At 37.0% G+C, this 109,054-nt stretch overlaps 6 protein-coding genes across 25 annotated transcripts; 2 read left to right on the top strand and 4 right to left on the bottom strand.

Moving 5' to 3' along the window:
* The first annotated feature begins 4,329 nt into the window (after positions 1-4,329).
* On the top strand, positions 4,330-30,459 carry igf2bp3 (insulin-like growth factor 2 mRNA binding protein 3). 5 transcript variants are annotated; one of them, XM_055219947.2, is made up of 16 exons: positions 4,330-5,034; positions 5,998-6,058; positions 13,219-13,267; positions 18,560-18,611; positions 18,699-18,762; positions 19,379-19,657; positions 20,065-20,199; positions 20,336-20,458; positions 21,662-21,797; positions 22,172-22,306; positions 22,983-23,054; positions 23,880-23,999; positions 27,362-27,436; positions 27,524-27,655; positions 27,738-27,851; positions 27,961-30,459. In XM_055219947.2, exons 1-16 carry the CDS (start codon positions 4,860-4,862, stop codon positions 28,057-28,059), a joined length of 1,821 nt encoding a protein of 606 aa, XP_055075922.1. In that variant the 5' UTR covers positions 4,330-4,859; the 3' UTR covers positions 28,060-30,459. The 5 variants fall into 5 exon arrangements, with proteins under 5 accessions (XP_055075922.1, XP_055075921.1, XP_055075924.1 ...); XM_055219946.2 differs by having other exon boundaries at positions 4,336-5,034; positions 20,065-20,220; XM_055219950.2 differs by lacking the exon at positions 4,330-5,034 and adding an exon at positions 5,394-5,417 and having other exon boundaries at positions 20,065-20,220.
* Positions 30,460-32,025: 1,566 nt separating this feature from the next.
* gpnmb (glycoprotein (transmembrane) nmb) lies at positions 32,026-39,770 on the bottom strand. The gene is made up of 12 exons (XM_055220646.2): positions 39,570-39,770; positions 38,355-38,486; positions 38,117-38,269; positions 37,395-37,556; positions 37,157-37,318; positions 36,722-37,030; positions 35,587-35,646; positions 35,061-35,324; positions 34,857-34,950; positions 34,361-34,584; positions 33,968-34,061; positions 32,026-32,619 (listed from the first exon to the last, which is right to left on the bottom strand). The coding sequence occupies exons 1-12, from the start codon at positions 39,685-39,687 to the stop codon at positions 32,466-32,468; spliced, it is 1,926 nt and encodes a 641-aa protein (XP_055076621.2). The 5' UTR covers positions 39,688-39,770; the 3' UTR covers positions 32,026-32,465.
* Positions 39,771-41,441: 1,671 nt separating this feature from the next.
* On the top strand, positions 41,442-49,555 carry oxnad1 (oxidoreductase NAD-binding domain containing 1). Of its 5 annotated transcripts, none has more exons than XM_055220456.2 (8): positions 41,442-41,558; positions 41,845-41,975; positions 42,301-42,364; positions 43,705-43,811; positions 45,539-45,680; positions 45,752-45,991; positions 47,668-47,776; positions 47,883-49,555. In XM_055220456.2, exons 2-8 carry the CDS (start codon positions 41,881-41,883, stop codon positions 48,038-48,040), a joined length of 915 nt encoding a protein of 304 aa, XP_055076431.2. In that variant the 5' UTR covers positions 41,442-41,558; positions 41,845-41,880; the 3' UTR covers positions 48,041-49,555. The 5 variants fall into 5 exon arrangements, with proteins under 5 accessions (XP_055076431.2, XP_073714510.1, XP_055076433.2 ...); XM_073858409.1 differs by having other exon boundaries at positions 41,503-41,561; positions 41,843-41,975; XM_055220458.2 differs by lacking the exon at positions 41,442-41,558 and adding an exon at positions 41,562-41,615.
* Positions 49,556-49,986: 431 nt separating this feature from the next.
* Positions 49,987-76,325, bottom strand: rftn1a (raftlin, lipid raft linker 1a). 4 transcript variants are annotated; one of them, XM_055220170.2, is made up of 10 exons: positions 76,117-76,324; positions 65,143-65,291; positions 57,547-57,730; positions 57,052-57,163; positions 55,946-56,504; positions 53,276-53,434; positions 52,855-52,964; positions 52,588-52,691; positions 51,677-51,752; positions 49,987-51,533 (listed from the first exon to the last, which is right to left on the bottom strand). In XM_055220170.2, the coding sequence occupies exons 2-10, from the start codon at positions 65,282-65,284 to the stop codon at positions 51,174-51,176; spliced, it is 1,806 nt and encodes a 601-aa protein (XP_055076145.2). In that variant the 5' UTR covers positions 65,285-65,291; positions 76,117-76,324; the 3' UTR covers positions 49,987-51,173. The 4 variants fall into 4 exon arrangements, with proteins under 4 accessions (XP_055076145.2, XP_055076144.2, XP_055076143.2 ...); XM_055220169.2 differs by having other exon boundaries at positions 53,276-53,479; positions 65,143-65,286; positions 76,117-76,322; XM_055220168.2 differs by having other exon boundaries at positions 53,276-53,479; positions 76,117-76,322.
* Positions 76,326-79,105: 2,780 nt separating this feature from the next.
* On the bottom strand, positions 79,106-83,559 carry dazl (deleted in azoospermia-like). Of its 8 annotated transcripts, none has more exons than XM_055220174.2 (10): positions 83,389-83,559; positions 82,718-82,834; positions 82,332-82,423; positions 82,097-82,148; positions 81,376-81,457; positions 81,147-81,277; positions 80,914-80,994; positions 80,652-80,727; positions 80,327-80,403; positions 79,106-80,236 (listed from the first exon to the last, which is right to left on the bottom strand). In XM_055220174.2, the coding sequence occupies exons 1-10, from the start codon at positions 83,401-83,403 to the stop codon at positions 80,189-80,191; spliced, it is 771 nt and encodes a 256-aa protein (XP_055076149.2). In that variant the 5' UTR covers positions 83,404-83,559; the 3' UTR covers positions 79,106-80,188. The 8 variants fall into 8 exon arrangements, with proteins under 8 accessions (XP_055076149.2, XP_055076154.1, XP_055076146.2 ...); XM_055220179.2 differs by having other exon boundaries at positions 79,106-80,241; positions 80,677-80,727; positions 81,391-81,457; positions 83,389-83,545; XM_055220171.2 differs by lacking the exon at positions 83,389-83,559 and adding an exon at positions 82,976-83,347.
* Positions 83,560-84,010: 451 nt separating this feature from the next.
* tbc1d5 (TBC1 domain family, member 5) lies at positions 84,011-106,722 on the bottom strand. 2 transcript variants are annotated; one of them, XM_055220164.2, is made up of 23 exons: positions 106,583-106,722; positions 99,353-99,411; positions 99,128-99,227; positions 96,640-96,685; positions 96,427-96,535; positions 95,974-96,063; positions 95,816-95,890; positions 95,671-95,738; positions 95,430-95,532; positions 94,800-94,888; positions 92,060-92,110; positions 91,901-91,970; positions 91,646-91,818; positions 91,351-91,493; positions 90,849-90,955; positions 88,698-88,783; positions 88,246-88,535; positions 88,067-88,123; positions 87,662-87,873; positions 86,735-86,831; positions 86,566-86,645; positions 85,569-85,835; positions 84,011-85,127 (listed from the first exon to the last, which is right to left on the bottom strand). In XM_055220164.2, the coding sequence occupies exons 3-23, from the start codon at positions 99,222-99,224 to the stop codon at positions 84,888-84,890; spliced, it is 2,550 nt and encodes an 849-aa protein (XP_055076139.2). In that variant the 5' UTR covers positions 99,225-99,227; positions 99,353-99,411; positions 106,583-106,722; the 3' UTR covers positions 84,011-84,887. The 2 variants fall into 2 exon arrangements, with proteins under 2 accessions (XP_055076139.2, XP_055076138.2); XM_055220163.2 differs by having other exon boundaries at positions 88,067-88,129.
* Positions 106,723-109,054: the final 2,332 nt, after the last annotated feature.

The raw sequence follows: 109,054 nt of genomic DNA on the forward strand, positions 1-109,054 counted from the left end.
TTGGATGAATTTATAATAGCCTATATGAATATCAGTATTATACTTATTTGTTATTTTCTTTGGAACCTGGTGTCATGATATTTTTCGTAATTTGGAAACTGTACTTTCAATTTCATGCCATTCTTTAATTTTGACATTTAAAACTTAAAAAAATTGGAATCACATTAACTTTCACTACCATTAAACATATTTTTGTCATTCTTAAAAATTAAATAAAGTCTGTCCAGTTCATAAATACACTTTAACAATTATTTTTGCTTGTGAAATTTATCACAAATAATTGACACCTTGTCACAAAACTCTCTGACACAAGTTAACCTGCTCAAAGAATAAACATGATATTTCAGATGTACATAAAAAACTCTATATTATTCAACACTGCTGTTCAATCTAGCAAAAAACTTTTTTTTTGAGAGGGTTATATTGTGTCCTAACAACTTATAATTATACATCCAGTCAGTGTTGGATAAACACTTTCTTAAAAATATCAGAAAGTTAACATGGTGGATGTAAGAGTACACATAATCCCAGTCTTTTGCAAGTTTTATGAGTCTTCTGGAAATACAGAAATATTTGTATTAACTAAAGAAACTGTCAGTCTTTTATAGCAGCCCCACACATCAAGAGACATAAAAATAAAATTGTATGTTTTTGAATTATTATTTTTAATTGTATAAATCTATATGTGTATAGAAATTAAACATTTTTTAACAACCATAATAGTTTAGCTTTATAAAGTGAACATGTCTCATTTTGGTGAACAAAAAAACGTAACACAGAACATGTCATGCTTTAACACTTTTGTAGTTATTGTAAACTTAAAGTGAAAGAAAAACTTTTGATTTAAGCTATGAAAACAAGGACCATGCAACTTGAGCCAAATAGTATTACCATAGACGTTTCACATGTGCATGTGCTGTATAAACAGATTGAAAATATGCTTTAAATGTACGCTGCACCTAAACAGACGTGCGAAGCATATATCAAAACTTTTACATTATCTTAAACACCTCAGTTTTCTTTTTAACCCAAATAGAGTATGCAGTGATTTAGTTTTTTTATTAAAACCCTGCAGTCAAAGGTCATGCCTTCCTGTAACAAAATTACCAGAAAATCTTTACAAGGATAAACCTATATTTTAAAGCATAGGTCTAAAAAAAATAATTTTGAAAATATTTATTCTATTTAATAAATGGATTTACTCGGCTGATGATGTTACGATGATGTTTTTTGTAATACTAATATTTCAAACTAAAATATTTACCTACACTGTATTTGCAAAATGTAATTATAAACAATTCCAAAATTGATATATCTAAAAGCAGTATTAATACTTCTGACTAGCTTTCAAATTCAAATACTGTATTAAAATTTAAGTACAGACGTGAATAATTTGAATAAATAACTATTAAAAACCTATATATTTTACATCACTATACTCTACACAATCTTTATGGTGATATTAGATCACTTAGCAAACTCTAACATTTGTTAAAGCAGCTATAAGATCAGCTGTTTGAACACAGGAATCACTTTAGCAAAACAGGGAAGATTTGAAATTGTACCGCCATTTTTTGTTAAAATGTAACGTTACGGTGATTCATATAACCAAGAAAAAAAAATCGACCGAGTTGAAAAAATATATATCCTTCAAACAACAAAACCATGATAGCAGAAGAGTTTTTATATTCGTTTTATTACTTTTCGACAGCAGCATTTATGAAACAACACGTTTGTAGAGGAAAAACTTCTACAAAGAGTTTCTGAGCAGTTTTTTTCGCCTAAACATGGCGATAAGGGTACAGCATGTTCCATACATTCGCTTAACACGGAACATGGGCAGAAAGCATGCAGACAAGCCCTCAATTAAAAAAAATAACTTATAAAATACTTTTAAACACGCGTAATGCTTATATTCACTGTTCTTTAACGAAAGGAAAGACAACAATTCCTGGTTACTGTAGCCATTTGTCTTTAAATAATCTATAGGTTAAGATTAACAGTTAGTTATTTTTATTGGGTACAACTCATATAGTAGTTAAAACGCACATTTATTCAGTTATTTTAAGGAGAAAATCGTAGATATCGCATGCAAGAACCGATATATGCACCCTCAAAACTTGTATTTACATAAACGTTTTCCATAGAAAACCTCGTGATTCCGGGTGGAGCAACGAGTTGCAGTCATTTTCAATATGTTGCCCATTTAAGCATCCTCAAAAATTGAGATCCAAACTTACAACATGCATAAACATTTAATTGATGGTATGAAGGATTGGTTAGTATATATGTGTTCAGTATAGGAAATGGACGGTGCATAAAGGGGGGCTATGGTATGAAATCGAGCTTCCGATCTGACCAACGAATAAGAAAAGGCGAATCCCCCACATGCGTGCAGACAAAGAAACGGGCAACTAAAGCCATTTAATCAAATACGACTTTCTGATCCACTAAACAGACATGCTGAATAACGCCACAATAATAAAAGTCAAGTCAATATCAGCATTCTCTATGTGTAACATGCGAACTGCCTAGAAATACCTCAAGAAAACGAAGTCCTCTTCCCCATTTCCATTCTATGCATATCTTTTACTGTATAAAATAAACTTGAAAACAAAATACATGGCGGAATAGATGTTGTTGTCCGATGTTTGATTTTTAAACTAGATTCTAGCCCGTAGTAGACGTTTCGCGCGTGCATTTGTATCGAAGACCTGTGTGTGAAAACCAATGAATGAACAGTCAACGCTGTGGACAGCTAGTGTAGTAAAAAAGAAAAAAGCTGTGCTCTGATTGGTCGTCCGTTCTACCAATAAGAGCGCATCATGTGCTTGCCATTCTACAGTAGTATTTGAGTTGTGAGAGCTTTACTACTGGCATCCAGGCCCGTGTTGTTTGACTTCCTACAATAAAATCAGCTGTTTGTAAGTTTTGATACTTTTAGGGGTTGTTATTTGCTCACTGGTCCAGTATAGGACAATTCTATTAATTGTAAGAACATTTATTTAGGATTTTACGCATCATTCACACAAAAGATTAACTAACTCACTGCAGTGAACATAATACATTTCAATTATGCAACATTAGGCGCTTTTATCCAAAGCGACTTACAGTGCAAGCAAGAATACAATTTTACCGGTATGCATGTTTCTGTTTCCTTGGAATCGGACCCACGACCTCTGACGCTGCTAACGTGGCGGTGACCACATGGTGCATAACTAACTGTTCTTCGGTATGTGTTAAAACAAGTATGGTCAAAGATCATTTAAAAGCCACGTTAAAAAAAACAGCCGTCATAGTTGTGGCAAACAAAACTTGCTTTGCAAATATGACCTGGGTTACAAATTCAATAAAGACGAACGTGTAACAGGGAGACACCTGGAATTATTTAATAACATGTATGTGGATTTTATTCTTAAACTGAATGGTTCCGCATCTGCACAACAATTAGTCGTAAAAGACAAAAAACACGACCTTTGTGTGTGTGACAGAGGGAGAGCGGGAAGCGCAAAAGGGCGTGGGCCCGTCCGCATGACGGACGGACGAACGAACTGCAGGCAAATAAAAAAGCATATAACGTTTAATGTTTTACGGGAAACAACTAAAGAAAATTGACAAGTTATCAGATACTAAGTGTAAAATATTACTTGAACAACACACAGGCCTCTGCTCTCCTCCCCTGTGTTCCAGAAGGAGGCCCGCCTTAACCACTCGCCATTATGACTTTTCTATGTTCCGCATGGCCCTCCCCTTTCTTTAGGCACCGGAAGTGTATAATTCGCTTTGTTCAATCTGGTTAGGTCACGTTACACTAGACTAGAGGAACCACAGATGTCAAATACTGTAGGGATGTGTCCCCGGTAGATGTTTATGAAAAAAACTGTTTTAACTGCCATACACAATGTATTGCTTTTTATACATTCACAGCTATGTATGTAGAATTTCTCTGTATAAAACGAAGGCATTATTTTAACAATACTCGATAATTGTACATTGCTTTAATTGTATATAGTGCGTTTATGTCTTATAAAGAATTTGATTAAAATAAAGTCTAGTGAAATAGAAATAGATGCTGTATGGATTGCAAACCCTCCCCCTCATCCCCTATATGGCAACTACCATAAGCGCAGATCCGTAAAGCCTCGATTAGCGCTGGTTGCAAGCGGGCGTGCGTGAAACGCCTCTTTACAACTTTACCAACAGCCAATAAGAGGGCAGAACGGCATTAGTCGAGAAAAAGTCCACCGATCGGAATATCATTGAACGGTTCAACGGTTATAGCTAGCTTTGCACGGGATCCCTGCATATGCACGTAGAGAGGTTTTTCCCCATCTCTCTCTCTCTCTCTTGCTCTCTCTCTCTCTCTCTGTCCCCACCCCAGTCATCCGTGTGCCATTTTCCCCCAATCCGACACTTAATTGAGCAACCGGGACACCTCACGTGCAAAACTGATTTGTAGTTTGAACACGTGGCTCATTCAAAAAGGCAGAAGAACTTAATTTTATTTTGTTTCCCGTTCTCTCGATGTTATTAAGAGGCGGCGCTTGCATAAACGTGTGTGACAATTTAGTCGCATTGCCAAAGAAAAAAACTTTCTCTATTTTCTTCCCTGCCCTCGCCCAAAGGAGGTGACGGAATAAATAATCGAGCTCGCGTAAAGCAAGAGGAAACGCGGGTGCGCGCAACCACGGCGGCGATCTCGTCCATCAAATATTTCAATAGGCTGGAGTGATTGGGAGAACACTCCCAGACCCTCCGCTGAGCGACAGTGCGGTTCTCTCTCCAAACACTGCCCATCTGAGCGACGCGATAAAGGGCTGCTCCTCTGCAACACGGTCGCTCTTTCCGTACACAACAAAATGAATAAGCTATACATCGGGAACGTGAGCGAGCAGGCGAGCGCGCTGGACTTGGAAAGTATCTTTGAGCAGTGGAAGATACCGTTCAGTGCACCCTTCCTCGTAAAAAGTGGCTACGCGTTTGTGGATTGCCCCGACGAAAAGGTAGCGATGAGGGCCATTGACACTCTTTCAGGTGAGAATCAAGACTTTTGTGCGTATGTGACTCCGAATGAATTAAAAAGCGCACGCAATGGACACATGATTAACAGTTAAAAGCCCGTGCAAAAGAGGGATGTGTGCATTTACTGAGCATAGGCTGTGGTGGACGATTCACTTTCTGTTTTTTTAAACCCTCGAACTTGAGGACGCCAAGTCTAGTTTTACTACCAAAATAACTGTACGACAACTGTCCATCAAAGTTGCAGTGTTACGTCTCTATGTAGGGCGAAATAATTAACAACTCGGATGTTAATGGGTCGAGTGGTTTCACACACAGTTCGTTTGAATAAAAAAATATCACAGTGTTTCTGTGGTTTTAAAACGTGTCTCGCGGCTCTTGGGACACTTTCTGAATGTGTAAGTGGAACTTGAGTGTTAAACACAATTTATCGTATGGCGAACTGTGCCATTGTTAAATTGTATCACTTTTGTCCTTGCAATTACGAGGTTTGCAACACCAGGTGGTTGGGTTGCATTGGTGGCTCGTAGGCCTCTCGACTAGTCGCCTTGTCTCTATAATAATAGTTTATAGTATTTGGGATGAGTGGGAACAGTAGAGATCGCAACATTTGTCTTGAAGAGATCATATGTGTGAAAATGGTCGAGATTTGAAGTGAATGTTTCGCTGCTCGTGTCTGAGGCCTGCACGCAAGCATGGGGGCAAATTTCTCTTCCATGTTTAACCTCTGGGATTGTGTGTGTGTGTGTGTGTATGTATGTATGTATGTGTGTGTGTTATCAACACTGGTTTTGTTTTCAAACGTCACGAACAATTTCTTTAGTTTGTAAATGCGTGTATATTTGTGTGTGTATATCGTATAAATATAACACTTTTGTTCTTTTTTGCACTTTCGCCCATTGTAAACAATTTGAGACATAATTGGATATTTTGGTCTAAGTATTGTTATTTTATTAAAATACAATTCATATTTTTCAGGGAAAGTAGAACTCCACGGAAAAGTCTTAGAAGTGGAGCACTCTGTCCCTAAACGACAAAGGTAAGAACCATTGTAATTTTCGCAAATTAATAAAATGGCCACATATTTTTGTTTTAACATCTCCAAATGTTTTGACCCAGTAGCCCAGATTTTAAAAATGGGCCTAATTTTATTTCACTGCCCTTTTGTTTGTTGTTTATATGATTCAACGATCTATTTTAATTTGCAAGCGAAATGCAAGATCAGGGTGGTGATGGCGTATTGCTGCATCTGGTTGTAAAGTCTGTACGTAAATGTGCATAAACGTTTGCGTAGCAAAAAGGTGTGCGAGTTACTGATTGATCCTTCATCCCAGCGTAATCTTTAAATCTCGTTTTTTGTCATATTTAAGGCCCTTCCACGTAAGTTCACGTGCAGCTGGGCCTTTAAAGCCTTCATAAAACAGGAAACCTAGCAGAGGTGTGCAAAGTCAAAACGCAAACGTTTTAAATGGATCCGCTCGCTACACACAGATTCATGTGCATCTGTGGAGCCATGCTTGCAGTGGCGTCCATTTAAGAAGAAACTACTATTCAGTGCTTCCGCCCCCTCTTTCCCCTTCACGCGCTTCTCATGCACGAGATGGACTCCTTAGTACGCGTGGATTGGAGAGGTCGAGATCTTGTCACGAAAACTGCTTTGTGGGTTCACAGAAACTCAAAAGACTAGACGTGGTCAAACCCACAAAGCACGGTTTATTTAGCCAACAGTGAAATGAGCGAGCTTTCATTTTATTGTTAAATTGAAGCAAAGGCGACGATTTTAGTAATAGTGAATTTTCTCTCTATTTTCAAAATAAAACCAACATTATGTCTAAATACATAAGCAGTGCGATAATTCGTCGATCGTTTTGTTTATTTTATTACTAACAAGCGGGCACTCTTTTACAGTAAATGTTTAAATTTAGAAATTATGCAGTGGCTTAAACTTGATTTGGTTTTCTCGTTAATTTGTGCAAAGACGCAAATTGATTTGCCTTTTATAATACATTTTCTTGGATTTCGTAATGGTTAAAAATGTTCATGTTGATCTAATTCAGTTTTTACTCGTCAGGTTATTGTTCATGGCACAGTAAACGACGTATCTGTTACGTTGACATTTAAAAACATTTTATACTTTATTTACGTACGTTTTGGACCATAAAAAACATTAAATTCTTCTGTCTATTTAACACAACAGATTACGTATAAATTGTAAGAGTAAATGTTGCCTTATGAGTTAATTTTCTATGTGTGCTGTACATGTGTTGTTCATGTAGATAGGAAGAGGTCAGAGGTTGTGCATGTAAAGTTAGTTTGAACTGAGCCAATGAGAGCAAAGAACATTGAAATGCATGCTGGGAGTGATCTTGCATTCTATCACGTGAGCCTCAGCTTAGGCCCTGCCCACCTTTACACACACACACGAAACCATTGAAGTTGGATAAAATTTGGCTCAATACATGTGTACGCTATGTGAATGTTCCAGTGCTAGTGTGCATGCTATGGAACAGTTTTCTTTAGTGTGGTCAGAGAGGCAGGGTGTGTACGTAGTTGTACTTGCAACCGTCTTGAAATTATATATATAGATGTATTCTTTGTCAACTTTCACCTTAACCCCAATTAACATAAATACTTCATAAATAATATCGCCTCATGCATTATTGTAATTTTTGTAGCATAGCTTCATGCATGAAAACATGACCGCTACTTAACTAGTGTGTGGTGTGTGTGCAAAAAGTGGAGTGTTCTTGGAGAGGCCATAAGCTTGTCGGTTTAGTTCCATAAACCATTTGCTTCCATTTTGATAGCTTTCCCTCGATTACTAGCATTGCTGTTTTTGCTGGGCGGTTGCGCTGTATGTATATGTGTATGTGTACGTGTGTTTATGTGTGTGTGTGCAGATGTGTTGAAGAGGGGCCCCAACTGGAAAAGCGAGTATGGGAAAAGGGTCTTCGGCTACAACAGATACTCTGTTTCAAAGAATAAAAATAAAAAAATTGGCTAACTTTTGATTTGAAAGTTTTTAGAAATTGTTAACTACTTTGTAATCAAGAATTTAGGATATAAGATATAAAAAAAATTGAATTACACGTTACAAGGATTTAATATATAAAGTTGCTGGGATAGTGTATAAACATTTTTTTTTTGTTATAGTATTTAATGTGTGGTTAATGTGAATGCATAATTAAACATTTTACATAAACTAAATCTGATGCATTTTAGATGTTGCATTTATAATTACCATTTTGCATTTATTATAGTGCTTTAAGTGATATTTTGGGTTGTTTTGATTTGTAGATTTGGTTTATCAAATCTTAAGTTGTGCTTTCATGTTTCTTGCTCCTTGGTTTTATACTTCTACAAAATATAAGTAATGTGTAATATGTGAAATTTAATAAACAAATAATTAAATGAAGAGCTTATAGTGGTTGATTTTGAGGCTTGTGAATTTTTGTGGAATTTGCTGTGTTTTCTGGTACTTCCAGGAATGTTTGTTTTGAGAACTTTATAGATGCCCCAACCCCCTAAACTCTTTTGTAAACGTTCATAAATGCAGGCACGCAGAGATGGTTAAGTTGCTGGTCTGTTAGATAAATTATTTTAAGTAAATGAAGATGCTCTGAACTTCGGTAACGTCACAACCAAACCGCCACCCCTTTTCAATTTCTTTTCTGTAGGCTAGCTTGTTACCATAGTGATCAGACCCCACCCCCCTGGAGCAGAGAAGGTTTCTGTTACCCTGAAATGGGGCACCAGCACCCCACCCCCGTCCTAACCACCACACATGCACGCTCCCCTCTTGCTCCTATAGCTTAATCTGCTGTAGGAGAACATTCCATATAGCATTTCCACTGGAATGCAGCCCCGAAGTGGAAAAGCACACCAATGCTACCAAATTCCTTAAAGGAAAGGGAAGTTTTTAATTTGTGCATCAAATCTGGAATGTAAGACAACTTGGGTTTCAACAAAAGTTAAATGTAAAGATTTTTTTTTAGTAATGCATTAGCATTATTTTGTTTTTGTTTTTTTTAGAGAATGGCAAGTTATGTCTTCCACCACACCTACTACGTCCTCAGCCCTCTTTCTTTATTTTCTTCCCCTTTAATGTTCAAGCATGCATCTCTTTTCATACATCCAAGTATACTACTGTTTCTTTTAACTTTTTTTGCCTGGTAAAGCACAGTTTTTCTATACTGCTGCTGGGTCTAGACTTTTTTTGTATGTAGCTATAATGATTTAGCTACTGTCCCTCCAGCTCATACGTCTTTTTTTTAAATAGACATTATTTTCTTTACGGAAACTCTTCACTGTTTGAAATTAGCATAAGCATTAAACTACCTGAAGTATTTTGCTTGACTATAGTTTACAGAATCAAATCTGGATTCCCATGCCTTGAATTTTTGACACGGCAGACAAATGCTTACATGTGGCACGGCGTGCTGGGGAAAACATGTCCAGTGACCGCGAACATCACACAGAGATGTTGAATGCAAGTTCTTGATACAGTCTGATTCCCTGAGATGACTCTCTATCGCTATTCCCATGGTTTAAAATTTTCCTGAAAAGCACTAAGTATTTCATCTCCAGACCTCATTGTGTAATATTTAAAGATAGGATAGGGAATGTGTTCTTGGGTGTGTCCATTTATTTAAACATGCATGTATAGGCAAAAAACAACAGATTTCAATTTTTTTCTTTTAAACTACAGGATAGATGGGTCAAAATTACCTGCAGCTGTTAACGGTGCCATGGTACATTACAAACGACATTTTATACTAAAAATATGAATGCATACATGTGTATGTTTCTTTATTTATAAAGGCAATACAATGCAACCATTTGATTAGATAATTCCTATACTTCAGGAAATTGTGGAAGCGAAATCTTGCATGTAGTTTAAGATATGTAGATGGCAATGGGGTGGTGCTTGGATGTTTTTTTTTTTTGCTACAATTAGCAAAGTGCCAGAAAGTATGCACACAAACTCCTTCATTAACTATGAGTCCTTTATCATTTGTTTCTTTAGGCCCCGATATATGTGCATGTGTGTCAGATGTGGAAGAGGTGTGCGTGTGTCTGTCAGGTGGAGACATGTTTGTTTTCTCATGTCCTCTGTACATTTTGTTCTTGTCAGTGTGTAAATATGTGAGTATACAGAATGTGAACTTTGGAGTTCACATTCTGGCCACTATAGATCTTGCATAATCACTGCACCAAACATACACATTCATGAAATGCTTACGTATGGTAAAGCTAGCATACTGCACTGTAGTGGAATGTACCCGTTCAAATTTATTTTACTGTAAATATATGGCTTATTTATAGACTATTTTAATCTGAAGGAACGTGCTGATGTGGTCTTGGTGGTTTTAATTTGAAGCAAAATTGCAGTTTGGTGCACTTTGGTCTTTGTTTCAAAATCTGAAGTCCATCTAAATCTTCTCTGTGATTGCTATTGTTGTGGTCATGGGATGATTTACTACTGTAACAATTATCTTGTTATTTAAGTAACTTTAAGACGTTACTTGTAATATAACAAGTTAAACATTTTAAATCATGGAAGGGTTTTTGACAATTACAGGTAATTTCTTATCTGCTGCTTTGACTGATACACTTTACATTTATCAATTATTTGACAGACGCTTTTATCCAAAGCGTCTGCGTTCAAGATATATATTTATCAAACCCGCAACCTTTGTGCTGATAACAATGCACCTACCAATTTAGCTACAGTTACTTCACAATAGGATTTTATGTTTGTTTAGTCCCTGACCAGTAGGTTTTGAAGACATGGAGTTAAATGTAGTAAATGGAGTTTAAAAAAATGCAATGTATAGATCACCCTTCTATATTTTTTTATATATGCTATAAACGTTGCTAAACTGACCCCATGTTTATCATTTTAATCTACATGTCAGCATTTAAGAAATCAAGGCACCTGGCAAAATGCCAGACATCTCCGATGTAATGCCTTCTTGTCTAGTCAGGCTTTATCTGTTTATTAGATGCAAAATCAATTCCTTCTACAACCAGGTAATTACAACACAGCGGGGTATATAGGCATGTACATGTACATGCATCAAAATAAAGTGTGGAAACCCCCAATATTTTGACTGTTCTGTTTAATTTTTTTATCTTCGTGCATGACAACCACTGTATAGCGGATGCAAAATGTTGGTTAGAGTCTGTGGCATTACAATCTGGTAATCTGGTACAATCAGGTGCGCCATGTAAGTCAGTATTAATTAATTTTGACATTTATGAGGCAAGAGACAACATTACCGTCTTCAGCCGTGAGAGTCCGCCATATGCTGCTTCTGTAATTATGTAATTCAATGGATTCAGTGATGTGGCGATGAGTATGCGAATTTCACGCTAGTTGGCTTGTTCGGTTAATTTAGCCTATTTAACCTTCCAGGTAAGTTCTGTATGCTATGGTTTACTTTAACGTACAGATATCTATTCAGCGTGCTGTTCTGTCTACTATTGTTTAGTTGAATAACTTGCCTTTCCAGATTAAATGTCTGGTCTTCGGCGTGGATTTTGTGACATTTTTTTCTAAATAAATTCGATGTATAGTCCACTGTGACCATATATATGTTATTTTGTATTAATGACGCATTTTTGAATAATGTGGCTTATAGACCCCTTCACGGTTCACGTCAGAGGCGGTTCCCACTGCGCATGTCGGGGTCAGTAAAGTCATTACAGCAGATTGAGTTACGTATTATTCGATATCGTCAAAAATGCCTAGTTACGTCGTGGGCTGTAAAAATCGCACCAGGTCTTCCGTTAAGTTTTCGTGATTCATGCAGAATCTCAAAAACAAAAAAATACAACATCTGCGGCTGCAAGCAATTAACTGCAGACTGGGACAATGCAAATATGAATGAGGCTTGTGTTTGTAGTGCTCACTTCATTTCAGGTACATCATTTTTCAGCCCTGTTAGATTAAACTATAAAGCCCATGCTGCGTGTGCACCGGATAGTCATTCAATGTTTACAAACCTTGAAGGGGTCTATAGTCTGGAAAATACGATATTTTAAAAATGAATGATAGCCAGAATACATTTCACAATGCTTTTGGGAATAGAAAGCATCACTCGCTTTGTCTCACCAGTCGCTATCTGCATTGACCTAAAACTGATTATACATAGCATTTATTGAAGTGATTTAATTATTGCATACCATTGCGGTATGCATTTTGCGTTATGACCGTTTGCGGTATCCTTATTGTTTCGATATATCTTGCAGCTCTTTTTTTACCCTTTCGTGACTGTCATTAGCTTAAACTAATTAAAAGTTTTAACTTGTCTGTTCTGTTATTTCCCTGTTTACAGCAGTGGTGTATTTTTTGTGTTCTAAATAACCTGATTTCTAAACTTCAAAGTGGTACTACTACTGAAAAGGCTTTACTTGACTTGTCGGACACATGTGTGTCATTAGTACTATTTGTGTTACGTACCTTGTCTAAGAAGTCCCAGGTTTGTGTTTGCTTGAGTTAATGAGCTTCAGTATGCCATTTGGTTGGCTTGGTCTCATCGCTACCTTGCTTCCTTATGTTGCTTTAGTTTAGTCTAATGGTTGCTAATCGTTTGCTCAATTCACCCCTTAATCGTTCCCTAATCTTCAAATACACACATGGTCCAGTATCTTGTCCAGGAAACATTAGTGTAATAATAATATTAAAACAGTGGTGTAGTTTCATTATGCATATCTTCTTGTAAGGTTGGCATTATGTAACTGGGGAACCTAAGAAAAAGATCTCAAAAACGACTAAATTAGTCTTTACTTTCAGTTCCGTTCTATAGCCATGGCCTTGAATTAATCATTTGCCAAGTGTTTACAGAATTAAAAGGGTCTGTTTCCTTAGATGCTATCTAGGTTTAAATCCTCCTTTCCATTCATAGAAACAGGAGGCATGCAAAGGACGTTGTTTGCGTAGAGCTTCATTCTGGTCGGTCACATTGCAAAATGGCTTTTTTTAAATGACTTCAAACAATCAATGCCGTACCATTTGTCAAAGTAATTCATTTCGATAGACATCAGCTAGAAGAGCATACAGTCCTCTAATAGGCGTCCCAAGTTGGAGTCCAATTTAAACAGTTTCTTCCTTAAATATCTTAAGTGTTTTAATCCAAATATATCCTACCTATGTGATGGCCTTCTGTAATTTGTAACGCCCTTCTGTATTTGCAGGAGCTGCAAGCTGCAGATCAGGAATATTCCACCTCACATGCAGTGGGAAGTAAGTGATTTTCTAATTTATTTAATACGCTAGGGTAAATCGGATTGTACAAGGTCTATGATGTTGAAACTGTATTGTGACTTGTTGCTTCGCCACCACACCTCAGCAGCATTGGTATTTTTAACCGCCAGCCTACAGGGTAAAGATGTCAAATTTGATGTCTTGGACTACATGAGGGCATACACACTCAAAGCCAACAAATACATGAAAGTATTTTTAAGCAACTGCCCCTCATTGATTTAAATGGAGATATTCCATGCAGTCACTTCGGAACCAGAAAGTTTTGTCTGTTTCAAAAAGTGTGCGTGTGTGTGACCTGAATTCTGTGAGATCGGAGCTTCATGAAGCCTCATCATGTGATCTAAAGGAACAAAATTATGGTTTGTCCAAAAGATCTTACTATACCATGGATGCTAACACCTCATTTCCCCTTCCCTTGATCTATGTTCTGCTACCTTTTTAACATGCATATTTTTTGCATTTTAAGTTTTTGTTTTGATTAGGGCTGGGCAAAAAAATAGATTTTTCGATTAATCAGTGTTTTTTTACGTGGTCGATAAAAATCGATTCTCAAAGAGCATAATACATTTTTTTTCTTTCATATGTATTTCCGCAAACATTGAACGTAAGATTAACGTTAATCTATTTACTAGTCTTCATCATTAGATGTCACCCTGTTTTTTGCCTTGCGCGACGTTACCAAGGAGCGAGAGGTGAGCCTGTCATTCATTCAGTATTTAAAATGGTGGTTTCAGGTGCTTCATGGACTTTTTATGTGAAGGTGGCATCAACGTCGGAGGTATGGAAGCGTTTAGATTTCGCAAGACGACGACGATTGTGTTGTGGCTTTTAATTTCTTTTTATTAATTAAGCTGATAAAAAATGAGAAATATATTGTATGGCAGAAGAGCACTTAGGCTTTGTCCACACAAAGCCGGTGCATTCCCTATCCGATCATTATTTTTCCTTGTTCTAAAAAAATAATCCGTAAACACGGCGTCGTCTCAAGAAATATCTGCGCACACGAAACCACTGAAAGCGGTGTAGTATATATGCCAGACCAGTATGGGGCGCTGTAATTCTGCCACAGATATACACTATACACACGGAGAAGAAGACTTTGAGCATGCGCATAACCAACGTATGGTGTTGTCCATTATCGCTTGTTGCTCACCACAATTGCATATAAGCTATAGATTTTGCTGTAATAAAGCTAGTAGGCTTAGTAGCTTCTGTAGCACGAACACAATCACGTAGTCCGCCATTATTGTTGTTGCTGTTACGTGTGACGCTTCCGACACGTGATGTGATGACGTTTTCGCTTCACAAAATACGGATTGGCTGTACACATGAAACCGCAAGGGTGTCGATTTCAGATATATCCCCTTTGAAACCAGGTTTCAAAAAATAGCGGTTTCAGTCTCCAAAAACGCCGGATCCGTGTGGATGAAACGCCAATACGAAAAAATGTATACGTATAGAGTGATACACGTCTCCCTGTGGACAGCCCCTTAGTTTGCAGCACTTCGACCTCGGGTGCAGTAACATTGACAGAAGTTTGAGCGAGAGAGGGAGTAGTCAGGAGTGATGTTGTTACTGCACGCCGAGGTCGAAGTGCTGCAAACTAAGTGCTCTTACGCCATACAATATAGTTCTTATTTTTTATCCGTTTACAAAATCTGCATGTTTTATTTTGTGCCACCATACTTACTCGTGTAACTACTCATGTAACAGTCTTTAAATAGGGAAAACATGTAAGTGTGTGGTGGCTTCTAAATTCATCCCTGTTTGGATCCTAAGGAATGAATGGGGCTAGGCTAAATGCTAACACATTCACGTCGCGCTGTACAAAAATTAAGTGCAAACATTGAAAAAAGATAGGTGTGTATTAATTCATCTAATTTGAGGTAAGAACATGTAAAATATTTTAAAAAACTGTGGTGTTTTCCTTTAAGACATCGCTATTAGCAAATGCTACTGTTGAGCTTCACTTATGTAATGTATCTGCAGGTGTGGTACACTGCTCTGCGCCTTTCCTACTCCTATCGACCGTTTGATAACTCTCAGAAAATATTCACATTGCTAGTTCTTACATGTACGTTTTACATTTATGCTTCTGGCAGCTGCTTTTATCCAAAGCAAATTATAGTGCATTGAAGGTGTACAGTTTTAGCTGTATATACTTTCCCTTGGAATCGAACCCACAGCCTTTTGCACTGCTAATGTAAAGCTTTACCAGCTGAGCTTGGGAACATGATTTGGTTCATAAATTAAAAAGGGCATAGTTTGTTGTCGCAAATTTAAGTGAACCTCAAGGAATTCCCATTTCACAGGGACCCTACATAGTGTATACTACTTCCTATAATCGCTGTTGTCAGTTGTGATGCTGTACAGTAAAGCAAGTTGATCAGCTGTCATAAACTCAGCCTTTAACACTGAATTCCTCCAAGGCCCTTGCATTTGTATGATTTTTATGGTGAACATAAAACATTTGACAGATGGAAAGAAGTCTCTAGTTTGAAAAAATTAAAGCAACACTTGGACCAACAAGGAATCAGTAAGAGGCTCAGGAAACTTTGACTGCAGATTAATATTAATGTATAAATAAATATTTTCACTTTGTTGTTGCTAGGCCACTTATATTTGTTGTAATTTAATGTTTTAGAAGCAGTGATCAACATTTGTCACCTTTTTTGGTGTAGCTGTCTGCATTAATTTTTTTCCTTTCTTGTGCAAAACAAGAAATTATCTTTTTGCCTTGTATAAAAAACCAAGAGTTGCAATGACGTCCTCATTGTCATTTTACATGCTAAACATTCATGCAAGTCAATGAAAATGTATAAAACTTAAGATTTTATTTGTTTACAAAGACCAAATATTGCACACTCAGACTAAAATGATATATAAAACAAAAATAGTCTGGATTCGTAATGCATTATGGAATAATAGGCTAGTAAGAAGAAAGGAATATTTCGGGTCACTGGTTGATTACTCTAAATATCGCCATTAATAATAAATCTGAAAAAAAAAAACACAATGTCTGTTATATATTAAGAAATTGATGTGTATCATTCACCACATACAATATACACTGCTTTTTGTGGCGCCAATTTTTTGTAAAGCAAACAAAAAGTTTGTGTAAAATGCACACACGATGTGTAAATGCACTTTTTATTATAGCCTTGTTTTTAAACGCGGTATGTGTAAATGTGCACAAGGCACAAGTAATGTGTAAATGCACAATTATTTTTTTGGCTTATAGCCTTGTTTTGAAAGCGGTTTGTGTAAATTCACAAGTAATGCGTAAATGCACAATTTTTTGGCTTATAGCCTTGTTTTGAAAGCGGTTTGTGTAAATTCACAAGTAATGCGTAAATGCACAATTTTTTGGCTTATAGCCTTGTTTTGAAAGCTGCTTGTGTAAATGCACAATTAATGTGTAAGTACACAATTAATTTTTTTGGCTTATAGCCTTGTTTTGAAAGCGGCTTGTGTAAATGCACAAGTAATGTGTAAATACACAATTTATTTTTTTGGCTTGTAGCCTTGTTTTGAAAGCGGTTTGTGTAAATGCACAAGTAATGTGTAAATGCAAAATTTTTTGGCTTATAGCCTTGTTTTGAAAGCGGTATGTGTAATTGCACAAGTAATGTGTAAATACAATTTTTTTTGGCTTATAGCCTTGGTTTGAAAGTGGTGTGTGTAAATGCACAATTTTTTGGCTTATAGCCTTGTTTTAAAAGCGATGTGTATAAATGCACAAGTAATGTGTAAATGCACAATTATTTTTTTGGCTTATTATAGCCTTGTCTTAAAAGCGGCTTGTGTAAATGCACAAGTAATGTGTAAATACAATTTTTTTTTGCTTATAGCCTTGTTTTGAAAGCGGTATGTGTAAATGCACAAGTAAGGTGTAAATGCACAATTATTTTTTTGGCTTATAGCCTTGGTTTGAAAGCGGTATGTGTAAATATGCACAAGTAATGTGTAAATGCACAATAATTTTTTTGGCTTATAGCCTTGTTTTGAATGCATGTTTTAAATGCCTCTATTTAACTTTTTGTGCCTAATAATTTTTAAGGTCGTCCAATGTTTAGAACAACACGCTTGTAAATTTACTCTATAAATTTAGTGAGGATTTTGGTGTTGAAAGTGCTGCATTTATTTATTTTTATTTAATGGAAGTTAATGGAAGACTCAACTTTGCATGAACTGAATTAAAAAAAAAGTTATGCCTTTTTTATGCACTAAAAAATAATCACGCTTTTTTAATTAAAGCACATTTTCCCTTAATACTGCTCCATATAATTCCACAGTCCCTGATGTCATGCTGCGAAAATGTCAAGTACCTACTCGAGCAAGATTTATTTAACCCCTCCTTCCTCCCTTTTTTAAAAACAATCATGTGTGTTACCCAGAATTTGTTTAGTTGAAATTGAGATAGAAATCATAGCTTTTTCCCAGGCACATGTTGGGGCTTTCATGTACTGTTGAGATCTTTGAGTGTGTGTGTTGCATCGAGATACGTTTTTCTATGTGACCAGGCTTGGGCAAGCTCAGCCAGGGCTCGATTTTAACCGGCTGCCCCGTCTGGCCGCAGGCCTGCGCTGTGTGAACGCACAGAATGTGTAGATCAACTCCCCTTCCTCTCATTGCACGGTGTCCAAAAGCCAACCACACCCCTTCCTCTTTCACCCGATTGAAGAAACCATGGTCTTATTGGCCTCTAGTTAAAGACTGACTGGTTGGGTAGCCAATAGCAGCAGATGCCCAATGGCTGCTGGGAATTCCATAGTAATGCACCCGCCAACCAATGGGAAGGCATGGAGGAAAAGGAAGTGATGGTGGGTGGGGGTGGTGAGCATTAGTATGTGTGACGTATAGAGGGCTTGTGTATTTGAACATGGGTAAGAGGAAACCAAGAAGCTTTCAATGTTCTCTGGCTGCATGGTTCCTTTAGTGGACATGTGGTGGAACTGCAAACCAATTACATTGTGTCAAGCTTTGTGTGGATTTTTTAGTGTTTTTTTTACTTTGTGTAATTTTTAGAAAAGTATTGGTTATTTACTTTAAGTTGACACAACTTGAACTTAAGTTGTTGTGACCCTTGTGGCTTTTTCCTTTGTTACCAACCTTACCCAGTCAGTCACTGTGCTTTTTTCCAACCCCAACCAGCAATTTATTACTATGATTTTTTTTTCTTGTATATTGAAGGTCTTCTTTTTCCACACTATTGTCTAATCTTTCATCATGAACAATCCTAAAGTTACTCTTGCTTGTTTTCACCAACAGGTTCTGGATGGGTTGTTAGCACAGTACGGCACAGTGGAAAGCTGTGAACAAGGTAGGACGCGCTTGCTTAAATTTCTATAAAAATTTAAATTCTCTTTGGCTTTAGTTTTCACTAATTCTTTCATTACGCTGTCTTCAGTCAACACCGACACAGAGACCGCTGTTGTCAATGTGCGATATGCCGCCAAGGACCAAGCCAGAGAGTGAGTACCATCTGCCTCCGATTCAGCCCCCGAAACGTCTCTGTCCCACGTCTCGCAGTAAAATGCGAGACTGTTAGTTCCACATGCAATGCTATTGGGGGTTTATTCAGCAATTATAATAACTCATTCAGTGCCACCTACTGTTTGATTAGTAGAACTGCAGAGCAGTCACGGGAGTTGAGGAAGCCCCTGGTACATGAATGGAAAGACTTGGATAAAGGACTCTTTAGCGATTGTTTGCGCACAATAGGAGTTCCCGTTAGCATCCACTAGTGGATGTCAATGATTTGGTGGGCTTAAAGGGGTCCCATCTGAGCCTCATGGTCTTTAACACCCCTATCAGTTTCGGTTAATTTTAACATGTGTCATCATGGAAAAGGAGTGTTCGTTCCCTTTGCCTAGCATCCAAAAATGGGTTTATATTTGATAAGGCTTTTTTGTGACCTGTACTTGGATTTAAAATAATTCAGTGTATATAGCATTCAGATGATGACTCTTGATCCATGCAAGGAGATCTATTATAGCGTTTGTCCTCATCTTTCATTCACTTAAATGTATCTTCACCAATGAAGCTCTCTGTTTGTGTCTCTCATCTCTTTATTACTTGCTTTTCTAGGGCATTAGACAAATTAAACGGCTTCCTCATGGAGAACTACGCACTAAAGGTTTCCTATATCCCAGATGAGAATGCTGCAGCTGACGCTCCCGCCATGGGCAACAGAAGAGGCTTCAACCCACGTGGGCCACCTCGCCAAGGTTCCCCAAATCTGGGTGCGAGACCCAAACTGCAGTCAGACGTTCCTCTGCGCATGCTGGTGCCCACACAGTTTGTGGGAGCTATTATTGGCAAAGAAGGTGCCACCATCCGCAACATAACCAAACAAACTCACTCGAAGTAAGAATACTTTGCACATGTGGTTTTATAGAGGCCAAGATCTGTTTTAAGCGCATGTGCGCGTATTTGTTTTAGCACCCGTGTTAACGGGTTATAGCATGCAAAAGCTGCGTGTGTGTTGAAAATCCATGTAAATCTTTTTTAAAGCTAAGCAAGCTTTACTATATTTATGCATTTATTTTTTGCATTGATTGATGTGTTTATGCTTCAAAGTTCTTTTAACAGAATGTCATGAAAATATTACGCCTCTGGTATCGCTTTTAAAAATTAAGGGGTTTACAAACCCTATGGAAACGTGTATGATTGTTGCCTTCAGGGAAGGGAAACTCCCTCTCTGAGGTGTTGGAAAGGAAACTGGGTCGATCAGACTGGTCTAACTGGTTGCGTATCCATGTCTGTGCACGCAGGATTGATATTCACCGTAAGGAGAACGCAGGAGCGGCGGAGAAGCCCATCACCGTTCACTCCACACCAGAGGGCTGCAGCTCCGCCTGCCGCAGCATCATGGAGATCATGCAGAAAGAGGCGATCGACACTAAGATGTGCGAGGACACGCAAGCACTGTATATCACCTCACTAACCTCTCTTTTTCTGTTCTGTATACTCTGTTATCCAGAGACATTTTAACTCTCGCATGTTTATACACACTTGATCACTCTTTGCTCTTCTGACACACAGCACTGAAGAAATTCCCCTGAAGATCTTGGCTCATAATAACTTTGTGGGTCGTCTGATTGGGAAAGAAGGCCGCAACTTGAAGAAAATCGAGCAGGATACTGACACAAAGATCACAATTTCACCGTACGTAGCTTTTTAAAGTTTACAAAATGCCATAGCCTTTGCTGCTTCTTTTAGATTGTATGTTTTCATGGTGTGCTTTTTTTGTTGTGGCAATAACCTGGTGCATCAATTCCCTTGATGTAATTTTGAGCATCGCCAGTGTAATTTGTGGTGGATTATTATGAGATAACACAATGTTACCTTGCTTTTACTTGGAACGTGTCCCCACATTAAGTCCTTCAATTTGAGGGGAATTTGCACCTGGAAAGTCCTTGAATTTGAAGTTAACTAAGGTGTGGGAACCCTATATGAACAAATAGTGGACTTAACATTGCGTTTAGTTTTTTGGAAGCATATTGCATGTTGAATACACCCCAATTTTTTATTCTCACTGTTTACCCATTACTCCCTTCTGCTGGGTACACACCAAAAGATAATCAGGCTGAATTTGGGCCGATTTCCCCCCTTCCGACAATCCTAGCTATGTCCCGATTATCTTGATGGTTCTACAGATTGTCTTATCAGATTTCCCCTTGGTGTGAGGTGCGTTAAGAGTGTCCGAACCTGATCGGAAGATCGTAAATATTAAACATTTGCAATTTGGGCAGGTGTGATGTGTGTGGGGAACCCCGAGGACAAATGCGCACACGCTCCTGAGATTATCTCGTGAAACGAAACGATATCCAATCAGAAAGCGAGATGATGGAAGACGGAAGCAGTCATGGTGCAGCACAAAGTGAAGTTGATGCAAAGTAAACTTGTACAGACCATGTTCCTGCTGTCTCCACGACTTCACTTAAACCCTTTTCTTTTTATTCCTTGAATTTTTTGTGGATATCATTAAAAAAAAACTATCTTTGAAATTTCTTTCTGCATATCGTCCACCATACTTATTCTGAAGTCGCGCAAGATTTTGAGTCGAGACTCTGGTTGCAAATCTGTTTGTGTGTGTGGTGTGCTGTCATTAACAAATCATGGCACACCACACTATAGGAGCAAAAAGGTTAAATCTAGGATTTTTTTATCCTTATGTTTGTGGCCTATCACATTTTGAAAATCTTATAAGATGTAAAAAATCTTTTGGTGTGTGTACCCGGCATTATTCGTCTGCATGATCTGACCCTTGTTTGCTATCATTTAAGGGTAATATATTGCATATAGCATGAACTTTACCATTCATCTTTATCCTTTTTTTCCACTGTTTAACCCTTCCTCCCTTTTTAGTTTGCAGGATCTGACCCTGTATAACCCAGAGCGAACCATTACTGTTAAGGGCACGCTAGAGGCTTGTGCGAAGGCAGAGGAGGAAATCATGAAGAAAATCCGCGAGTCCTACGAGAACGATGTCGCTGCCATGCATGTGAGTTTATTACAGTCATTAACATTAAAGCGTTTGAGGCTCCGTACAAGTTCAGCTTAAAATACAGCATTTATGATAAAATGGTGACTACTGCAAGAAATAACAAACTTTTAATGAAAAAACGTGAACGGTTATGATGAGTTTCTTGCACACGGAGCATATAGCAATACATTATTAAATTAATACACAATTTTTGTAAAATAATATCCATCCAAAAACCCTCGTTATCATTGACATATTAATCACATCTAGAACCTTTGTGTCGTCTGACACTGTGCAACAAACAAAATGCAGTTAAGCTGAAAAGTGTTTATTTTCTGTTCAAAATCGTTTGCATGTCACCAGAAGATTTTAAGAGATTTTTATTCCTCCAGCTACAATCTAACTTGATTCCTGGGCTAAATCTGAACGCATTGGGAATTTTCCCCGGCGCAGCAGGGGGAGGGATGTCATCACCTGTAGTTTCAGGACCTCCAGCTGGAGCTCAGGCTGGCTATCAGTCATTTGGGGTAAGAAAATTTAATGAGATTGGTGTACATGTGTGTTAATATGAGAGTAGTGTTAAAATACATCTTGAGAGATCACTTTAAATTTAAAGCCTCTTTCTTTCCAGGAATATGGACCAAAATATTAATGCACATAGCAAACCAGATTTATAGCTGTGACATCAATACAAACTTTTTGGCTATTTGAAAAAAGGACAAGCCCTTCAATGGTGTTTTGTCTCTGTTTCCTGTTTCAATAGAAAATACATCAAGACAAGAAAAACTGCACTCTTCAAATCAGTTCAGGGGCTTTGTAACCTTTACATATATGCATTTGGTAGACAAATTTTACTCAATGCACTATTCATGGTATACATTTTATAAGTATGTGTGTTCCCTGGGATCGAATCCATACATTACTTAACTCCAGAAGTGAATGGGAAGTTCGCAGTATGTACACCATCAGAATAAAAGGTACAAAAGCTTTCACTGGGACAGTACCTTTTAAAAAGTCCTAATATGTGCCACCTGGGTACAGATATCTGCATTTGAGGTACTAAACTGCACCCTTTAGGTACAAAGGTGTGCTTTTTAAAAAAAAAATACCACCCCAGTGATCGCTTTTGTGCCTTTCTGAGACTGTGGGGTTGCGTGTGTGGAAGACAGACGGCGTGTGTTAATGTGTATGTTTCTCCCGTAGTGCAGCGTGTTTGGGGGTGAGGTGCCGTTTTGGGCCTCTACTCTCTCCACCAGCAGCAGTCCAACGTTGTCTGTAAGTTTCTTTACCCACCATGCACTGCATGGCTTGGCTGCTCGCTACTGGATTGGCTGAAGAGACACATGTTAGCAGCCTGATTAGTCGCTGCCTGGAGGGCGAAACTCCGCCCCTCCCCAAGCTAACAGAGTTTGTGCTGAAATGCTGGGTTTAACATGCAATATGTGGACCTGAAATGCTGAATGGGTTGGTGCAGGGTGGGATGAGTGTTGTCAATCCAGTGAGTTAGGAAGGGCTTGAATAACATGGACTAACATCACGAACTACAAAGAAATGTGCAGGTGTGTGTGTGTGCGTGTGTGTGTCATGTTATATCTGCTTTATCTTTATCCAAAGTTAAACATGTTGAAGTATTTGTTACACTAATTTTTAGTCCTTATTTTAATTCTAATGTACAGAAATTAACATTATAGGCAAGATTAAAGCGAAGGGGAACCTTTTATTCTTGATCCACTTGTTGATCAAGTGTGCTTTTTGTGCCCCCAAAATGGTTATCGTTTATGACAAATTTAATCGTCTTTACCTATTTGGTGTTGCCTCTTTAAGACATAGTTGTTATTATTATAGGTTTCTTATGCCAAAAGCATGATGTGAAGTTTTTCAGTTCTGTTTTCAAAATAATTAAGTTCCCTCATGTGACATGACCTTTCTAAAACAAAACTACTGACAGTTAATGCCGTAAAATTCAAAGAGCAGGCTACAAGTGATGTCTAGTAGGTTCAGTTAATTGTCTGTTTAAGAGTGTTTAGCTGGATGTGTCGCCATATGACGCAGGTTTATTTTTGTGTTAAATGTATATTAACTCTGTTTTTGTGTCAACAGGGACAGGTGGAGTCAGAAACGGTGCATCTCTTTATTCCTGCACTGGCAGTTGGTGCTATTATCGGCAAACAAGGCCAGCACATCAAACAGCTCAGCCGCTTTGCTGGAGCGTCAATCAAAGTAAGTATTAGGCAAAATAATTTGATAACTTTATATTTTGCAGTGCCTTTGTTACACGTTACGTGTAATTATCTTAGTAAAAAAATGTATTGTGCATAATAACGTGCAACTAGCCGTAAAGCAAACCCTAGTCCTATAGAGCGTACATATTATTTATAAAGTGTGAATTATAGTTCAGCATAAGACCGGTTTAAATATGTACTTCTGCATCGCTGTTCGTGTCAATGCAATTACACGTGCAGATCGCTAGTAGGTAACGTCCATGGGCGTATTACAGTATCAAGGCAAAGCCAAAGAAGCAGCAGATTGTTGTGTATGTTGCTGGAGAAGCATCAGCAGTGATGGAGGTAAATGGACTTTTGTTATAGCTTGAGTTGTTAAATATAACTCCTCGACTTGGTCCATCATTGTTTTTACAGTCGCAAGCAGAAATGCGTATGAGGAAATGAGGGGGGGTACTGGCAGACCAGTCACAGCACTTGCGGTCTGCATAGAATTGGCGGGTTTTTACATCTTTGGAGAGGACTTAAAGGTGCAGTGTGTAAATTTTAGCAGCATCTAGTGGTGAGGTTGCGAATTGCAATCAATGGCTTAGTCCACTGCTCACCCCTTGCTTTTGAAACACATAGAGAAGCTACGGTAGCTGCCACCAGACAAACATGTAATCGTTGGAGACAACTTAGTAAAAAAAATTGTCCGTTAAGGGCTTCTGTAGAAACATGGCAGCACAAAATGGCAACTTCCATGTAAGGGGACCCTCTTTGTATGTAGATAAAAAGGTCTCATTCTAAGGTTAAAAACACATAACGGTTCATTATGAAAGGTCTTTATACACCCATGATAATGTAGTTTTGTATATTATTTTGCATTTCTGTCAAAAGAAACTTCTAAAAATTACACACTGCACCTTTAAAGGGATAGTTCGGCCAAAAATGACGTTGGACCTACGGTTTGCTCGCCCCCAAGCCGTCCGAGATCCATATGTCCATTTATCAGACGAACACATTTTCAGTTGTTTTGGAAAGTGTTTTGGATCTTTCAGTTGGTCAAGTGTAGAGTTATGGGGTCCACATCCTTCAAGTCCAGAAAGTGTCCATCCATCCTTCACGGGATAGGTCCAAACGGCTCCACGATGAGAAGGGGGGCCTTCTGAGGGTAGTCCGAGCAGTATTGTTGTAGAAATTTCCAAATGTAAAACTTTATAAACGAAAATAACTAGCTTCCGATAACGCCGCCATCTTAGTCGCATCCGCTTTCAAGATGAGAGCGTACGCAGTTTACGCAGGGTTCTGTGCTGCTGCTCTGTGCCCCCGCCCTCCGAATTTGTCATGTCACTAAGAAAAGTGCGTACATTACGCTGATACTCTCTCCTGAATACAGAGGAGTCTAAGACCAGAAGCTAGTTATTTTCATTTATAACATTTTAAATATGGAAATTTCTACAACAACACGGTGCAGATTACCCTCAGAAGGCCTTTGTTTGTCGTCGTGGAGGCGTTTGGATTTCTTTTGTGGGAGATGGATGCACGTTTTTTGGACTTGAAGGAGTGGACCCTGTAACTTTGCATTTGATTGACTGAGGGGCTGTTTGCACTTGGTATTAGGGTGTGTTTTCGTCGATCGGATCACAAGTGGACGAGAGAGACACATTACGTTTACACCTGGTATTTAAATCCGTCTCTTTTGTCCACTTTCGACCGCTTCTGTGCTGAATACTATGAGGGGACGGTCTGTGAGACGGTGAGCGAGTCTCTCTGCTGTCATTCAAACCCGAGCGGGAGTAATTATTAGTTTATATGGACGCAAACTAATATTATGTCGGAGTGCGCTGCTTGTTTAGCAAGTAAACATGCTGCACAGTGTTTTGTACATGAGTATGTAAGAGCTTTCTTTGAATTTTCAGCGCAATTGATGAAATAGGATCGCGCAACTTTTACACGCTTTCAAAACGAAACTACGGAGATCAGCCGCTTAGTTTTATCAATGAAAGGCTAAAAATAGCGCTGTTCACGCCAGAAGTAAAAAAAGACGTAAAACTTGTGTTTAATACCTCAGATTAGATAAATGGGCGGAGAGAAGACGGTCGCGTGTGGCTGTTCAAACGCATTCAACCACATGTGCGTTCCGCAACTCCAAAGCGATCCGATCGAAAGTGGTTTCGACCACCTCTGGATGTGGTTGAAAGTGGTCGAAAGTGGACGAGCTCAAAACGTTTTGAACACCGTTTACACCTGCCATTAACGTCGTCCACTTGTGATCCGATCGACGAAAACACATGTTAATGCCAAGTGTAAACAGCCTCTGAAGGATCTAGGGCATTTTCTGGAGTGGCTGAGAATGTGTTCGTCTGTAAATTATGCATCTCGGACGACTTGGGGGTGAGTGGATCGTGGGTTGGATATCATTTTGGCCGAACTATCTCTTTAAACTGAATTTCAGTTCTCTGTACATAAGTGTATAATGTAACAAACTTAAATTATTGAAATTTATTTGTGTTGTATTTGTTTCATAATTTAACTTTCTTTAAATCTACATGCTTTTGACCACATTATTTAAAGTCCCCATAATATCAAAACTCGCCATTCTTATTTTTTTAAATAGAATATTGTAGTGTTTATTAAAACAATTTATTCTTGTGGGTCACTACTTTTTAAAATTCATGTGCCCTCAAACTTAAAGGTGCAGTGCGTCATCTAGTGGTAAGGTTGCGAATTGCAACCAACGGCTCTGCTCACCGCTCACTTTTTAAACGCATAGAGAAGCTACAGTAGCCGCCACCAGAAAAACAATTAATCGTCAGAGAGAAAAAAATTTGTCCGTTCAGGGCTTCTGTAGAAACGTGGTGGCACAAAATGGCGACTTCCACATAAGGGGACCTTCATGCATGTAGATAAAAACATCTCATTCTAAGGTAATAAAAACATAACTATTCATTATAAAAAGGTCTTTATACACCCATGATAATGTAGTTTTGTATATTATATTGCATTTCTGTCAAGAGATCCTTCTAAAAATAACACACTGCACCTTTAAATCAAAATCTAAACGATGTCCTCTTTTGGCAATCCTCCTCTGATCTCAGTTAGATTTCTTGGGCGGAGCATCTATTAAACCCGCCCCCTTCAACTGTCATTTTGATATGAGTTCCATTTCTGAATGAAACGCTACATTTCCGTATCCAATCATTTACAGTGGAAAACACAAGACACGCCACCTATTTCCTTGTTTGATATCCGTTCCCCTCAAAAATACGTCACCATATGAAAGTCGATCGTGATTCCTATTCACAGGAATTTTATGGTGATTTTGATTAATCATCTCAAGTGAGGATAAACTAACATCTGCTTTTTTTCTCCTGAAAGATTGCCCCGGCTGATGGAGTCGACGCCAAACAAAGAATGGTCATTATTACTGGACCACCAGAGGCACAGTTCAAGGTAAAACCTTTTTCACCATTCCCAGCTCTGTGTGAAGACGCAGACATTTAACGCAACCAGAGAATGAATGTGTAAATGTTTTCTCAGGCTCAGGGACGAATCTTTGGGAAGTTAAAGGAAGAGAACTTCTTCGGACCGAAGGAAGAGGTTAAATTAGAGGCTCACATAAAAGTGCCATCGTTCGCTGCTGGCCGAGTTATTGGCAAAGGTGGCAAAACGGTAAACATTTTTATAACATTAATTTTCAGTGCTACGGTTTGCTGTACAGATCAGCTAATCATCTGCGTTCATGTTCTCGTAGGTTAATGAACTACAGAACTTGACCAGTGCAGAGGTGGTTGTTCCACGGGACCAGACGCCTGATGAAGACGACCAAGTTGTGGTAAAAATCACAGGCCACTTCTATGCAAGCCAGGTGGGTATTTTACATGCTAGAGCTTCATATGCATTTAAAGGGACCAATGCAGTCTGTCTTATCTGGTATGGGGTTGTTGATTTTTCCTTTTTTATTCTGTGTTTTCTAGCTGGCCCAGCGAAAGATCCAGGAGATTATCTCTCAGGTGAGGCGGCAGCAGCAGCCCAAGGCCTCGGCCACAGGTCCACCAGTCGCCCGGAGGAAATAGAGCCACTACGTTTTCTTTCGGAGACTAACTGGATGTGGGACACGCCCATCTCAAGGGTCAGGGAATGTCCTTACAACCCCGCCCACTTTTACACCATTCCTCATAAAGGTTCAGTGTTACACCTGCACACTTTTCCCCCCAATCGAAACATGAGAAATTCATTGGAAACCTTGCCACCCTACCAGTGGCTGTGCAGTTCTTAATTGACAGTTTTTCTTGAGTTATTTTTTTAAACTGGTGCATTTGAGTTTTTTTGGTGCAAACGTTATTTTGTGAAGGAATGGACTGAATGGGCGGGGTTTAAGGTCTTTGGCTTGAGATGGGTAAGGAATTATGTTTGAGTATGTGGTCCTGGTATCCATAGTGGCTTTTTATAAATTCTGATGCATTTTATAGATAGATTATATATATAAATACATATATGAAATTATGAAAGAAGGTGGAACAACACTGCCACTTATAACTGAGGGAAGTGTTGATTGGTGTTGGCCAGAAATAAAAGTTAATATGCATTTTTACTGATCTACCTCAGGATAGAGTACCTCAGAGAAAAAAAGAAAATGATATATGAAAAAAATGTTCTGTTCCTTTTTTATTTTGCTTTGTGGTATTTTGTATACTTTATAAAGCTAATAGTTCTTGAACATTTTTATTTTTTTAAGAAAATGTAAAATTTTGTCTGTGGTTAACGAACAAATCCTGAACTCCGCCTATCATTTTACCGCATACATGCTGGCTAAGAGCGGAGTTCAGGATGTTTTGCTAGCTACAGATAGGAGAACGAAAAGAAAAGCGCCTCAGTGTCGCTGAAGAGCCACCACCCTCTGAACACCGTCAAAGTAATGAGAATTACAACACCGGTCGGACATACTGCAAAAATACCGTTTAGATAACAGTTTTGGCGGGAGCATAAGTTTCACTTGCATTTCATTACATTTCAGTTAGGGTTGGATGCAAGCAATAGAGGTCGGGGATAAACAAGGTCCCGCTGTAAGCTCTTTGACACCCATCATCCTTTGTGCGACTAGTTGTCTGTCATAGTTAAAAAAAATAGTAACGTCATCCCGATTGAGGTTAGTTTTTCTTTTTCCCTTTTCCAAGTAATGTGCTCCGTTCGACCTTCGGGACAAGCTCCCACACTGGGTTGCATAAAACCAGGCTTTACATGTCGAAAATTTTCAGTGTTGAACATCAATAAATGCATGTCAGGGGTCGGGGATTTACACTTTTTGCGTTAATAGCTTTAGGTTGCAATAGTTAAGGGCGCGTCTCTAGGCTAACAAGCAGTAACGTAGATGGACGCGCAAACGGTTTCATTTATACCTTTTTCGTTTGTCATTCAAAGTGGAAAAATACAAAAAAAATCTATTATATAATGAACATTAGCAATGATAAAATTAGTAAAGAAACTGAAAAAACAATATTCCTATGTTTTCATGCAGAATGTAAATATGATTTGATTGTGGTAAAGTTGAGTGCATCCAAGCTTCCACACTAGTAAGACCGCTGTCTACCTCAGCTGAGGCAAAGGTGGGTGGGAGGAAAACCTTCCACTTCACCTTAAACCTCCAGCGCGCGCAGCGATACCTCAAGTCCCTCGCGAACACTTCCACACTGGGTATGCGCGTTGCGCCTTGGCGCTGACCGGAGGGGCACAAGTGATCGTTTTATTTTTCTTTCCAACTTCCCTTACACACGTTTTTGATCTACCTCTTATTAGAAAAAGTATTTAAATTAGAGGCATATTGCTATGTGTTAGAATCTATAGGGTCATGTTTCACCTGCCCCTTTCCTTACAGAAAAAAAATCTCTTTTGAAAATCATGTTTGATTAGACTTTAAAAATGAGTGAGAAAATGTATTTCATTTTTGCCTGCAATTTATTCTCTGCTAACTGATTTGAAACCTCACCTTTATTGCTTCTTCTTTCTGCTTCTTGGATTGGTGGTATGAGTTTGTTGTATTGGACTTGATTTCTTGCATTGGTATTGTATTAAAGGTCAAAATGTTTAATTTCAGATCTGATTAATGGCTAGAAAGAGTTTGTTGTCAAGGGCCTGCTTTGTTTCTTGCTTATGAAAAATGAACAATGAAGTCTTTATTTTTTACACTTTTTATGTCTTATGGATGCTACAGTTTTCTTTCTGATTTTCTTTTCTTTCTTTTTTTGACTGGGATCTGATCCAATTTCATTTCATGGCTGCGTAGTGTTGTGAGTCATGTTTCAGTGGGAATGTGATGTGGAATTCTGGGAAACGGAGTTGTTCCGAAAAAGTGGTTCGATTTCAGCATGATAAGCAACATCCCCTCCGACCGTGCTTGTACGCCCTCACACACCTCCACTTGTCAAATGCCTCTGATACAAAGAAAATAATTAAAAGTCAAGTTGGCTCCTAGCAAATTGTTTGTGGTTTCTTTTGATGTTTGTGGTGTTTTGTTGGCGTAATCTGCCCAGCAGGGAAGTTGCAACTTTAAAATAATTTTGCAATTATTAAAATGCTATCAAAAGTACACTCTCAGAAATAAAGGTACGAAAGTTGTCACTGGGACAGTACCCTTTTAAAAAGGTACACCTTTGTACCCAAAGAGTGCATATTAGTACTCAAAGGTGCATATTGGCAGTTTAAAGATGCATATTTGTACCTAAATGGTACATATTAGGACCTTTTTTAAAGGATACCGCCCCAGTGACAGATTTGTACCTTTATTTTTGACAGTATATGAATACCCATGCATAGCAATCTATTTTAGACCCATCCTGAATATACCAAACCCATTCTTTAATCTTTACAAAAAGATTGTAATGTGCTTTTCATTAAAGGGGCTATGGCATGAAAATCAGACTTTTTCCATTTTTAAAGGGATAGTTCGGCCAAAAACGATATTAAACCCATGATTTACTCACCCCCAAGCTGTCCGAGTTGCACATGTCCATCGTTTTTCAGACAAACACATTTTCGGATATTTTAGAAAATATTTTAGATCTTTCTGTTGATTAAATGTAATGTTACGGGGTCCAGCAATAGTCCACGACCTTCAAGTCCAAAAAAAGTGCGTCCATCCTTCACAAATTAAATCCAAATGGCTCCAGGATGATAAACAAAGGTCTTCTGAGGATAATCCGTGCGGTGTTGTTGTAGAAATATCCATATTTAAAATGTTATTAACGTTATTAACTACCTTCCGGTAGCGCCGCCATCTTAGAGTTATCCGCATTCAGGATGAGTGCTTACGCAGCATACAGCGGTTTCTCTGTTGCTGCTCTGTCCCCCCGCCCTCCGAATTTGTCATACGTCACTAAGAAAAGTGCGTACACTACGCTAATACTCTCTCCTGAGTCTAAGATGGCGGCGCTACCCCGTAACATTACATTTAATCAACAGAAAGATCTAAAATATTTTCAAAAATATCTGAAAATGTGTTTGTCTGAAAAACGATGGACATATGCAACTTGGACAGCTTGGGGGTGAGTAAATCATGGGTTTAATATCGTTTTTGGCCGAACTATCCCTTTAAGTGCTATGATTGGGTCCCCAGTCCTTCTATCAACCTAGAAAATGTGAAAAAGATCAACCCAGTAACTTAGTTTTGGTAAATCATTCTCTACAAGCACATGAAATAATAGGTCGTTGAAATTTTGCTCTCCTTATGATGTCATAAGCAGCTCTTATTATAATAATACCACCCCCTAATCTGCACCATATCCAACCACAGCACTGCCCTCCAGTGCAGAGAAAAGCACAACTGAGTTTTAGTTGCAACAAACCACCATCATTGTGATCAGGGTTTGAATTTCATCAGCTCATTTGCATTTTAAAGGACACACCCAAAACGGCACATGTTTGCCCACACCTACAAAGTGGCAATTTTAACATGCTGTAATAAACTATTTATATGGTATCTTGAGCTAAAACTTCACATATGTGCCCCGGGGACACCAAAGATTTATTTGACATCAAAAAAGGTCGTGCCATGGCCCCTTTAATAAGTTCTTACAAAACTAAACAAAAAACGTATTTCCAATAAGTACTTTTCATCGTCCTGTTTTCCAGAAAGTATTATCCACTATTTATTAATTAATCAAAATGTGCAAAACAATTTGATGGTATAGAATAACATTGTGATACTTTGACGTCATTCCAGTGTTACCTTTACTCATAAATGTTCACTTTTGAAAGCAAGTGATTATACAAGAGATACAATACTTCATGTTGGGTCAGTTAGTAGTGAGGTTTTAGTGATTAGTAATTGTTGATTCTTCGAATGTCAACACATTGGTTTCAAACCAAAAAGTAACTTATTCCATAAAATTGCATGTACTGTAATAAAATGCTAACTTAAATTTATTATTCTCATTAAACGGTTCTAGCAACCTGCAGAAAGTGGTTACTGCAATTCTTAATCAATTTATACTGGTTTCTCGGCCAATAAATGGCTTCTCTCCTCATTGGCTGGAAATAGAGTAGATCTTAGCTTTCTTAAACCCCAGCTATCAACTCCTGAGTTTCTCTCTGCTTCATCCAACATGGGGCGTCCAACCGGACGATACTCCTTATATCGCCTGTAAGACAACAAAATAGAAATAAGATACTCAAAAATGTTACTCAAGTGAAAGTACTGAGTGTAAATTGTACTCAATTGAAAGTATCTGGCCAGAATCATACTTGAGTAAAAGTAAAAGTACAACATTAAAATTGTACTTGAGTATTAAAAAACTATAGATTCTTGTTTAAGCTTTTAATCTCTAAAAACATGAAGTGGATGAACCACATACAAGGTTTTATCCTGGTTTACAACTGTTTGTATTTAATTGTATTATTTTATCAAACTATAAGACTACTACCTAATTTCAGTATGCATCATGCTACTCAAAGTTGTAAAACCTCGAATTTAACTTAAGCGAAAGCTGATTTTCAAATTCAAGCTCTATCAAGCTTCTCACAGGCAGGTAATGCAGATAAAGATAAATTAGACCTTGTTCACACTGGATATGCACCAAAATTTTTGGACTGACAATCACATTTAGATTGTACGGCCAAAACCCCCATGAAATCCGTTTTTTTCAGAGGTGGTTGAAACCTTTTCAAATCGCATTTCTGGAAATCTATTTCAGTCTGACCTCCCTGATCGCATTTGTGTAGCTTTTTCGGTTACATCATGCTGTCACGTCACATAAAATGTAAACATGTCAGACGTCCTAATACTTTCTATTTGTCTAATACTTTCTATTTGTAACTTTGCAAAATGTTCTATATGCTTTTTCAAAACCAATAAACACTGAATTACAAGTAAACATGTCAGACGTCAAAGCAGATTGTTGCGACGCCATTGCAACAGAAACAGTGCAGATAATCCGGAAAACGGCAGAATGCTACAGGACGCACTGATCGGATCTGAACAGTTGTGATACACAATATGGACAGCGAGTGTCAAATTGGATATGAACCAAAATCAGATTTGGACTGACAGTCTGAACGAGCTCTTAGTCTTGATAGAGAGGCTGCAAATAGCAGGAAACGTGTCACAGGGGAACACACTTCATCTGTTGTCGGTTTTAAAGAAACAAAAAAATCTTTATCATCAGATGAACTGTTGGCCAATTAGTGTGGTCCAAATGCTCCAGAATGAATAACATTTAAATTAAACTGGCTATCAGCGCAATTCAATTGTTTGGTAAGAGCAAGGGAAAATAGAATAAAGTGATCTCTAAAAAGAAGTACTTTTTGACTGTAAATAAAATTGTAAGGAGTAAAAAGTAAATTTTTTAAATGTAATTAAGTAAAAGTATTGAAGTATTTGACCCCCAAAATAAAGTACTCAAGTAAAAATACTCAAGTACTTTACACCTCTGCATGTTTCTCAATGCAAATTGTGCTTTCAAAATAAATGCTTTGTTTAATGATACTCACCTATGGATCATAATGGCAATAAATGCAAAGATGGAAACCAGCACAGCACTGGAAGACACAACAACCACAGCAACATGGGAGGATGTAGAAAAGCCTTAAGAGAGGGAATGAGGTTTGGGATTAATAATTCAGGGGTTGGTTATAAAACATGTTCTGTTTCAAGGGTGTCGATATTAGTTGGGTCCCAACCGGTTAATTTTGATGATGCAATAAAAATCTATTATTCGTAAAGAACTATAAAAATGTAATCATTTAATATAATCATCAAAAAATAATTAGAGGTGCTAGCCATTTTATAATTATTTTTCAGTAGTATCCCAGTTATTTGACACTTAAATATTCTTAGAATATCTCTTTCAAATTCCACTGCACACAGATTGATAAAAGACTAACTCTTGTCAGGGCTGTTGCCAACGGATACTGAGGTGGTGGTGGCAAGAGCCAAGCCGCCAGGAACTCCCAGCTTGATGTTGACGCAGTACGTGCCCGGCGTTTGAAAGATGCGTGTCAAACTGTTCTTGCAACCTTCACCCGAGGGTGCCGCGTCCTCACATAGGATGTCATTTACCACCTGACAGGTGGAATCGGCCACGACGGTACATGCCACTGAGGGAACACTAAGGAAAGAAGAGATAATGCACAGTGATTTGTGTGACATATGTGCCTTGTTTTTGAGTTTGATACGAAGATCATCTGTGTTGTAAAGGTGAATGCTTTTGACATGCAGCATGGCAGTGATGTGCTGTGCTACATTTCATAGAGTAGCTGCAGAGCTTTTTAACATTTTATGCCTTCTGTGATGCGTAAAGATTAAAAAATCTTTGGTGTCTTTCATCTCTGATCCATTTTTAGCATAAAACATATTGTGAAGTGTGTTTTTTATTATTACCTGCCAGTGCATGTCACCATAAAGTTGACAGAGGTGTTGGTGACTTCATTTAAAATCTTATTGTGTAGCTCATTGTAAAGACCAAGAGGAGGTTCTGTAAGAATGCACAAAAACTTTGCATAGAGGTTTATCATAAAACTGAAAATCTAAGCGTTTTCAAAAGTTCTATCATAGTGTCAGGTAACATTATTAAATCCTTTTTACCAATAATGATGATCTCACTCTCAAAGGAGCCATACATGTAGCGGTAACAGTCTGACTCCAAATGTGTGTGTTTGATCATGAGTTGGGAGATGGGCTGAGTGTGGGCCGAGCCGGTCTGAGTATTGGCCGAGCCGGTCTCGGGTACAGGAGTTGCTGTAGTGCTAGACGTCACATGAGCATCTGTATGAAATGGTTCTGTTGTCGGAACGGCACTTGAGGGACTTTGAGGAGTGGATGTTGGCAAAGGACTGGTTACAACAGGAGCTTGAAGAGAGATCATTTTTAAAAACATAATTATTATAAATTATATTGGCCTTTAGACCTTTTCATTGTGTGTTGTTTGTAACTGTTTGTAATTACTGAAATGTCAATTGTTTCTAGACATTTTCTGATGGTTAAAATACAAAATGACAATCCTTAATTTTGCAATTTGACTTAATAGTTGAAAAACTATTGTGAGAAAAACATCCAGAAAGTTTTGTGGTCCAAAACTCATAAAATACACTGTTTTTTGTTTGTGTCTCACCTTTCGTAGTCTCAATTTTGCTGGTAAATGTATGAGGTACAGGTGACGGTGTAGACATTTCTGTTCATGCAAACAATGGAAGTCATTCAATTTGAATACAGTCACAGTGAATGCATATTGCAGGTTTTTAAACTCTCAGCCAGCCTATACTGTTAGAAAAAATGGTCAAAATATGTACCTGATGTGCCACTGGGGCAGTACCTTTTTTAAAAAGTCCTAATATGTACCATTAGATGCAGATATGTATACATTTGGTACCAATATTTACCTCTGATGTACTCATTTGAACCCCTTTTTAAAAGGGTACCACCTCAGTGACGGTGTATGTTTTAGGTCTATTATAACTTATTATGGGGTGGTTTAGCTTAAGCCAGAATTAGACCTTAGTTTTATTAGGAAATATAACTAGTTTTAACAAACATGCCGTACTAAAAACATTACTTTTTAAAGTTGTTTTCAGTTTTCAGCTCTTACATTTATTTTAGTCCAGGAAACAGAGTTGTAAGTATTTTTACTTTCTACATAAAAGTAAATTTTCAATAATTCATATTTTATTAGTGTTTTTCTTTGGAAAACAAACATTCCAAAACATATTATCATAATTTTTACTCCACTACATTTCATAATTTCAAGTTTTTGGTTTATATTCAATTTTAAGTACATTAAACATCTAGTAATTTTTTTGTACTTTTACTTAAGTAAAAAAAAATTATTTTACTCAAGAAAGTAAAAGTACACAATTTTTATGTAATTAGGCATTAAATAAATTTTAATATGCAATATATAATGAATACACAGTATGATTTTATGCTTTAGAATGTAGTGAAAATTTTTTAGTAAAGAAAAGTAATTTTTTTCCCAAGACAAACACTCTGATAAAAGCATAGATGCTTGGAAAATGTAACTAAAATACTTAAGTATTATACACCTCTGCCAGGAAACCACCCCACAGAGAATAATACTAGATTAGATTTTTAGTTACTGTTATGAATAAAATGTAAAACAATTTGAGTTCTGTATGTGTACATCTGTTCTACATGCCCACCCTGGGTTTCACATTTCAATGTCATTAAGCTCTATGTCAGATTTAGAAAAAAGAAAATTACATTAAACATGTTTGTGTTCATAAGATTACCTGTGGTACGAGCCTGTGGCGTGGGAGTTGGTGGTGGGCAGGAAATGCGGAATGCTGCTTTTACAAGGAGATTGACCGTAAAATTTCCGAGCGTGTTGTACGTATGGGTCGCCACGTTGCTGGGGGTGACCAGCTTGTTGCCATCCTGAAAGTCCCAGATAAAGTCTACTGCATCAGCTGTCTTTAGATACTTACTGGGGTCATGGACCTGCACTTTGAATATCACATCTGAGCCTTTATAAAAGACGTTTTTCTCTTTTATTTTTACTGCTTCTTTCTGGGAAATGTTCACTGAGATGGGAATCTTATCTGTAGGGAAAATGAAACAAAGCAAAATGAAATGATTAAAAACAGCCTTTTTATTTAAGTTACACCGTTTTTACTTCAAGTTTGCATCAAAGTTTGTGAGATGAAAAGAGAAAATAACTGACAGACCTGTTATAAAGTATACAGTATCATCAGTAGAGAGTGGGCTGTACTTCCGGCGTTCACGTTTGCAATACACCAAAACCTCCATCTCACCAGCTCCAATTGTCATGTTAGTGGTGTTTAGAGTTAGATGGGAGGAGGAGCCATCACTTGTCTCAAAATACTGACCTATGACAGTCACCACAGTGTGATTATTTTACAGTAGTATTATTAATCAATAAATAGCAGGAAGAACAAAACGTACCCATGGTGCGCCAAACATACACATAACCTCTACGTCTCCAGTCGCTGGTCTGAGGGAAAGGTTTTCCATCAGGGAAGACATTACACCTTTTCTTATCGGTACACTTCCCAAAGCCGTAGTCATCCAACCATCCAACAGACCCTAAACGTCCCTGTCCACTGGCTGGAAGGATTATACAAGTTTCAAACATAATGTAGGCTACAACATTTCATAAAAATAAGTTTTAATTCATACATTTCAAAGTTCCAAATATTTGGAACCAAAATGTTAATTTAATACTAGTCAAAGTTTACATGCGGCATGTTTCAGGGCCAACAATTACAGCAACCATTTGAGGATAGCAGATAGTAAAGACTCGCTAAAGTGCTTTGAAATGTGTGCAGCTTTGTTTGGTATGTTGACATAATTTTCACTTAAAGAGGATTTTAGGGCGGGGCAAATTGAGTGACTCCTCCTTCTGTTAGAAAATAGCATTTAGTTTAGGCTACCTCACAGCCTGGATTCTGATGAAAGTCTGAGGAGCAGAATTATGTCATAAAAATTGATTATCCGTATTGAAAGATGTAAAAACTCCATTTAGCTTAAATTATGACTGTTTTATGTGGACAACACACATGTATTGAAGCATTTTAAGCACACTGCTTTATATATATCCTTAAGGCTAACATTTTAAAAGACAAAAAAGTGTTGATTTCAAAGGGACTTTAAGAGAGTAGCAGCACCTGAAGTCATATCATCGTCACAGTTTTCATTCAGCAGGTTGACGTCAGCGCCCTCTTTCTGACATGGCGGGAACTCCAGCGCTGCAGTGAATGTGATGCACGAGCCGTTCATTGCGGGGCTGTCGCTCGTCAGGCGCACGCGCGGAGTTTTACCTGTGTGAGAACATTGCTTAGCGTGACCAAATTGAGCCTAAAGTTACGAGTATGTTGATATATTTAACAGGACTGTTACTGTTACCATGTCTGCGGGTCAGCTCTTGTTTAAAAGCAGGATACAGAGATTCGTCCCAAGGCTTGGTGTCTGGTTCCCATCCGGGGATTGGGAATGGTATAAAGGGCTTGTATTTGTTAGGAAACATGTCGCCATAAGCTGGAAAATGACAAGAAAAACACCTGAACTGTTCATCCTCATTTCTGTTACTAAATAATGTAAATAAAAACAAATAAATAATAAAACATACATTTAGGTGGTCTTATTACAGTAAAAATGGTTCTTCTTAAATAACGAAGTTAAATTCCCCAAAGAACCATTCAGTTAAAAATTCTTAAAAGAACCGTTTCTTTAATTCGATCCTCTTAAAAGAATCATTTTTAATTTGTGCAGCAGAAATGTTTATTTGTGTTAAAGGTTCTTTATGAAACCATAAAGCACAACAAAGAAACTTTATTTTTAACAGTGTATAGCTCATATATCTGCCAAATCATGACTTTGAATCTAATAAGAATAATATAATTAGCATACAGTTATAAAAATCATGGAATAATTTAATTTCAGTTCTAGGCAAAGGCTATTAATGTAAAAAATACCAAACAATTGTCGGTTTGGACAAAACTTTCATTTAAGTTGAGGAAATACAATGCGTACTGCGCCCAAAAACTGAAGCGACTGAAAAAGTTGTCAGAGACAATCTAAAACATGTTTATATTAAATGCTTATAAGCACTTTTGCAGTTAATTAAAATGTTAAGTAAAAAAGATTCAATAAACGAGATATTTTCCAACATTCAGTTAATCTGGCTTGTGATGAGCACTTCTTTAGAAACTGAAAAAAAAACACATGTATTTATATCTATAACGAAATAACTTTAAGTAACTTAATATGATGGTGTGCCTGAACGAAAAACTGCCTAACTCGCACCCAATTCGTTTTATCAGACAGCAGCGCACAAATCTATTTAGTCTAACAAATCTAATACAATTTAATAGCCTATATGTTGCATGTATACATTCCTCATATCAAGAGATTTATTAACATTCTTTAGATTGTGTTGTATTTGTCTTTAGAGTTTTTGCCTTGACGGAAACCAGATTTCACACAGTAAAATTTGTTAATAGTTTACCCGTGCAATCAAGTAAAAAGTATTACTAAACTATTATAATAATTTAGTAAATACATATTTACTAAAAATATTAAAAACTAATAAATCACACCGTTTCGTACTTGCCTACTCACTTTTTTTGGTGTTGGTTACAGGAACGAACAATACCCAAATCAGCCCAAATAAAATTTCCAAATGCACCATGTTGACGTTTTTCAATGTATTGCCCCCTATGCCAGTGGCTGCTCTCATACCCAGTCAGCTCTATTCTGCTCTCGTTCAACTTTCGCCTTCGTTCACTTCAGCTTAAATGTAATAAAGCAAGCATGTGATGTTTCTGTAACTGGACGCATCTGATTCTTAATTAGAACTCACGCACGCGGAAGGAGGGCACGCGCGCGTCTCATGCAACCGGATTTATTTCGTAACATGTTTTCCATTTTCCCCTTTTCTTTTGGCTTCATAAACTTTAATGTCTATTGTAATTCATTCGTTCTTGAGAAAAGTTTATCTTGTTACATGTAGCCCCAACCCTGTTTTGTAGGCTAAATAAATCATCATTAATAGCCTAAACACAAACACGTCCTTGTTTGTTTTCTAAATCCTTGTAAACAGTGAGCGATCTTCATTTAGCATAGTTCTTCTTGTTTTAATAATTAAATAATTACTAATTAGTATTATAAATAAAATGCTATTATCATTTGAACTTAATTAAGTATAGGCTGCGTATTGAAATATGAATAATTAAAATAATTTTGTAATTTTTTTTACAAATATTTTTTGTAACTAAATCTAATGAAACGCATTAGCAGTTCTATCTAAGTAAATTTTAGCGAATTAAAATATGCATGGATGTAATCTGAATGTCATATTATCCTATACACTCAAACACTTAAAACATGCGTATTACGTCTTTGCAAATAATCAACTTAAAATCTGAATGTCATGTGTGACCCATGTAGTATTTTTCACAGATCTGCACGGTCTCAGGTGACAGATCCTTAAGAAAGGCTGAAGGACAAAGGCACGAACGATATAAATAGTGCATTCTCCGCAGAATTTATTTTTTAACAATGTTATATATTCAGAAACAACAAAACAAAAATTGGGCATAAAGAATAAAAGACGATAACAATTAGGGGATGTGATAGCCTTATAATTGTAAAACTTATGACTTTATTCATAATAAAGGAATATGTTAAATTTGTTTCATATTTTGTTTCAGATAACGGAAACTGGTATGTTTTTTTTTTGGAAACTGGCATGTTATCACATGCTATGTTGCGTCTTTCACGAGCTGATTTAATTTCGTCAGTTCTTCTCAATCTGTAACGTAATCACAATGTCGTGACTTTCCTCTGACTTTCAAGTGACAAGACTCCTGTCCTAGTTCGTGACAGTGATAATAAAACATCAAGAAACATTTAAAAAAAAAAGGAAATTTAGAAATGTGGTGATTTCATGGCTGTGTTAGACTAATTCAATGTTTACTTTGGCCACCAGAGGCTCTCACTCCTCACAAATAGCCTGCATTAAAGTTCAGTTAAAAAGATTATTATAGTGTTCCATTAAGTTTAACTCTGAAATGCTTGTTAAAAACAAATACCTTTTATTCGTATTTTTTCTTTTTACAAATCTATATGGAAAACTGCGAGTTTTAATACAAGAATAGTTGTATGCTACCAAACGTCTGCGAAGAATTACGTTGTTGAAAAATAACATGATCCATCAAAGAAACTATAATGGATTTAGTGTTGATGTGAAAAGTTGGTTTTGATGGAAACTATATTGGATCTACTGCAATGTGTTGGTTTGGTAGATGGGAACAAGTTTGTGATAGTTTAATGTGGTAAACAGCTGATCATAATGCTATGTTTATAATGCTATTTGTAAAGGAAACCTTTGGAATATTTTTTTAATTTAGCAGAATTAATTTAGCAGTCAATACTCAAATGTATCATTGTAAAACATTTATAATGTATTATCTCATTTCATTTTACTGCTAAAATAAGGAGAAAGTTGTGAATACGTGCTGTTTTTCAAGTGTCCGCTGGGTGGCAATAAAGAGTCTGTTCAGCAACCTATAGCACAGACGAAGAAGAATCGTTAGAGATTCTGCAGAGGTTAGTGATATTTTACGTACACAAAGATAAACAGGCGATGTCAAACAAGCTCGTTAGGTCGTTATGCTTTTTCCAGTTTTTATTATTACTTACAATCAAGACATTTAAAAAAAATCGTATCAGCTGTGTAGTACTACTCATCATCTCATCTGTTCTGCCATGTGTGTCTGAATGTCATTTTATGTAGCTGTCATTCATACTTCTAGTGTTATCATTCCTTTTCTGGTATTTGTTTTTGCTTGTTCATGGTATATACTAAAGTTTCTCTGTCTTATGATATAAACAGGTGTTGGACAGGTGAATCATTCCGTCATATCTGACCATGAGTGTCCCGTGTGTTATAAGAAACTTGGCCAGAAGTTTTGCCGGTGGATCAGTGTTTAGACCCGCAGGATTATTTTTATGTAAAGTCACACGGTGAGTCTCCCTTCTGTAAAACAATTACTATTGTTAACCTTTGTAGTGATCACAAATTTCCTATTCTTTAGTAACAATAGTTTAACCATGGTAATACAAAAGGTAATCGTGTAAAAAAGTGTTTACTATACAATCTATACTATACTATATTATACAACTATACAACCATGTTTTTTTAATTTAAAAATTAGAAAATGTAGACAAAATATGTGGTGTTCTGGGAAATGCTGTATCTATGATAAACAGCTTTTGTATCAAAGTCAGTGTTTAGACCTGTTGTTGTATTGTTTGTGTGTTTTCCTAAACTTTCATGTATTTGATTTAGAAAAATGTCATCCAAGAGACAAACTGACCATCTAGAGAGAACTGCTAATGTTTGCAGACAAATGGTAAATGTTCACCTTTAATGTTCTTTATACATTTTTGATGGCACTAACACGAGACCACCTTTCCCCTTACTGGCTGGCTAGTGTGCTTATAAGAGTAAGCAAACACTGAATCCAAGTGGGTGAAAGTTCAGACACTCATGACGTGGTGTAGGTCAGCCAATATTTCGACATTGCAGTCATTCCAGCTCACGTGATAAAACCACACTTACACCTTAAGATATATGACTAAGTTTGCTGAATGCTCATTTATGGATCTTATCATTTATTATTTGTAAGCAGTATGTTTTAAATGAATACATATTTAATATCAACTTAATACTAAGTTGAATCAAGCAATATATGACAAACAGATTAATAAAAAATGTATGTAGATTGCACTTGTGCAAACATAATGGTGACAGCTATATGCATTCAACAGCCCATTGGCATTGCATTAAGCACTCTGCTGTAAACAATACATCTTAAAAAAATGTAAAAATGTTACTGTACTTAAAGGGACATTCCACTTTTTTTGAAGTGTGCTCGTTTTCCAGCTCCCCTGGAGTTGAACATTTGATTCTTGCCACTTTGGAATTCATTCAGCTGATCTCCTGGTCTGGCGCTGGCACTTTTGGCGTGGCTTGGCACGATCCATTGAATCGTTTAGACCAATAGCATTGCGCTAAAAAATAACCAAAGAGTTTTGATATTTTTCCTATTTAAAACTTGACTCTTCTGTAGTTACATTGTGTACTAAGACCGACAGAAAATTAAAAGTGCGAGGTTTTTTTTAGGCAGATATGGCTAGGAACTATACTCTCAAACTGGCGTAATAATCAGTGACTACTGATGTAACATGACTGCAGCAGGCGTAGTGATATTACGCACTGCCCAAAAATAGTCCTCTTGGTTACTTTCAATAGCAGGGGACTATTTTCGGACAGTGCGTGGTATCACTGCGCCTGCTGCAGCCAGGTTGCAGCTGCAAAGTCTTTGATTGTTGTGAAAGTTTGAGAGTATAGTGCCTAGCTATATCTGCCTAGAAAATGGCAGCTTTTGTTTTCTGTCGGTCTTGGTGCACGATGTAAATACAAAAGAGTCAAGTTTTAAATAGGAAAAATATTGAAACTCTTTGGTTATTTTTTAGCGCAATGCTAATGGTCTAATCAGATTCAATGGATTGTGCTAAGCTATGCTAAAAGTGCTAGCGCCAGACCCGGAGATCGCTGAATGGATTCCAAAACGGTAAGAATCAAATGTTTAACTGTAGGGGTGCTGGAAAATGAGCATATTTTCAAAAAAAAGTGTAATGTCCCTTTAAGTGAATGTGATTTGATGCCCTGTTATTTGTGTGTGTCCAGGAACTTTTCCCCGCACGTGTTTGTGACATTGTGAATGAATCTGATACAGTCAAGAGACTGAAATTGGAGGTACAGCATCCGGATTTCAGCTTCCGTGCTGGACAATGGTAAAAACTGTACCTCAATCAAATATTATTGTTAATATGTAATTAAAATTGACTTTATGTCACTTATATTGCATATTTAGAAAATGTTTATTAGTTACTATGACAGTCTGGCTAAATATCATTATATGGGTCATTCTACAGAAAAGGTGGAATTCGGGTGATGGAAATCTGCTTAAATGAACTTCTTTCAAAATACCCAAAACTTCTATAATAGCATTAATTAACTTGTCAAATATATGAATCCGCAAAACGGGGAGCTTAATCTATGATTAACTTTTAATACATTTTAATGAAGAATCCATGACTTTGAATCTTCAATACCTGACAAAATAAGAATATAATAATAGATAATGAATATGATAAAACTTATAAACTTAAACATTTTTCCATCTTGTTTTGTTTTTATGCTTTTATGTTGGTCAGTTAAAGGAATAGTGCTTAGGAAGTACTCATTAGAGAAGTAACACCAATGATGGTAACAACAACAATTATGGTAACACCAATGATGGTAACACCAATGACAAAAAAAACAAACATTTTAACAAAATGGCTGCCATTAGCCATGTGCTATTTCATCAGAGATGTAAAAATCACATACTTATTCAATGTAATGTATTTTTATGTAAAGATCTTAACACTCCCAGCTATAAAAAGAGGAACACTAATGACATCCAAAAAATCTTATCTCAAAATTCTTAGATATATCATGATATTTTAGACAAATAAGGTAAGACATCTCACAAACCCTTTGCCTTCCTCCACTGCACTTCTTCCACTGACCTCTTGATCCATGAAAAACTTCAAAGAGCTGATGCATTGTTCCAAAATAAAAGTGCTTTGGGAAGGGTAACACCAATGACATAAATTTGTCACATTTGTTGGATTGCAAGTTTGGAGATGCCACATTGTCCCTCCCCAACCTGTGTCTGGGTTAACTTGTCTAAATTAACTTGTGTTTATAAAGTAACCAGTTCTCCCCATAAATATAGCCATAGATGCTGCCGTAAAGAATAAACAAATAAATAATTATTTGTTGGATAAAGACATGCAATTTTGTTAAATATCCAGCAGATGGCGCTTTCATTTCAGACAATTATCACATACAGTTTGAGAACATACCACAAGAATAATCAGAATAAAGCTTACGTCAGCCTATCCTCACACTTTTTCCTCACTTATGCTTGCCTTCGCGATTTGGCTTGTTGCATTTGTTGAGTTTCGCGAGGTGAAGAAGTCAGGTGATGATTTATGCAGATGTATGCGCACAAACTCCTCCAGACCATATGATGTTGTGTATCTGCTGAAAAACACCATGGCCATGAGCCAGAGAGAGTGGGTGTGTATGTGTGCATGGGTTCAGCATATGTGTTTGCTTGCACTGCATACACTTGTGGCATCTTTAAAAATCTGTGTTGGTATTCATTTTGATAAATATTGTTGACCTCAGCAATGTCGAACATATTTTGTGCTTGGTAAGTTACTGTGTGGGAAGAATCTGTTCTTAGTTTGAAATGTAGTTTATGTATTTGTTCTGTTTTTCAAAAGTTAACTTCGATAGTCCTGTATAGTGATATACACTGTACAGTTAAGCAGTGACACATTAGCTGTAGCCACCGATATAAATCTCATTTCGCTTTTACCCGACAGTGACTTACAGTGCATTCAAGCTGTATGTTTTTCTGGGAATCGAATCAATGACTTTCGCGCTTTGTCACTCTTTGTCACAGGGTGGATTTCTTCATCCCAGGTGTGGATACGGTAGGTGGCTTCTCCATATGCTCCAGTCCTGGTCTACTGCAAAGAGAGGGCGTGATTGAGCTGGCTGTCAAATACACACGACACCCTCCAGCAAACTGGATTCATACAAAAGTGAGTGAGTTAAGGTGTACACCATGCTTTTAGACAAATTGATGTCGCTTAAAGCATATCTCTGTTTTTAGTGCTCTGTGGACTCTGAAGTAGCTGTTAGGGTTGGTGGTAATTTCTACTTTGACCCTCGACCCTCTGACCCTGTGCTTGACCTGTTGCTGGTAGCTGGTGGTGTTGGAATCAACCCTCTGTACTCCATCTTGCTGCACACGGCAGATCTGCTCAGGCACTCTTCCGATGGTCGTGGATACACACCGGGACGCACACACCTTTGCTACAGTGCTAAGAATACCAAGGAACTTCTTTTTAAGGTTAGTGCACATTGTGTTTAACATATACAGTAGTGTCTGGTGAGAGATTTGTACTATATTTGCTTTTAACGCACCCCCCTCAGGTTAGATTAAAGCAACACTCTACTTTTTTAAAAAAATATGCTCATTTTCCAGCTCCTCTAGAGTTAAACATTTGATTTTTACCGTTTTGGAATCCATTCAGCTGATCTCCTGGTCGGCGCTAGCACTTTTAGCATAGCTCAGCATAATTCATTAAATCTGATTAGACCATTAGCATCGCACAAAAAAAACCCAAGAGTTTCGATATTTTTCCTATTTAAATGATATTACACAGTGCCTGAAAATTGTCTCCAATAACTTTCAAAAGCGAGGATAATTTTCGGGCAGTGCGTAAAAACATTGCGCCTCCTGCAGCCAGAATGAGAGTATAGTTCCTACCCATATCTGACTAGAAAATTGCAACTTTCAATTTTCTGTCAGTCTTAGTACAGGATGTAACTACAGAAGAGTTAAGTTTTGAATAGGAAAGATATCAAAACTCTTTGGTTATTTTTTAGCACGATGCTAATGGTCAAATTAGATTCAATGAATTATGCTAAGCTATGCTAAAAGTGGTACCGCCAGACCCGGAGATCAGCTGAATGGATTCCAAAACGATACGAATAAAAAGTTTAACTCAAGGGGAGCTTGGAAATTAGCATATTTTCAAAAAAAGTGGAGTTTCCCTTTAAACTTTCAAAATATATAACATGGACAAAGCGAAGGTGCATAGTGCCTCAGTGGAACCGGTACCCTGGTTCGAGATTTGGCTAAATCAGGTGGCCTTTTTTGTGTGGAGTTTGCATGTTCTCAAAGGCAAACTACAGTATATTTGGGAATATGGGTTTTATTTAAATGTACAAAAAATGCATAAAGCTCACAGGTAATAAAGCATACATGTGCTACAGTTTTTTCTGTTATTAAAATTATAATATTTTGTAGTCAATGTCTTGTGCTATGTCTTCATAAACGTTTCAAATGTGTTATATTCCAAACACACTTCTTCAGTCCCTCCAGAAAAACATGATTATGCAATCGCATGATTCAACGTGTAATCAGCCAAAGTCCGCATATTTATGCGGGGGCCGCATTTTTCAAATACGCTGACTTTCACAGCATAAGTTGCAGATTTCTGTGCGCAAAATATGCAGGGCTTACATGATTTCATAATCCCGGCATTTTTGTAGCAAAAATCACATATATCTTAGCAGAAAGTTGAAAAATTTTGCATTTACTTCACACAAGCGCAGCCATGTCCCCTTGTTGCTATGGGAACGTTATGAAGTGACGTGATTTTGCGACATGAACATCATTCAAAAGCATTCAAAACAGTTTGCAATTTTTGCAAGTCCCCGCAATTTTTACAAGTCCCCGCAATTTTTGCATAAATATCCCACATATTCCATCGCATTTAAAAAACGTGCCGCAAGATCAAGGATTTTTGCCTGCAACAATCACAAAAAAAAGTTTTTCTGGAAGGACTGACTAATGCAACATGATTACAACATTTTTAAAGCATTTTTTATACAATATTTGATAATAAATAGCGAAGATGTCAATTGTTCAAAGCTGGACATTACCTTAAAAAAAATCAAACCCATAACCTTGATTATGCTAGCTACAGGAAGTTTAACTTGGATGTCTGTTCTCTTCAGAACACCATTATTGACGTCTGTCGTGAGCTCCCTGAGAAAGTCTCCTGCAATTTTCATATTACCCAGCAGAGCTCTGATATAGAGCAAGAAATTCAGCCTTATGCCATCAGTGAGTTGTAAAGTTTAAATTTTTTTCTGTGTACATACATTTTTTTTAATACTTTTTGCATTTGAGTGAGATAACATTTTTTATATTCTTGTCCGACCCGCACCAGGTGAAAGGATATCAGAAGATGTACTAAAGCATCACGTAGACCCAGAGCGTACGCTGTGTTATCTTTGCGGTCCTCCTCCTATGATAGAGAAAGTGAGCTCAGACCTGCAGAGGATCGGTCTATCGGAGGACAAAATCCTTTTTGAGAAATGGTGGTAGCATTTTATTGCCACAAACTCGGATGGATGGCTGCATTTGTGTTCGTGCATTATAGAAACGGACTGTAATGGTAATGGACCAGTAATGCATTTGAGTTAAATGCACAACAAACATTTTGTCTGCACTCTCCTGGACTTTATTACTATTGGAATACACTCTGCTGATTACCATATCATCCACATTTAAGCAACAAAGCAATTCTCTAGACTCATTCCTGAATGATCATGGGCTGTACTGTATATTTAAACTTTGTGTTGTGAGGTTACAGAGTCCTCCAAACTTGAACTATTTCAGTTTTACCTCATTTTAAAAAATGGACTCGACAAATTGACCGTAACCACTGCTGAAATGCTCTACATTACAGCTGGTTAACTGTCTAGTCGGGGTATTGCACACATAGATTGCACTAGGGTTTTTTAGATCTATGTACAATTATGTAGTTTGCAATAAAATTTTAATATACATATTTATTCATAAAGTTTTAGTATTTAAAATTTGTACTTGTAGTGACATAATTTCACCCATTTACACTGTAAAAAAAGATTTGTTGGTTTAACTTAAAAATTAAGTTATCTGGTTGCTTAAAGGGACACTCCACTTTTTTTGAGAATATGTTCATTTTCCAGCTCCCCTAGAGTTAAACATTTGATTCTTACCGTTTTGGAATCCATTCAGCTGATCTCCGGGTCTGGCGGTACCACTTTTGGCATGGCTTGGCACGGTCCATTGAATCTGATTGGACCATTGGCATTGCGCTTAATAATAAGGGTTTCGGTATTTTTCCTATTTAAACCTTGACTCCTCTGTAGTTACATATAGCAGATATAGCAGGGAACTATGCTCTCATTCCGGCGTGGTGTTTAGGGACTTTGCTGCCGTGGCATGGCTGCGGGGGGCGCAGTGATGTTGCGCAGTGCCCGAAAATAGTCCCCTTAGTAACTTTCAATAGCAGGGGACTATTTTCGGCTGCTGCGTGGTGTCGTTGCGCCACCTGCAGCCATGTTGCGGCAGCGGAGTCCTTGATTATTGCACCAGAATGAGAGTATAGCTCCTAGCCATATCTGCCTAAAAAACGCAACTTTTAATTTTCCATCGCTCTTAGTACACGATGTAACTACAGAGGAGTCAAGTTTTAAATAGGAAAAATATCAAAACTCTTTGGTTATTTTTGAGCGTGATGCTAATGGTCTAATCAGATTCAATGGATTGTGCTAAGCTATGCTAGAAGTGATACAGTCAGCACCAGAAATATAACTAATATTTTTAGGTTGAATCAACACAATTTTGAGGCTGGCAGGTAACTTACTTTTTAAAGTTGAACTAACAATGTTTTACAGTGTAGGTGCATTTAACAGAACTGAAAACTTCATCAGTTGCTTTTATTTGGAAACTCGTTGCTTATTTTTATTTACACCACTGTTTACTGTTTCACAAAGTTCCTTTACAAAGTTGGATTTTAATTACTGCTGTTTTTACTATGCATACAAACTTGTAATAAAGAAAAGCTCATGGATATTGCTGGTTTTGGATTTGCTAAAACAAAACACACCATGAATGATAATTAAGTATCAAAATAAGTTAACATCACAAACAAACAAACGTACAAGTTGTCTCTGAACAAAATGGCTAGTGTTCGGTGCATTTTAAGCATTTTTGAATATTATCTCATACTACACATCTCTTATGCTACGCACACACAAAAAGCGGGGCATTTATTTTACAAAATTTAGCGCTTTATTTTGCGTTCAGACCAGCTGTGGTAGAGGCGTCAAGCACAAGCGATTTCAATGTTAAGTCAATGTGTTGACGCGTGTCTGGAGGTCTGGCGGCGCAAATGAGGCGTTTAGTGCGGCACGGTAAGACCCGATTCCGCATCATTCGCGCAAATGCCGCGAATTGAGCGTTGCCGCGGTAAACACACGAGTTGAAAAATGTGAACTTTTGCGGAAAAACGCGCCACATTTACCAATCAGGATTTAGCAGTGACGTGAATTTTAGAAAGCGAGCGGAGTCACAGAAGCCCCTCCCATGACGCGATTTTCACGCACGAATGAAGAGAGTAAACTCAAAATGTTCAAGCGGCAAACTAGACGCGGTAGAAGGGATTTTGACGACCCAAAAGCAGCTGGTGTGAACCCACAGTTACTCACTCTAGATTACTCGCGGGATTTAACTTTGTGTCATGCTAAGGTTTGAGGTGAATAGCGGGTGCTTTCGAGGGAAACGCGCCGCCCATATCGCGCCGTTCGCGCCACCCATATCGCGTCATTCGCATCGCCCCCACGCGAGGACACTTCTGATCGCGTCTTTGCATTGACTTTGTATGTAATCTACTCGCGCAAATCGTTGTACTCGCGTCTGGTGTGAACCCACAGTTAGTAATTTACAGTTCACCGTATACGTTCCTTACCCTGTAATAGGGCATACACGCCAAACGCAAGTTCAAGGTTGTGCGCGAGTAAATTACATACAAAGTCAATGTAAAGACGCGATCAAACGCGTCCTCGTATGGGGGGATGCAAACGACGCGACACGGGCGGCACGCCAGCCGCGAAACACGCCCCATTCGCCTCAAACTTTGCCCAAGTTGAAAACATTGAAATCGAGCGAAAAATTTGCACGACACAAAGTGCAATCCCGCAAGCAATCCAGAGCGAATAATGCTACGTACACTCCAAATGCGGGGCATCGCGTTACTTGCTCTAGATTACTCGCGGGATTTAACCCGGTGTCACGCGGAATTTTTCGCTCGACTTGAATATTTTCAACTTGGGCGAAGACGCGTTTGAGGCGAATAGCATGTGTTTTCGCGGCAAACATGCTGCCTATATCGCGTCATTCGCATTGCCCCACACAAGGACGCATCCGATCCCGTCTCCGCACTGACCCTGAATACAATCCACTCGCGCAAATTGTTGAACTTGCATCTGGTGTGAACACACAGTAATGTGATGCCCCCGTTTGGTGTGTAAGTAGCATAAGATGAGCTTTTAAACCCCAAAGTCTCTTCAAAAACCTCTTACAGGACAATTATTCTGTCATGAGATGTGCCTGGACGAGTGCCCGATAAGACTGTTATGCCTGAATAAACATGAACATATTGTAATAGTTCAATATGCATACATGAATACTGTCAGCAAACTCCAGAGAATAACGCTCTTTCTGTTCCTACAGGTCTTATGTCCTCTAGTTTCCCACATGTTATCACACTCTTTAAATCCTGTTTGGTGGGATTTGTCGTTTTAATGTTATCCTTATTTGCACACGTGATGTTGACCACCTGTGTGTGGTACTCCTCTGTCTTTGCTGGTCGATCTCTCTCTGGGCTATTAGGCAAATTTTGTCCATTTTCCTTTTCGATCGTCTCACGTCCTCTTCTTTCTCTCTCGATCCTTTCCATTTCTCTCTCGATCGTTGCCAGCGGAGTTATCTCTCTCTCTGGAGTCGTCTTGCTATTTAAGTTTCTTTTGTTTCGACCTCTGAGGGACAGTTTCTGAAAAACACAGACAGCTCCTTTTGAAGATTTTAAAACAGTTACAGTTTCACCCCTCCTAGACAGCTCTAAGCTATTTTTAGGCAAATCTTTTCGTATTGTAAAAATAAATGTTTGCCTTTGTCTGTGCCGTGTATACACACCGTCAGCTCTCTCTTCTTGCGAGGAAGTGTGGGTCTCTGGAGAAAGAGGATCTGTTTTGTGGCCAGGCTTCCATCACTAAGACAGAAAAACAAAAGCGTGCTGTATAAATAAAATTTTTTAAAAGAAAAGCAAAATATTTGTTCTTTCTTTATCATTAAAAAAATCTTTAAATAAGGTTTATCCAATTTGCAATATTTACACTGCAAAAAAAAAAAAGATTTTCAAGAAACAAATTTCTTAGTATTGTCTTGTTTTTAATAAAAATATCTAAAAATTCTTAAATTAAGATGCTTTTTCTTGATGAGCAAAACGACCCAAGAAAATAAGTCTAGTTTTAGACCAAAATTATCAAATTTAAGTGATTTTGTGTATAAAACAAGCATAAAAAATAAATAAATCTGCCAATGGGGTAAGCAAAAAATCTTAACATTTTTCTTAAATACTAAATTAAAGAAAAATTTGCTTACCCCATTGGCAGATTTTTTTGCTTGTTTTATGCACTAAATCACTTAAATTTGATATTTTTGGTCTAAAAACTAGACTTATTTTCTTGGGTCGTTTTGCTCATCAAAAACATTTTAATTTAAGAATTTTTAGATATATTTACTGAAAACAAGACAAAAATACTAAGAATTTTTTTTGAAAATCATTTTTAGCAGTGTATATCCTTAGCTACACTTTCAGAAAAAAAGCTACAAAAGTCGTCTCTGGGACGGTCACCTTTAAAATGGTTGAAAATATGTACCATTCAGGTATGGATACAGTATTGTACCAATATGTACCTTTAATATGCACCCTTCAGGTACACATATGTGAAAGCATATTACCCCAGTGACAACTTTTGTATCTTTGTGTACTGTAACTTTACCAGGTCTTGACTGAGAATAAGACTTTAATATAAAAGTAAGACCTTTTGGTTTTGACGACAGGAGTGGGAAGCACACACATCAGTCTCCATCCGTACGGAGCCAGAGACTGAAGCAGAGGAATGTAGTCTGTCTTCACAGCAACACCCTGCAGAATAATCATTTAAACAACATGAAATCATTTCACTAATGTCCTATTGTGTCCAAATCTGCCCATGCTTTTAAAAGTCGGGAAGGCAATTCATAAGCAGACAGGTGTAAAATGTACCACAAATAAGAATAATTCGTTTTTAAGAGCTCTGCTGACTTACATCAATAACAGTCCATTGCTCGACTACAATGGCATCGTATGCTCTGGCTGATGTGACATCACTAGGGGCACTTTGGAAGATAAAAACACTCTCCACTGCGAACGAGGATGCTAAAGCAGGATAGAGAAAAATATTACAAATTTAATGTTAAGAAGTGGTGCCTATTAAATTAAACTATATATTCATAACCACTCTCAGAAGACAAAGGTGCAAGAGTTGTCACTGGTACCTTTTAAAAAAGTCCTAATACATGCCAGTATGTACCTCTAATGTGTACCTTTGAGGTACCAATATGTACTGATTATTCTGAGAGTGTAAGAAAAAATATACTGAATATACATGTGGATAAATTTTACATCACGCTTAGTTTGAAGTTGTTGATCATGCCCGTAGTATACTTTTTATTATATTAATAGTATACCTGCATCAGCTCCCAGGTGAAAGTAGCCATCGATGAGCTGGGCGCCACTTTTGAAATGCTGGGTCATGTGATCAAGCCAGTGGGCGTCAACCGAGCTAACAAGCCCCGCCTCCCGTTGCACCTGCAGTGGAACCCTCAGAGAAAAGAATTTGGGCGATCCTGACAGAACCGTTGTATGGTTATACAGGGCAAAGACTTGCACCCCTGCACATATAAAGAAGTAAATGTGACCCTCCCTGGACTAACACCTCCTACCATTATAGGAGTATCAAAGTTTGATTTCAATTATTTGATTTCAGCTAACAAGCCAAAGAACACAGAAATAAGTTTTTATAAGCTGTCGACCCCAAAAAACGAGCGTTTAAAGACACAAAAATGGATACAGCAGGCAACTTTTCATAGTACTTCTATTACACTGAAAAAAAAATTCATTGAATTTAATCAATCTTTTAAGGTAAGTGGTTACAATCAAGTTATTAAAGCTACATTTAAACAAAAAAGATTAGTAACATAAAATAAAATATAAAACTTTTGTTTAAATGTAGTTTAAATAAATTGATTGCAACCACTCACCCCAAAAAAATTTATTAAATTCAATGAATCATTTTTTTCAGTGTAGTAGAACTGCGTCCACTATGGGGAAACGTAGTCGGCGATCCACTTTATTCTCCTTAAAGGCTGGGTTTTACGGCTCGACAGCTTATAAAAACTTATTTCTGGGTTCTTTGGCTTGTTAGCTGTACATATTGTCACACAGCAGCTTTTAGGCATTATTCAGTTTTTTGTTATAAGCCAGAAATGACAAGGAGGCGGCTTGTCGCAATACAAAGTCAATGGAGACGGTTGGATTGATTTCCCCCCCGGTGGGCGTGGTTTTCAAATTTGCATAACGGCGCTCTGTCTCTATGACCTTGCTCAGTCAATATTGAAGATAACACGATTATATTTTCACACAATGTTTTTTTTTTTACATCATGAAGGATGAATTTATGTAGAAAATATGCACTTGCACTATACAATGCATTGTATATGGGACATATCATGATGTATTTCAAAATTTAAAAAAATTAAATAAGTTTGATCATTATCTAAATAAATTATCTATAAAACTTTTTTGGGGATGATGTTGTATATCTTAAACCTGTTACAATGTTTGATGTGAATATCTTGGCTCAGATAAAGAGGATAAAGGGCGATATAGATGGACACTCCACTTTTTTTTAAAAATATGCTCATTTTCCAGCTCCTCTAGAGTTAAACATCTGATTTTTACTATTTTGGAATCCATTCAGCTGATCTCTGGGTCTGGCGTACAACTTTTAGCATAGCTTAGCATAATCCATTGAACCTGATTAGACCATTAGAGCATTGCGCTAAAAAATAATTGAAGAGTTTCCTATTTAAAACCTGACTATTCTGTAGTTATTGTGTACTAGGACCGACGGAAAGTTAAAGTTGCAATTTTCTAAGCCGATATGTCTAGGAACTATACTCTCATTCTGGCGTAATGATCAGTGACTTTGCTGCGGTAACATGGCTGCAGCAGGCGTAGTGATATTACGCACTGCCCGAAATAGGGGACTATTTTCAGGCGCTGTGTAATATTATTGCGCCTGCTGCAGCCATGTTACAGCAGCAAAGTCCTTGATTATTACGCCAGAATGAGAGTATAGTTCCTAGCCATATCTGCCTAGAAAATCACAACTTTTCATTTTCTGTCAGTCTTAGTACATGATGTAACTACAGAAGAGTCAAGTTTTAAATAGGAAAAATATCGAAACTCTTTGGTTATTTTGTAACGCGATGCTAATAGTCTAATCAGATTCAATGGATTATGCTAAGCTATGCTAAAAGTGTTACCGCCAGACCCAGAGATCAGCTGAATGGTCCAAAACGGTAAAAATCAAATGTTTAACTCTAGGGGAGCTGGAAAATTAGCATATTAAAAAAAGTGGAGTGTCCCTTTAATCCTAAAAGCGGGGTGGACGATATTTGAGAAATGCTTTGGAAAAGAGAGTCGGCCGAGCACCAAAACACCAATCAACAGTAAGGGGCGTGTCTAGTAACTGACATCGTTGCCTGGGTTGCATATGTGTGGGGCGGGTCTATCAAAAGAAGGTCCAGATTCTATTGGGGTAGGGGCGTGTTTGTTTAGGTGATTTCAAATGTCAACATTGGCTTTCAGAGATCGTGCACCCCACCTTTAAAGAGATTTGTTCATACGCCCCATTAACTTCCATAGTATTATTTTTTTACTATGGGAGTGAATGGACTCATGATCGCTTTGGTTACAAACATTATTCAAAATGTTCATCAGAACAAAGAAATGTATACAGGTTTGTAACAACATGAGAGTCATAAAATTATGACAGAATTTTAATTTTTGGGTGAACTATCCCTTTCATGTAAAAAGCTCAGATGCAAAACCATCTAAGTGAGTCTGAAATGTTTTCTTGTTATCATATATTCTGCCAACAGTGGCCTTAGGTCTGGATTTAGCAGATTTAAAGTGAAAGTATTTGATGATTGTATAATAGGTGCCAACAGCATTTGGTTAATATCATTATCTAATTTTTCACTAAGATTCTGCGGATTTTTGCATCTGAGCTCCTCAGCCTATGCTTTTCCACCAGCGTTTGTTTTCTTTATTTTATCAGACTGTGCACTTACGATTCAACATGTGAGCGGTTTCAATGCGCTGCTTGTGTTTTTCTTGACTTCTGACCTGCTCTCTGTTGTCTGTTTGCTGGTTTTCTGCCAAATCACATCTAGGCAGCCGAGACTCTATTTTAGTACTCCGGGCCTGATGCGTCTCTGGTGCACAAGAGCTTACTGTAGGCTCATACGATTGCAAATGATTCTTTACATCCTCATCACGTTCATCATTCAGATATTGACAATCTGAACACTGATGAATGAACGGATTCTGATTGTTCCAACACTGACTGCTCTCGGTGTCTTGCATTCGCAGGTTCTGGTTCATAAAGTCTTGGTTTTCTAGATCAAACATAAGATTCTGGTTTCGATGATACTCATTTGTATGGTCCTCTTGTTGGCTTTGCTCGCTCGGTATGATGGTTAGAGGTCTGCTGTTGCGATGCACAGAACAAGGACTGGAATGCAAGGATGAAAGCTCATCTGATTCCCAGTGACCGAGGAAATACGGATTCCCACCCGGCTGCGGCAAAAATCCCACAAATAGATCACCCTGATCAGCCAGGTCCTGCACCTACAGAGGTCCACCAAAACCAAAAAGAATGTGCCAAATAATCTGCCCACCAAACCTTGTCTAATTATTACAAACCATGAAAATAAACAGATTCTGATGTAAAATAATTAATTTATACATTAATGGCATCCCATAGATGTTTTTAAAAAGAAGCTCTGACAGGAAACGCTAATGAAAACCATATTTGCCGTTCATCACACTGTCACGCAACACACACATATATGTGTAAATCTTAAGTAAATGTCACACAGCTCAAACACATACACATTCAGTCAAACACCCGCTTATCTCCAGATAAATGTAATTACTGAAAGGCGACAGGGTGACTAATAGAACAGCGTCTGAATGTGGGGTGTCAGTGTCTATGGAGCAGTCTGTCAGCTTATGTTTTCTGCTCTGTGAGCCGCATTGTAAAGAAAAATAGGGCCTGGTTTGAATTAAATGGCTTTTTGTGTCATTTTAATGGAGTGATGACATTAAGTATGATTCACACTTAAGCTTAATACTGTATATGTGTGAATTAAAAAGATGTATGCGAATGTCCAACCTTTTTCACATAGCCCTGTATAACTTCTGCGTCGGGTTCCTGGTGACCTAAGTAACACACGTCAGTCGCAAGATGTGGACCCATCCAGTTAAGCGAACTGCCGTCGGAACCGCTTAAATGAAAACATAAGACTATTTACTGGAAGCAATACCATGTTATCCTCCAGTCCAAAGTATAATGTTTTTAAAATAGCAAATCTTCATTGTGATCTTAAATGAAAAATGTTACTTGGCTGTAATCTTTATATACTGTGTGTATATATATATATATATATATATATATATATATATATATATATATATATATATATATATATATATATATATATATATATATATATATATATATATAAATAGGTGAACAGGTGTTCAGTTGTTTCTTGAAAGTTGAGGTGGGCTTTTGCTGTTGTGTTTAGTGTGGACACAGGGGAAAAAGAACATCCCCGAGGCAAACAGAGAAAAAGAAGGAGGAAGATGTAGATGTGTCAATGTTTACCTGTGCGTTTCTCTAATAAGCACAGCTCGATGTAACTGTTTCTGAAGGTTAGCGCTAGCAGGGCCGTCAGCATGAACGATTGGATGGACAGCAGCCAGTATGAATCCCTTCTGATATAACTCACACACCTGTACTGGAAGCTCTCTCACTGAAGACAAACACAACAGTGAAGATACTGCCACCTCTGGAAAAAAAGAGAGGAAAGAGGATTAACAATGAATAATGTATATATATATATATATAATGTATATACTCAAAAATGTTACTCAAGTGAAAGTACAAGTACTGAGTGTAAATTTTACTCAATTAAAAGTAAAAGTATCTGGCCAGAATAATACTTGAGTAAAAGTAAAAAAGTACAACATTAAAATTTTACTTGAGTATTAAAAAAGTAAAAGTATCAGGAAGAATGAAAACTAGAGATTCTTGTTTAAGCTTTAATCTCTAAAAACATGAAGTGAATGAAACACATACAAGGTTTTATCCTGCTTTACAACTGTTTGTATTTAATTGTATTTATTTATACCACGGGTCTGTTGAATGCTGCATTCTGATTGGCTGAGAAATGTTCTATGGGTGTTGATTCTTTTTCTGTAAACCGCACACCTAACTTGTCAATTGTTTTAAAAATAGGCACCAGAGCAATGTTTGTGGTAACCGTGGTATAAGTGGAATAATTGACTCCGGTCCTTTGAATTATTTGAAAATAATGCACACCTGCGTCCGCTTCGCGTCGTGCCGCATTACCACCTTGGTGTCCATTATTTTCTTATTATACCACGGGTCTGTTGAATGCTTGATTCTGATTGGCTGAGAAATGTTCCATGGGTGTTGATTATTTTTTAATAACCGCACACCTAACCTTTAAAATGTCTTAAAACACTTCATGACGGTTTCAAAGAAGAGAAAAAATTTTCATCATCAGATGAACTGTTGGCCAATTCCTTAGAATGGTCCAAAGGATCCAGAATGAAATACATTTAAGTTAAACTGGCCATCAGCACAATTCATTTGTTTTGGTAAGAGCAAGGGAAAATAGAGTGAATTAATCTCTAAAAAATAAGTAAATATGACTGTAAATAAAATTGTATGGAGTAAGAACTTTTTTTTTCTTAAAAAATGTAATTAAGTAAAAGTATTGATTGTTAATTGTACTCAAGTAAAGTAAAAATCCCCCAAAATAATACCCAAGTACAGTAATCAAGTAAAATTACTCAAGTACTTTACACCTCCAGACAATATATGAAGAGTTTGGTTCCAAAACCAGACAACTCTGTTTTTTCAAAAATCCAGTTTATTGATTGTGCATTTCAATTAATATCAATCAAACAGCAGTTGGTTTGTTTTGATTTAAGCCTTCATAACTAAAATACAGCTAAGTAGCACAGTAAAACACAATAAAAACATGAAAACGTAATAGTTTTACATCTCATTTATCTCATATATTATATATGAAGAGTTTGGTTCCAAAAAGCGATAAACGCCTTTGTTTTTATGAAAAATAAAAAATCAGTATTGTATCTGGTCAGGGTTAAAAAGTAAATTTTTAATTTTATGCAAAATCCAATATCCGCCGTGTTATTCTGTCATCTTTTCTCCCTTTTTAACGCCAGTCCTCCTTCTCTGCAGAATACAATAAATCCGCTCAACAAACCATTCCACGCATTGTAAACAATAATGGATGCACGTTGAATTTACATGGAATCCTAGTTTTCCTCATCTACTTTGTACTTCGTGATCAACAAACAAACAAAAACAAAATACTACTTTGATGGCATTGATAAACCTGTGGTGGTTATCTGTGGCAGGGAAGAAACGTATCAAAATCTAATAATTTACACGAGAGGCACTCAGGAGACAAAAAAATGCCGGCTGTTGCTTGTTCTCACACGACAAGCTTTTGTCATGCTAACACATTGCCCCCAGGGGATCTTATTAAAAACTTTTCATTATTTTACTCGAAGTCAACGAAAATTGAGCAGGACCAAAACATTTTACAGCTGATCGCTTTAAAAAAGGTTCAGTGACAAAATCCCAAGTATAACAGCAGCAATGACAGTGTTCTTAATATGACAAAGTAAGTGTTTTGATTAATGCCATTAATGTTTATTTTTATACCCAAACCTTTGACTTGTATGACGATATTACTGATCAAACATTAAATATTACACATATATGGTTTAAAAAAACAGATCCTTGTGTCAGTTTTCATGTCACCATATTTGCATTATCCAATATGTTCGCTCTCAACCCCCCAACATTAAGAAAAAAATGAGAGATGCATGAGGAAGAACATAATGACAAGATGATGAGAAGAAAGGTGCGAACCATTTCATTTAGTCATGTCTGTCGAGGAATGTGTTAACATGATCACTTTCTGACACTCTTGTGCAATGCAACTAATTTAAAGAAACACACATACAAACTGCAGAAATACAAATACATCCAGGAATGTAGATTGAAGTGGCTTCACATGCAATTAAGCATTTCTTAAATCAGCAATTAAACCTCATATTAGAGATCAATACTTAAATCTTTAAAAGGGGCAGAGGTGAGGTATAATCTACAAAGCCCTTGACTGTAATCAAGTTTAAGAGGTGTAAGAGACAAAATTGTAATGAACTTGCTTCCACTCTGAGGGCAGCCTATTAACATTTCCACAGTCTTGGTCATATTCACAAAATAAATAAATTTTTGCACCTGGCAGACATATTTATCCAAAGCAACTACAGTGTTTATTACTACAACCCTGTTTGTTTATTGGTCTGGCTGGTGGCTAAAGTGAACTTTATTTGAAGGGAGGTTTGACAGCCAATCTGTATTTAAGATTGTATACATTAATTTTATACAGCTCAGTGTAGTTTTTGACACGCTTTGATTTAAACTAAGGTAATCTAGTTGTTGATTATTTAGCTTGGTATCAAAAAATTATCTACTCTGAAAGGACTCTGAAGTTACATTTGTTCCACGAAAGCCATTTGTTTACATTGTTACTGCTGAAACCGTCTATTGGTTAAGCCATGTGTGTGAATTCTGTAAGATTATATGAATGAAATCTCCTATGACACACACACACACGCACGCACCTGCGCGCACACACACACAACCTGTTTGCAATCATCAGGTAGTGGTATAATTGCGGAAATGTCTTAAACTTTATGATGTCTATTACCTCCAGAAAATGAACTTTATTAACCAACACATGATGGGAAAGGCCCGAGGACACTGTATGCTTCAGTTATGCATGAGAAAATGAGAAAGGAAATGTGTTTCTGTTTGTGTAAGGCCAACTTACACAACATTTCTCTCCTCCTGAAAGCCCAAATGTTAGTCTAAATTTATCACATGGAGATTTGAACATTAAAAGGTAGAATTTACCCAGTGGGGGGTGGAGGATAAGTGTTTGGGTACACAATCATTTTCAGGAAAATGCAGACCTCTGTATCCTTCAGTCATAAATCCTTACAATGAGACACAAAGAATCTTCACATTCAGCTAAAAATATCCACATATATTGTATTTCTCTCCCGATGATGAATCTGTTCATAGCATTCATATTTGGATGCCAAACTTTTTAGATTTCCAAATACACTGAACTGAATAGCGTTCTTTGTGTGTCAACAAACACTTTCACTATTTCATTGCTCCTGTATGGCTCATTGGTAGAGCATTGTATTAGCAGTGCAAAAAAGTCATGGGTTTGAACCTAGACAACACACATGCTGATAAAAACGAATATGCTGTAATTCAAGGTAAGTTGCTTTGAATAAAAGCATCAGCAAATTGCATAAAATGTGTGGGTTTAAATTATTGCTGCTTGCATTATTGACTATTGTTTAAAAGGGACATATCATGAAAATCTGACTTTTTTCATGTTTAAGTGCTATAATTGGGTCCCCATTCTATCAATCTAGAAAATGTGTAGTTTTGCTAAACCATTCTCTGCAAGCATGTGATAAAATAGGTAATTGAAATTTGGCTCCCCTTGTGATGTCAGAAGGGGATAATACCACCCCTTAATCTGCACTTTCCAACCACTGCACTGCCATTTAGTGCAAAGATCAGCTAATTTGCATATTAAAGGACACACCCAAAAACGGCATATTTTTGCTCACATCTACAAAGTGGCAATTTGAACATGTTATAATAAATTATTTATATGGTATTTTGAACTAGAACTTCACATATGTACTCTGGGGACACCAAAGATTTATTTGACATCTTAAAAAAGTCTTTTGAAATGTCCCGTTTAAGCCGTCACCAGGTGTCATTACCATGCCACAATTATTCTGTTCATTATTTTGCATATTGTGTATTATTATGTATAAAATGATCATTTTGTATGCATTCTTGTAATAAAAATTGTAATGTATTTCTAATGAAATGCATTATTCCACTGCAAAATTATTAATTATGGATCTCTTTAAAGTTTAATGGCATGTAATTCTGATTGAGCCAATGCTCAAAATGATTCCTTAACTAAGCATGATAGTAGCAAATCTATTACACTGCAACAGATAGCTGTCATTGCTCCTGCTGTGCTGACCTATCAAATCTATCCGTTATGACCCTCTAAATATTGATATCACATAAATATTAAAGTGATTGTTTATGATTCATAAGAACGAGGGATTCTTGCAGTTTATGGCTGTGATGTGGGTTCCCAGAGGGCCTTTGCTTATTTTATTTTGTAATATCCCGACAAAGATTTGAATTATATTATTTATGGAGACCGAGTCAAATTAAAACAAGACTTTAGCCATAAATCCGGTTCAATCCCACTCTTTTTCTCCATCTCCCTCTCTCTCTTGCTCTCTCTCTTTCTCTATCTCTCTCTCTCTCTCTCTCACACACACACACACACACACACACACACACACTTACACAAATAAATTTCAGATCTTAGAAATAAGCCCTTCAATCTCCAAGATCAGATAATCCGTAAAGGATGGCTGATGTTTTCTCTCTCTCTCTCTCTTCTCTGGTCGTCTGTTATTTTATTTCTGTCAATCATTCACACTCATTAAGTCACTTATCGGTTCTTTCAATACTGATGCCCTTAAACAAGCAAACAAACAAAAATATTCCGACATCTCTGACTCACACCCATGCTGTCACAGGCAGAATGCCTTCAAACTCTTACTGTGCTGTCTGTGTCTCTTTAGGCATCAGTGAATTTTACATATAAATGACCTGCCTGTCTGTCTACTGATAAGCACCTAAAACAGAAAGCCTGAAGATCTGTGTGTAGGCCTATGTGTGTGCTGCCCCAACAATCGCCGGTTCTTAAATATTCATCATATTTGCTCAATGTCACACTCACATACACACCTGAAAAAACACACACAAATACACTCAAATTATTTACATAGACAGCATACGACTCCAGGCCGGATCCGCATCGGATCTGCACTGGAGCTGCTGGCTTCGGCACAGATCCGGCGCGGATCCGGCCAAGAGTCGTCTGCTGGCTCCAGAAACACAATTGCAAATAGCATTAAAAGTGATGAATAAAATGTACGTATTTCTCTTTTATTTTCTACTTTTAAAGGAACAGTATGTAGGATTCTGGCCAAAACTGGTATTGCAATCACAAAACTTGTGGCCAATACACAAAATGACAACATAAACATCAGTTGAGGGCTGCAACTCCACTTTTTAAATGACAATATCCTGGCCAGACCACCACCACTGTAAGTATTTGAAATGAAAATGATTTCTTAATGTCTAGTGACATATCATGGCCATTTTATGATTAATTGATATAAATTTCTTACATACTGTTCCTTTAAGTCTTAAATGTCCCATTCTTTTTGTGTTTTGAAGCTTTGATTGTGTTTACAGTGCGCAACATGTGTTCATGTTTTACGTGTAAAAAACCGTGGTATTTTTCACACAATTTATTTATCTGTATAGTGCTGTTTTCACTGTCCTAAAAACGGGCGATGTTTTGTTCTATGAAGTCCCTCATTCAGAAATATGTATCGAGTTCTGTATGTGTAGTTTATTTAGTGTGTTGTGATCAAGCGTGCGGCACAAGCCCTGAAAAGTGAAGCCAAAACGTCTCGATCGCCCCCCAGTGACTGGTCCCAGTAGGTCATAAACCCCGCCTCCCCATGTAATTCAATGGTACTTGAGACAAACAAAAAATTATCTTTTTTCCGAAGCTGGTTTCTGTCATTTACTGTAGTTTTTATCAAGCTGATGTAAATTTAAATGTTTGTTTTTAAAATAAGTTTGTGTTTAGTATTTAATGATATAAAAACGGTGGTGTCACGTCATGATTGACAGCTGTGATATCGTGTGATATGCGCATTCTGCGAGACCAAGGGCGGAGCCTTGCTTTCGCGGCTTTACTTCCTGCTCACTACTGTGCAGGACTGGTCCCGAAATCGCTACTGCGCAGACTCAAGACCCAAGATGTCAGCGTCGTATCGGGACACTGGCGGCTTCACTTTTCACCGATGGAAGAGAGCGAACAGGCGTCGTGCATCTTTTTTTACAGTCTATGGTTGTGATTCGATAGCAGCTGAGCTTGCCGCTAGCTTAGCTGGCGACAGACATATTCCTGTGGGTGGAGTTTAGTCAAAAAACTGTCATTAAAGCAGGAAGTAGAGGGCTGTAGTCCAAACCGGCCGTTCGCTGTAGGCTTTGAAAGGCGACTTCTGTTAAAGAAAATATATCGCCTGGCAGGGAACTTTGAGCTTTATCATTTTACAGGTATTATTTATGCTATTATAGCAACATTACACACTAACTGGGGTTTAAAAAATGGGATCAGAAAGAACATGACCTTTAATCCAACAAAATTGTGTGTCCAGTCCAGGCCTGCTTTTAAAAGAATAAAAATTTCACTGAGGTAAGAAATAAACATGATTCAAAATATTTTCTTCTTCCTAAATGTATGTCATTTAAAGGATATATTATTATTTTTACTGAAAAACAAATCACACATCCTGATGAAGAGGATTCTTTTTGTAGTATAGGGATTATGGTCACATCCCTGTAATTACATCCAGTAATGGTCTGTATGCCGCTATGCTTTCAAGTCATTAAAATGAGCGGACCTGTACCTCCACTTCAATCTGTGTCTTATATTTTCTCATATCCTTTTCCTCTGAATCCAGCAGGATCCATTATTGCCTCTCTTGAAGCGCACTAACAAAAGCAGCATTAGTATATTTAGAAACATAAGCCCTCAAAGAATATACACGGTTTGGATGCTTGCTCTCTCTCTCTCTCTTTCTCTCATCAAATCTCACACTTTTCTCCTCCCAATTTTACACTTTTATCTGAAGGTGAGCTTTCTGAATTTGTCTATGCATAGCAACATGAATGTTGTTTTGAATTTTTCTGAAATACCTACCATACGCCAATGTACCACCAGCTAAACCAGCACCAAACCAGCAGGGTTCAGCAAGGGAATTATCTTGGTCTATGCTAGTGGTCACCAGCATGCTGGTCTTGCAGGTAAGCGTTTTTTTCCAGCAGGGAACACATATTGATAAAATGAATGCTTTGTAATGCACTGTATGTCGCTTTGGATAATAGCGTCTGCCAAATGCATAAATGTAAAATATAAAGAAGCACATTTACCTTCCTTTCCTAACAGAAAGTCCAGGTAATGATATGTGTAGGCCACTCCACATCGCGTTTCCACCTGGGCTCGTCTGAGGGTGGAGAAGATCTTCCCTGGAGCTTCATCTGAACCACGGGGCTTGGGTAACTTACAGCCCATCTCTTTACTCCCACAGAAAAAGAAAATGAGATGAATGAATATGGATAATTTGTCTAAAATATTCATTTATTCATAGCTGCATTATTGATTTAACTGATTGCCTTGGCAGAAGCCCCTAATTGTGATGCTAATTAAGTTTGATTGACATTGAATTAGAAACTGAGCATGTGCGAGACAGAAGGAAGGGCATGGCGGCATCTCTCACAACCCAAAAAACTACTCAGGTACACGCATGTGCGCGCGCACAAAGATTTGTCACAGGGTAACACAACACTAAGGCTAATTGGAAAGTTAATCAACCTTCAAGCATCAACCTTCAACACAAACATATTCACAAGTCATTTCGTGTCATCTACAATGCAGCCTTTTGAACGTGCATGCACCGTCTCCTTGGTTACCAGAAGTCGCAATCAGATAACACAGTCAAAGGACTTCATATTTGATCTGACTACACAGCCAATCAAACAGACAAATAAATTAACGTGTGACCAATACTAATAGGCATCACATCTAGAGTATGCTAAGGTGATGTGACAGCTGAGTCCCGGCTGCCAGAGCTAACACAAACCATCAGGTACGGGTGGTTAGACGGCAACACTGCCGTGTCAATGTCTGATGAGCCAGAACAGGTGAAACCGAGAGGAACCGGACAAGCTCAGTCACCGTGACAACAAGCATTACCCGTGCGGTGATGACATCATGGGGACATAGGGAGGGATGGATGGCTAGGGTTATGGATATGAAACAGGTCATGTTTTAGAAGACCTAATTATAAGTAAGACACTTAAAAAAGTATAGTTAAAGGAACAGTATGTAAGAAATTTATATCAATTAATCATAAAATGGCCCTGATATGTCACTAAACATTAAGAAATCATTTTCATTTCAAATACTTATATCACTGACAATAGTGGTCTGGCCAGGTTATTGTTATTTAAAAAGTGGAGTTGAACCCCTGAACTGATGTTTATATGTTGTCATGTTGTGTATTGGCCACCAGTTGTGTAATTGCAGTATCAGTTTTGGCCACAAGTTTTGTGATTGCAGTACCAGTTTTGGCCACAATCCTACATACTGTTCCTTTAATATTTGAGTTACTTTTTAAAAAAAAGTAATGCGAGATACTTTTCAGTTTAATTAATTCAATTTAAAAATAAAATAATGTACTGAATTAAACTGAACATATTAACGTAAAATTGCGGGAACAGTTTAAATCAGAAACAGAGATAGCAGGCCAGAGCTTGACATTTTTGCGATCATAAAAAACATCAAGGCCTGAAAGAGATCAAGCCTTAGCCAAGTAAAAAAAGTAAAAGTAACTTAAAAGTAACGTAAGCATTACTTTCCATAAAAAGTAACTAAGTAACGCAATAAGTTACTTTTTAGGGATTACTTTTAAAAGTAACTTTCCCCAACACTGGGCTTTCACACTTGTGTTCCCCAACCATGGGTACCTGAAAATTTGCATATATGACACCATGGCATACTATCCAAAATACCACATTATCATGGTACGAGGTAAAAAAAAACTATATAATGCTATGGTACTTTTTGTTGTAAGACAAGGACCAGAAACCACATCACATATTCTTGATCGTCCTGACTTCAGTATACACAAGAATGCATGGAGACACATTTATAACTCCCACATATGAATGGAGAACGTCAGGAGTGGAAAACAAATTGGGATGCTGCAGAGAGAGAGAGAGAGAGAGAGAGAGAGAGAGAGAGAGAGAGAGAGAGAACTGTTCATAACAGTTCATTATTTTAGGATCTCCCTCATTTTAAATCCAATTTGAAACACTGATACTTCACCTCACAAACACACACAATTACCTCTCCATTGTTCTTTCAGAAAAGAGAAAATATCACTTCAGGTGTGATAAAGGCTGGTTATCTCATCCAAATCACATATTTGTAACACTTTAGTATTTTTCTTACAATACATGACTGATTTTAATCAGTTTTTCATAATTAAAGAGTCATTCATATATTGGGAATCTGTGGAAGACAACAGTATGATGCCAATTAACACAAAGGGAAAAAAAACGTATCTTTTATGTAGTATTGTATTATTATCTTCCTAGCTTCAACCTCACGTCCTATAAACATGGCAACATTATGTACCCCACTGACAAAACGTTAAATGTTCTTTCATAAGTTGCTTTGGACAATGCATTTACTTTGAATCCTATCTATGCTAGAATATAAATATACTCAGAGCTGTGTGTCTTCACACCTGTGATGTGTGAAGAAGTTAATGCTGAAGTCAAGCATCCGGTTCCACTCCGGCTTTCTTCACAAACCTGACAATCACATCATTACTGAGGCTAATCAGCCAGTAAGAGACCGACGGCTCGGACCACAGGTTTGCACAAAGTTACTGAAACAACGGTTCAGCTATTAATAATACAGAATAAAGTTTCTCTAGAGACCCTTAGTGTATCTCCTACTGAGTTCTCAACAGGTCTGAACAAATGTTACACTGTGCTCATATCTGCAAAGATATTAAATTCATCTATTACACGGCTCGTTGGAATGCTTGATTCTGATTGGCTAGTCACGATATTTGCTGGTTTGTTATTTCCAGATAACAACTGCTCAAAACTAATAACCAGGACCGGATTATCCATAGACGGGATTGGGTGATTGCCTTTGGGCAAAAAAATCGGTCAACATACCTCACATCTCACTCACGGGGTCAATAAGACATTGCAGAAATGAATGATAGAGAGAGCGGGAGAACTTCTAGTCTACATTAACAAACAAACAAAATAAAATAAAAACATTATAAATTAGGTTCTTAGTTCTTAGATATCAGGTGCCCAGGTCAGGAAAACTGGATAGAAGATGAGAAACGTATACAGTAGCCTATATGCCACTTATCTCATTACAATATTCAATCTGAATAACACTGGATATAACTAACTGTAAATAGTTAAATAAAATGCACTATTAACTAACATGAATAACTGTATTGGCATTAACAAACATTAAAACAGTTTTGCTCATTGTTAGTTCATGTCAACTAATGAATTTACTCAGTGGTGTAGTGCAGGGTATACGCAGGTTTATGGAGTATATACCCACTTCATTATTTGATGGCATGGAGTATACCCACTTCTACTTTAAAAACATGTGGGTATAAATGAAGAGCAAATCCACTTCTCCAGGCAACATTACACCACTGCATTAACTAATGTTAACAAATACAATCTTATTGTAAAGTGTTACCATATTCTTTTAAGGACCACAGAGTTTTACATTTACGCAAATGACAAAGCTGATACTCTATGAAACATGAAATGAAAGAACTCATACAGAGATACAGAAATTCACACATAATGAACATGAAAAACACATTTAGTTTCTCTTCAATACAAAGACACATACACACTCTCATACTCAACATATGAACCACAGACGCATGTTACACAAACGCACAGCACGTTTCTCACACTACACACTTCCTGCACAGCTCTCAGCAGAAAAAAAACACATTGAGATATTCACGCACAATAATCTCTCACTGTGATAAGCGTGAAGGGGGAGCGGAAGAATAAGGAAACAGAAAGATGCGGAGCTAAATTTAGGTAAGATGATAGGGAAGGATAATAAGTTGAGAGCACACCGACTGCAGGTGGTGGTGGGGAGAGTTCAGGTAACCAGCGGAGACGAGATATTGTCAATGTGATACAATGAAGGAAAGCTTGAATTATTCTTTCAATGTCTTGCTCTTACAAAATTAAATCTTGTACGGTATATCAACCGCATTCTAATAAATCCTAGTGAAATACTATACACTATAATATACATTATTGTCTAATATGCGTGTTATCAACATTTAACTATGTTTTTCCGACGAATTAATACATACCTCTTCTCAATGCGTGCACTTAATCGTTGTACAGCGCGTTCATTTTGCCTAGCACCATTCATTCATTAGGATCCAAACAGGATTCCTATTTAAAACATGAGTAGATCCTTTTTTTACTTTAATATTTGTATTGTGTGGTATATAAAACCATAAGTAAGCAAAATGGTAAAATGAGAACTATATTGTATGGCGGAAGAGCACTTAGTTTGCAGCACTTCAACCTCGTGCGCAGTAATATACTCCTGGTTTTTTTTGGACGTGTACTTCATCGCTGCGTCAGAAAACTCAAGGCAGTGACTCGTTGCCTCGCTGCCTCATGAGGAAATGACTTCGGAGGCATGAAGGCAGCTCGGACAAAGACTTTCGGACACACTTCAAAGGCAGCGTGTTTGAAATATAAACAGAGAGCGCCTTTGTGATAACTAATCACATATTTGAAAACTACAATACTAATTTCTCGCTAGAAATGCAATTAAAATGTGTAAAAAGTGAAAATCTACCTTTATTTACACTAAATGATGGTCCAATCGCGTACTTGGCCGCCATTTTATTTTTTCGAACTCGACCGGGCTCGACCAATCACATTCTTAATGTACGTCCACGCATAGTTATCTCAGGAGACAGGAAGTAAACCAAACATTGAATTCAGACATGCCTTGATGCCTTCCTGCCTTGGAAAGCTGCCTCAGAAGGCAGCAATTTAGAGTTTTCGGATGCAGCCCATTGCGCCCGAGGTCGAAATGCTGCAAACTAAATGCTCTTCCGCCATACAATATAGTTCTAATTTTACCATATTGAGCTTACTTATAGACCACACTATACAAATATTAATGTAAAAAAGTATCAACGCAACTTTTGTCAAGTAAAATCACTTAGGGGGAGATTTCCCGGACAGGGTTTAGATCAATCCAGGACTAGCTCTTATTTATATTAGGACATAAGGGCGGTTTCCCGGACAGGGATTAGACTAATCCTAGACTAAAATAAATGTAAGAGCTGTCCAAACTGAAAACAACTTGCACTGACATAAAATACAATGTCATTTGTTTTGTCTTAAAATTCACACAAGTAATGGGTTTAGTAAGGCATGTTTGTTAAAACTAGTTATATTATCCAATTAAACTAAGGCTTACCAGTAGTCCTGGTTTAAGATAATCCCTGTCCAGGAAACCACTCCAAGATGTTTTTAAATTAAGACATGCATTTTAGTCTGGGACTAGGATAAGCCCTGTCTGGGAAACCGCCTCTTAAAGTTTTCCTTCACCTGCAAATAGTCCTGACCGACAGTGAACAGCAACAGAATGCTTTACATGTGTGACCCTGGAGACAAAGTCGCCCATGTATATTTGTAACAACAGCCAACAATACAATACATTGTATGGATTTTTTTAATGACAAAAATTATTAGGAAATTGAAGGCGGAGTCCACGATGTTTGAAAGCCAATGTTGATATTTGAAATCACCTAAACAAACACGCCCCTACCCCAATAGAGACAGAGCGCAGCGCGTCACAACCTGAGGGCCACGCCCACCGGGGGGGAAGGCAGTCCAGCTGTCTCCATTGACTTTGTATTGCAAAAGGCCGCCTCCTTGTCATTTCTGGCTTATAACAAAAAACTGAATAATGCCTAAAAGCTGCTTTGGGACAATATGTACAGCTAACAAGCCAAAGAACCCAGAAATAAGTTTTTATAAGCTGTCGAGCCGTAAAACCCAGCCTTTAAGGAGAATAAAGTGGATCGCCGACTACGTTTCCCCCTAGTGGACGCAGTTTTACTAATAGGAGTACTATGAAAAGTTGCCTGTTTCCATTTCTGTGTCTAAACGCTCGTTTTTTGAAGTCGACAGTTTATAAAAAATTATTTATTTATTTTTTTGGCGTGTTAGATGTACACCTTGTCACACAGCAGCTTTTAGGTATTATTCTGTTTTTAAGTTTAATCTGTAAATAAGTTTTTATAAGCTGTCGACCCCAAAAAACGAGCGTTTAAAGACACAAAAATGGATACAGGCAACTTTTCATAGTACTTCTATTAGTAGAACTCCGTCCACTAGGGGGAAACGTAGTCGGTGATCCACTTTATTCTCCTTAAAGGCTGGGTTTTACGGCTCGACAGCTTATAAAAACTTATTTCTGGGTTCTTTGGCTTGTTAGCTGTACATATTGTCACACAGCAGCTTTTAGGCATTATTCAGTTTTTTGTTATAAGCCAGAAATGACAAGGAGGCGGCTTCTCGCAATACAAAGTCAATGGAGACGGTTGGATTGATTTCCCCCCCGGTGGGCGTGGTTTTCAAATTTGCATAACGGCGCTCTGTCTCTATAGAATCTGGACCTTCGTTGAAAGACCCGCCCCACACATACGCAACCAGGCAAGGATGTCGGTTAGTAGACACGCTCCTTACTGCTGATTGGCTATAAGTGTGTTTTGGTAGTCGGCCCGTCTCCTTTTCCAAAGCGTTTTTCAAACATCGTGGACTCCGCCTTCAAGTAAAGATCACATTCCATAAAGACAATATTTAAAAAAAAAATTACTGTAAAAATAGAAAAAAATATTTATTATTTATAGTGTGTTGCTAAGAAATTAATTTGGACAACCTTAAAGGCGATTTTCCCAATATTTAGATTTTTTGCACCCTTAAATTTAGTAAAAAAATAGTTGTTAAATAGTTGTAAATTGACCCTTATGGTCTTGTGGTCCGTGTTTTACTGTAAATAAAACACAGCTATTGACCAATCAGAATCAAGGACTGGATCTAACCATTTACATTTAGGCATTTAGCAGATGGTTTTATCCAAAGAAACATTAGGAAACAATAAAGTGATTTTATAAATTACATAAAACTACCATGTACCGTAAATACTATTATACATGGTAAACATTCAGTAACATGGTACACATGAATCTATCATATGAAACCAGCATTGTACTTTGTAACAGCCACAGTACATTTTTGTAAAGAAATATGACTCAATTGATAAAAATGCAATTCTCTGAAATGGTTGCACTGAATGAACATGCCAGTAAATTAAGGTCTGTGAGGATGTGACAGTCAGGGTGTGAATGTATGTACATGCCTCAGAGAAAGTTTATGTAGAGGTCTGTAGGTTGATATCGCAGGAGCAGCCCGGCATGGTAGAATATGAAAGTTGATGATAGCACATTCCCCTCACATTTCACAGGTTCATAATCATCTCTTACTCTATTTCTCCTGCTTTCAATCTCTCAACCCTGCTATATTTCACTCTCTCCCTGAGTTTGACTGCATAGCCTGTCACTCATATATCTATGTGTGTACTGTATGTGTGAAATATCTTTTTGTGGCATTCAACTTATTAGATACTATCAAGTAAGAATATATAGCTGTCCTGAGGCGGTTTTGCTTTTAGTCAAGGGTGAAGCCAAATCTTGACTTTAGGCAGAAATGTAGCAATCAGTGGAAAAGCAATGAAAGGTAGACAAATTGAACTGATGATACCTGTTAAAAACACATGGCCATATCATATTGCCTCAACTGGTAGAGGAGGGCACAGATTCTGGCATTGCTGCAAAAACCATTTTTAAAAATTGTATTTTTACAAAACATTAATGCAATACTAATGATTACATTTGTATAAAGTGCAGATAAATGTGACCCTGTCTGTGAAATCCAGACTGAAGTCTCGTAATCTAATTATGAGATAGGAGCATCAAAGTTTAATTTCAATGATTTACTTTAATCTTTTACATGACCTTACTCACTCACTATTAAGGTTACATTTAAAAAGCATTGCAGTAAACAATTGCAAAATCACTTAAGATGCAACTGGAAACATTGGAAATAATGAGTCAAAGTGTAAAAATGAAGAAACTAAAGCACACATTAGGGGTCGCTGTGGTTCATGTGATCACATTCAAACTTGAGTCCCACTTAAAGGGGCCATGGCACAAGATTTTTTTTTAAGATGTCAAATAAATCTTTGGTGTCCCCAGAGCACATATGTAAAGTTTTAGCTCAAAATACCACATAAAAAATTTATTATAGCATGTTAAAATTTCCACTTTGTAGGTGTGTGCAAAATGTGCCGTTTTGGGTGTGTCCTTTAAAATGCAAATGAGCTGATGAAATTCAAACACTGATCACGATGATGGTGGTTTGTTGCATCTAAAACTCAATTGTGCTTTTCTCTGCACTAAATGGCAGTGCTGTGGTTGGATAGTGCAGATTAAGGGGTGGTATTATTATAATAAGAGCTCCTTATGACATCATAAGGAGAGCCAAATTTCAACGACCTATTTTTTCATGTGCTTGTAGAGAATGGTTTACCAAAACTAAGTTACTGGGTTGATCTTTTTCACATTTTCTAGGTTGATAGAAGCACTGGGGACCCAATCATAGCACTTAAACATGGAAAAAGTCAGATTTTCATGCCATGGCCCCTTTAAGTGATTATATGGACCTGAATACCCCCCATGTGTGGCAGTCACATGAACCACAGAGACCCCTTGTGTGCTTCAGTTTCTTCATTTTTACACTTCGACTTTAATTATTTGCAATGTTTCTAGTTGCATCTCAAAGGGACATATAATGAAAATCTGACTTTTTCTATGTTTAATAGCTATAATTGCATCCCCAGTGCATCTATCAACCTAGAAAATGTGAAAAAGATTGACCCAGTAACTTAGTTTTGGTAAACTATTTTCTGCAAGCATGTGGAAAAAAATAGGTAATTGAAATTAGCTCCCCTTCTGATGTCACAAGAGGGATCTTATTATATTAATACCGCCCCTTAATCTGCACTATCCAATCAGAGCACTGCCATTTAGGGCAAATATCAGCTCATTTGCATTTAAAAGGACACACCCAAAAACAGACACTGGAGACACCAAAGATTAATTTTACATGTTAAAAAATTCTTGTGAATTTTTTTTCACCCAACAACGAAAATTCTGTCATCATTTACTCATCCTCATGTTATTCTAAACCTGTATGAATTTCTTTTTTCTGATGAACACAAAATACGATATTTTGAGAAATGATGGTAAACACACAGCATATAGTGTCCATTGACTGTAGGAAAATAATATTTTGGATGCATTGTGATAAATCAAGAAGAAAATATTTAGATAAAGCAGTGTTTCTCAAACTTTTTCAGCCCAAGGACCACTTTATCTTCCAATTTTTTCTGAGGACCACCTAACAGAATCCCACTCTTAACACGCCCCCAAAAAACAACAAAATAGGAAGGATAAGCTAAATTTAAGTTTAATATGCTGTTTCAAGTCAAAAACTAATTTTTTAAACACAAATGCAATGCTATGTTCAGAAATGATTATATGAATTTTATTTCATTTGAACAAGTAAATGTGAAATGAGTTACAGCTAAATATGAACAACAAACTGCACATATGAAAAAAACTGCAATTAAACATAGTATAACAGCCTAGGTCCCACTTAAAGGCGGAGTCCATGATGTTTGAAAGCCAATGTTGATATTTGAAATCACCTAAACAAACACGCCCCTACCCCAATAGAATCTGGACCTTCTGTTGATAGACCCGCCCCACACATACGCAACCCGGAATTTGATTTGATTTGATTGGCTATAAGTGTGTTTTGGTAGTCGGCCCGTCTCCTTTTCCAACGCGTTTTTCAAACATCGTGGACTCCGCCTTTAATGTCATTCCAAAGAGCCATTAGTTTAAAACTGAGGTGGTGGGTATATGAAGTCTATGGTTGTAACTATGGTAACAATAAAATGCTGAAAAAAATGTTCCCCTTAATGTCCAAAATCACTGAAATTACAGGGATTTTACACATGAAACAAAAACTAGTACATTACAAAACTAATAGATCTGTGGATTTTAGCTGCTTTCAGTTGACGCTTGATCCTTCTTTTGACTAATCTTTGGTTTAGCCAACCAATCCATTTTTATATTAAAACAGAAAGGCAAGAACTGATATCACAGTTTTACAAGTGCATTAAAAATCTACTTAAATAAGTGACGATTGTATAAACACTTGCCTAGTTTAGGTCATCTTTTGGCGGACCACTGGTGGGGTTTGGCGGACGCGAACCACACTTTGAGAATTACTGAGATAAATGATGGAAAGCACACAGTTAACGGTACCCATTAAATTCCATCATATTTTTTTATTCCTACTATGGAAGTCAATGGACACTATACGCTGTGTGTTTACCATCATTTCTCAAAATATCTTCTGTGTTAATCAGAAAAAAAGAAATTCATACAGATTTAAAACAACATGAGGATGAGTAAATGATGACAGAATTTTCATTTTTTTGGTGAACTATCCCTTAAAGTGATTTTGCAATTGTTTACTGCAATGCTTTTTTTAATTTAACCTCGATAGTTTTAATACTGACTGAGTAAGGTCATGTAAAAGATTAAAATTAAAGTGAAATCAATTAATTTAAACTTCAGTTTCTTCCTTTTTACTTTTACTTTACTTAAAGGGTTTTGCAACTAAATACAAATTTGTTAAATTACAATGAAATGACAAAAGTGACATTCATGAAAATAAGTCATTTCAATTACGGACTAATAACCTTTTCATTGCCATTAGAGTAAAATGACTGAACCTAAACATAAAAAATGCTCATTTACAAGAAAACATGTCAGACGCACAGAAGGTTTTATAGGAACTGTATAAATAGCATATTTTCGACAGCTCAACATGCATGATGATGAAAGTATGAAAATCTTACACATGCGCTCAGATATTCTGTTTGAATTAAGAGTGAGCTGAAACTTCAAAGTGACAATCTCACATGACATACAATACTCTGAAAATAATTGATGTATTGTACATTTCTTACAGGTTCACTGAGAACATGCACACAGAGGGGCAAGTGTGACTATCGAGCAGTTGAAAGAGAAAACAAGAGAATTAGAAAGTTTACAGCTAGGTTACAGATACTATAGACAGTCATTAGTAAAGAAACCATACCTGCTGCTCTTTGGGGATCTGCTCACTGGAGACGATGTCGAACTCGATTTGTCTCCCGTTTCCTTCAGTCTTTAGATCTCTGTAGTTATTCTTCTGTTTCTTTCTTCTCTCACAGTGTGTATGAGTGAACTGGAGGCAGGTGCGAGCAGATAGTGAGTCAGCTCTGACTGCTGTGTCTGTGTCGACTCTCAGTCAATCCAGTGTGAGTGTGCACAGCCTCTCTCTCTCTCTCTCTCTCTCTCACTCGCTCTAATTGAAAGTGAATGATCTCCACCGTTTCCAATTGGCTTTGCTTCCTCACATAAAAAATACTGCTGTACACTTTTGTATTTCCTATAGTCAATTGTAGTATATAGTAATTACTACACTTTGTAAATGTATACTATCTTGTATACTATCCTATTCTGTATTACAGCTTACTATTGTAAATATAAATGTATACTATTGTTTAAAGCTGAGGCATGTCATTTTTGTGTCCCTGGGCAATCAATCAGAACAACAAATGCATCTTCCATCGGTTGAAGTAATAGCCTGTCTCTAGCTGGTCTGGAAACTTATACAGATAACTCAACAGTGTTTGCATTTTTCAGGAAAATCATTCATTCGCAGCTTTACAAGGAATGTGTGAAGAAAGAGAGAGTGAAAAGGGGAAAGCGAGCATTTACATTAACACATTTGGCAGACGCTTCTATCCAAACCATCTTACAGTGCTTTCAGGCTATACATATTTTTCACTATGTGTGTTCCTTGGGTATCCAACCCACAACCTTTGTTATGTGATGGAAATGCAATGCTCTATAAAGAGTAAGCTACAAGAACACCTGGAGCAATAGAAAGAGTGGGAGATTTTCATAGATAAACTAGTCTAAGTCGTCGCCATTAAAATCGTAATTCAAGTTTTTTTGTTTCGGTATATGAATATGTTTGCCTTAAAAAATTGTGCTAAATAAAAGCACGTAATCATAAGGGAACCATTTTAGGAGCACCTAGCACCTCTACAGAACCATAAGTGGTGCATGACTATAGCATCACTTATGGTTCAGCATAGCACAATATGGTTTTACACAGGTGATGGTTAACACTAAAAACGGTTCCCTATGATTACGAACCAGTGAACCACTTTTTTTTTTAGAATGTAGGGATCTTTAAAGGTGCAGTGTGTAAATTTTAGTGGCATCTAATGGTGAGGTTGCGAATTGCAACCAAAAGCGTAGTCCACTGCTCACCTCTCGCTTTTGAAACACAGAGAAGCTACGGTAGCCGCCACCGGACACACATGTCATTGTCGGAGAAAACTTAGTAAAAAAAATGGTCCGTTAAGGGCTTCTGTATAGAAATGGCGGCACAAAATAGCGACTTCAATGTAAGGGGACCCTCGGTGTATGTAGATAAAAAGTTCTTATTCTAAGGTAATAAACACATAACAGTTCATTATGAAAGGTCTTTTTACACCCCTGATCATATAGTTTTGTTTATTAATTTGCATTTCTGTCAAGAGTTCCTTCTAAAAATTACACACTGCACCTTTAAACTAGTGTGCTTTAAATAATTGACAAAATTCACACTTAAAAGATATAAGCATTTAAAATGAATACTGTCTGTCACCTCCGTTAATACGGATCAACAATATTTATGACATCATTCTGTACCACACATTTTTGTGAAAATTACATTATAAAAATCAAAGCTGGACATTTCAAGGCACTACAGTGGTTATATATGAACATTATTACATACTAAGGTGGGGCAGGTGAACACGGGTATACTTCTGACAACTTAACATTGGCAGGTTTTTAAAATAATCTAATGCTTACATCAATGTCAAGTTAGATCAGTTTATGATTAATGTAATAGCGACTTTTAGCAGTGGCATAAGACCAGGCACCTTAGTTAACTTCAAATTCAAGGACTTTCCAGGTCCAATACCCTCAAATTCAAGGACTAAATGTGAGGACACATTTTAAGTGAGAGCTAGGTTACATCACTTACACCTTTTAAGTTAATTGTTACAGTTCCCTTTCGAGGGAACTCATGCTGCGTCACTGCGGTGACACTTTGGGGATGCTTCCAGGGGTAAGTGCATCTGAATGTGTATATCAAACTCAACCAATGGTGAGGCTTAACGACAAAGACAGGGTGACGCGGGAGCCAGGAAGTATACCGCTATCTGAAAAATTGCCAAAGAGGGCGTTACAGGGACACAGGAAGTATGGCAAGGGAGACACAGCGTCTCGTTCCCTTCTCAGGGAACAAAAGGTAGATACGTAACCCTATGCATCAACATTCGCATACAGAAGATAAGAATTTAAAGCGAACAATTTAGCAGATGCGCTTAAAAAGTCTAGAATTTTTATGATATTATCCTACACTACACAGGGAATATGGATTTTTTCCAGAAAACTTCTTGCATAAAATAGATTCAAGCACTTTTAATGACCTGTATCTATGCATGTATATTTTCAAAAACTTCCCAGAGCCTTGATTTTTCCCCCCAGATTCACAAACTTTCAAGGATTTCAAGGACCCGTGGGAACCCTGTAAGACACACATCTTTTCTAAATGAGCCTTTCATAATAAAGACAGCTACTTCAAATGTCCTTTTCAAAAGTTGGTTTTCAATGTTTCACTACATTTATATAACACCGTCACATTTCTGAGAGCCAAAACAAATAGGCCCTCCAATCATTAGCTGAACCTGTACTGTAAATGTACACACAATTATTTCAAAATTAACAATCAATGTCGGAATGCAAATTAAAACTTAATAGCTCAAAGACAATATCTAACAAAGCACTTCAATAAAAAATACTAAATTGTGAACGGTACAATCAAAACTCTGATCTGGTAAAGATTTTTGGTTACAAGCTTGAAAACTCAAGGAACGTCTTTTTTATATTTAAGTTTAATAACTCTCATTACACCAAAACTGGAGCAGAATGTAGTCAAGTAAAGTCAAATTTGAAAATCTATTAAAGTCAGTCAAAATAAACATGGTCAAAATATTTTAATTTTATTTCTTATTAACATCAAAACAGCAAAACCTTTCAATGCCAACATCAAAATATATGTAACTAATTTACATAGAAAAACTGGAGTACAGTGATTGGCAAAAGCTCCCAGACTATGGCACAGAAAAACCCACAATTCCCAGAGGCCATGGGAAATATGAAATAAAATGAAAACATCCCAATGCAAGCCTGTTTAAAACAATCAAATGATGCATCTCAAGTTTAACCCCCCTAGTAAAAAAGTGTTACAAAACTGCTTATAAAATGTCAGTGCCTTGTGTTCAATCAAATACAACTTTTTGCAAACAACTTTTAAAAGCAGAACAACAAAAATGAACAAGTGCAAAAAGTGCTAAATGGATAGAAAAACCGCTGCACGACTGTGTTCACAGTGATATTAGTAATCCGTTATTTTTTTACAAGTTTGTGAATGTTACAGGGCCCGGTATAACATTTTTATATTGTACTGTTTGAATTAATGCAATGATTTTATTTACACCTCAACTGCTCGAACTTGGAGGAAAACCAGCATTAACAAAAATTAATTTAGGTACAGTGATATCGACAGATGCATATATGAAAGTAGATTTTGTACAGATTAAAATGGGAAAGAAAGGTCACTGTACCCTGGTGCTTAACAACCACATAGCGAAAATCCAAATGTGTGCCCTGAATGTGAGAACCCCAAAATGAAACCGTATTTAACAGTGAACACTCGCCAGCTTCGATGAGTAAATAAATGAACGAGTTAGAAAGAACATAGCATGAAAACCTCCGAACATGTTACCTTAATGCATACAGTGCATCACCAGGAGTGAATCAAACATTAAAATAAGCAAACAAATAAAATATAAATATGAATTTGTGATCTTAAAAGTGTCTTTAAAGTTTGTTGGCCATGACAAAGAAAGAAAAACAGACAAAACAAATAAATGGGCGGTAAGAGCAAGCACACAAGGCTTATCAAATGTTTTAAGTGTGGATGTGAAAAACACATCTTCACATCACATCCCGAGTGACCATATCTGAAATGTGTTCGATAAACAGAAGGATCTTAAGGAGGTTCACTGCTTGGTGTCCAGCAAGATGATCTCCTCTGCTTTTAAGACAATCTACCCTAAGGAAAGGAATTGAGTCCTCTGTGAATGTGACTGCTGGACCACATCTAAATTATAATAAGAGCCCCCGCAAAAAATCCTTACCATGAAAATTGAATCTGCACAGCAGGTAAAAGCTACAGAAGGGTTAGCAAAGTTTGGACTCCACAATCCACGTAGTTCTGAAACACAAAGTCAATGTAATTATTATATACAAATATTAGTGATGCCTATTTTGATGAACAAAGATACTTGCAATTTTCATTGTAACCCAGCACTGCCATCTAATGGCTTAAAGCAAAAGAATGACTGAATGAGGCTCAAACCATAAAGGCAGTGTACACGCTTTTCTAAGAATTGGGAGTTTTGAGATGAAACAACATCAACAAGCCAGTTTATTCAGTTCATGCACAACCGCTTGATTACCAACCGGAAAAAAGGGGTGAAGCGCTGACCTGATTGACAAGTCTTGTTCTCTGTTCTCCACACCACTGTGGCAGGGGATACTAATACACAAAAACAACAATGGTTGAGCATGGTCAGAATCCAACTTGCATTGTGTGTTTTAATGTTTTTGCCTTAAAAACCCAATATGTCAGACCGACATACACATTTGGAAACCACATTTTTTTAGCACAAGACATCATGAAATGACACGAAATCATGTATGTTCACTGTTGCTGCCCATATACCTGGTAGGGATACGTGGTCTGTGCATAGTTCATGGGCACTTGTGGGATCATAACTCCTGGAAGGCTGGAGTAAGAGTAAGGCTACAAAAATAAAAACAGACAAAGGGGAAAATGATTAATAAATGCTAATTTATATTATCTGCAATATTTCAGAAAATGTGTCTTTCTATAATCAACTTTTTTAAAACTTCTTTGCAGGACTTCAGATTCATATGAAGATGTGTGTAAGTTACCTGCATATATTGATTCCCTCCATTAAAGACAGGTGAGGGTGGGGCCAAGCTCGGGGGGCAGCAGCTACAGTACACATATGGGGAGGGGCTTACCCACTGTGATGGTCCAATCATTGGAGACTGCATTGAGCCTGAAAAATCAGAACATCAAACATTTGGTTAATTTCAAGTGGTATTTTAATGAATATTGACTGAAATATTGTAAAATGTGGCAGGGTTCAGTACAAACCAAACAGAATCTTACGAGAATTTCGCTCTTTCATGATGGCTGGCCCTAGTTTGAGCTTTTTCCCTTTAAAACAGATCGGTTGCTGCAAGAGAAATGAAACAAATGGTGGTGAAATAAAAAAACATTCAACTTCAAAACATGTAATTTGTAAGATTGTTGAAACATACTTTAATTTTGTAGTAACATGGCCACGTATTACCCCATATTTTAGTCATTAGTCAGGAACTGTTCACCCAAAAATGTTAATTATATTACAAAAACCAATCGCTTCACTTTGGACATGGAGCTGATGTGCCACCATGTTTGATCTAAATGCGTTTACCTTTGAATGTGACATAAATCGCAAAATACTCTCAAAATACTACATTTTCTCTCAGAAACTTAAAATTTCACTTAAAAAGACATGAACCAAGCAAAGTCGGAATGGATTTCTTTTTTCGGATGATGGATGGGCTTCAAGAAAATGGACACTATTCAATGCCATTACCAAGCTAGGAAGAGGCAGGAAATTATTTAATATAACTTGTAATGTGTTCAGCTGAGGATAGGAAGTCATATACACCTAGGATGGCATTAAGGTAAGTAAATTATGGGGTAATTTTCAATTTTAAGCAAAAATGTAACTTATGGAAGCCTCTTTGAACATGTTGGCTAAGGAAAAAAGAGCAAGAACACAAATAAACACCTTTACAATAAAACAGATATAAAGTGAAAATCTTACATCAACGATATTCTGGATATCGACGTCCTCACCGAAGTAAACGAAACCGTACCTGTGAAGAAGCAGTAATGGAAGTAAACAGATGAACAGATGTTTTTCCAGAAAATAACATCTGAGATACATCCCTCAACACTGGAGCTAATCGAGGTCAATGGCACAATGTTATCTACTGTTATATGCCCTATAATCTGTCAGTGTGCACTCTTTTCTAGCTTTGGGTTTTACAATGACTCACCCTTTGCATATTCCTCCTCGATAAGTGATTATCTTGACTTCTTTTACAGACCCATACTTGGCAAAGAAGTCTCTGATTTCGTTCTCGTCGACCTGACGGTATATGGACACACGCCATTAGTTTTAGTACAGGGCAGGCTAACAATGACGCGCTGCGCAGACCGATCGTCGTATGACATCAAAGTATCGCGAAAAGGATTTGATACTGTGCCCTCGCGATACTTTAATATCATACGCCGAACGATCTGCGCAGCGCACATAAAATCGACACACATTTTCGTCAAGATCTGAAGTGTTCAGTGTTCCAGAGCACAAAAAATACACCAATTGCTTTTTTTATTGAAAAATGCTGAGCTTAAAACTTTTGTTTATTATAAATTCCATTACCTTCATATCAATCCCGCCGACGAACAGCGTGTTGGGCGTCATCTTGCCTTCCGGTAAAATATAACCGTTAGATAACTTCAGAGACGAGTGTAATCCATGCCGCTGCTTCTGTATATCCTGTGTATTTTACAACAATTTTAACTACTACGTTACGTTATATCGAGATGCATTCGTTAAAATACAAGCAGCGTTAGATATAATACTTAATTGACTTTTGTTAAGACACATTTTTCAGGAACACGATTAAAGTTAAGTTACCTGTGAATACAGGCCACATATCAAACACAAAGGGAGCTGAACGCCCTGATACATCTTTGATCTGAAGGCCAAAATTATATTAACAATTCCCTAAACCCCTAACTTAAAGTCACCAGAAACGCTAACATAAACAAGTTTCAATGTGTCCGACCACACGGTCGAAATCGGGATCCATCACAAACACGATCCTCGTTTCCTCAATAAGCAATCTGGGTATTTTGTCAAAAATTAGTTAATTGGATGACATGATCTGCTGATAGTTATATAAACTAATGGGCGACCGTCCGATTTAACCCGATGACGAGTTTGCCGCGCGAAGACTTTTTCACCACAACATCGACATTAAAGACAATCCGCCTCATCGATTGTAGGTATTGATGAACATATGAATTACGATGTTGTTTTTCACTTACCATATTTAAAACCATTAAAAGCCCAGAATAAGTTAATGGAGTGAATCACTCGTTTCCTCCTCGGTCTGTGCTCCAGGCTGGAGTTGTATTAAAACGCCACACCCATACTAAGTCCTAATTGGAGAAATCTACCAATGATGCATTTTGTGAAATTCTTTTTACGAAACAAGATTATTATTTTATTTTTCTAAAGCTTATTTCGTATAAACTTTTTCCTGAAATAAAATGTGCAATTTTCAAGTAATCTCAACTGAAGACCTGCACTAATAAGATCTTTCGAATTTACACGGGACTTTAAAAAGTGTCTCCGAACAATGCCCTGCTAAACATTTGTTTATTTTTTTATTTTTAAAAACTAAAATACACAAGAAAAAAATCTTAGTTTTAACTTTTGAAGTTTAAAATCGACGACCTTTTCGATGACGATTATTTATTCATGAGGAAACAATCTGCTATAACCATCATTGACCATTAGATGTCGCATTTACAACTGTGCCAGTATCAATCTAACATCTATTGGGTTATGCATCTCCAAGTTCACTCTGCTTTCTGCTTGGGTTGTGAATAAAAACTTGTCTGAAGTAAAGGATAATACAATAACATCTCAGTGCAGTATGCAAAGTTTTGTATTAGGCAAGAGTAATGCTTTTTATTCATCCAGAGTTAATAGGATATCAGTATTAGAGCATCCCACGTGTCATGTGCAAAACAACACAGTTATCACGGGAACAAAAACAACAAAAAAATAAACCCACAGATGGCAAATAACATAAAAGTTTCACATATCATTGGTTTAAAAAAAAAAACAAGGCATGGACAAAATAACAAAAAATACTATATTGTGGAGTATGGACTAAAATCAAGACTTTAAAACTGTGGAAAAATTCAGGCACTGATTCACAATCAATCAATAATGAGTAAGTGAACGACAGGGAGTGAGAGGTGAGAGAGAGAGGTTTAGTCCACACTTAATGATACATTGCTGCCCTCTCTTGCTAGATAAAGCATTTGTCAGTGTCTCATCCTCATCAATACAGTCAGAAAAATACAGAAGCAGAATATAATCTTTGTCAGAGGCAGAGAGTGTCTGTTAATGTTTTTCACAGGATATTGATCTAGAAGAACAACATGTAGGTTATCACATAAAATCAAGTTAAAGTCCAAGACGCTTAGCAAGTATGGCATTTTAAAGAAAGCTACAGACTGACTGAAGTGAGGCTCTTTATGGCTTTAGATAGCACATTTAGATAACGAAGCAAAGGATCTCGGATACACAATACGGTGGCATGAGTTTTGAGCACAGAGACAGGGAAGATTTAATTTAGGATAAATACAAAGTCAGAGATCCACGACTAAGCAAACTGGGTTTAGGGATACAGTATCAGGGTATGGGGGCACATGAGGCAATCAGCCTGAGTTCATATGTGCAAACATCCAGCAGAGTTTCCCCCCATGATTTAAGTGTTGAAGATTTTTAAGGATTTATAGAGAGTTAGGCTTCAAAGGTCAGTAGGGTTTACAATAGTAAAGTCAGAGTCTTTGCTGTTAGTGCTCCCATCATCTGGACTGGATGATCCTGATGTGATTCCCATCAAAGGGTCTTGGAAATCTGCTTTGTTTAGGACGTGCGCATTCTTATAAAGCGGTGCTGTGCGGGCCGCGGTTTGCTCCTCACTCTCGGATGGCTCTTCATCCTGCGATATCAGGATGTAGTCATCCCAGTTTCTCCCCTCAGCGGCCTAAAACAAAGAAAAATGCATATGCAACTGGTTAAATTTTTCTTAACGGTAAGACAAGAAAATTACCAGGTCATATTTGTGACCCAGAAAACTCATGACTTTTTTTTTGTGACTTTCTGTTTTATAAACATTACATGTAGGCATTTGATAGATCCAAAGCAACCTAGAGTGCATTACAAGGTATAAATTTTTTAATCAGCATGTGTGTTCTCTGAATTTAAACCGATGACTATAAGCTATACACTTCAAAGACTGACTTAATGTTCCTCATCACAAAATTAGATTATAAGACTTTAAACTGGATTTCCGGGTGACATTTTCTCGCCCAAAATAATGTATGCACACTTTAACAAGTACTAATTTTATTATAATACAAATGTATACCAGTAAAACCTTGAAAGTTATTATGTAGTGTGTTTAAGTACCCTTATTATCTCTAACCTGTGACTCGGGTATGGAGGGAACACTCTCAGTGGTCAAAACCTTCTCCTCTTCTTCTTTCTCTGCTACCGTTTCTGCTTCTTGCTTTTGTTGACTGTTTGTCGAATCATCTGTGTTCGTGGACAAGCCGTCTGGATCACTCTGGTCTTTTAGTGTGCTATATTGTGAAGAACAGTAGTGATCGTCAGCTATGGTGATCTCCTCGTTCTCCTCCGACTCCAGCTGGCTCTGGTTGAACCTGAGAGCACCCTTAAGGATGTCCTTAATCTGCCAAAAAGAGGGATCTTAATTTATATTGGTATATGAAGCCGTAAGTGTGTGAAAATATAATTTATACAAAAATTAATTTTTTTGCAGGATTTTAACCCTTTACCTGGCACAGCCAGGGATAAAAGGTGATGTACCCCTTCAAATTAATATAACACTGGCATTTTTTGGTCTAGAAGCCTAATTTTGTTCTTGTTTTAAAAAAAGACACTGTAAAGTTTTTTACGAAAGTGTCTGGAGGTGAAAATATTAAATAAGATAAATATTGTTATAGCAGTTTAAATTTATTGTAATAAATAAAAGTAATGCAATATAGTATTTTTTTATTCATAAAATTAAAAAAAAGAGGTTTGTGTTGGTTTGCTGCATATTCTTTTCACAAATTAATAAATTACAGTCACTGCATTATTATTACTGCTAAAATGTTTTGAAATCTGAAAACAACATTCTTAGACCTTTCCAACAATATATAGTTTGTCGTGAAAGATTAACATTTACATGAAAAATATTGATGTAAACTCGGGTGTCCCGCTCAGAGGACAGTGCCAGTTAATGGTATAAGAACATTAAGTAAAACAACATTTAGATGTATGATGAAAAGCAATATTCGCAGATATCCAATTTACTGTAACAACAGTATGTAATATAGCTAAATTACTCGATATTGCATGATGTTGCTTATTCTGATACTCATGTGCACAGTGCAAAACTATTCAGGCCCAAATCATACCTGTTTGAGTCCAGCAAGTGACACCAGAACTTCATCTTCCTTCTCCAGATGCTCCTGAAGTATCACATCTTGAATTTTGCCTGTCCATTAATCACAAAATAAAATCATTTTGGGGTTTATCACCAATGATTATATGGTTGTGTGACAACTGAATAACTCAGTGACTCACCGATGTGCATGTTCATCATCCTGGCGCAGTATTTACTCATAGCCTCTAGATCATTAATCTGACCTTGTAAGAATGACACCTGGGCTTCCAGCTCCTCCTGTGTAAAAATACAAATATGTACCTATGTAGGCCCTAACACTAATGCTTACAGTGCTACATGAGAAAGGAGAAAAGAATGGACAGGAAATGAGAGATTAAGGACTGGGAATAGTTAAAGGGACACTCCACTTCTCTGAAAACATGCTCATTTTCCAGCCTCCCCAGAGCCAAACATCTGATTCCCAAAGATTTGGAATCCATTCAGCTGATCTGGCGGTACCTATTTTAGCACAGCCCAGCACAATCCATCGAACCAGACTAGACCATTAGCATTGCGCAAAACAAACCAAAGAGTTTTGATATTTTTCCTATTTAAAACTCGACTCTTCTATAGTTACATTGTGTACTAAGACCGATGGAAAATTAAAAGTTGCGATTTTCTAGGCCAATATGGCTGGGAACGATACTCTCATTCTGGTATTATAATCAAAGACTTTGCTGCTGTAACATGGCTGCAGCAGGCGTAGTAATATTACACACTGCCCGAAAATAGTCCCCTTGGTTACTTCAAATAGCTGCCTAGAAAATCACAACTTTTAATCCTCCGTCGGTCCCACTACACGATGTCACTACAGAAGAGTTTTAAATAGGACAAATATCGAAAGTCTATGGCTATTTTTAAGCGCAACGCTAACTTTCCAATCAGATTCAATGAATCATGCCAAGCCACGCCAAAAGTGGCACCGCCAGACCCGGAGATCAGCAGAATGGATTCCAAAACGGTAAAAATCAAATGTTCAACTCCAGCAGAGCTGGAAAATGAGCACATTTTCAAAAAAAGTGGAGTGTCCCTTCAAGGTGGTGAGAGGTTGAGTTTATGCTGCTTACCGCATCTTTCTTGTTTATGGTTTTACTGTGCGACCGTGAGCGACTAATATTAAAGAAAGAGTCTTTCCTCGTGGCGGAAGAGGGTGGAGACGATGTGTTGGAGTCTCGCCCCCCTCTTGAAACGGGAAGAGGAGGGGAAGACATCGTATGGTCCAGCCCACCAGACAGACTTTCACTGCTAGGGGAGGAACTCACCATCCTAGGGGTGTGGCCTAGAGGATAGACATAAAATATAACAAATGAGTAATAAAAACATTTTCCTCTCTCTTCTCCCTGGTGGCACAAAGCCTTATGACTTCTTTCAACACAAACGCACATGAATGTATACACAGTGGGCATACCACTGTGCAATTACATATAAAATGCAAACATTGGTACTGATGCGGTTGTCATGGCAGCAGTTACCTGGGGTATCGGAGTGAATTTGGGCTGGGAGAGATATTTGAGAGGCTCCACAAGAACCTGCATCTGACAGAAAACAAATTTTTAGATATGCTTATGTATTATAATAATACACTTTAGAAGTATATGGATAAAATGAACATCATTTATAGATCTACAGGTGCGTGCATAAAAGTGTTTACCTTTGCTGAGGTGCACAGGCATGCTTTCTGACTTCAGAAGTCGGTGCTGATGATATGTTTGTGGAAATGGCTGCGATCTCATCTGCGTGTTGGAGGGGGCGGTGCAAGTGGGAGGCTCAGCCAATGGGTGTGGCACTGGAGCTTGAGTGGGAGGAGCTGATATCACCTCACTGTTAATTGGCGAGAAACCGCTAGAGCCGCCTCCCATTGGAGCGATGAGCTTTCGGCCAAAACTGATAAGAGAACTGGACACTTTATTAATGTTGAGAGGTGGTGCTTTTGTGCTGGCCCTGGGGAGAAAGGAAAAAGGATATAGTAATTCCTAATGATAATAATGCCATGCCACTATAATGGCAAAACGGTTAAATTTAAAAAGTGACGGACCCATTAAATGTCTGAAACAATCTCAAAAAGATGACTAAAATAAATGTACAAACAAAATAAAAGCATACCGAGTCTTGTTGACTAGATCGGCCCCTCTTGTTTTGTAGTAGTCGAGGTTCTGCTGGAACTGATAGTTTACTGGCCGAGGATTATTCTGTGGTTATACAAAATATAGTGTCAAAGGACTAGGCATGGGCCGGTTACCGGTTTCAAGGTATACCGAGGTTTCAGAGTCAAGGTTTCAAAACCACTAAAATGTTATGTGATACCGTTTTTAAGGTATAAGCTGTGTTTACACAAAATTACGTTAAATAATTAGGTCATGTCATTGATTTGATGTTTACATTTAATATTATTAATGTTAATACATTTTAATTTTATATATTTTTTTTTAAAGAATATTATAATTTAAGGCCTTATTTTTGCCTGGCATACATGCTGTATGTTGCTTAAAAATAAAATGTATTGTGTTGAAAAGTTGTTGCTTGTATATGCAGACATTTGAAAATAACACATTTTAGTGTTGCAATGTCAACACTTCAATACCGTTAAACCGTGGTATTTTTGCTTAAAGGAATAGTCTACCCTTTTGCCATATTAAAGTATGTTATTACCTCAACCTAGACGAATTAATACATACCTATTTTTTTTCAGTGCGTGCACTGTACAGCGTGTTGTGAATGTGTTAGCATTTAGCCTAGCCCCATTCATTCCCATGGTACCAAAAAAAAGTTTTATCTTGTGGCACCATACTTACTGGTATAACTCCTCATGTAACAGTCTTTAAATAGGGAAAACACGGAAGTGTTTGGTGGCTTCCCTTTTTGGTACCATAGGAATGAATGGGTCTAGGCTAAATGCTAACACATTCACGACGCGCTGTACAATACACGCATTGAAAAAAGATAGATATGTATTCATTCGTCTAAGTTGAGGTAATAACATAGTTTAATATGGCAAAAGGGTAGACTATTCCTTTAAGGTTATCATACCGCCAAAATCTCATACTGACCCATGCCTGCAAAGGACATGTAGCTGCAGTATGTAAAACATACACTACCACTTTAAAAGTTTCTAATCTTTTTCTTTGCCTGTTTTATTTATATACAGGCCTGGTTTCACAGACAAGACATAGCTAAAGCCAGGACTAGGCCTTAGATAAATTAAGACATATAAGGGTGATTCTCACGAAATCCAGACTTAGGTGTCCAGCATTACATTTTTTAAAAAGCCCTTGAAGCCAATTTTTTTGCACATATAAGATTAAGGTCTGAACTTACTATACCCATTATTTTTAGAGGATTTTAAAAATATTTCCTATAGAATTATTTAAATTTTTTAGATTATCATTCCCGAAAATTTATCATTACCGCAACATGATATTACATTAAATGTATGCATTTACAAACTCATGTTTTGGTAATGAGAACTAAAAAGTTGTCTAGGTACTATGACAAACAAAATTTTAACTTTTATCTGGAGAGAATAAATAAGAACTGCTTGCCTGGCAGCCATCTTGAGTGTCACAGTCAATTATGTTCCGTCCAACAAATTTTTTTTAAATGTTAATTCCGTGAGGGCTTAAACAATGATTGAAAATTGTTGCGGAGGATGAGAAAATTTTTCTTGGACACATTTATATTCCTTATTATTGTCTCTACATTTACCAATGATCACCAAATACTACATGTTTCTATACTATAAATGTTTATAGTATAACATGCACTGAAGCTTTTTATTTTTTAGATTTTTTCATTATAAATATTTCCATTTCAAAGAACCCAAATCCAGTCATAGGACACGTTGCGGAAATGAAATTTTCCCTTTAAATGTGAAAAAAAAATTGGTTTGTATGATATCATTTGAAATCATGTGCAAAATAGTACGTGAAGAGATGTTTGTAACTGTATGCTTCTTATTTTGATGCTTACTTTTTTTATCAAAATGTTTCATGACACCTCATAAATCTAATTTCGCGAGAATCACCCATAAGCATCTTTTGTAAACATGCCTTAGACGTTACTTATCTTAAAACAAGTCAATGGCATATTTTAAAAATCTGTGAGTGGAAGTTATTTTCAGTTAAGAAAACATAAAGATGTGTTTAAGTCTTGGACTAGCCTGAAGCCTTGTCTGTTAAACCAGGTGGAAAAGTATTTTTAGAAATGTATTACTGGTTGAACTGGTTTGTGACGCAAATTAAGCTAACAAGTGCTTACCTTAGGATCTCTGAGAAACAGTGCTTTCAGCAGAAGTGAGTGGATGTCTCCGATTGGAGGGTAGTGCATCAGAAGGCCGAGACACGTCTGGAAGTTACTAGCGATCACTACAACAGGAATAGCACAGGAATCACAGAGTTATAGTTCATGCGAACGTACATATAAACTGATAAAAGTTATTCTGGAGCTCTTTGTGCCATTGCTCTCTGCCTTCATCTGATAAAAAAATACTTCATGCTAGATGGCATAAAACTGATCTTCTGCATGTCATTTTGATTGGTCACGTTGGTAATGTGAAATTAATGGACACACTGAGTGATCAGAATACAGTAACAGCTCTATGCACATATATAATATAATCTTTTCAGACTGACCCACAGTTTTTTAGCCAGAACAAACAAAGTGGTGCTAATCCTTTATTCTGGCACTAGCAGCAGCAAGGCTATAGGTTTAATTCCCAGTGAAGTAGCTTTGGATAAAAGCTTGTAAGATATGAACTCACATGCATCTCTGATGTACAGAAGCATTGCAACAAACACATAGTCCACCAGGTCTAATGTGATGCTGTCCGCAAAAAGAGCATCCCACACCACCAACAGATCCTGCAAAGAAAACTCACGTCCAAACAGCAGTCGAACCCAGCGACTACCCACACATACACAAAAAAAGAATTTATAAATCACAAAGACACAACCCAACTCTATCTTAAAGACATTTAATTCAACACATGGTTTGAAAACATTCAATGTCAAATCGATTACGTGCACTACTTAAATATAATTCACACACACACTCACATGCCATAGATCTGAGGCGCTATCTCTAATCTGTTAAGGTGCATGTATAGTTCAATGTCGTGTTTCTTTAATAGCTGGTCCTGAATTCGGTTGACTTTGGTCACTATGGCAACAGACGGGCCAGTGTCCTGTGGTCTTGCAAAGGGGATGCTGGTCAACATTTCCTCTTTGCCCTAAAACATTTAAAGAAGACGCATAATATGACAATCTGAAGACTTTCAATAATAAATAACAATAAAATATTATCATTCCTACCTTTCTGACCTGCCGCTCAAAACTACTGAACCAGGGCTCGGCTGTTTCCATAAGTTGAGAAAACATGGCACTATGGACACATATAAAGATGTAACAAATTAAGTAATGAATGTATAGGTCATTGAAAAGTAAACCAGGGGGACAATGCATGTCACTTACTAGGCATCATGTTCATGAAATTTTGGATCCAGAATGACATTCATTTCTTCACTGTAAAACCAGAAAGCACAATTTAGATAACACAAGAATATAGTAATAGACTAAGGTCAAAGTAGACATTTAATTTGAGTTGGCATGAACAAAAATGTAAATACAATAGCAAAGTATCATAAGCGGAGCTTGAGGGAGTTTTGGCCAGGCCCACATTGGCTAAGAGGATTAAACTTTTTTTTATTCAAAGCAAATATACATACTAATTTAGGTTATTAAAGATAAGGTGTAAAACTATTGTTAATCTGGTCAATAATATTTGTATTTATCAAAACACGCGCTCGGTAAAGTCACTTTGTATCCAGCCGTCCTATCACCATTGAAAAGGGGCGGGACAAATGTTTTAATATGTCAACATATACAGTAAGCTAATTTATGGGATTTACATGTACATGTATGCATTTGGCAGACACTTTTATCCAAAGCGACTTAAGCCCATGTCTGTGTTTTTCTCTGACTACCTCCGTAAGAATTTCAGAGCAATTTACCTACTGTTTTTCGCCGAACTCAGAGGTCCTCTGAGAAATTTTATCCTGTCCGGATGCAATGCTGTGTTTGCCCGCAATACCTTTTGAAAAAGCGGTTAATTTCGTGTTTTGGCCAACGTGATCTGCCGTAAAGTCTTACTAATGCGCGTATATTGTATTTCCTGAGTCCCATTCATTCAGATATGGATGTTTTTTCGCATTCGGCAAAATAAAAGAATTAAATCAAGATGAGCTGAATATCAAACACTGTTAATACTGGCCACTGTAATATCATTAACGTTATAAGAAACTCCGTTCAAAGTTGTTCAACTCCGGAATGGTAATGTTAATTAATAAAGATAATAAATAGTTATTAATCATTATTTCTTCATTTCTATGGGTTAATTATAAGCAGACAGTTATATAAAACACGTAGGCCAACGTTACTTTAGTAGGATTTGTATACTTTATTTTGATTTGTTAAAATTAATAAATTACATGTTCTGTCATAATTTTACATTTAAAGCAAAATATTAAATTATTAAATTACAAACACGCGTATCTAGAGCACGTGCTCTTCTGCAACGCCTAAATGTATGAAACAGACACTCCCATCTCTGGAATAGCCGGCATCATTTTAATCCCATCCGAATCGGTAAATAAACACAGACGTCCTGGGGGACACGTTGAAACTCGAATGTTGTTTGGAAAACTAATCCCGTCCGAATAGTGCTTTACAGTGCATTACATTGAACCTAAGCTACAGCAACAGGATCTATAACTTGAGTTTACCAAGCATTTCCGCATCATTTTCATAAGGATTATTATTTTTACATGAATATATACATAAAAAAAAAACTTAGCAAGCTAGGCACTTTCATAAAAAACAGAAAATTTACTCACCCCAATGTTTTTCTTACTTTAGTCGAAAAGAAATTACCTTTTTTTGAAGGAAACATTTAAGGATTTTTCTTCATATAATGAACCTCAACGGTTCACAGTTTAAATGCAGCTTCAAAGGGCTCTAAACAATCCCAACCGAGGCCTAAGGGTTTTATCTAGCAAAACGATCATCACCTTCACACAAAAAATCACTTTTAAAGAACACCTATTTTCTGATTCACATTTTTAGGTTTCCTTTGGTGTGCAAGTGTGTATTAGTACATGTTAACAATATGCAAAAGATACAAACCCCAAAGTAAACGAGGACGCGAGTTATCATCTCTCTTCTTGGACTACAACAAACATACAGATTGTAGGCAATAGTTTACTGCCTGGGATTGGTGATGAAGACAAGACCGACATTATCATAATTCCTCCCGCTTGGATTTACAGCCTGTAAGTTAACTCCTGTTAGCATTGCAATGTGAGCGAATCTTTCAAAAATGGTAAGGAGCGTCACCATTTCCAGCTGACATCAGAGGTATTCAGGCCAATCACAACGTACAGATTAGCTGGCCAATCAGGGACACAGAGCTTTTCAAATCCGTGCACCAAAAGAAGAGAGTAAATCTGGAGCTACAAAAATGTATGGTTTTTGTTTTTTTTAACCATAAACCATGTAAACACATTGCATTATACCCAATACACAAAAAATTGTTTTTTAGCAATGAAAAAGGTGCACTTTAAACCACAACTTCTCGATTTGCAGTAGCCATGTGATGCGCCCGCGCGATCTTATGTATTATGTAATCACGTCGAAAGGCCACACGTCACCTATGTGAAACGCACACTTGCGGACCATTTTAAACAATAAACTGACAGAAACACTTTAATTAGTATCACTTCACATACAACAACGTTGGAACGGTGTAAACACTGGAGCAGTTTTGCATATGTCATGCGTGACCTTTTGACAAGTGATGCCTTGCATCACAAGGCTAAGGCAAGACGAGAAGTTGTGGTTAAAAATTACTTTTTTTTTTTGGCAAAAATTACAATTGTTTTGGTAGATAAGACCCTTATGCCACGGCATTTTAAAGCTGCATTGAAACTGCACTTTTAAACCGCAATGAATCTGTAAACTGTTGATGTCCACTATATGAAAAAAACCCCTTCAAAAAACGTAATTTCTTCTCGACTAAACAAAGAAAGATATAAACATCTTGGATGACATGGGGTGAGTAAATGATAAAATTTTATGTTTAAGCTTAGTAAGAAAGTCTTTACAAGACAGTATGAATGTAGAGAAATGTGTCATGTCTGTGATAATTAGGTCAGACCTGGGATTGGCCGTCTCACTGGCATGCTGAAACGTCTGGTGATCACAGTGCAGAACAAACACTATAGGAGCCAACAACTCATGCATGCCCTGCACAAGAAATGAGAAATGACAAGATGACGTAAAGAGGACCGTTTTAAACATTTTTAAAAACAATAAAAGCATGTATAATTTGGTAAAATTGCAATAGACTAAAGGGGATCGCACACCGGCCACGCAGCTCAGGGCCGCGCTGTGTCGAGTCGCGTCTAGGACAACTTGGAGGTATTGTAAACCGGAAGTGCACATTAAATAGCGCGAAGCTTCGTCAGATAGTGTCTACTTCAAAATGCAAAATATACATTAGCAGCCAATGTTAATCGTTAATGATTTGGGAAAAATATGATGTTATTTAATGTTAAACTATGTGAGTGGCGCTGTGTGGCGCAACAGGGATTTGAGCAACTTCCTGAGTCACATCTGGGTGGCGAGGACAGGCGCCACCTGGCAGCGCTGGTGTGCGTATACTCATAGAAAACAATGTGTCCGATTTTTTTAGAGCTGCGCAGCCGGTGTGCGATCCCCTTAAGACATGTGACTAAGCCAGTTTGACAGGTGTAATATTTGTCACCAAAAGTAACTGGAAACAAACCTGTTTATACAAAAGCTGCTCGTTCTCTCGTGCGTAACAGAAAAGAATGTCAGTCAGCTTCGTCCTGACATCCTCTTGCTGGAAATACAATATTTCTGGAAACCTGCATGTAGTCCAAAAGTAACAGACACCGAGAAAGATGTTTTACTATAATAATATGTATTATTTTATTTGTTGCATATCATACAAGTTTTCATGTTTTTTGTTTTGTACTGTGCATATGTATGTGCATATGACATACGTTCGTAAGACATCCTGTTTGATCATCCCTCTGAGCTCCTTATCCTGAAAAAACTTATTCCATAGACTCTGTAAGAGACAGAGTCAGTATTATATGCAGTATTCCCATATATCAAAACTAGACTTGTGACTGAATGTTCTCTCACCCCCTCGTCCTGTGACAGCGGGTTGTTCACCACCAGGTCCTGTTGTCCTGCAGCTTTGCGAGGGTTTGTAATGTGCTGCAGACAAAAAATCATGAGTCTCACAACCCAAAGAACACGGATTAAACCATAGATACATAAATAAACATCCACAAACATACAGTTTCCTTGATCTTCTCGTACTGAGCTCTGAGAGCCTTGGTTCGCCTGATCCACTGGCTCTTATCTTCTGGCAGGACATCCAGATAAAGCTGAAATCAAAACAACCCTCAAATATATTACCCTGTTTGTGAAATTCAGGTTTTTCAAGTCTTATAATCTAATTATGAGATTAGGAGTGATTTTACATTAATTTCAATCTTTGATGTGACTTTACTCGGTTATATTTTCACATAATGTTCACTTTATATTATGTAGGTTGATTTTATGGACTTTTGCTTAAGCCGGGCTTTCACACGATTTACAATTGATGTTTAAATACTTAGTTTAATGTGTAGAGAACAAGTAAGCTATTCGTGGACTGATTTACTAACGAATATAAACGCAGTAACATTTGGTTGTTCTAACTACTGGCGTAACCAATGAAGTGAGGGATTCAGGCAGGCACTCAATACCTTCCAGCATATGCTCCGAAATCGACTGCTGCGTAATCGTCCATTAATGCCTGCCTGTCTGATCCTCGCCAGGTAGTTACTGTTCTGGAACAAATCGTCCCACTCTTTTCTGTAAGGATGTGTCAAACAGCAGGTTTAGATGTGTTAACCAGAGTCAATCTAATTCAAATGCTTTATGTGATTAGGCATCAAGGAAAGATTTCATTGAGATACCTGTATGACACAAACGTAGATTCGGTAGCAACATCCAGTGACCCTTCTGAAATTAAAATGAAACAAAGAAAATCAATGAGTGCATATACATGTACAAAAACAGATATATATCAAAAATCTGCTTGTTATAGAAACCCGTTATAGAAAAGACGGTTAAGGCGTTTACATGCAAAATCTACCTGTGTAGATCAAATATGGCTTTAGCCATTTATGACCTTGATTAAAGAATAAAAATGCATTTACATGACTTTTCATGTTATCCGTTTATTAAGGATAATCAGAGTAAGACGCATTTATTACGAATTAAAATATATTTAAAAAATCAATAATAATGATAATGTATGCAAAACTATGAAAAACATCTTAGTGTGCCTCATTTAATCAACAATAATTTGTTTTTGTTTTTTTTAAGTTGCCAGCGCCAGCATTTTTTATGATTTTCACAAAAGTTTAATGCCTTCTAGAAAACGTTCTTCTTTAAATATATAAACATACAATATATCAAATGAAAGAACAGACCTGACAGAAACCCGTTTCATCCTACCTTCATATGTTCTTTTTTATCGCCTCTCAAATATGAGTAGTTTTCTTCCAAAATACCAAACTTTGAACAAAAAATCTGAGATAATTGCATTTTTGTGAACGACTTTTGATAGAGTTCAGTGCCCGGTTGCATGAAACTCCTTATGTGAGGGTTTCCCTGAGGGAGAAAAAATCCCTGAGGTAAGGGATTTATTTAAGAGCGTTGCAACAAAAGTCTTAACTGTCACCCTTACCTAAGTGTTTATACTAAGTATTTTACGGTAGTCTCTGCCAAAACACTGCAGCGGAAACGCGGTTGCTATAGTTACAAAATCTCACAGCGGTAACAAATCAACGCACGCAGCTCAACAGACGGCGGATTTGTGTACAATGAAACATCGCAAATAACAGACTGTATAGTGCCGCGTGTATAAAAACTCAAAGTAATTCAAACTGGAAACACTTTAGATTGACGGACGATCAAACCGCTATTCTCCTAATAAATGCACATCCTTTTTTGTATGGATTATTTTGATCGTTAGAAATGCACATTACTTAATTTTCTTAAATAACCATAAAATCAGCCATCGCGTGTGACGTTAAGGGACCTGTTATAGTCCCTTAAGTTTTTAAGGGAAAATGGGACTTAAGGACTTTGTTGCAACGCATAGCAGAACTTAAGGTAATACTTTAGCATTTAAGGGTAAATACTTATTGACAGCCTTAAGGTTCACTTAAGGGTTTTCTTGCAACCCATTTTTTATTAAGGGCACCCTTAACCTTATATTTAAGGGATTTCTTAGCTTGGGGACTTTCATGCAACCCGGCACAACCGGCACAGATTCTGAGCGATCCTCAAACAATACACAGAGTTTGAAATGTTTGCCCTAAGAGGATACTTCTGGGTTTTATAAAAGCGCCACCTGGTGGATAATAATGAAAATACAGATTGCCAGAAAAACTCATCATTGGCAGGGAAGCGTTTTCTCTTAATTGACGAGTTAACTCATCAAGGGCGAGGAAAGAGTTAATATTTATTTTTAAAAGAGACTTGTGTCTTCTCGTTCCACAAAATCTTGCGATATGAAAACATCAAGATTTGAAAAGATGTCTTGTGATATCAGCATACAGTTGAGTTTGTAGCAAAACCTTTTATAGTGAATGCCTTATTTTATTCTGTCTTTTATGGCGTGTGCTTTTTTTTGTTTAGCTTTCCAATAATGTTCGTTTGGGAACTATAAAATGTTGTGTTTGACTGGTGTGATTCATGTGTGAAGCGTCTCATCAATATAAACCCTCCTCGACCTCTTTCGAGTTTACATGATTTAATGTCCACATGTTGTTGCTTAAGAATTACAATGGCTGTATTATTTATATTGTAAGGAAGTGTACAAATATTAAAGATAACAGATTTAAACGCCATTTGGACAAAAGACAGTGTTTTCTCACTGTAAAATGAAAGTAAAATAACAATCGCCACGCCATAGGCACCCTCTGCAGAGATTTGTTATAATATGTTGGTTTTTATCACATATTATTGTAATGTTTTGCTGAATAAAACCATGTGTTTCCTTGGTTTTGATACTTTATTTAAACAAATTACTTTTGCCTCATTATTATACAGTATACGTAATTTTTAAGGTTACTGCTGACTTATTGGTCTATTTTTAATATTTATAAAAAAAACTAAATTACTATACCAAAATTATTGCTAGTGACAGTCCCAAATTATTTAAAACATTTCAAAATTATGTGATTTCAGTTGAATACATGACTTTTCCATTCATATATTTCATAACTGAGGATTTCTTAAAAAGTATAGAAATCTCTTCTCATTCTCGTGAACACAACCCAAAAATGTTTCAACACACCCCTATTAAAAGGGTTACAAATAAGATAAAACGTGAAAATATGCTTGACTTGTTTAAATGAAAACCATACAATATCAAAATACTGTGCATCTTACGTTCAATGTTCTTGTTGTAGTTTTGTAGGGGGTCGTAACCCGTCTCCTGCTCGTCCGACTGCAGCGGGTGTCGCGTTTCGAAATTTGGGTGCTGCATGTTCTGCGAAAGAAAGTACATACACATATGATTTTAACACACACCACAAAGTGTAATCCCTACAAAAACTTTTAAAAAGTGGGTATATGATGTCTGTGTTTTGGTGATAAAACTACCATGATACTCACTGTTAGAATCGCCTGGTTCTCCTCATAGGCCTGGAGACCACAGTCCACTAACCATTAATCTGAAAATAAACATCAGACAGCAACAAATGAATTATTACACAGAGCTGCTTATATACTAACAATTACTCACAAAGTTCACTCTCTGTGACATACTTATAATTCCTCTAATTTCATTTTTAAACATAAAATGCACACAATTCTGTGAGAAACTGATTACATAAGGTAAGGTACAGTAAATAGTTTATTAACGGAAAGCAGTGCAATCTCTCTAAATTCAATTTAGTTTCAGAATTGAATCTTTTGTCTTTTTTGATGCAGTGCAAGCATGTTTAGTTTTTTGGTCAGTGACAAAAACGTTTGGCAAAATGAGAAATTCAAAAATCTTTTTAAATCTTGTTTTAAAATCATGCATCAGGTTTATTTAAATGCACATAGTGTATTTATGTCAATTTTTTGCAATAAAAAATTACATTTGCAACATTTGTATGAAAGTTAAGACTGAATGGACCTGAAAATGTCAAATGGTGCAACCGCCAATTGCGCCAAATAATAAGAAATATTGAATATTTAAGAATAATCATCATCATAAAAAATAATTTTTAAATATCACACAAAAATACATTTTATTAGTGATTTCTAAATGTACATTTTAATGCATTTTGTAATATTTGTCCAAACATTTGCAGCTCTTTTTTCTAAATAATCTTTGACAAATTATGTAAAATGCATGTAAAAAATCATATTACACTAAACTAGATGATTATATTTTATTTCACATGTTTTATGAATATGTTTATATTTTCATAAAAAAATACTAGTTACACCAATTGACACAGACCGGTTACACCACATTGACATTTTTGCAATTATCTCCCAAATATTCTTTCAAAATGAAATAAAAATTTTTTTAACCCTTTTACATTTAATTGAACTATACAGACACAAAATAATTAACGTCACGTCATTGACCCATTTAAACTCACTTGCCACTTTGACACACTGTCTTGACCACATTCCACTTATTTGGATAAACCATGCCATTGTCTTGTTTAAGTAACCAGTGGTTTGCAATTACATCAAAGTTTAGGTAAGCTGCTAACCCAAGAGCAGAAAACGGGCCAATACCTAAACCAAGAGGCCAGTAAGGAGACCATTTCTAGATTCACAACAGCAACATTAAATTTAATGAGGTGTGCCAGCAACACAGCTCTTTAGGTTTAATTAGAGAATGTGGGTGGCTGGTGCATCAGTTCAGCAGGGTGCATTATGGACCATTTCCTTCTGCAATATACTTTTACGCATTTTGCAGATTCTTTCATCTAAAGTGGCCTTTATTGCATTCAAGATATAAAATTTTTTCAAACATTTCCTGGGAATCGAACCTATGAGTTTGCTCTTGCGACAACATGCTATACTGTTTGAGCTTCAAGAATTATAGCATTACTATTCATCTAATCATATAGATCATATAGCACATACTGTTGTTTACTGTCCAATGTACAGTGATTTTAGGCATACAGTGAGTCTATACTCAAAGAAAGAGCTTTCATTTCAGATGTTTGATCAGAGGGACCATTGTTTAATTGAGAGCATGTGAGTAAATGCACTGGCAGTGACAAGCACAGTTTGATGGCGATTCTGAGCCATTTCATCCCCAAAATGTCCCAATTCCAACAATGCAAAAAAGGTTGGTTTGCATTCATCTTTTAGCTAAGCCTGAATCCATTTTGCTCATTTTAATCAGGTTTTATTTGGTTCTGGACATGCACAACTTCCAGCAAGCGTCCTTTATCAATTATGCACAAAAACTAATAAACACTGATCTAATAGCTTGCTACGCCAACACACAACACATGAGGCTCATGCATTTTATATGAACATCACTTATTAGCAAATTTGTTAATAAATGATCCCCAAACAATTGCCCTTAGAGTGTGGCGGTAGGACAAACAAACAAACAAACAAAACTGAACTAGGAGTGGGGCAATCACTAGCGTGTCTGGAAAACTCAAACGGAAGGGTAAGAAATGATTCTGAGCCATTAAAAATGTTTTATTACCATACGTGTCTCTTTCTTTGTCTACTTGAATTGTTGCCAGCCAATTAAATTTGTACATTAGCTTTGGCACAATAGGGATTCCCAGGGTCATTTGCAGTGAAGTACAGTGAAGGAAATTAACATAATGCCTCAGGAACAACTAGACGGATGATTAAGTCAAGCCAGACACATGAATAATAATTAAAATATGCTAAACATAACAATAACAATACACTTGACCTGTATGTTACCTTTCACACAAAGGATCTCAATCCATAGATATTTGGAAACAAGTCAATAAAGAGACATTAATGGCTTTCTAGAAAAGGTCAGGATTACGTATTAAAAAATGTGGTATATTTGGTAGACAGTGTAAAATCAATGCTTTATATTAGGGCTGCAAGATATACAGAAAGTATCAGAATATTGCAAATGTGCATAAGCAACATACAGCGATGATTTGCAATAACTGAATGATTGCAAATTTGCAATACTTCGAAAAAGTTATGTTTTAGGTCAATGCAGAGCAGAGACACTGGTGAGAGAGTGATGATTTCTTTTTGCAAAAAGAATGTGAAACATAAGTAATTTTCAGTTTTTAAATATATATTTTATTATTCAAATTGATTTTACAAACTTAAACGCATTATTGTATCTTCATATTTAGCTTGTTTCTATTCTAACACTGAAATTACTACATTTAATGTCACAACTTCAGGCTAAAAGCAGCACTGGTTTAACCACTTTGAAAATGAAACATGCATACCAATTTGCCAATTTGCATAAAATATTTAGGCTACAACTGCATCAAAAAAATGTGATGGTGCATAATATGCAGCCACGTGACAAATTTTGCCAGTAAGCACATACGGTAAATATTATGCATGTACAAATGACATGTTGAGAGGATACTCCTTTATTGTACTGTAAAGTACAGCCTTAATGACATTTGTTAGAATATTTATTAATGAACAAACCCTAGTAGAAAGACATAGTTTGTGATCTGTACCTATGTTTGGGTAATTCTCTTATTCTAAAGATAGGCTGTCTCTGCAGTGTTTCCCACAGGATTTTGAGGAGACTGTGGTGGTGATGACGTCACCCGCTAATTAGCATATATGTGACGTCATCATGTCATGTTTGCGTTTGATGTAGTGTTTGCACCTGAAATATGTTTCACTTCTACTCTTTGATCTGTATCTGTATTTGATCTGTATTATAAATCAAATTATATTTTAAGCCGAATTAAGCTGTTTTAAATAGTGAAATAAAAATGTAAATGGGAATCATTGAAAATTCTATTTGTGGGGGCCAGTGTTGATTCTGTGGTGGGCCACCACAAATAAATCAATGTATGGGAAACACTGCTCTGTACACTATGAGTGTGAAAAATTGATATTTTCGACTGCATAGTACGGCTCGGTACAGCAGCTCACTTTGGGGGGTTGTCCACTGTGTACAGTAGCTAATACCTGGTACTTTTTTAGTACCACCTCAGTTGAGGTTCCAAGGCTGTAACGATACATCGCGTGTCCCATTAAAAAGACCTGTCTAAAATCGAATCTGCATCGCGATTCTGTGTTTCATGCGCAGCTTGTGCGTGTACTGTGGCGTTTTGGTCAGTAAGAAGTCCGTTATCAATCTAAAATCACTACGAGTTTGACGAGTTTGAAACGTGCATTTAAAAAAGCAACACTCGTTAAAAAAGTAATTCAAAATATTCTTTATTATAATGAAAATACCTGAAGCAATTTGAAGAACTGCGATATACATATTCCTGTAGACATTTCCTGGAATAGGGTTTGTGATGCTACTTCTTCTGTGGCACAAGTGGCGTTTCTGCACGAGTGCGCCCCCTGGCTTTTGGATGTGGCAACATTTCACCGTAATTCATTCAAATTCATTAATTAACAAAACGCGCATTTGCACGATAAATCGTTACAGCCATAGTTCCAAGTGAGCTTTATAAAACGTGTAAACAATGCAGATCACTGACTGGTCAAAGAGATTTGTCACTACCCTTTGTCATGACCCTCATTGCTAAATGCATGATTATCTTACTCCCGTCCACCATCAAGCAAACCAAGTGATGTCACCGTCTGCGCTAGGGCTGGCACGATTATAAAAAAAATAGCCTTATCGCGATCGTTTGACCTCATCGCGATAATTTCAGATCACCGCAATGATTGCACATCTTTCTAAAAAACACAAGGGGGAGCTGCAGCCCCTGTATAAATGAGATATTATCAGATTACTTTAAAGGTGCTCTAAGCGAATTCACGCATTTTAGCCCATAAAACATTTTTTGTTACATACAGCACACATCTCCTCACTGTCTATCTGCTAGCTCCCTGTCCGCTGATCAAACTGTAAAAAACGCGATCTCAGTAGACAGCCTAGGCTCCACAAACTGCAATAAAAACAAAGTGGCCAAACCTACTACCAGAAACGATAACAAAGTGTTCCAGCCAATAAACGACAAGAAGGATTTGGTGGTGGGGGTTAGGCGCTTCATGAAAGCACGGAAGGGAGGGGGCGGAGTTAGCTACGCTCCGTTTGTTTGAAAACAGTTCAAACATCAACAAAAAGTAACGTCACACAGGTTCGCTTAGAGCGCCTTTAAAATATGTGTTATGTGTATTAATATTTACTGCCATGTAAACGTTATAAATACTTAATATATAAATATTTAATTTAAATAATCGCAACACGGTGTGAAAATTATTTCATAAACAAACAAAAAAGTATGAGAATTAAATGTTAAAGCAATAAAATAGACAATTAATCGTCATAATCATCAAAGCACTAAAAAAGGCAATTAATCGTCATAATCGCCACAATTTATTAGACAATTAACAGTCAGCCAAATTTCATAACTGTGACAGCCCTTGTTTGTGCTTTGTTGTACAAATTCCCAAACTCCATTTCACATGCTAAGAATCAAGAGCACCATTCTATCAATATGCGCCATTGTTCCTGTGTTATATGTTTGTTTTTGCCGTGGCACGGCAGTAGAGGTGGTGCAACTATATTGATAAGTCTATAATCCCACCCACTTTGAAGCGGTACTAAACTGCAGTGGAAAAGCAAAGCGTGCCAAAAGTGAAGCGAGCCGAACCGCACTGTGTCGATCCAAGTCATGCCATTGAAAAACGGCATAAATGTGTTGTATCATGTGTCAGGAAACGCCAATGTATAGTTGACCTATTTATTACTGGCTTCAAGATATAGATATATGTATATAGAATAACATCTCTCTTGTTTATTAAATATTATTAAAGCCTATTTTGTTTACTGATTTACTGTGGGTCATGCAAATTCATTTGCAGGATACAAAGATTAACTGTCTTTATACGTTGCCTGCCTTCTTTATATAGGGTAAAACCATAAAGCGACACTTAAATAAGGAACTGAAAAAATGCTGAAAGAGAAACCTGCACCTTATAAAAACTGCAAAACAAGGCTTCCTGAAATAACTGCTACAAGGCTCTTTTGGATTAGTAAAAAGTGTTAATAATAAACTTGCAATGTTCTGTAACATAAAACTTGTTTGGCCAATCAAAATTAGGGCTCGGTGATAGACAGAATTGTGCAAAAGTCTTAAGCACATTAGGAGTTACATGAAACAGAATGTATCAAGTAAAAGCTACATTACAGCGAAACATCTGTGGGTGTACCACAGGAGAAGGCTTACACAAGCAAGGCTAAACATGTTTAAACAGACTCACATGACTTCACATCATCCACCAATTAGAGACCAGGACTCCGGCACAAATCACACGACTCCCTGGAATTCTATCGGATCCATTTTATTCAATCCAATATTATGTAAATACAGTACATTACTGCAGTAAGCTGCCTGCCTTGGAACACCATTAGAGCAAAACTTAGCTAAAAAAGATGTGCACACATCTACAAATACATTGCAACACTACAGATATTTGGTTTGTTGGATACAACCACACGCAACACACACACATCCTCATCTTTTGTCCCACTTCACTATATTGAAAATATTTCAATATTAAAGGCAACATGCCGATCACATCTTCAGTGATTTTTCATTTACAACTGCAAGCTGTTTTTATCAGTGAAAGTAAATAATCATTCAATATAATAAATCCTTTCTTTAAACATAAATTGTAGTCCATTTAAATGGAATCGGTCATAGACTGTATAGTATGTATTAGTTATTCATATGTCAGCTTATCTGTAAGCATGTGTGTGATAGTGTGCTGGTGCCTGGTCTTGTGATGGTCTTGTTCTGTTGTTCAGCCTTTGCGCCCTCAGGTCTAAAGCTAATCGTATATTCCTCCAGATATATTATGCTGTCCTACACTAAAAGCGAATTACAATGTTACATTTAAAACCTTAAAATCATTCAAACGTGTCACCGAAAACATCAACATCCAGCAGCTTTGTAGAGACTCAGAAACAAGATTATGCAAATTCACACAAAAAACTCCTCTATCATTTAATATATGGAAAAAAAATGTATGGCTTTTGCAAATATCGGTACTGACCTGAAATGGTTAATACTGGAAACACATAATATCTGTTCAGGTCAGCAGTAAAATCAGGGCTCAGTATGTATTTGGTACATATTAAGCATGCGCTTAATAGTCATATTGGCCACACCAGATCTGAAATGTTTGATGCCAGATCTCAGAAAGGTGAACATGTTGTTTTAAAAATACACGAGAGTATAGTTTGATAATATCGGACACACCATAAAAATTATTAGGGTATACAGATACTTCCCTAAAGAAAACAATAATAGACAATTTTTAAAGACACAAGCCTGCAGCCATATTATCATACTAAACTAAACCCATTATATGACAGCACATCAAGAAGGCATTAAGCTTAATTTCTTAATCAAGATTTAAACGTACAGGCACCGAATCGTAAACTCATCAATTTTATATAGGGTAATCTGGAAACCTCACTTTTTAAAGCAATGCTTTACATCTAAATACACACTTAATGTAACAGACAGTATTTAATAAATCCTTATTGATGTAAATATTGAGTGCAAAGGCCTTACGGGGCAGTCAAGCTCAACACTTCCGATATGTAACGTTGCACAACATTTCACACACTTGACATCTCTGCATTCAGTTTCGACAAGTATGTCGATAATCGTGAAGCGCAATTTGATGGCGGTAAAGGGATTTCGGCTTATATTTTACCTGCAGAGCTTCACGCGGGTCTGTCCATTCTGCCCCTTGCAATCTGCATGTAAACACGCTCGCGCGAGTCAGGCGGATGTGCCGCGAGACAGCTGATCATGCACGTGACTCTGGACGGGAAGACCGCGCGAGACTTGAAATATCCCTGCAGGAGCGGAGCCAGTGAGGTTGGTGTTTAAATTGATATTTTATCGTTATTTGTGTAATAAACTACCTTATGTAATAACTCTTTTAATACCAGATGTGCAGCGATGGGTGTTTCATTTGTAATTCGGCATTAACGTTACATAAAAAGACAAAGGCATTGTTACAGTGATGTGAGATATACCACAGTACTGAATAATTACCATATAACGATAAATACCACAGGTGCGTATCGTTGAGGTGGGTTAGCTGGTAAAGCATGGGATAACAACGCAAACCTCTTTAATATTTTGATTTTGGGTTTAATTTCAGGCAAAACACAAAACTGATCTAGTTAATGTTTTAAACAGTAAGCCCCAAGAAGTTGTGTTTTTTCGTGAATGTAGAACAGCTAATGGGTGTTGATAGGCAAGATTTCATAAGAATAACACAGTGACAGCAACAGAAACGTAATGGTATAAAAATTCTCCCGCCAAGCCATGTAGTTCTTCTGATTAGCAGAATGGTTGCCAAGCAACACAGAGACACGTGGCGCAGTAATCCTAATCAATAGTTTTAGAACAAACACGCAGGCTATAAATATAAGGAAGGAATAATACAATTATAAAATATTTAATAAATTGTATTATATAGAATACATGATATTACTGCTTTTTATTAAGGCTGTCAAAAGATTAATTGCGATTAATCGCATACAAAATAAAAGTGTTTTGCCTAATTTATGTGTGTGCACTGTGTGTAAATATATATATATATACACACACACACACACACACACACACACACACACACACACACACACACACACACACACACACACATATATACATACACACACACACACACACACACACACACACACACACACACACACACATATATATATATATATATATATTTATATACAAATTAATGTTTATAATTTTACATGTATATTATGTATATTTTGATAAATATAAAGAAAAAATATAGCTAAATAACATTTTTCTTAAATTCATACATGTATGTGTATTTATATATACATAATATATACACACAGTACACACACACATATGAGTCAATGGCGTGGCGTATCAATTCTTGTGTCCCAAGAATATTCATAATATTAAAAATGTATACATTTTTAAATGCAATTCATTACGTAAATCAACTTCCCCCTCTTTAATTACTCATGTGAGAATAAATAATTCATCTTTAAGGAACTATTGAGCTCAAAACCCCCAAAATGTCATTCCGGGTAACTGTCCCGTCTTAAAATCTAAATACACAATTATGACAAAAATGTAAAAAATCTAAATAAAAGTATTTAAAATTTACTTGGGCATAATTGTATTGATGTTTTCAATGATTCCTACAAAGCTTATTTACATTTTTATGACAAAAAGACTTTTGTCCCCAAATTGTGATTTCTCTAAAGTCATTCCTGGATAACAGACATCAATGACCATTTTTGGCCATAATGCATTTTGGTATGTCATGTGACATAATATTGTATCAAAAAGAAGACCCTGAAGGAGCACCAGAACATGTGCAAAGGTCAGTAATCATCTCTTAAATGTTGATATTTTGACCTTTTCGGTCACTGGTGCACTTTGTAGTAATATCATGTGTCCTTTTGGATAACACTAATAAAACATTTATAATGTTTTTATATTAAGAAACTATCTAAAATATCACCTTAAGTGATGATAGCTAAGTTGTAGTTTTCCATAGGTGGTTAAGTTAGTGCCTGATTATAAAGAAAAAATTTTTTTGTCATTCCTGGATAACAACTTGTCATTCTTGGATAACAAAAAACCTCACCAGGACATGTCATCCGTTATCCAGAATGACATATGCATAACAATCTAGTTTTTAATTAAAATGTGTAAACTTTTTGGCATTATAGTTATATTATTAACATTAACATTATTTACTTAATTGTATGTTCTTTTGCCATATTTTTGCCGTCATTTATCTTGATTTCATATGATTCAATGAGTCAAATGGGTCATTATCATTTAATTGATTTTTGTTATTATGCAAACACAAACTTTTATTTGGAATGTGATTAATCGCGATTAATCTTTTGACAGCCCTACTTTTTATATGTACTTTAGCGATTCATACTGCAAAAATAATTGATTTACCAAATAAAGAGCAATACATATACATTACACCCATGCACACATCTCAGTAGCCAAACAATTTAAACTTTTAATCTATCTAAAAATAAACATAATGTGATGAAAACGCAATAAGAAATATTACACTTAAGGGAAAAAAGGGGAACAGACTTTGACAGAACACCTGAATTATCAGTATCTGTAAGTACGCAGTAATAACACA

The sequence above is a fragment of the Misgurnus anguillicaudatus genome, chromosome 20 (assembly GCF_027580225.2).
Source record: "Misgurnus anguillicaudatus chromosome 20, ASM2758022v2, whole genome shotgun sequence".
In the NCBI taxonomy this organism is placed as follows: domain Eukaryota; kingdom Metazoa; phylum Chordata; class Actinopteri; order Cypriniformes; family Cobitidae; genus Misgurnus; species Misgurnus anguillicaudatus.

Excerpts from the sequence above, each read along its gene's own strand:
- oxnad1 (XM_055220456.2), top strand. The coding sequence starts at position 41,881 with ATGAGTGTCCCGTGTGTTATAAGAAACTTGGCCAGAAGTTTTGCCGGT. Across the intron at positions 42,365-43,704 it reads CTAATGTTTGCAGACAAATG|GAACTTTTCCCCGCACGTGT; the intron begins GTAAATGTTCAC and ends GTGTGTGTCCAG. Across the intron at positions 45,681-45,751 it reads CAAACTGGATTCATACAAAA|TGCTCTGTGGACTCTGAAGT; the intron begins GTGAGTGAGTTA and ends CTCTGTTTTTAG.
- igf2bp3 (XM_055219946.2), top strand. The coding sequence starts at position 4,860 with ATGAATAAGCTATACATCGGGAACGTGAGCGAGCAGGCGAGCGCGCTG. Across the intron at positions 20,459-21,661 it reads ACAAAGATCACAATTTCACC|TTTGCAGGATCTGACCCTGT; the intron begins GTACGTAGCTTT and ends CTCCCTTTTTAG. Across the intron at positions 27,656-27,737 it reads TTGGCAAAGGTGGCAAAACG|GTTAATGAACTACAGAACTT; the intron begins GTAAACATTTTT and ends ATGTTCTCGTAG.
- tbc1d5 (XM_055220163.2), bottom strand. The coding sequence starts at position 99,224 with ATGCAGCACCCAAATTTCGAAACGCGACACCCGCTGCAGTCGGACGAG. Across the intron at positions 94,889-95,429 it reads AGCAGCTTTTGTATAAACAG|GGCATGCATGAGTTGTTGGC; the intron begins GTTTGTTTCCAG and ends TTTCTTGTGCAG. Across the intron at positions 92,111-94,799 it reads AGTGAGACGGCCAATCCCAG|TGAAGAAATGAATGTCATTC; the intron begins GTCTGACCTAAT and ends CTGGTTTTACAG.
- dazl (XM_055220171.2), bottom strand. The coding sequence starts at position 83,029 with ATGTATCAGGGCGTTCAGCTCCCTTTGTGTTTGATATGTGGCCTGTAT. Across the intron at positions 82,149-82,331 it reads CGAGGAGGAATATGCAAAGG|GTACGGTTTCGTTTACTTCG; the intron begins GTGAGTCATTGT and ends GCTTCTTCACAG. Across the intron at positions 80,995-81,146 it reads GAGGGAATCAATATATGCAG|CCTTACTCTTACTCCAGCCT; the intron begins GTAACTTACACA and ends TTATTTTTGTAG.
- gpnmb (XM_055220646.2), bottom strand. The coding sequence starts at position 39,687 with ATGAGAGCAGCCACTGGCATAGGGGGCAATACATTGAAAAACGTCAAC. Across the intron at positions 34,951-35,060 it reads GAGTGAGATCATCATTATTG|AACCTCCTCTTGGTCTTTAC; the intron begins GTAAAAAGGATT and ends GCATTCTTACAG. Across the intron at positions 34,062-34,360 it reads TGGCAACAGCCCTGACAAGA|GCTTTTCTACATCCTCCCAT; the intron begins GTTAGTCTTTTA and ends CCCTCTCTTAAG.
- rftn1a (XM_055220169.2), bottom strand. The coding sequence starts at position 65,284 with ATGGGCTGTAAGTTACCCAAGCCCCGTGGTTCAGATGAAGCTCCAGGG. Across the intron at positions 53,480-55,945 it reads AACCGCTCACATGTTGAATC|GGGTGCAAGTCTTTGCCCTG; the intron begins GTAAGTGCACAG and ends TTATATGTGCAG. Across the intron at positions 51,534-51,676 it reads GCAAGAAGAGAGAGCTGACG|AAACTGTCCCTCAGAGGTCG; the intron begins GTGTGTATACAC and ends TGTGTTTTTCAG.